The 144,179-nt window shown below is 36.3% G+C and overlaps 4 protein-coding genes and 1 long non-coding RNA gene across 12 annotated transcripts in view; 2 read left to right on the top strand and 3 right to left on the bottom strand.

Annotated features, from left to right (window-relative positions):
- The first annotated feature begins 1,839 nt into the window (after positions 1-1,839).
- LOC106069085 (uncharacterized) lies at positions 1,840-6,810 on the top strand. The gene is made up of 3 exons (XR_008777512.1): positions 1,840-2,371; positions 2,879-2,938; positions 6,268-6,810. It is a non-coding gene; the product is annotated as an uncharacterized LOC106069085 (long non-coding RNA).
- A 27,627-nt stretch (positions 6,811-34,437) lies between these two features.
- LOC106069088 (inhibitor of apoptosis protein-like) lies at positions 34,438-46,835 on the bottom strand. Its single transcript, XM_056026729.1, has 6 exons — positions 45,196-46,835; positions 41,754-41,929; positions 41,506-41,563; positions 41,203-41,310; positions 40,471-40,605; positions 34,438-34,645 (listed from the first exon to the last, which is right to left on the bottom strand). Exons 1-6 carry the CDS (start codon positions 46,730-46,732, stop codon positions 34,446-34,448), a joined length of 2,214 nt encoding a protein of 737 aa, XP_055882704.1. The 5' UTR covers positions 46,733-46,835; the 3' UTR covers positions 34,438-34,445.
- Positions 46,836-62,500: 15,665 nt separating this feature from the next.
- LOC106057762 (E3 ubiquitin-protein ligase XIAP-like) lies at positions 62,501-74,311 on the top strand. Of its 2 annotated transcripts, XM_056027866.1 has the most exons (7): positions 62,501-62,628; positions 65,756-67,327; positions 69,592-69,767; positions 69,958-70,015; positions 70,208-70,315; positions 71,162-71,296; positions 71,605-74,311. In XM_056027866.1, the coding sequence occupies exons 2-7, from the start codon at positions 65,872-65,874 to the stop codon at positions 71,790-71,792; spliced, it is 2,121 nt and encodes a 706-aa protein (XP_055883841.1). In that variant the 5' UTR covers positions 62,501-62,628; positions 65,756-65,871; the 3' UTR covers positions 71,793-74,311. The 2 variants fall into 2 exon arrangements, with proteins under 2 accessions (XP_055883841.1, XP_055883840.1); XM_056027865.1 differs by lacking the exon at positions 62,501-62,628 and having other exon boundaries at positions 65,654-67,327.
- Positions 74,312-88,977: 14,666 nt separating this feature from the next.
- On the bottom strand, positions 88,978-120,557 carry LOC106069087 (E3 ubiquitin-protein ligase XIAP-like). Of its 7 annotated transcripts, XM_056025285.1 has the most exons (13): positions 120,543-120,557; positions 115,227-115,344; positions 112,909-113,315; positions 107,142-107,217; positions 104,010-104,091; positions 102,531-102,688; positions 95,452-95,498; positions 93,167-94,781; positions 92,884-93,059; positions 92,328-92,385; positions 91,386-91,493; positions 90,992-91,126; positions 88,979-90,112 (listed from the first exon to the last, which is right to left on the bottom strand). In XM_056025285.1, the coding sequence occupies exons 3-13, from the start codon at positions 113,032-113,034 to the stop codon at positions 89,913-89,915; spliced, it is 2,781 nt and encodes a 926-aa protein (XP_055881260.1). In that variant the 5' UTR covers positions 113,035-113,315; positions 115,227-115,344; positions 120,543-120,557; the 3' UTR covers positions 88,979-89,912. The 7 variants fall into 7 exon arrangements, 6 of the variants coding, with proteins under 6 accessions (XP_055881263.1, XP_055881260.1, XP_055881264.1 ...); XM_056025288.1 differs by lacking the exon at positions 120,543-120,557 and having other exon boundaries at positions 88,978-90,112; positions 102,531-102,667; XM_056025289.1 differs by lacking the exons at positions 112,909-113,315; positions 115,227-115,344; positions 120,543-120,557 and adding an exon at positions 109,357-109,645 and having other exon boundaries at positions 88,982-90,112.
- A 21,378-nt stretch (positions 120,558-141,935) lies between these two features.
- Positions 141,936-144,179, bottom strand: part of LOC106069090 (uncharacterized) — a 3,926-nt gene continuing 1,682 nt past the window's right edge. Inside the window, exons 3-4 of the mRNA XM_056026193.1 lie at positions 142,980-143,511; positions 141,936-142,219 (exon numbers count right to left, since the gene is read on the bottom strand). Coding sequence (XP_055882168.1) covers positions 141,936-142,219; positions 142,980-143,511 — 816 coding nt within the window. The remainder of the gene's footprint in view (positions 142,220-142,979; positions 143,512-144,179) is intronic.

Raw genomic sequence — 144,179 nt, 5'->3', positions numbered from 1 at the left:
TCCTGACACAAAGAAGATTACGCTGGCTCGGACATGTCACCCGCATGCCAGATGGCAGAATCCCGAAAGATATCTTATATGCTGAGCTTGTGGAAGGAGTCAGACCCAAGGGCCGCCCAAGACTAACATATAGAGATGTCTGCAAGCGAGACATGAGAGCCTCAGGCATCAGCGAAAGTATGTGGGAAAACATAGCCAAAGACCGGAGTGCATGGAGACAGACTGTGCGTGCTGGGACAACCCTTGCTGAGAACAAAAGAATTGAAGCGGCTTTAATCAAGAGGGATAAAAAGAAAGCTGCCCTGTCTGCTAGCCCTAAATCAGAGGCATACACATGTACGAATTGTGGCAAAGTCTGCCGTTCTAGAATTGGCTTGATTAGCCACACCAGATTCTGCCCCGTCTCAAGATTAAGCCAAAACCAGTGACTCATTTGGGCGCATCCATTGCCTTTCGAGACAAAAGGAGCCATATATTTTGTTAGCATTTTTTTTAGTATTGTTTATTTGTAAAAATCATCATCTCCAAGGCTTTGTTTGTTCATATTGCACTCTGACTTGTAAGTAAAATAAATACTTTTAAATAAAAGTGAAATATAAAACTATTCTACATTCATTATTTATCACAAATGAACAGTTATAATGAAAATCTAGGTCTAGATCTTAGGTAAACTGAATTAGAATTGGTGTTGTCCTTCGTCTATTTCGAGATCTACGCTTGGATCTCTTGCTAGCCTATATCTTACACTGGTGTGGTATTAGAATTAAAGATGTCTTAAGCAATTAAAAGTAGGAGAAATATAAATCTAAATCCCATTGATTCACATGTAGATAATATTTCAGTACATTTGATTGATAGTTTTTGTGCTGGTATCTATTGCTATTGGTAGTCATGAAAAGTGCAATAACTTTCCCTTTTTGGCTGACTAGAAAGCCAGGTAAACATAATAATATAATCAGTAATTCATCATCTTTTATTAACTGTTTTATGACTATTCTTTTTGATAAAGCTGTAAGTATTCTAATATGCTGTTTCAACAGTAATGCAAAGATGACAATCTAGATTTAGGTCTCACAAGTACTAAGGCTGACATCCATTTTTTTTGTTATAATGTCATATTATTTAAATTATAATTTGTATCTTATATTTAAATGAAAAGTTGTTTACATTTTCAAACTCTCCATTCATCTATCTTTAATTTGATACCAAAAATGTTACTCTAGCTTCATTGGTACTTAAATTACAAATTTTTGTTTTAGTCATATTAGGAAGAAAAAAAGTTTTTCTAAAAATGTAGCATTTTTTTGACAAAATAACACCGCACTCAATGAGCTAGTGCTATTAGAGCACGGCATGGCTCCCTAGTGCTATTAGAGCATGGAATGGCTCCCTAGTGCTATTAGAGCATGGAATGGCTCCCTAGTGCTATTAGAGGATGGAATGGCTCCCTAGTGCTATTAGAGCATGGAATGGCTCCGTAGTGCTATTAGAGCATGGAATGGCTCCCTAGTGCTATTAGAGCATGGAATGGCTCCCTAGTGCTATTAGAGCATGGAATGGCTCCCTTGTGCTATTAGAGCATGGAATGTGTGTCCTACCATACTGTACCACCACAAACAATCATGTCCTACTGTGTGTCTTACACTACTGAACCACCACAAAGAATCATGTCCTACTGTGTGTCTTACACTACTGTACCACCACAAAGAATCATGTCATACTGTGTGTCCTACCCTACTGTATTACCACAAAGAATCATGTCTTACTGTGTGTCCTACCCTACTGAACCACTACAAAGAATCATGTCCTACTGTGTGTCTTACACTACTGTACCACCACAAAGAATCATGTCATACTGTGTGTCCTACCCTACTGTACCACCACAAAGAATCATGTCCTACTGTGTGTCCTACCATACATGTCCTCCATCACTTCCATTATATGAGAAACTCATGTTATTATTACTATTATTATTAAAAACTGTATCATGCCAAGCTCATTAGCTTTTCATCCACATTCCCTGTCATCTCAAATTTCTATTGAGTCCTCTGAGATATTACAGGTAACGCTGCTTTGATTGCATTATAAAATTCATTTATTCGTTCTTTGAGGTGACTCAGTTGTCTTCCCCTGTTTCGTGAACAATTTCTTGTGCATGCCCTATGAGTCCTTATACTGAAAAACATTTTGAATTCATTCCCTTTCTTTGAGAATTATTACAAGCATATAGTGAGACATTTAAGGAGGAATAAATTGTTATAATCGCCTAGTCAAATTGATGTGAACTAGACAGATTTAAAACTAATTTACAACATTTTATTTGTTTACCAGAGACATTTCAAATCCTTGTTGCCATTCCTCACAAAGATAGGTGAGTTCTATATTTTGTAGTACAGAAATACTATTTAACAATAATGAGACTTAGTTTTACCATTATATTTTAATTAAACTCTAGATATAAAAAAATATAAATAATTCAACTTTCAGACCTTGCGTCCATAGGAAAAATTATGTTAATGCTAACGGTTAAAGAGGGTGTCATGTAGCCAGCACATGGACCAACCGCCTTTACTTTCATTAACTAAAGTCAGGTACCTATTAGAGTTGGGTGGACACAGGGGAAATGAATACCAAATTGTTGATGGTTTATCATTGACGTCCTCGTTAACTGTCGGCCATAGAAACTTATTACATTTACATAATCTGCCCTATAATGATAAACTTAACATTTTTTTCTGTCTTTGAATATATTGCTGTGATAATAATGAAGGCTTAGAAACTATGTCACATGACTGTATTGAAACCATTTATTACATAAAATATAAAACTTGGCCCATGTACTGAAATCTTTTTTTTTATCGTTGTGTTTTCTATCCAGACTACAATAAGATCCTAAAACTTGAGCCTGCTACAAACAATGCAATGCAAGATCTCTTAGGTAAGTACAGCTAGTAGCCTTAAGCGCAGCTAAAAGCCTTGAGTGCAGCTAGAAGCCTTGAGTGCAGCTAGAAGCCTTAAGTACAGCTAGTAGCCTTAAGTGCAGCTAGAAGCCTTAAGTACAGTTAGCAGCCTTAAGTGCAGCTAATAGCCTTAAGTGCAGCTAGAAGCCTTGAGTGCAGCTAGAAGCCTTAAGTACAGCTAATAGCCTTGAGTGCAGCTAGAAGCCTTAAGTACAGCTAATAGCCTTAAGTACAGCTAGTAGCCTTAAGTGCAGCTATAAGCCTTGAGTGCAGCTGGACGCCTTGAGTGCAGCTGGACGCCTTGAGTGCAGCTAAAAGCCTTGAGTGCAGCTAGAAGCCTTGAATGCAGCTAGAAGCCTTGAGTACAGCTAATAGCCTTAAGTGCAGCTAGAAGCCTTAATTACAGCTAATAGCCTTAAGTACAGCTAGTAGCCTTAAGTGCAGCTATAAGCCTTGAGTGCAGCTGGAAGCCATGAGTGCAGCTAGAAGCCTTGAGTGCAGCTAGAAGCCTTGAGTACAGCTAGTAGCCTTAAGTGCAGCTAGAAGCCTTAAGTGCAGCTAGTAGCCTTGAGTGCAGCTAGAAGCCTTGAGTGCAGCTAGAAGCCTAAAGTGCAGCTAGAAGCCTTAAGTACAGCTAGAAGCCTTGAGTGCAGCTAGAAGCCTTGAGTGCAGCTAGAAGCCTTGAGTGCAGCTAGAAGCCTTGAGTGCAGCTAGTAGCCTTGAGTGCAGCTAGAAGCCTTGAGTGCAGCTAGAAGCCTTGAGTGCAGCTAGTAGCCTTGAGTGCAGCTAGAAGCCTTGAGTGCAGCTAGAAGCCTTAAGTGCAGCTAGAAGCCTTATATGCTCCTACATTAGGGCATGACAAGCAGCCTGTAAAAAAAACACTTATACAATCATAATGCTCTCTGTTCTATGGCACTTTACATCTCAAGAGACAATCGTTTCCCTTTGCCACTTAATGTGTGACTAAAGATGTCAATCCTTGTTACACAGCTGATATCACAGGTTGGGCATTTGTCATCACCAGGCGCTGTTGCACTTTCACCATTCTTTCTTTCTACTACTGTTGTGTATGGCATCTGCAATCCGGGACCCTTCCTTTATGCTCGCTCTATCTAGTGCTACTCTCTCTTAACTGTTAGTGTCGATTTTGAAGAGCTTCATGTCACGTTGGCATACATCCGTATACCGTAAAAGTGGACGACCAGCGGCTCTCCTGCCTTCTGTTAGTTCTCCATACAGAATGTCTTGTGGAAGTCGACCTTGTGGCATTTTGGAACCTTAAACAATCCAGCTACAATGAAACAAGCTCTATACAGTAGATAACTTTACATCTGTGGCTACAAACCCTAAGCCTAAACCGAACACTAAACCCTCTACTTATAACTCTATGGCTTAGTGTTTCTAGCTTTTTTATTAGCCAGGAGGGGAATGAATCCAGAATATTTTTTTTTATAAAAACTTTTTTAAAGATGCTTTGTCATAAGTACTTTAGCTAGGTTATAATAGAAGTAAATGAAACATTTAAAGGGCAGTAAATTTGAATTCTCTAAGGGATAATTTCGTGCTAATGTATAGACCAGGAGGCGCGGTGGCTGAGTAGTCAAGACACTGGGATTTTTTAATGTCGGGATCGTTAGGGCGCCTCTGTGTCCACTCATCTTTAATGGGTACCTGACATGGTGAAAAGTAAACGCAGTAAGTCGTTCTGATTACTTCACAGTTTGTTCTCAGTGAAAGGGATTAGCTTAAGTTGGTTTCTGTTTTTGGCGGACATTGACTTGTAGCACCAAACTGCTGGTAGACAACTAAACCACTTTAAGCGTGTATATCTGAACGAATACACTTGAAATAACTTAAGTAACTTCCTTGTGAGCAATTCTAAATATAACTTTATTATAATATAGACAAAATCAGCTTGATGTGAAATAAAATAAATGTACTAGACTTTTTGTAACAAACTCTAACTCACTACCACAATACAACCTTGCAGTCTCACGTTCTGGAGTCTTCTGTCTTATCCAAGACTAAATGACAATAGTGCCGCCTATGTTGCTTCATTCAGAACTAATCGCTAACGTTACCATAGAAACACACACAGACACACAATCCATAACAGTTCGTAAATACTAGCTTGGCCTAAGAAATATAATTCATATCTTTTCATTATTGTGGTTCAAACATGATTCTTCTTGTTGTATTTATAAATTGAAATGTTTTTTGGATTTCTATTTATGGATTTTTTAAAAACTATATTCAAATCAATGATTTGTTGCGTTAAAATAAAAAGTAGGAATCCCCGAAAATATGCAATCGCACTCAATCACAATTAAGCATAAATATTAAGGGTGGTAGAATGTGACAGTTAAATTATTAAAACGTGCTATGAAGTATGATTATATTTTCTTTTAAAAGAAATAATTTCTTCCCATTTTAAAAAATGTATTTGGGATACATTGCCTTGAAAAAACAAATAGTACTATGTGAATAGGAAAATGCTTTTCCACCCACATAATAAATTCATTCTTATAATAACTTTTTTTCTAAGGAATCTGTAATCAACATATGATATATGGTTTGCTTGTGGAATTCATTTTTTTATTCACTTGTAATCAGTTCTAAAGAATTTTTTCATTTATTCTTTAAACCTTCAAAGAAATATTGCTTCTGTATGCAGGGCCGGCCCTAGCAATTGCGGGGCCCTATGTGAAACGGATTGCGCGGGGCCTAGTCTGGGTAGGGATAAGCATAATGTCAAAATTAAGATTATTTTAGTTAGAAAATACTTTCCTCTTTGCAATAAATGTTTATTAAAAGAAAGATCACAATGCTGTTTTTATTTATTGGCACCCCAAAAATGACAATATTGTCCATTTTTCATGAGGTTTTAATAATTTCAGATTTTTAGGACTTTTTCGTACATTTTGCCTTTTTAGGAGATTTCCTTACATTCAGGAGGACGTGGAAACCCTGTTATTATATTTAAGTTATAATCGTTTAATTTAATAATTTACACTTACAATTCGCGCGGGGCCTATGAAGGCGCGGGGCCCACTGCAACCGCATAGGTTGCGGTGGCTTAAGACCTGCGCTGTCTGTATGAAGTAATGGGCAATCGATAGTTTAAATGCTTTGTAAGAAATAAGGCTGATTATACGCTTGATTTGAATTTTGTTATTTCCTTTAATACAAAATCTTCTTAATTTAAGGGGCAAAAAAAAAAAATACTATTTTTAGAAAAAGATAATTTCATAAGGCATTTACTGCTTCTGCGATAATATTTTTTTACCTTTTTTTTTTTTTTTTTTAGATGAATCGTTAAGGCATAACGTCTGCAGATTTTGTCGTGGAAGGCCTGTCAACTGGCGACTAGTTTGTTGTGGACATGTTTCTTGTGACACCTGCCTGGCTTCTCGTCTGACGTGTGGGTGTGGTGCGGCCTACAAGCAATGCAGACCACTAAACAATATTTGAGAAACAATCACAGGATGTTCCCTAAAACAAATACACATTTAGATCACAGCATGCAGAAGATGTCCTTAGAAACAGTATTAAATAGATGTGATGATTGTATTTGTATACGGTATTGTGGTTGATAGAATCTTGGTTGTAAGATTTAACGAATTCTAGGTTTATTTATTATTATTTCGTTGGTCTGTTAGTTAAAGTAGACTGACGTCCCTTGAGAGATTGTTATAGTTGTCAGAGGCCAGAGTTTTGAGACCAATAGTTGAAATACAGTTTAAGGCAGTCTAGTAGTTTGTTGTATATATAATAGTTCAAAATTTGATGGCATTGTGTACAGTTACAGTCCTTTCGACTTTAATAAAATATATATTCTGTTCTTAATTAATCCCTGGTGTTCTTTGAATTGTTGAAATGTATACATTTTTGTCTCCATGCCTAAGCCAGGCCAGGAGTTCACAACAATAACCCTGTTTTTGTTTGTTTTTAGCGCTCTTGTTATGGGATATGCTGCTTTCAATTGTTATGGGATATGCTGCTTTCAATTGTTATGGGATATGCTGCTTTCAATTGTTATGGGATATGCTGCTTTCAATTGTTATGGGATATGCTGCTTTCAATTGTTAGGGAATATGCTGCTTTCAATTGGATGTGGATATGCTGCTTTCAGTTGTTAGGGGATATGCTGCTTTCAATTGGATGTGGATATGCTGCTTTCAGTTGTTATGGGATATGCTGCTTTCAATTGGATGTGGATATGCTGCTTTCAATTGGATGTGGATATGCTGCTTTCAGTTGTTATGGGATATGCTGCTTTCAATTGGATGTGGTATGTCTAACCTCGTATCAATTCTAGACCGCAAAACCAAAAAAGGCTATTAAAATTTTGATTTTACATCATGGCCAGTAGCGTAAATGTCAACAAGTCAGACATATTGTTATCGATATGCTCAGTATGTTTTCAAGCTAAAAGCAACATTAAACCATTTTTTTTTTAAATTCACGCTTTGTGACTTTTCATTTTCTTGCCAAAATGTTCTGAATTTCTTATTTTCAACATTATATTTCTCAGTTTCATTCCAGTGACATTGCACTATTGTCTTAGGCTACTTTTATTTATTTATTTTTGCCAAAAGTTTGAAATCTCATTATCGATAATAGGGTGTTCTCAAATGAAAAACAATGGCGTACCATTCATTTTATCCCTTTTTCTGACTATTATTAAATCAAATTTTCTTGCTTTTCTTTTGGTAATAAAGGTCAAGAATGCAATTTTTGTGTGTTCGTAAAACATATCATTAAATGGAGTTGAATACTTAGAGGGGCGTAGTAATTAAGCGTTATGCTCTTCTTGTCATCTTTGCGTTATCATTTTAACCAATCAAAACTAGACCATGGCTTGAATTTCCCATGTCCATGGGCGGATACAATGAGGGCCGCATAAGAATTTGCGCGGATACAAGAAATTCTATTTGTGAATTCTTGTTTTAATATCTTTTGTATAGAGCGACTGTCATGCTTAAAGCACGCTCAGTACGCTGTGCCCCAAACTGTTATTTGGACCGGTTGGGGGAGGGGGATGGGAAAGAATGTTTTGCGCTCTAGAAACAAAATCAGTAGGTGTCGGGTTTTGAACTGTAGTCCTCTTGATGTTTCTGCCATTCAGCCATACATCCCAAATGGATATCTAAAATGTTTTGTTTGTACAATGTTTGACATGTTTCGGATGTTCCTTCAGAGTTGAAGATAGTTTACTTCCTAGTCCAAACCTCCAGCAGGACGACGGGGGGATGGGAGCGCGCAGGGTTTGAACCCTCGACCGTCGATAAATCCGAACAACAGTCCAGCGTGCAAACCACACGACCAGGCAGCCATCTTGTCTTGAGTGTGGTTGGTTAGATCTAGTTAAGTGTAGATTGCCCTGGTTGTGTTATCATACCTACCTCCAACAGAACACAAAATAAATAATGAAATGATCCAATGTTTACATAAGACAACAGTTTATTATGGAAGAAGGGCGGAGTCTACGTCGTATCTATTTGCTACAAGCCGGTCACTTCGTCATCGTTCGTCCGTTACTCGTTTCTAATCTATCTCCCAACTGTCGCTTCACCAAGGAAATACCCAAATTAAACCTAACCTTTTACGCGTCTTACTGTTGTGTCATTACACTTGCGGGCTAGATTTTGATCTAAAGCAGGGATTCTCAACCTGTGGCTCGCGACCCCCTTGGGGGTCGATTGACGATTGGCCAGGGGTCGCCTAAGACCATCGAAAATGTGGATTGTTATTGTCTATTCTTCTATTGCTGTATGTGTGTGCTGCGTGAGGGGGGCGCGGCAGAGTGGTGGATTGTAAAAAGGGGTCACCGAGTTTAAAAGGTTGAGAACCGCTGATCTAAAGAGTCATCCTCCTCAGTTCCTTGACTTCGTGTGGCTGCTGAGACTCGTGTGGCTGCTGAGTATGGTGTGGCTGCTGAGACTCGTGTGGCTGCGGCGACTCGTGTCGCTGCTGAGACTCGTCTGGCTGCTGAGACTCGTCTGGCTGCTGAGACTCGTCTGGCTAATGTGACCATCCCAAACAGCAGCTGACCCTAAGCAGAATATCAAGACAGAGGACTGGTCATTCTATCTCCCTCCCCATCCAGCTTTACTCTGGATGATTCGTTCCTGCTCTCTCCTATTGAGAAGTATTAAGTTAACTGTCACATTTGATTATGTGCATACAGTGCATAGTGTTCTTATTTTGTAACTTGGACTACCTTTGCAGCACTTGTGCTTTGTGGCAAAGCAAAATAGTAAAATTGCATAACTTTCTTGCATCACCTGTGCAGGGGTGTGTAAAATGTGAGTGTCTGTTTGTGTGTTTGTTTATTTATGTGTTGTGTTTTAAACACGGGTTTTTCAAAAAGGGGGGGGGGGTAAACGTATATCCAGTGGTCAGTGTGTCAGTTGGTGTGCTGATCTGGTCCAGGTCAGTGCTGTATGATGGTGATGTATCCTCATATTCGCATGTGTTGTATTGGGGTAATGTCTAAGCTCTGTATGTTACTTAGTTCTATGTTGGGCGCGTTTAAATGTCTTAGTATTATTGTTGAGTATATCGTACATGAAAAATAGTCATGCACATAAATCCTATGACTTAACTTATTGTAGCTTTGTGGTATCTACTTTGTTCATACTGAACTACAATCATCCTAGGTGACATCTTATTCATTCAATAAGTTATACCCCACACATTGAATCATACCTCTTCGCAAGGATGCGCCCAGATGAGTCACTGGCTTTGGTAGTCCTACGCGAGCTTTATGGTAATAATGAAACTTCAAGTGTTATTATTTGGACTGCCTTTGTAAGACTAAGACTGCTTTATTGGTCCTTATGGGAATCTGTTGTGATTACAAGGACTCTTTTCTCATATAAAGACAACACAACAGAAACATACACATAAATACAACAGACACAACATAAAGAGTTCATTCAGCGACTACACACTGGCATCTTGGTCCTGATCATGTTTCCTGATCAACGGGTGGCGTTGATAGTCTGACCGAGTGAGGTACGAACGAGTTCTTGTATCGCTCTGTTCTTGTTTTGACAATAGTCGCCCACTTCGCGACGACCTAACGTAGTTCTGATGGAGCGGGTGGCCGTTGTTTTTCGATTTTCCTTAGACACTTTTGTTCAAAAAGTTCCTTTAAATGTGGTAATGTTGTGAGTGTAAATTTTGATGATCCTTTTTATGATGATTTCTTTGTGCTTTGTGGCAAAACAAAATTGTTAAATCGCATCACTTTGTTTAAAGTTTAGGTCCTGGCAATAAGTAGAAACACTTGTGATGAAGCTTTGTTTTGAAAATCTTAGTCAATCCGTCCCCCCAAAAAAACCGACAGCATTTTCTTTGTATTATTGTAATATTATTTTTTTTTAAATTTACTTTTATAGACCTCGTTTTGTTTATTTATGTATTCATTAATTGTTTCTAAATGCAATAATTCCGATGAAATGTATTTAACTTTGTTTAAACATAGACTTGTTTAATAACATAAATAATATTTATTAAGCATAAGGAAATTCGTCTTAGATTTTGTGCATCACACCGAAATAGACATTATAATTTTAGAAAACAAAATGTATATTTATACCAGATTCACTCAAAATGTACATGTGAAATGTTTTTATATGATAACTGAATTGTATGTAATGTTTTTTTCATATGTCATAGGCTCTAGGCATTCCAAAACAAATTTGTTTAGTACACTGTCACGGTAAAAGAATAGATAGGCCGAGGTAAATATAGATTAGTAGGCCATCGCTTTGTACAGCTAACTACCAAATTCTGTTGTTGAGTATTGCAATAATTTATTTTGAAATTGTTTAATTTAATGAAGATAATAAATTATTGTTTTATGATATTGCTCGTGTCTTAGTTTATATTATTTTCACGTTTTATTCGTAACATACTTAACTATTTATAATCACATCATTAGGTTTATAAATGTAAATTTTTAAAAGCTAACTACTTCCGATGACATTACTCTCAAATCTAAAACTTTACACTAAATTTAAATAAACACAATACCACATGTCAGCCACTGAGATGAACTCCGATTGGAAACAGAGCAGGATGGACTAGTCCTCCAGTAGTGTTCTGGCAAAAAAGTGGGTCAATTCGCGTAATGCCTCGTATGACTGTCCAGACACGTTCCTGTCTTGGTACACTTGTACTAGTTATGCGACACTGTTTCGACGCTCTCTCTTCAAAGTGACGGTATCAGGAGTAAGTTCGGACAGAACCAGTCCCAAATAGGACAGTGCTCCGTCCTACACTGTGCAATGATTGCTTGTTCTGACCTCCTCAACCGCCACTACGGATCGTCGCGATCTAAGTGACACTTACGCTGCCAGACAGCACGAGCTCTGTTGGATTCCTTCCAGGACTTAAACCACTTCTCATGAATGAGTGTGCGGATTTCTGCTTGTAAAAATACGAAAAGCTTCACGAATCGACGTATCATCTTTGTGCTGGGTACTTAACCCTTTAAAGTGCTAAGCTTTAGCTTTTTTAACGAGTGTGCATAGAAAATGGAATTACAATTCAAATATTTAAAGACTAAACTACCACACGCGTCTAAAGGGTTAATATGTGAACTACACTAACTGGATAGAAATATTTGCATCAAAGTATTTGAAGTGGCCTATTAGGCAATAGTTGAGGATGAAAATGGTATAGATGATTCTAAAATTGAACTGCCAAATAGTTTACGGTAATAACTGGAATGCCAATGAACAGATTATCGAAATAAATCATTTCACCGAACTTAAATAGCAGCTTCTTGTTGTACGGCATATGCTGCAATCTCTCATTTCTGGACACTGGTCAATGGCAAGGTCTTGGTCGGCTTATCTCACTAATTTGAAGGACCCTTGAAGAATGTGGACCAGAGATGGAATAGGCAAGGTCTGGGTGTCGAAGATCAGCGCATTGCCTAATCCTTGGCACCTGCCTGATATTAATATAACAATGCCTGCGGCGTTTTTGTCGTTGACGATCCTTGACTTGTAGGAAGCGTGGTCTAGAGGCTAAGTGCGCTTTAACTTGGCTTGTCTTGGCTACCTATGAAGGGGGCTTGAGGTTCGACACCCGACTCGGGCAGAGTTGTGTTTACTGAGCGCCTAAAGGCAGCACAGAAAACCAACTCCAGGATACCCCCCTCCCCCCCCCCCCCCCCCCCCACTGGTCCACAAATGAGATTGGATGCTATAAGCATGAAAATAGCGCTATATAAAAGCGATAATCATTATTATTACTGTATTACTGTAGCACCAAACTGCTAATAGACAACTTAACCGCAGTAGGCATATTATATCTTAACTCTAAATAGCTGGAATAACTTAACTAAATAGAACTTTTTATTACGATACAGACAAAATCAACATGAGATCAAATGAAATAAAGTAATATTCGAAACAAATCTAACCTACAATAAAAACACGTCTTTACTCTCTGGCTTCCTGGAGTCGTCTGGCGTACTTCACACAGCTTACCACAGTGCTACTTATCTTGCATCATTCTACAAGACTAACATGAACGTTTCTCTCTCTATCTCTCTTCAAATAACAATAAATACTCCCTATATCATTTAGGATACACACACACACACACACAAATTCATAAAACTCTTGAAGGGTTTTACAACAGAGACCAAGAGATGATCAGAAAACAAAAGATAAAGCCTACACCATTTGATGTTGCGTAAGAACTATCAGTCTTTTCTTGATGAACTCTGAACTTGTTGAGTTGACAAACGCATAAGAACGACCTCGTAACTAAGGGAGAGTACCAACGTATATATATATTTTATTTAATAGTTATCTCATCTTTATAAATAATATTTTGTTAACCTAACAGTATATTAGTTACTGTAAGTAACTTCGTTTAAATTTCATGATTAATAAAGTTAATGCGTTTCTAAAAGATCCCAGGTTAACGTTTCTTCTAGAGTAGAATATAGTACTGTTCTAGCTTAAATACCTACATTTTGGATACTTTCCAAATCTTATAATTGGGTACTCCTAAGCATATGTTCTTCACTGTATAAAGATGTCATCCCAGGAAATACTGACCGAAATGAGGAGACATAAGATTGCAGCTCAGTTTTCATCAGTTATTGTTAATCGGTGCATATCTGGTCATGTCGTTGTTTGATTGAGAACATAATCAGTAATGAGACGTGTTCGTATTCCGTCTCATTTGCCAACATTGAGATGTCCAAATATTACACGTCAACATTGACATACAGGCCGTGACGTCACGCCTAATGAAGGTAATGTTAATAATGACCGGTCTCTTTTTATACTTTTTTATTTTGTTTTATTTTATTGGCCATTGATGCATCTTTCTTTATGGTAACCATGCAATTACATATTAAGCATAGATGAATTTTTTTATATGGATATATCATCAATAATTTCAGTGCTCCGCTTTGAATCGTTATTATTTTTTAAAAGCTAATTTGACTTGCGGTTTTTAAATTTTATTAATGATGGATAGTATGCTTTAGACGCGTGGACTTAAAATTCAAAAAGCTTAGAAAACAGGTGCCCGAATGTGCTTGCAACGCTCCACATAGCCCCTTGTTGGATGCTAACAAAGTTCAGTTGTGGTTATTTCCCTTCGATTACAAAACGAACAAAAAGATAGTTTCTGGTAAATGTAAATTATGTCCCTTTCCGTCTAATTTTATAATTCGTGCATTGTAAGTATGTTGATGATATTAATGTAATTCGTATTAGTAGAGAATTCAAAGATAACAAAACTCAGTGTCAGTTACTTTACTATTTATTATAATATTGTTGTAATTGTTATATCACTTCAGTACTTTTGGACATTTCTCTACACAAATTTATGCATCATTTGAAAATATCTTGTAGGTTTCTGATTTTCACTAACAGCACTCTTTCCGAGCGATAGGAGACAAACAATAATGAGAGTTACTTCCCTTAACCCGTAGGTCAGTGGAACGAGAAACAGCGGCTCCCAAACCTTTGTGATTTATTGCGTATATGATAGGTTGAGAAGCATCTTGCCTAGATGTGTCTACGTTTTTCATTTGTGGGTTACACATTTATAGCTTTAATTTATACTAATGTAAGGACTAAATTGTACTACTGTAATAAAATCAAATTTTAATACCCCATGAGTTAGCCGCAGTAGATGCCGTTGAAAATTGCTTAACGTATCATTTTGGCCGAGTTTGAGACGTACATGGGTTAAAGTTTCAACAATAATAACGTAGAGTTAAAGTGTGAAAAAAATCATGAGCTAACTTGAATGATTGGAGTAAAAAAAAAAAGGAGAGGTTCCATTTCAGACCTTGCGATCTATAGGGCAGAGGATATAAGGTCATGCATTTATGTGACCCACGAGGGTGTCATGCGGCCAGCACAATGACAGACTGTCTTTAATTTTCCCCAACTAATGTCAGGTTAGAGCTGGGTGGGCTCAGAAGCACCTTGAGATCCTGAATTTAAAAAATCTCAGGATTTGAACCCGAAACCCTGTGAGGACAAAATATTTGCCAAAGAGATGTGTTCAGACTCATCAAAAGACATATACAAAACATATTCAGCACTAGAGATTAAGATCAATCCCATTTTAATGGCAGATACAAAAAGATTATTAGTGTGTTGACTTAACCTCGGGCATCTAAATTTTTCTCTAGCTTCTGTATATACATGTAAAATAGTAGATAGATGTAAATAATGCCAAGAGTGTTTTACTATTATGTTTATAATAAAGGTATTCCATTGATACGTTTCGGTCAAAATATAGAAAGAATGAGACAAAGGATCGTTATAATTTATTAGTAATTCATATGTTTAATAACGAATCCTTGAGAGAGAATAAAAGAAAATGTATCATGCTAATGGCTGACAACAAACAGGAAATATATTTAGCTTCTGGACTACTGCCGGCTCATTAGGTCTCAAGCTGTCTCCACAGGGACACTTCAATCCCCTACAATCCTCTTAGCAGCGGGTCTAACACGAAGATACGACACCCATTTTTTTTTAGTTCTCCTCATTGCGGCCTCCGTGTTATCGCTCTGTCTTGCGAATCATGATTTATCTTGTCTAAGAACACGTTCCGCCTAACGTCCCGCCAAAGTCATAAACTTCTCGCTTTACTCTTGTCTTTCCGGGAAATTAGCCTCTCCTCCCTCTGTTTAACTCTTCCCTGAAAAACACCCACATTGTCAACTCCCACATCCTCTGGTTGTTCCCCTCCCTCCCCCCCTACACCTTTTTCTCCAGCACACTTTGTTTCCCCCTACCATCTTTATCCCCCGCCCCGATCCAGTATTACAACCCCAGGGCCGAATCTAAGAATGTGGAGGCCCCAGGGCCGAACCCAAGTATGTGGAGGCCCCAGGGCCGAATCTAAGTAGGTGGAGGCCCCAGGACCGAATCTAAGTATGTGGAGGCCCCAGGACCGAATCTAAGTATGTGGAGGCCCCAGGGCCGAATCTAAGTAGGTGGAGGCCCCAGGACCGAATCTAAGTATGTGGAGGCCCCAGGGCCGAATCTAAGTATGTAGAGGCCCCAGGGCCGAATCTAAGTATGTGGAGGCCCCAGGGCCGAATTTGTGTGGGGGCCCGGGGCAGAATTTGTGTGGGGGCCCACTTCACTTTTTTCAAAAGCTTTAATAAAAATCCACTTATCCATAAAAGCTACTAATGTTTAAAAGCCTTTCAAATTAGAAAGAATGAGATTACTTGTAAATAAAATTTTATTTCCCTTCATTTAAAATAAATAAAATTAATTAATATGCATATTTTAGTAACCCAAAATATAGTATACGCAATGTATTATATTTCGAGTAAATTACGAAGACACTGTTGTTGGGTCTCCTATAAACGCATACAGTGTTGCAAAATGTAAGATTTGTTGGTAAAATTGCTGACCCGTTGAAATATGGATTTTTTTTTTCTATTCTCAACTAAGTAAAACGAAGATTAACTGAATTTTATTTCGTTCCTTTTTTTTTTTTACACAAAAGTTTTTTTTTTGCTTTTTATTTTGGTTCTTTTACGAGAAATAGATTTTAACCTTGGACACATATTTTTACTTTACAAATTATAGGGCAGATGATGTTAAGGTCATCTGTGTCTGTGGCCAACGGTGAAAGAATGTGTCATTCGGCCATCGCCAAGACCAACCGCCTTTACTTTCCCCAACTAATAGATGGTCACGAAATTAAAACTCACAGTCCCCATCAGGATTTGAACCCGGGACACCCGGTTCATAAGCCAATAGCGTTACCACTCAGCCACCGCGCCTCCTAAGGGATGAAATTGGTGAGTTAGGCTACGTATCATGTCTGAACTGTTGATTCATCTTCCCCTTCAACTATTCCTTAGTCTGTTGGAGCATTGGGGCACCACACATGATCCGTCGACAGTTTCTCTCCATTCCTCTCCTTCTTTTACCTATTACAATAAGAAGCCTGTCCGTTCTTTTATACCTTCCCGCCGCTTTCTCTTATCTTTCTCTTATCTTTCTCTTATCTTTCTCTTATCTTTCTCTTATCTTTCTCTTATCTTTCTCTTATGCTTTCTCCTGCTGCTGTTTTCTTCAAAAAGGTCTTTACTTTCTCTTATCTTCCTCTTATGCTTTCTCCTGCTGCTGTTTTCTTCAAAAAGGTCTTTACTTTCTCTTATCTTCCTCTTATGCTTTCTCCTGCTGCTGTTTTCTTCAAAAAGGTCTTTACTTTCTCTTATCTTCCTCTTATGCTTTCTCCTGCTGCTGTTTTCTTCAAAAAGGTCTTTACTTTCTCTATCTTCCTCTTATGCTTTCTCCTGCTGCTGTTTTCTTCAAAAAGGTCTTTACTTTCTCTTATCTTCCTCTTCCTCTTATGCTTTCTCCTGCTGCTGTTTTCTTCAAAAAGTCTTTACTTTCTCTTATCTTCCTCTTATGCTTTCTCCTGCTGCTGTTTTCTTCAAAAAGGTCTTTACTTTCTCTTATCTTCCTCTTATATTTTCTCCTGCTGCTGTTTTCTTCAAAAGGTCTTTACTTTCTCTTATCTTCCTCTTATGCTTTCTCTTGTTGCTGTTTTCTTCAAAAAGGTCTTTACTTTCTCTTATCTTCCTCTTATGCTTTCTCCTGCTGCTGTTTTCTTCAAAAAGGTCTTTACTTTCTCTATCTTCCTCTTATGCTTTCTCCTGCTGCTGTTTTCTTCAAAAAGGTCTTTACTTTCTCTTATCTTCCTCTTATGCTTTCTCCTGCTGCTGTTTTCTTCAAAAAGGTCTTTACTTTCTCTTATCTTCCTCTTATGCTTTCTCCTGCTGCTGTTTTCTTCAAAAAGGTCTTTACTTTCTCTTATCTTTCTCTTATGCTTTCTCCTGCTGCTGTTTTCTTCAAAAAGGTCTTTACTTTCTCTTATCTTTCTCTTATGCTTTCTCCTGCTGCTGTTTTCTTCAAAAAGGTCTTTACTTTCTCTTATCTTTCTCTTATGCTTTCTCCTGCTGCTGTTTTCTTCAAAAAGGTCTTTACTTTCTCTTATCTTTCTCTTATGCTTTCTCCTGCTGCTGTCTTCTTCAAAAAGGTCTTTCCGAGAAATGAGGACCACGTGATATGGCCAGACAGTTTTAGTAAGCTTTGTTATGGGTTTTTTTTTTCCATGAAAATCCTCAGCTTATACTTTGACCTTTTCCGTAATCTTTACAAATATTGAATTTGCCTAGCTATATATATATATGACACTATGCGTAACAATCACGATAGCAAAGGCACGCAGGTCACATGCCTGCTGGGTATACTCAATGACTTAGAACGAAGATTAAATCTACTTCAACTTCACTTTATACGGAACCATTTTGTCATACTTTTTTTTTGTTAATGAGAATCTTTTAGGATTAAACCACGGAGTGGGGAATAGGAGCGTCGTGTATTTGCGTTTGAAATGTTCGTGTCGGATCTAGTATGTTCAACAATGGTTTCCCAACGTGCAATGGCGCACCACTTCCCTGTTGATTTAAGGACCTGAATGGATACGGAACTCCTAAACACTTTTAACAATTTGTTTCTATACATACGATAATAGGTTTCAGAGGTGTACACTAAATAGGTTTCAGAGGTGTACACTAAATAGGTTTCAGAGGTGTACACTAAATAGGTTTCAGAGGTGTACACTAAATAGGTTTCAGAGGTGTACACTAAATAGGTTTCAGAGGTGTACACTAAATAGGTTTCAGAGGTGTACACTAAATAGGTTTCAGAGGTGTACACTAAATAGGTTTCAGAGGTGTACACTAAATAGGTTTCAGAGGTGTACACTAAATAGGTTTCAGAAGTGTACACTAAAAGTATTTAGTTTTGTGGCATTTTAGCCGCTTCGCTTGTTGTAGTTTATATCACTCTACTTGACTAGAATTCTGAATCGTATACCAGTAAAATTAAAAATAAAATCTCTTGAGAAATTCGAACCAACTCGCAATATGCCACCAAAATTTTCTGGAGGATACGCCAAAAAACGTCCAACTACTAAGTAGTGAGTTACACACAACTACACAGGACATTCACTAAAGACTTGACATTCACTAAAGACTTAACATCGCCAAAAAGAAATTATTTAAAAAAATAAAAATACTCAAAAACATAATGAGCTACTAGTCTCTTATACTTTAAAACTATAAAGTTTATTTTCTTGCTACTTTTTTTTAGAAGTGTGGGATATTCTTTCAGAGTTAAAGATCATTACATTCTAGCCTAATCTCCCTCAGGAACCTCCAACATCGACACGACAGTCCAGAGCGCATACAACTCCACCAAAATAACACTTTATCATTCAAAGTCTGTTTATACTCAGTCATTGGCTATACTTCCAAACAGCTTAAACAAAATTTAAACTCACTAGCACTCTAACGTTTCTGATTCATCTAAAAAAAAAACAACCTACCTTCAACTATCAGCCACGTGACTTGATAACATATATTACCACAGACCTGCTCATGTTTCACCCTTGGAAACACACACATACATTTCATTGCAGGAAGAAAACAATACTATACTTTAAGTAAAGACGAATCTATACTAAAAAGTAAAAAAATAATTAAAAATATGAAAAGTCTTTATAACCTAACTATCCTTCTGGTACAAGTGTACGATGCCATTAGCACTAAGGCCCATCACTACACTATCGATTTATAGGCTTCAATTTTTAACAGTTGGTACGTGCCTGTCGTCAGCTCACGGTCACTGCAGCAACTAGAACACAACTATTGAGAGAGAGAGAGAGTGAAAGAGAGAGAGAGAGAAAGAGAGAGAGAGAATAAGAGAAAGAGAGAGAGAGTGAGTAAAAGAGAATAAGTGAGAGAATTTAAAAAAGAGAGAATGAAAGAGAGACAGAGAGAGAGAGAGAGAGAGACAGAAAGGGAGAGAAAAAGTAAGAGAGTGCGAGCAAATTGAATTTTGAATAGCCTTAAACGTAAGATTTTCTTTTGTTTTTCTAACAAGAATATTAAATAAATACATAATTCAAAGCAGTCCTTAGGCTTAGTGTGGGAAAAAAACAGGTTCTACAGCAGAAAGTCTCGCCCTTTTGGGAAAATTATAGGTTCCTCTTTTGTGCACACATGATTCCTCTTTCAATAAATTTGCCAAACTATTAAAGAAGAAAAAAAATTATTCATTTAAAAATGTATAACAATGGAGACTGGTTGTCAATTATAGGAAATCTATTTTGAAGGTCTTGTTTTTTGTTCCCATAGAGAAAAAGTTATTCTTTTTTTTTAATCATTGTAGCGTTGACGAAAACTTGGAATTCCCGATGACATTACATCTATTTTTAGTTGTCTAGTTGTCAAAATAAAAAAACAAATGTACCAGTCAAAGTGATTGAAGAAGGGTCTTAGAAGTGCTCGGGGCATGGGCGAGTGTCATGTTCGGGCCCGGGGGGCCATTAGCTTAAACAAGTCTTAAACCAAATATACAGTACCACATCACGCTAACGCAGTAAGGAATATTACTATTACAAAAATTAGTACTTTATGTAGGTACTGCACTATTGGCCGATTAACTGTACCATATATAGTATTATAGCTTTTATATAGCGCTACTTTCATGCTTGCAGCATGCTCAGAGCGCTTTGGTCCAATCTCATTTGTGGACCAGTGCGGGGGGGAGTATCTAGCTGCTCAGTAAACACAACTGCCTGAGTCGGGTGTCGAACCGCGAGCCCCTTTCATAGGTAGCCAAGGTAAACCAGGTTCAAGCGCACTTAGCCTCTCGACCACGCTTCCCACCATATTATATTGTAATTTTTCTGAATTGAAGATTTCGCTTGTAATATTGTGTTGCCTGTCCCTTAATGTTGATTTAGTGGCCTCTAATCAAAAAGTAACTAATGATTCAGAAACAATCGTAGGGCATAGAGCGGTTGCCCCACTCGCCACACTTTAAGGCCGCCACTGAATAAGGTGTATGGATTTAGAGCTGATTTCAATGTAATCTAGATTATATAGATCTGTTTTTGACACAGCTGTTAATTCAGTCTTGCGTCATGCTGTCGTAGGCGATACTTGAGTTGGGCGTATCTTTGTTTTTTTTAAATAGCATTAATAATACTTTCAAAGGAGACTAGTAGTAAATCCTAGAATTCTATATGCATATCGCACCCAACCACAATTATGTCAACTTCGTATTTGTATACAAACTGGCTAATCTCTTCTTTGACAGAGTACCCGCAGCGTTGCAGTATGTCTAGACGGGACCGCTCCCCTACATTCTTGTTTGTTTGTTTTTTTTTGGTGTGGGGGGGGGGGGGCTTCCTTTGATGGAATAACCCGCTTCACAACCACATGCACCAAATAATGCTCAAATATATGAAACACATTAGGCTTAGATTTTCCCTTAAACAGTCAAAAAAAAGAGACGCCCTTTTAAAAAGTTTTCTTCTCAGCCTTTTTTCGCCTTAAACTCTTCACTCGCACTTCCCATTGAGCAGTCTGAGCGCTATCGTCCCGACCACATATTAGAATACATACACTTCTCAGGGCCATCAGTTTTAAATCCATAAATAAATTCTTTCCAGAGCTACATAGCTACGCCTCAGGGCCGGTCTTAGGCTTTGGCAAACTAGGCAGCTGTCTATGGCCTCCAATTATCCAAGACTGGTCCTGCTACGCCCTCTACACTTCAGCAGAAATGTTGCACTATTTTGTCGCTGCTATTTTGTTGCCACTAGTTTATCTAATATGCTGTGGTTTAAGAACTACATGCAAACATATTCACGTAGCTGAAAGCTAGTCATAAACACACAATAACTAGTTAAAACGTGGATAACAAAGCAGTCCATGATATGCACAGCAGTAAATATAGATAGCCCTAGAGCTAGCTCTATCTTTTTTTAACAGAGGCGTGGCAATGGAGAGGCAAAGGGGTGCATTATGTCTCGGTCACCACTCGAAAAAAATGTCTCCAAGACAAACACGCTTTTGCCTATTTTTTTTTGTCAACAGACATCTAGAGTATATATTTTAAATTAACAAAATTAGTTTTAAAATTTATATTTCGATTCGAGTCTTATAATTCTACATTGTTTATTGGTTCACCATATAAATTAGCTCGCATTTTTATGAAGTAAACATCGTGCTTTCTTTGAATCGCAATATTTCAATGTGTATCGAAAATTTAACCGGTTTTTCAGTTAATGCAATTGTATTTATTATTTCGTAAATTGAATACTAGATTATAAATCAGTGAACAGTGTATCAGTGAGATGGTTATACTGTTTAATAAAGATTGAAGAGATAGACAATATAAAAATGTAATTCCCAGGTCTAGACCTACACATTTTTATCTAGATTATAGTGCTTACAGCTTGAAAAAAAGTTATATGGGAGGTTGAAAAGTTCAGACCAGCGTTTCTTGAAGTGTGAGGTCGATCGATGCCGAAGCATGGGCAGAAGTGGAAGAGGTTAAGACGGTTTTTTTTTTTTGTAGGGGGTAAGGGTTAGGTTATTCTTGGTTTGTAGTTATACCCATATTTCGGTATTAATTTTAAGTAAAACACAATATAAGCAATGTTTAAAAAAATAAATTATTTAAATGAATTAAATTCAGTGAAGTTGTTTTATTTCCTAAGTAGGATCTTTTAATACAGCTTTCATGAGAAGTGTTATTTTAAATTGTATACATAGGTATTTCAATACGTCTTTGCTTGTGTAAGAATGTTCACAATAGTAACGAGATTCATACTATCTTATATTATATATATTATAAACGTTACTTCATCAAAGAAAATTTCGTCCTACGCAATTCATATGTCAATCTAGTCAAGCATGTTAATCAATGACTTAAACTAAGCCAAGTCGTTCGTTTTCCTGGCTCATTCAGACAACCCATTCCATTCTCTAATGGCATTAGGGAAGAAAGAGCACTTGTACGAATTTGTTCTAGCAGAAGGAGTAAGAAATGTATTGCTATCTTTATATCGTTCATTAGACGCCTTTTATCTACTATGCTTGCTACGTTTTTCTTGCCTCGATTAAGCCCATTACGAAAATAGAGTCTCTTATACAGCGTTTCTCAACCTTTTAAGCTCGGTGACCCCTTTTTACAATCCCCCACTCTGCCGCGACACCCCCCCCCCCCCAAACACACACATACAACAATAGAAGAGTAGACAAAAACAATCCATATTTTTCGATGGTCTTAGGCGACCCTTGGCAAATCGTCTCTATACTTGGAGAGACAGTACGCTAGACCAAGTGATAACAAAATTTTGGAAGCTTACGATACAGGGAAAATACAGCTTTACAGCGCACCCTAGATCCATTAACTAGAGGGTGTCGGGGACCAAATGTTATGTTTGGTGTTTAGGAGGCCCCACTAATCAAAGTTTGAGATTCACTGTTTTAGCCAAGCGACATTTCTTGTAGCGACATTTCTTGTAGCGACATTTCTTGTAGCGACATTTCTTGTAGCGACATTTCTTGTAGCGACATTTCTTGTAGCGACATTTCTTGTAGCGACATTTCTTGTAGATGAGAGAGAGAAGAAGTCGTAAATTAGTGTCTGGTGTGGATTTCTTTTCCTGTCTCGTTTTAGTGAAATCATAACTCTTGATGTCAGAGGACGAATACATTCTTGTTGACATTGTGGTGATAGGTGTGGTGATAGGTGTGGTGATTGGTGTGGTGATTGGTATGGTGATTGGTGTGGTGATTGGTGTGGTGATTGGTGTGGTGATAGGTGTGGTGATAGGTATGGTGATTGGTGTGGTGATTGGTGTGGTGATAGGTGTGGTGATAGGTATGGTGATTGGTGTGGTGATTGGTGTGGTGATAGGTGTGGTGATAGGTGTGGTGATAGGTGTGGTGATAGGTGTGGTGATAGGTGTGGTGATTGGTGTGGTGATAGGTGTGGTGATTGGTGTGGTGATAGGTGTGGTGATTGGTGTGGTGATTGGTGTGGGGATAGGTGTGGTGATTGGTGTGGTGATAGGTGTGGTGATTGGTGTGGTGATAGGTATGGTGATAGGTGTGGTGATAGGTGTGGTGATTGGTGTGGTGATTGGTATGGTGATAGGTGTGGTGATAGGTGTGGTGATAGGTGTTCCCATGGCATTTTTAAAAAGTGTATGTTTTGATTTACAAATTAAAATAAAAAAAATACATCTTTTAGAAATCAAATTTGTTATTCAAGTTTAGGAGGGTGGACATTTTTTCCTTATGTTATTATCTGGAGTGCTACTCAAAGTACATTCTAATATAAAAATGCACTGAACATTTGCCCCTCCTATTTATGTCAAAAAGAGTTCTATATACAGATTGCATTCAGACTTAAAATCAAAAGCACAGCTTTTAAGAAACTCTAGTTCATCGTTGCCCAACCCGTCAGGCTTGTACCCTATGACGCCACTCCTTCTAGCCAAAGCCAATTAGAGCCGTGACAGGTTTGAGAACTCAACATGTGCGTATGTTTGTCATTAATACTTTAAATGAGGATGTGGTTTCTGCCCTGGTAATGACGTGTCCACTTAAGAGTGGACTTAGGGACTTCAAAATAAATATGAGATTTATGCGTAGTGGGTTCTGTACACGTAATGAGATCCTGCCCTGAGTATGTTATTAAAAGAATTCCCGATTATGTTGTCGTGGAAAAATGTCTAGAAATAGAAACAGGCCTACTACATTACTGATCTTCCCGATGACGTGGCTCTAAATTAGCTTAAAGAATGGCAACCATATGACAAATTAGCTTTTATCATGCCATTGTGTGTCCTTGACATGCACGGTACAAGAAACCTTTTGTTTCGATTGTTTAAATTTTTTAAGCTCAGGAATCGTGGACAAAGGGGCAGTAAGAAGGTTATTGAAGTGAAATAAAAATGGTTCTGTATAGCCTCCCTTTAGGATGATTTATTTCTATTTTATTATTAATGCTTTTTTTTTTTCGTACATTTTGAAATGAGTCAGGATTATTCTTTATAAAATACACATAATACAGATTATCAGAAAGATAGGCTTATAGATAGATAGACAAACAGAAAGAAAGAAAGACAAAATATAGAGAGAATGAAAGAGAGACATTAAAAAAAAAAGAGAAAAGAGTGAGAGAGAGAAAAAAAAAGACTTTTTGGTCACAATGGTTAAGTCCGGCCCTGCTATTTAGTGTTTGTAAAATGTTTTACATGTTTCGGATGTTCCTTCAGAGTTGAAGATAGTTTACTTCCTAGTCCAAACCTCCCGCAGGACGAAGGGGGATGGGAGCGTGCAGGGTTTGACAGTCCAGCGCGCAAACCGCACGACCAGGCAGCCATCCGTAGCGACGGGAGAATGTTTCTTGTTTTTTTCGTCATCTAACTCCAACCGCAGAAAAAAAGAGTGATCTTTCTTACGTAATAGTACCATATAGCTCTTGAGCCATGAAGAGAATTATATATATAGATTCTTCTAACCCAGCACTGGTATGTGGTTACGTCTTCTTGAACCATCCGGGCGTTAACATTATACCTAATGAATAAACGCAATGAACCTAGTCATTAGTGCTGTTTTTGTCACATGTTTTTCCAAAGCATAAAATCAGCAGTGTTTTCTATTCTCATTTTTTTTTTGGGCAATATTTTATAGTTTAAATTTTATATGGTTTTCTCTGGATTCCCGACGCACTCGTTTAAAGCTTCCCATGGGCATGCTTCAAGACCAGAGAGCAACGAAAATGATATATGACAGTTTTTACTGATTATAGATGTGATTCTTCTTCTTCTTCTTGTTCTACTAGCCAGCTTTATTGCTGCTGAGCTGTGAGCTCTTTTGGTAGACTGTGCCAAGGAAAAAAAAGTGTGCTGTTTTCTTCAGTTGTTCAGCACTGCCGTACAGGTAGATGTGATCAAAAAAGTAACATTAAGATGAATCCGCGAGATCAACCTTTACCACTCGTCATAGAAGGCGTCAACATTGACCTGCAACGTCACAACCCATGTACAGTTTAGACCAATAGCTCGTTGCCTGTGACATGGTAACGAGCTATTGCCTAAACTGCCCATAGGCTGTGACCTTCAGGCCTTTTATAATGATAAAAAATGTGTATACTTGATTTCTCCCACACTAAATCTTGGATCAAATAACTATTGGTTAATGAATTATTTTGTTTAGTATCTCAAACAAGGGAAATAATTTGTGACTGAATTGATATTTTAAGATGAATTAGTCCCCTTTGTAGGTCTTTATCTGAGTCTTAGTAAATAAAAACCTGAAAAATAGGTCGAGACTATTGAAACAATACAATATTTCATGTTCGTGAGCGCTCCACTAGCAGAATGGTTAACGTGTTGGCTTGAGATGTCTTAACAGGCTTGTGCCATTAGTTCGAATTCAGGTCGTTTAACCCTTTTTCTTTGTTAGTCTAGATTTATTACAAATTTAATTACATGACTGATCCAAACTAATTGATTCAAGTACGCTTAATATAAGCTTTGTTGTTTGTTTTTTAAAAGCATTTTTTTTCAATAAACATCTGAAATTTATATGATAAGATAATGTAAGATAATGGTTCAGATCTGCTATACATATCAGCCTTGAGCGTTTTGTTCAGATCTGCTATACATATCAGCCTTGAGCGTTTTGTTCAGATCTGCTATACATATCAGCCTTGTACGTTTTGTTCAGATCTGCTATACATATCAGCCTTGTACGTTTTGTTCAGATCTGCTATACATATCAGCCTTGTACGTTTTGTTCAGATCTGCTATACATATCAGCCTTGTACGTTTTGTTCAGATCTGCTATACATATCAGCCTTGAGCGTTTTGTTCAGATCTGCTATACATATCAGCCTTGTACGTTTTGTTCAGATCTGCTATACATATCAGCCTTGAGCGTTTTGTTCAGATCTGCTATACATATCAGCCTTGAGCGTTTTGTTCATATCTGCTATACATATCAGCCTTGAGCGTTTTGTTCAGATCTGCTATACATATCAGCCTTGTACGTTTTGTTCAGATCTGCTATACATATCAGCCTTGTACGTTTTGTTCAGATCTGCTATACATATCAGCCTTGTACGTTTTGTTCAGATCTGCTATACATATCAGCCTTGTATGTTTTGTTCAGATCTGCTATACATATCAGCCTTGTACGTTTTGTTCATATCTGCTATACATATCAGCCTTGAGCGTTTTGTTCATATCTGCTATACATATCAGCCTTGAGCGTTTTGTTCAGATCTGCTATACATATCAGCCTTGAGCGTTTTGTTCAGATCTGCTATACATATCAGCCTTGTACGTTTTGTTCAGATCTGCTATACATATCAGCCTTGTACGTTTTGTTCAGATCTGCTATACATATCAGCCTTGTACGTTTTGTTCAGATCTGCTATACATATCAGCCTTGTACGTTTTGTTCAGATCTGCTATACATATCAGCCTTGAGCGTTTTGTTCAGATCTGCTATACATATCAGCCTTGTACGTTTTGTTCAGATCTGCTATACATATCAGCCTTGAGCGTTTTGTTCAGATCTGCTATACATATCAGCCTTGAGCGTTTTGTTCATATCTGCTATACATATCAGCCTTGAGCGTTTTGTTCAGATCTGCTATACATATCAGCCTTGTACGTTTTGTTCAGATCTGCTATACATATCAGCCTTGTACGTTTTGTTCAGATCTGCTATACATATCAGCCTTGTATGTTTTGTTCAGATCTGCTATACATATCAGCCTTGTACGTTTTGTTCATATCTGCTATACATATCAGCCTTGAGCGTTTTGTTCATATCTGCTATACATATCAGCCTTGAGCGTTTTGTTCAGATCTGCTATACATATCAGCTTTGTACGTTTTGTTCAGATCTGCTATACATATCAGCCTTGTACGTTTTGTTCAGATCTGCTATACATATCAGCCTTGTACGTTTTGTTCAGATCTGCTATACATATCAGCCTTGTACGTTTTGTTCAGATCTGCTATACATATCAGCCTTGAGCGTTTTGTTCAGATCTGCTATACATATCAGCCTTGTACGTTTTGTTGAGATCTGCTATACATATCAGCTTTGAGTGTTTTGTTCAGATCTGCTATACATATCAGCTTTGAGTGTTTTGTTCAGATCTGCTATACATATCAGCCTTGTACGTTTGGTTCAGATCTGCTATACATATCAGCCTTGTACGTTTTGTTGAGATCTGCTATACATATCAGTCTTGTACGTTTTGTTCAGATCTGCTATACATATCAGCTTTGAGTGTTTTGTTCAGATCTGCTATACATATCAGCCTTGAGCGTTTTGTTCAGATCTGCTATACATATATCAGCCTTGAGCGCTCTGAAATCTTCTATAAATAATTAAAGATAAACATTTCTTCACAGTTGGTGTTTATCATATCTGAGCCAATCGCGAGCATAGATAAGTGCATAGATAAGTGTATAGATAAGTGTATAGATAAGTGTAAAGATAAGCAGGCAGGACGATGGACACCATATTCGTTTACTGATTCTGTATCAGTAGCTACACTTCCATTCTAAATATACTTCTATGTATCATTAGTAATTTTAAAGGTTATGCCTGTCTTTTATGATTACAGTTAACAATAAATATACAACAATTATCTTAATCTATTTTTAAAGGTAATTATGACTAAGATCGATACAGGAAGTTTGAAATAAACACTGCCTAGCAGACACTGATTTTTTGTAGACGGACGGAGCGATGTATTAATATGTACTTTTTCTAGGAGGCGTCCAAAAGCATTAAAATTAAGATCATTTTGAATAGGTATCGACTATTTTGAATAGGTATCGACTATTTTGAATAGGTATCGACTATTTTGAATAGGTATCGACTATTTTGAATAGGTATCGACTATTTTGAATAGGTATCGACTATTTTGAATAGGTATCGACTATTTTGAATAGGTATCGACTATTTTGAATAGGTATCGACTATTTTGAATAGGTATCGACTATTTTGAATAGGTATCGACTATTTTGAATAGGTATCGACTATTTCTATAGACTATTAATGTCTTAAGTTATTTATTAATACAGCAACCCTTGTCTAATACATCAGTATCTATTCGTCGAGGTCATGTGATAGCGTATCCTATAACCTTCACCTTCAACTATCCCTCTGGGCCACCACCCAAGATCATATGACCATCTTTCTCCATTCATCTCTGTCTTTTGTATTAGATAGAACTTCTTTCATTTCTTTTATGTTGTCTTCCCATCGTTTTCTCTGTTTGCCTCTTCTTCTTTTTTCCTGGTACTGTTCCTTGTAAGAGGATCTTTGTGAGCTATGAGGAACTTGTGAAATGGCCATTGAGCTTTAGTGTGCGTCTTTTTTTGACAGTAGTAAGCAGATCTATGTGGCCATGACCGGGGGGTCTGATTTTTGTTTCATATAAAAATTATTAATACATTGATCTTAAATCAACCAATAATGCAATAGTCATGTTTCGTCTTAAACTAAATATACACTACTTACTTAAGAAGTTTAGTATTAACTATTACAGGCTGGACTTTATTAAGAAGTAATGTGACAGTCTTTAGATGATTTCATTACATTATATTTCTTCTATCTTATCTTCTTATCTTATATAATACAGACGTTACTTCAAAAAAAGAAGATGATTACGTCCTACGCGTCATGCATTTAGTCATGCATATTAACCAATGACTTAAATTCTGCCAAGTCACTGGTTTTCCTGGCTAGCCCAGGCTACCCATTCCATGCTCTAATAGCACTAGGGAAGAAGGAGTATTTGTACAAATTTGTCCTAGCATATGGGACGAGGAATGTGCCTTTATCTTTGTGTCTTTCAGAGTATTTCTTCTATAATTTTACAATGATGCCAGATTATATGATGCCAGTACATTATCTTTCTGAAATTATTTTATTTTGGTGTGGAGGGGGTTGAACTAGTAGAGAAGAGTGTTCTCCAGAAGTCAAAAGTACAAATCTGAGATTGAACTGTTGAAACAGTAATTAGGTTTCTGTTTTTTTTTTATTAATTTGGTGCACCAATGTCTTCTGTTCTCTCGTGTAGACCAGCGGTTCTCAACCTTTTATGCTCGGCGACCCCTTTTTACAATCCCCCACTCTGCCCCGATCCCCCCCCCCCCCGCAAATACACACAGCAAGAGAAGAATAGACAAAAACAATCCATTTTTTCGATGGTCTTTGGCGACCCCTGGCAAATCTTCAATCGACCCCTGGTGTAGACTCAGAGGCCGTTCTAAAATTTAAAACTTAATATTTTTTACTAAATTAACCAAGTGAAACCAACGTACTGCTGTAGATTTTTTTTTATTATCTTCATGTCTGAAGTAATGTTGGGAAATGTGATATACATATAAAAAAATTATACTTTTTTTTTTAAAACACAAATTGTACATTAAAAAATGTACATGCTTTTTACAAATTAAATGTAAATAATAAAATAATGTATGTAAAAAAAACACATAACTTTTATAAATATCATGCAGTATTGTTTATACAAATTTGTATTATACAATTCAATAGTGATTCTGTTTGAAAGACTAAACCATACACAAGTATAGATATAGAATTGTAATCATTAACGATTGTCTCGTGTCCAGCACAACGACAACGTGGTCGAGAGGCCAAATGCGCTTGGACTTGGCTTGGCTTGGCTACCTAGGGGGCTCGAGGTTCGACACCCGACTCGGGCATAGTTGTGTTTACTGAGCGCCTAAAGGCAGCACGGAAAACCAGCTCCTAGATGAGATTGGACCAAGAGCGCTCTGAGCATGCTATAGGCATGAAAGTATATAAAATCTATAATAATAATAATGTTTCTTTGTGAGACATCGTATAAAAAGAAATACTCCCTTCTAGAACGTATGGTCTATAGGGCCAATGATGTAAAGGTCATCTGTTAATATGACCCACGGTTAACGAGAGTGTCTCGTGTCCAGCACAACGACCAACCGCCTTCACTTTCCCAACTAAAGAGTAGGGTGGACTCATAGGCGTCCTAGAAATATTAAATTTCAAAATCAAAGTCTTTACTAAGATTTGAACCCCGGAACCTTCCGTTCAATGAATCGAAATTGAAAAGATAAAGGCAAACATTTTTTTCTACGCTTTCCTATAGAGGAAATAGAACTGGAATACGATGTATAGTGTTCTTACAAATATTTCTGGTACTAATTTCAAAACAGAGCTTTAAGTTATATTTGGTAAACAGTTAAATGAATATATATATATATAGAGAGAGAGAGGCGCGGTGGCTGAGCGGTTGGTCGTTGTGCTGGCCACGTGACACCCTCGTTAACCGTAGGCCACAGAAACAGATGACCTTTACATCATCTGCCCTATAGACCACAAGGTCTGAAAGAGAAAATATAGACCTACATGTTAATAAAAATACAAAGACATCAAAGTAAATTATTACAAAGTTTTTCAGTGGATATAGTTAATGGATTACAATTAATTTTGTTTCCCTTTAACGAAGTTCAACCCTGCCAATACATGGAAGAAACTTTAAGCATGTAGCAATGTAAAATATATTTGCTATTGGAGAAATGTACTATACATATCTCTACCACTGTTTGCAGTTACAGACTGGTATTTGCTTTCTAATTGGCCTAACTCTAAATGAATAGTTTAAAAAAAAGTAAAAACTAATTACAGGCTACTGTAATCAATTAAACAAAAATGAATTTAAAACCATTTGCCCAAAATGTATAAGTACAAAAAAGATATAGAAATGTATATACCGGATGTTTGTGTAAAACAGAGTTGCCAACCAACACAGTGTTCTGATGTGCTTGTATTTTTGCTGGCAATTTAAATCAATATTTGTATCTCTGTCTCTCTATCTCTCAACGTATCTCTCTATCGAATCTATTCATCTATCTATCTATATATATATCTATTTATCTATCTATCTATCTATCTATCTATCTATCTATCTATCTATCTATCTATCTATCTATATGTAGAATTTACAAACAACATATGTGATGATTGTGTGTGATAAATTGATAGATAGATAGATAGATAGATAGATAGATAGATAGATAGATAGATAGATAGATAGATAGATAGATAGATAGATAGATAGATAGATAGAGTGAGAGAGAGAGAGAGAAAGAGATTTAATTTAGATCAACTCCTTATGATTATTCCAGAGAAGTTTCCCTGACTCTTTATATCTCCAGTAGAAAAGGACAAAGTTGACTTGAACACTTGTTTTAAGATTAATAATGCTTTCACTAGAGTGCTGTGACATTACCAACATTAGAAATACAATCAAATCTGCATAGCATACAACATTATGTAAAATACATATTGTTATATAGGGTTTACAAAAAGATTCCATTAATTAATGGCATTTATATAAATAAGTTTTTTATTTAAAGTTATTTGCATTGACCGTTTCTATTTTCATATTATTGTGGTGTAATTAAAAATTTTCTGATAAAATGGAAGACGGATGTCCTCTTCAAAAGGTCATCTGTTTTTATAGTATAGCGTCAACGTAAGTACTGGCCTGCCTAGTTTCGTTTTTCCAACGTGCTTCAAGTACCCAATACAGTTAGAGAGAAGTGCACTGAATAATAGAAGAGTTACAAGGACATAGGCAACACGTCTCTCTTTCTCTCTTTCTTTCTTTCTCTCTTCTTTCTTCTATTCTCTATCACTTTCATTCTCTTTTCTTCTCTCTATCTTTTTCCTTCTTTTAATTTTTTTCTGCTCGCTCTATATCTTTCCTTCCCTCTCTCTCTCTCTCTCTTTCTTCTACTCTCTCTCTCTCTCTTTGTCTGAATATATATGGAATACTTATGCACATCCATTCTATACTAGTATAATATTTCTTAATATTTGTGTTGAAGCAGACATTGGCAACATGTGAACTACCGGTATCCATACATTTTAATCTTTATCAGATCATATTTCTTAAACAGTATACTATAATTTTTAGTTTAGAATGTCGCTAACAATATCTTCGAAGTGCCGACCCTTTTTCGGTATACAAAATACTAAAACGTGGGGTGCTACCCCCTTCCCTCACGAAGAAGTTGAATTTTTTTAAAAACTGTTATGTAAAATTGTACCCTATCAGACCTTGCGATCTATAGGGCAGATGATGTAAATCTCATCTGTTTCTGAGGCCCACGGTTAACGAGGGTGTCATGTGGCCAGCACAACGACCAACCGTCTTTTACTTTTTCGCCAACTAATGTCAGGTACCCAATAGAGCTGGGTGGACTCAGTGGAACCCTAAAGATCAATTAATTTAAAATCCCAGGATTCGAACCTTGGGACCCGCGGTTCAGAAGCCATGCATTTACCGCTCGGCCACCGCGACGTAATAATGTAAATGGTTTTTCTAAAATTACCATTACCCCGTTAGCCGGGTGTTTTTTTTCTCGGAAAAATCATTCACGGATGTTAAAACTTAAAAACACTCTGATGGTTTTGATGTAAAGTGGTGACATTGAACTGGGGACGAAATTCAAATATATTGTTTTATTCCCAGAATCTTACCCACATTTCACACTTTTTTCTTCCAATTTACACATCACATACTCGGTTTAAGCTCCAAGGATATTTATCCATGGTGGCCAATAGTTACTGAAAGGTTAGCCAGGCCAAAGTGTACTGTGGCATGCAATGTTTGGTAACACTAGTAACACTACCAAAAATCAAAGCTGTGTTTTCGAAAATTTAAGTAAAAAACTTTTAACCAACCGAGTTGACCATCACTTAATGCGAAACGTATCCATTTCCTTGTTTGCCCGTTGCCCACCGCCTACGACGAGGACGTGGAGTTTGGATTTTAGGCAGTGATGTCTCACGTCTGGTGTGAGAAGACAATGAATTTGGACAATGCAAAACAACAACAACAACAATAATAATAATAATAAATACATCTCAATGAAGTTTGTCTTAGACTTTCTACTTATATTACCGTCAAAGACAGCACTTCAAAGTTTTAATATTTCTGTTCTTCTGGTTAAGAAAGGGGAGGGGGGGGGGGGTACTGAGACGTACCTACGACTTCAATTTATATTTAACTTTATTTGACGTGCGCTTATTTCCAGGATGGTATCCTCTTTTGTAAGCCCCTGCACACCTTATTATTAGTTCGATAAAAAAAAAAGCTCTACGCCTGTAATGAATGCAGATGTGTATTGCTGGAGATGAATGATTGTGGGAATCCGGTAGTAAATAATTTTCCAATTGTCATAATTATGGTATACGAGTTTTTTAGAACTTTAGTTAGCTTCAGAAAAATTCTACAAGTAGCACACTTGTCTTTCTTTTTGACAACATTTCTTTCTCTCTCTCTCTCTCTCTTTCTCAATCTCTTTCTGTCTTTTTCTGTCAATATCTATTTAAATATCTCTTTCCCTTTCTCTTCATCTCTCATTCTCTTTCTGTCAATCTCTCTTTCTTTCTTTCTTTTCATGTTTGTTCCTAAATGAAATATTTCGTTAAAGTGGCCATTATTTACAGCACTCTGGTTAAAGCATAGAAAACAACAAAAAAAAAAAACTTAAATTAGATCTTCCATTAAACATTGCCTTTTTACCGGAGCCAGAACATGTACGAAAAGTCAAGGAGGCGCCAAATGGTGCCACTTTTGAAACTATCCTTTGAAGAAATGGCGCTGCTGCTCAGTGGGGGTTTCTTGACCACAAAGAGAGAATTCTGTCAGAGCGTCAATTAGGAGCTCTTCACTTACAGGCCCTTCTAATGTTTTCTCCATTGTACTGACTATTCTGAATTTAGGTCATACCATATTTGGAAATTTCCGTCACTTAACTTCCAACAAAACACTTAAGCCTGTGAAGCCCGAACTCCAAACCTCTTGGGGAATTTCCTCGAATTCCTTTTACGTGGCTGCCAGATTCCGTGGGTGGTCTGACGATGTGGCTTTGCTGTCCTGACTGCCAGTCCCTTTCGAGGAACGGTCTGGAGATGTTTGCACTGAGCGAGAACCATCTTCTCTGTACGCAGCCTTAATCTTTCCATGGGTTCGTCTAGCCCATGAAGGCTCTGACTATGCCCTTGACGTGATTTCGGCAAACGGGACAATCTTTCATCGCTGATGCGCAGTCAGTGCAGGACACAAAGTGACCGCAGGGCAGAAAGACAACAGCCACTTCTTTGTCCATACAAATTTTACAGACTGTCTGTTGGCGCAGCTGGTTATTCTTTTCCTTCAAGGCTCTCACTTTTTCTATTAAATAAACAGAAAGAAAAACAAAATTAGCAGTTTGAAAACCAAAACCTAAAACTAAATTATCGTACTCATTTGAAATAATTGTTTCGAAACTAAATAATCCAAGAAATGACTTTATGACTCACAACAAGGATGTTATAGATTAAGATCAGGAAGTTCAAGGTTAAATTAGTCAGATTAGCAATCAATATTCGTTCTCGATTTTATTATTTTAATAACATTTAGTCACGATTACAACTCATTCGGGAATTTCCAGAAATTTAAAATAGGTTACTTGCGATGTTAGTTTCTGCGTAATTTTCGCATTTTTGTTTCAATATTATTAATGCGAAATAATTATTTTTTTTTAAAAAAAAAGCTAATATCTCTCAATCATATAATTCGTTATTTTTTTTCTCTTTAACTCTTTCTAAACTTACAAAAAATTATATTAAACTTAAGTATTAAGATGAAAATCGACCTAAAAGAACGAATTTTTTAAATGATTGAAGCAATGTCTCTTAAATAACACTAACAATTTACTATCCTCTGTCGCGTAGACTATTAAGGTCACTACATATCATCTGACAATCGTTTCCTTCATTCCAGTCTTTTGCCAGGGTTAGAGTCTCTCCTTAGGCAGGAATTTCAATTCTCTCAATTCTTTTAGCCATTACGGGGGTGCTGTTCCTCAAGGGGCCGTTACATAAATGGCGTGTCCCGCACAGTTAGCCTGGTATAGAAAAGGAAAGTGGCGGGGGTCTTAGTGTATGCGGTCTCTTGCCGCGAGTCAGACCCACCCGTCAGACAGAACAGTGTACACTGTTCTCATTCAGGCCGGTGAGAGGGAGCTCTTGTTCACTTTTGCTGGCCTAGAGTTCCAAGAGCCGAGGGCTCAACTCTACCTGACAGTTGAAGAAGAAGAAGAAGAAGCCATTACGGTGCGTGCGTCACTTCCTTTCTTTCCCCATAAACCTCTCCCATCCTAAGAGTTTTAAAAGTCCTGAAGATCTTTTGACATGGCCGCACAATATAAACATTCTTCTTCTTCTTCTTCTTCTTCTTCTTCTTCTTCTTCTTCTTCTTCGTTCTCATTGTTATGTTGTAGCGTTCAGACGACTAGACCAATACATGAGATGAACTGCGCAGTGGTTTCCAAATCAGGGAGCTCTCCATATAGTTTTCTTTCTATTGGGGTGTTTTGGGACCAGTGTCTTGTACGGGCCTTTTGGTAAAGAGAGCAGTTTTGGAGGACGTGGTCGGCATTCTCTGGTGATACTCCACATGGGCAGATTTCACCGGTTCCAATTTTGAGCTTCCGGTACATGTGTTTCTAAACATTCGTTTATCGACAGTGGTCAGAAGGTCATCAATCATGGGATCTAATCGCCTTTAAGAGATTCTCTTCAAAAGACAGAGAGGAGTGGAGAAACACGGTCAACAGATCTTACGTGGTGCCCCAACGGTCCAACCGACTCAGCAGCGGTTCTCAACCTTTTAAGCTTGGGGGCCCCTTTTTTACAATCCCCCACTCTGTGGCGACCCCCATCCACACAGCAATAGAAGAATAGACAAAATAATCCATATTTTTTATGGTCTTAGGCGACCCCTGGCAAATCGTCAATTGACCCCCAAGAGGGTCGCGACTCACAGGTTGAGAACCCCTGGACTAAGGGTTAGGTGAAGGCGAAGCGTTCTGTGTATATGATACCAAGAATCCTGTAATCTTATCTGAATGAAGGCGCCCAGTGTAGCTACTATCCTTTACGCCAGAAATATATGAGAGTTAGTTCAACGTAGGTCAGTAGTAAATAATCTTGTATCTAAAAGTTAAAAAAAAAAAATACACTATCATTCTAATTCCTGGTTGTTACAGCGATTTCTTGTTTACATCCTGATTGGTACTAGTTGTTACAATACCATCAACCAACGCAAAAAGCGAAAAAGCTTAACTTCCCGAAAGCTAGATACATTTTGCTTGGAACTTTGTCAATATTTTTTTAGCCAGAAATAAATTAGTCTAATCTGGTAAAACAAATTAGCCGGCTACTCTGACTACATTGATCGTTTCGTAATGTCGGCTGATTAAACCGTTTCGACCTTGTTTGTTTGTTTGACATGTTTCGGAAGTTCCTTCAGAGTTGAAGATAATTTACTTCCTAGTCCAGACCTCCCGCAGCACAACGGGGGGATGGGAGCGGGAAGGGTCTGAACCTGGACTATCGATAAGACAAAACGACAGTTTAGCGCGCAATCCGCACGACCGGGCAGCCATCTATATTTGTCAATCAAGATGAATAAGTGTTATATGGTTTGAAACTCTACACGTAAATATTTGGGTAATTAAAGTGTATCACAGTAATCTGCTCTAGGTTTACTTTTTTTTTTATTTCTAGGAACCAGTTTGCATTCTAGTAAAAAAAAAATATAATACAGTCAAAGAGAAAAAGAAGAGAAATCGAAAGGGAGTCATGAGGAGGCGATATAATGGAACCGGATCGAAAATGTAAGAAAATGAGGAAAATTGAGAGCGTTTCGACAATATAAAAAAAAATTTCATAATGTCGCTTTATAAATAAAAATAATGTTTACATAAAGGGCTGTGTTGTCGTTATCAACTAAAAAAAAAAAGAAATTAGATTCTGCTGGGTTAACTCTTTCTCTCCTAACTGACGATACCAGCGTTGATTCCACCAGAATGTTATAAATAATTACGGAGAGAAAGAGTTAAGAAAGAAAACACATTTAAAGAAAAATTGCATGCTTTAAAATTAAAGCTTTTCATTTCGGTTGTAGTCTGAACACAAGATACTCAGGAGATTCCAGTTACGAAAATGTCCCTAAACGATAATAAAATGGAAGTGGAGATCGGTAATCTAAGAAACTGACACCATTCGTTGTTTCTTTTTTCCTTACTCCTTTGTAGGTCTGACATCTCATCTTTAATGCTAGGATGTAGGATATGTTTCTGTTTCTTTGTACTCTCTCTCCTAACCGACGATACCAACGTTGATTTAGCCCCATTCAATTAAATTCATTTTTGGTTTTATAAATTTTAATTTGTGTTATATAAAAAGAGCACGCACTCTCCTATATGTCTATACCTAGAATAATATTTCTTGGTAACAGACAAGAAAAGTTATTGAAGTTTAACCCATAACAAAGTAATGAAACGCAAATGAGCTAAATACATAATTGCACGGAAACGTGGAAAAATTAATGACGGAGGGAAAGAGTTAAACTACGTTTTCAACCTTGTTAGAGTCTTAGGGGTGCCATGATGTGCAAGGGGACACCACAATATCTACACTACTCTGCATTTCTGTGGCCCACCAATCATTATCTTCTCCTACTCTCTAAATGATAAACATTGGATTTCGCTTTTCTTGCCAGATTTATATTCAGAAACTGACATCACAGAATAATAATAATAATAATACGGCTTCATTACATGGGGACAACATCGACAAGGCTGTTTCCTTAACAAGGCTCAAAGCAGGTCATCTCTACCCTGAAACAGAAGGCTTTGTTACAGCAATACAGGACAGAGTAATCAGGATAAAAAATTACGAGAAGCATATCCTTAAACTCAATGTTGTCGACAAATGCCGAAAATGTGGAAATGTGGGCGAGTCGATTGAACACATTATGGCAGGATGCCCAGCCCTATCAGAATCAGCCTACCTAGGTCGCCGTAACCAAGTTGCAAAGTTAATACACCAACACCTGGCTTTCACGTACAAATTGATCGGTAAGGACACTCCCCCTTATTATAAATACTCTCCGCAAGAGGTTCTCGAGTCTACTGAACATCTGCTGTACTGGGATAGGCCTATTCTGACCGACAAAACGCTAGATTTCAATCGCCCGGATCTGCTGTTCATCGATAAAAAATAAAAAAACGCTACCATTATCGATATCGCCGTACCGCTGTCTCATAATTTAAGAAAAACTGAGATAGAAAAACAAAGAAAATATGGGAACCTAGGCTTGGAGATTAAGCGTCTATGGAAATTGTCCAAAATAACAATATACCCCATTGTTATATCAACCGAGGGGATAATAACAACTGACCTCACAGACACCTTCAAGGCCCTTAACATTCCTAGGAACATCCTCGTTGCCTGTCAGAGGGCGGTACCGCTGCAGACCTGCCACATCACCAGAAAATTCCTCAGTGGAAACTGTTAAAGGGACTACGATGAATTTTGTTTCTCTTTAGCGAAACTCGACCCTGGCAGCGCCAGAGAATGACTACTCGTTCATTTCTAACATAATAATAATAATTATTAATAGTATTATTCTTATTTGGTTTGTCTTCGAGTCCGAAGATAAATGGGGAGTGCAGTATTTCACGTGGCTATGGAGTCCCAGCTGTGACCTATTTATTTTGCCACAACCCATGCAGACACAACCGATGTCTGCCGGTGGTCCATTAAGGTATTTTTTCGCCGTCACCGTCTGACATGTGTTATGACATGATTAGGAATCAGTTATTTGTTTCGGGAATAGGGTAAAGTTTTACTTAGCGACGATGACGTTAGGTTGGTTAAAAAAGAAGAACGTTCTAAGTGACGCTACAAAGAAGACGCTTCTTGTAGAGCAGTACAATAGATATACGGATTTACGGACATAGCTGACATCGGACGATCCCTTCTTGATTATTAAATATATTTGTAGAACAACATCAGCGTCGACTACATATTTGATTGTTTCGGCCTTTCGCCGGTGTTACTGAAGTAGTTCGAGTTCAGTGTTACTTCCAGTCAGACGTAGATCTACACAAGTTATATTTCCAAGAATCAACACCGCGCAAAAGCCTTAACACATGACATAAAATAAAACTAAAGGCTGAACATTTCTTTCATACAAATTTGACATTTTAATACCACAGTATCCAGGGCCGGTTTTAATAATGTGCTGGTAGAGGATAAATGCAATGGATCTCATTCACCAATCGTAAACAAGCAACATTTAGTCACGTGATAATATGGATTAAACAAGGAAAAAAAACTGTCACATGATAGCCATAGTGTATTAAAAATTAGATCGTAATTTGTATAGAAGAAATAGAGAATCCCGTGGCTAAATGTTGTTTGTTTACGATTGGTGAAAGAGGTCCATTTCCATTTTAACATAATTCAAAACACACATTTGTTGTGCAAATAGTTGTCATAGGGTAAAGTGTAAATATGGAACAATATGTTCTAATGATTACATTCTTTAAGACCATTTCAAAGACCATGTCGTGGGTTAGAGCCTAAACAAGAAATTGAAACAAGACATTGAAACAAGACATTGAAACAAGACATTGAAACAAGACATTGCAACAAGACCTTGCAACAAGACATTGAAACAAGACCTTGTAACAAGACATTAAAACAAGACATTGAAACAAGACATTGCAACAAGACATTGCAACAAAACCTTGCAACAAGACATTGAAACAAGACATTGCAACAAGACATTGCAACAAAACCTTGCAACAAGATATTGCAACAAGACATTGAAACAAGACCTTGTAACAAGACATTGAAACAAGACATTGAAACAAGACATTAAAACAAGACATTGAAACAAGACATTGAAACAAGACATTGAAACAAGAAATGAAGAAACGTGAAAACACACTTTTTTTAAATTTCGTTTTTAATTGTTCGTGCATCAATTCATTTTAAAATATTATTTTACATACCCTAAATAACAAAATAGTAACACTATTTTATTTATTATTTTATTTCACATTAATTGTGATTAAGGATTATTCATAAAGTGTCAAAAGTCATGACAAACCAAAAACAATAAAATTAAATGATTTAAAAGTATGTGATTATAAAACTTACCAAGATTCGCATTAAGAGAAGTGTCAGACACACCTGCCATTGTACCTGCTGCTCGTTCAATCATTTTTGATGGATTTTTCTTTACTTTGTATTCCACCAACTTCTCATAAATTTTATCCGCAGATAATATATTTCCTGAACACATCACCCGAAAGAACAACGACAAATGTTAACAGTTGATAGATGGTGGACAGACTGACGGACAAACAGACGGACAGACAGAAAAGATGGATGGATGGATGGATGGATGCATGCTTGGATGAAAAATTAAATAGATAGGTAGGTTGGTTTTGTAGATAGATAGATAGATAGATAGATAGATAGATAGATAGATAGATAGATAGATAGATAGATAGATAGATAGATAGATAGATAGATAGATGGATGGATGGATGGATGGATGGATGGATGGATAGACAGACAGACAGACAGACAGACAGACAGACAGACAGACAGATAGATAGATAGACGGACAGATAGATAGATAGATAGATAGATAGATAGATAGATAGATAGATAGATAGACGTTAACATCAATGAAAGAAAAATACTGTTAAGAAGTCAACCAAAATGTCGGCCGACTATTTCAACACAGAATATGCAAGAATGATTAACAAATATTTTTATTTTATTTATTACTAGATACTTAAATACCAATTATCTTTTATTTGATGAAAATCATACTAATAAATACATAAATGATGAGATTCAAGAAATAGAATAAGTAATCACCATCTTCTTTGATTGCCTCAGCTGTGGTAATAGCTTCAGCCAACGGATATCCCATGTCCACAACGGTCTTAACAGCTGGGTCTCTTTTTAATGGGCTGTCTTTGGAATCTACGTCAAATTGAAACATAACTTTTTGTTATAATCAAAGAATGTTTGCTAATAATTGAAGTGGAAAAAAAAAACAACTACAAATAGTGTAGGCGAAATTCAGAGTTGTATTAGAATTTACTTTTTAAACTACACAAGTGAACTTTGAACTTTTGTGTTTGAATTTGGGAGATGTAAGAGTTGCAAGCCACTCACCAAGTTGAAAAGCCGAGGCTGCGTCTCCAATTTTATCCATCACCATTTTCATTGAGATCTTAGATATGCAATAAAAAACATAAAACATCATTTACTGATATAGACTTTGTCATTAAACTATTTTAAAAGAAGCCTAATAAAGCAATAAAGATCTATATTGTTAAAACACTCCGTTTGAAAAAAAAGATATGTAATATACTTTGAATAGAGATTTAAATTGGGAGACACTTTAAATTGTAATTCCTTACATGGTCAAAACTTTTGTTCATATCTTGAATGGTGTCCACAAATACTTGTCCCATTTGCTGACGGATGTAAGCACATTTAGGAAACCACCTGGCATGTTCCACCCAGACATCGTCTTCATCTTCCCAGTTGCGTAAACCTCCACCACAGTAGAAGCAGCGAGCGCAGTCTCCATAACCTTGACATTGGATGTATATAACATATTGTTAAAGATCATTGTTTATTGTAAGGAAAAAAGTTTGCTGGTGAATTCTTATTTTCAAATTTCAACATCTGGGTTATTACGTTTTTTTAAGGTAATAATACGGTCAGAGATTCTATACTTTTAATTCAAACCTCCGCTGTCTTGTAGCTATACCCAAACATTGGAAAGGTTTCGGGAGTTAACCCTGAGGAAAAATCAGGATCTTGCGACTCTAGGCAGCTTACAGGACAACGTACTGCATCGTGGCGGGCTGTGACACTGACGATCTCAAGCTTTATCGGCAGCAGCCTTCCTTTGGACAGATCGATAGATAGATAGATAGATAGATAGATAGATAGATAGATAGATAGATAGATAGATAGATATGCTTAAATAGATAGATAGGCTTAGATAGATAGATAGACCTAGATAGATAGATAGATAGAGAGATAGAGAGATAGATAGATAGATAGATAGATAGATAGATAGATAGATAGGCTTAGATAGATAGATAGACCTAGATAGATAGATAGAGAGATAGAGAGATAGATAGATAGATAGATAGATAGATAGATAGATAGATATGCTTAAATAGATAGATAGATAGGCTTAGATAGATAGATAGACCTAGATAGATAGATAGAGAGATAGAGAGATAGATAGATAGGCTTAGATAGATAGATAGATATATAGATAGATAGATAGATAGATAGATAGATAGATAGATAGATAAATAGATAGATAGATAGATAGATAGATAAATAGATAGATAGATAGATAGATAGATAGATAGATAGATAGATAGATAGATAAATAGATAGATAGATAGATAGATAGATAGATAGATAGATAAATAGATAGATAGATAGATAGATAGATAGATAGATAAATAGATAAATAGATAGATAGATAGATAGATAGATAGATAGATAGATAGTGCTACATTGCGACGGAATCAGTATGTGGGCGGCATCGTTACTTTCTTAGTTATTGCCCAGTTTCACGATGTCGCTTCACGATTGAAGGAGACTTGAGTGGCCAGACCAGCTTGTTTGCTATCAAGGGGGCTCTAGTTCAAATCCCACACGAGCAGAGTTGTGTTAGGCAAGTGCCTAAAGGCATCACGGCATCTTTCTCCCAGATACCCCCTCCCCATTGGTCCACAAAAAATATTGCACAATAACACATTGTAATAATAATAAGGCTTGTCTTCAAGTCCGAAGATTAACGGCAAATGCAGCTACGCAGCCCCAGCTGTGACCTACATATTGTTGCAATCCTGTTGCTCCCTGACTAACCATTTTTTCCACGTGCAAAGTAGGGTGATTTTTTGTTTATGCTGTTTGGCGTAAATGACCTTAACTAGTGTGTAAATGTGTTGAGAAACTTTAGTGATGATTTTGGATTTCTTGACCGAGGATTGAGGAATGTTTTCTTTAATTTGTGATATTGAATCGGGATATGTAAATTTGTTTCGGATATTGTGATAATATTTCTTTTTACTTGGGATATCGATTGATCAAAGTTGGATTTGTAGTGGTTCTGCAATCAGAGAGATACCAGCGATCTGAGAATCGGTGAGTTATTTTCTTTAGCTCAATCCCACGTCTTAACAATATTTTGCCACATCCGGGGCAATAATAACCATTATCCGCCGGTGGTCGATTATGATTTTCTTTCCGCCGTCCGCGTATGTCCTCGGCAGAGGATTTTCTTTCACCATAATACACTAAGCATGATATAGGCATTAAAATTGCGCTATACAGAAAAAAAAATTAGGCCAGAGATGAATTACAGTCAATTATTTTGTCAACTTATTTTATTATTTGTCTAGCAACGCACACGACTTTTAGTATTATAGCTTTTATATTATCTCATTTGTGGAACAGTGGGGGGGGGGGGGGGGGTATCTAGGAGTTAGTTTTTCGTGCTGCCATTAGGCGCTCAGTAACACCTCTGCCCGAGTCAGGTATCGAACCTCGAGCCCCCTTCTAGGTAGCCAAGCACTTGGCCTCTCGACCACGCTTCCCTTATCACTAGCGTTTCATATTTTCTATGGCTCTGACTGACGTAGCATTTAAGGCTACTCTCAGGTGTCTTCGCACCATAATGGGCACACGCTGGCAAGACTACATTATAAATAACTATGTTCTGCTGGAGGCCGGTGTGGGCCAGTGTGAACCGTATAGAAGCACTTGTTACCATTCGACCATTCGGATAGTTATCCCCCACGGTAAAGATCAACTCAGGCGCCATTTCGCCCACACTGGCATCGAGAAAATCAGCTGGCAGCAGATTGCCTCTGAAAGATAAAGAGCTGTTGAGCTCTTAGAAACGTTGCGAGACAGACATTTGAGACCCGAAGAAAAGCACTTGTCGAAGACAGGCGCAGAAGACGACAGAAAATCTTAATTAGACCACAGGTCGACAACGGCTTTGTCTGCATGAGATGCATGAAAATATGCAGGTCGCAATTGGGTTTGACAAGTCATGTGAAACACTGCACCCATCCTTAAGAAGCCATTGCCACTATATACCTTTAATTTCACCTTAAAAATTACAAAACAGACCTTCTTTAAATAAGTAATATTAAAAATAAAATAATTGTGCCCTACACTAAAATATAAAAATATTTAAAGATAACACTAGCTTTATAGTTACTATTGACACTACTTTCTGTAACTGAAGTTAGTTGTATAACCTTCCATTATTCTTCCCTAACCTTGACCCAGAGGTCGTTAACACTTGACAACCCTTTGCATATCTCCTAATACATCTCCTCTCCCCAACCTTTGTCCACTGGCATATGTGTAGTGCTAACTGCCGTTCTTCCCACGAGACAGATGTAAAAAGTGCTCGTCTTATTTCTGCTACTAGTATAAACAAATTTTAACGATTGAAACATTTTTTACATTATGTGGCGTAGCTAAAGATTTAGGGGCCCTGGGGGGAGGGGGCTTGATCCCTTTGAGGCCCCTGCATTTTGACATTCGACATCATGACATGAGATAATGTAAAAACAAATTTCGGACACTCATTTGGGGGTATGGGGGATTTTCACATTTGGACCTCCCCCCCCCTCCCTTTCTCCCACCCTAATGTAAATCAAATTTGGGACACTCCAGTGGGAGCCCGGGTGGGATTTTCAAATTTTAACCCCCCCTCCTCCCACCCTAGCTACGCCACTGTCTACATTCATGAAATTTTATCACTGACCGAAACATTGGTTACATTTCACAAAAAAACTTAGACTTTAATACCTGCATAATAGAATCCAGCTTCTGCAAGTTCTTTGGGTCTCAAATGATGATCTCTTGGCCAGGATAAAAATGTCTCCATTCGTTTAGCAAGAACTGCATATTCAAATCTTTTAGGGCGTTCTGTTACAATGCCAAGCTCAGAATACGTTGGTCCACCTGTATTTCCTTTGGCAGAGTTGTGGCTATTGGCTGGCACTGTTTGAGTTACAACTTCTGGTGGGTCTGGTGTTGATGTAGCAGGTAAACTAGGACCTGCTGCAATACTTGTTTGACTTGTAAAGACAGTTGTGGATGTGTTAGAAGCAGTCGCTGAGGTTATATGCAGGGATGGAGTAGAGTTAGAGGATGTCAAATTAGAACTAGCTGAACTTGTTGTGGTTGCTACTCCAGGAGATGCTCCTGAAGTCTCACTTTGTGATGCTGTATCTGCTGGGATTTCTCTAGTTGGTGTCGACTGTTCGGAACTGCTTGTTATCTGCGTATAATTATTATTATATCTTTCCCTTGGAAGGGTGGTGCCGTCTGGTTCAATATTTTCACCTGGGTTCTTATAGTTCTCTAAAGCTTCACCAGTTTCTATTTCATTATGTCTAGTGTCTACTGGTCTATTTCTGCTTTGCTTTGGATTTAGTTGTTCAAAAAGAGAGCAATCCAAGTTTGTATTCACTGAGATGTTGGAGCAATTAATTTGAGTCACCATCGAACAATCGGGAGACAACTGTTTATGTACTTCAGGAATATCATCCAAAGGTTGCCATCTATTTTTAACTTTGTAGCAGAAGTGACACATGACAATGTCATCTAAATCTGTACCACTTCCCAGGTAAACAAAGCCTTCAGTTGCTAATAAAATGGCAGATTTGGCAGCGTTTTGTGGGTATTTGAAGAAAGTATACAACCTCCATTTTTCGTCATTAAGCCGTGACCAAAGGATACCCTCAACACGTGATGGATGCACTGGTATCTTGTCAACTATGTAAAGAAGTGTCGATTGTATGTTGCGATATTTAATTATAGTTTCTATTTCTTTGCCTGTGTTATAAGATTGTTTTGTATAATCTTCTCTATTTCTGCCTAACTTATGGCATTTTAAATTAATGCTTTCTGACTGATCGAATTTTTCGTCACTAAGCGTTTCTCTTAAAACTTTTGCGAGCTCAATTGAAAATGTGTTTGTGCTGAAGAGTGTGTCGGATTTAAAATTTGGACCAGTTTGAAACTTTGTCATTTTTAGTGTAGACACCTGGCTTTCACGTAGAAAACAATTAAAGATTAAAGTTGATAGGCTTTTGATACTATTAATTGTTTCTAAATTGTGTTGAGGTAATACGCCTGATCTCTTTCTATATGACGTCTTTCCATTATCTTTTACGACTAGATGCTTGGTTGATTTTTCAGGTTTGATAGCGTCTTTTTTTCCTTTTGGTTTAAGCTTTGCAGGTTTGACCTTTTTGTGTTTTTTTAACTTTTTAGTCTTCAAAATCTTGGACTTCTTTCTTTTTCCACTTTTACGTTTAACGCGTGATCTAACTGGCATTGTGGTGCTGATCTTATTTAATAGTACTCTACACCCAGAGAATACTTTGTTGTCCTTCTTTGTTTCCTAAAGTGCATGAACCTACTGATCTACATTAAAATAAACAAAAATACTATTCTTACAAAAGATTATAAAATGAAAGAATAATATGACGTCATGCATACTTTAAGCATTATTTTTTATTTTATTTTTTTTTTTATTTTTTTTTTTGGTTTTGCATAAACAAATTTAGGAACTTAAAGTTTTAAATGATCTTTAAGAAAAACAAAATGGGCTGTGTTACAGTTCTCTGTGTAATTAGCTTAATTGAAAACACACTAGTAAGAATCACTGCGGTTCAGCTGTACATATGAAGAAAATCAATAACTCTGTCATGAAGACGAGTACTATTATTATCATATCACACGCTGGTAACTGTCCTTGCGCAAGATTACACACTTCCGGCTATTCAGTCATATGTAGCTTCTCATTCGTGGTCGAAGATGAGCACATTTCTCGATTGATTTAAACTCGAAGATGGCTATAGAATCCAATCCTCGCTTTAAAAGGTCGGCTACACACGGGGTTCGGTATTATTATTATTATTATTATTATTGCACACTATCATTCCTGAATTCTGCCTTATAAACGTCATTATATTCAATTACATTGGGTTACTACCATACTTGATTATCCTTTTATTATACCGTTACGAATGCATTAAGGACGAGATTAGGCGTAACCGTGCATGTGTGACCTGCTAACAGGTCAGCGCGATGCAGGCTGCCAACATGAGGAGAAACCGTGCAAATCACCCGCGATCGTCTATAAAGGATTGGCTACAGGTCCATTGTGTTTTTGTTTTTTTTTACCTCAGACCGAGCGAAAGAGAGAGGGGGAGAGAGAGAGGGAGAGAAAAGTGTCCAGCCCGTCCAGTACTAGTCCAGGACGAGATGGAGAGCTCATTTCAGTACAGAGATATGTTTTCTACAACGACGCGATTGTACAGTTAGTATTTCGTATTTCTTGTACAGCCTTGTACAGTCCAAACAATAACAAAGATGGCTGATCCATTCATGTAATCATAATTTCCACTAAAAAAAAACACAATGAAAATCCTTTTGTAGGGTTTCTTAACTCTTTCTCTCCTAACCAACGATACAAACGTTGATTCCATCAGAATGTGGTAAATAATTACGGAGAGAAAGAGTTAAAACGTTTTCGTCTCGCAACACTTCCAATGCCCCCCACCCCAACTGTCAGGACGTCGAGCCCCCTTTGAATTCCCAGAAGACTGGTCTAGTCTCTTAGAACTATACTTTATATAGATCAAGTAACGGGCACGCATCCCGTTTGGGAGACGCAAGTATGCCAGAGGCAGTCTTTTTTTGGTGAGCTAAAAGTTGGTCGACGTAACAGAGGCGCCCCACGGAAACGCTTCAAAGACCAGCTTAGGCGCCAACTTGCCTTGGCTGACTTAGAAGAGAGCACCTGGTTGCATGCGGCCTCAGAACGAGACAGCTGGAAGGTCACTCACAAAGGCCTGCGGAATACACATTTGAAACGAAAAGAAAATCCGCTGCCGAGGACAGACGCAGACGTCGAAAACTAAATCGACCACCTGCGGACAATGGTTATGCTTGCCTTGGATGTGGCAAAATATGTAGGTCACAGCTGGGGCTGCGCATCCACGGGAAATACTGCATTCCTCACTAATCTTCGAATTCGAAGACAAGCCTTATTAGTAACTCTATAATTTGAATTTTCGACAAACTCGTATACCTGTTTGTTTATTTGGCTGGATCAGAATGCTACTTATAAAAACTGTGAATTCGACCCTGATTATAATGTACACGACCTGTAAAACCTATATATATATATTCTTCTAACCCACAGAGGGCGAATAGAAAACTTAAATAGACCCCCACAGCAGGACATCGGCCTTGCCTGCATTAGATGTGCAAAAATATGCAGGTCGCAACCGGCTTTGCATTACACTGCACTCAATCCTTTGTCTTCGGAAGTGAAGATATTGCCAAAGTTGTCTTTATATATATATACATAATATGTAAATAAATGTCAAATATAGTGTGATGAACAAAAAAGAACTATGAATGATATGTATGGTAAATAGTTCTACGATGGGCATAGTAATATTACGTAGTAATGTGCGATACATTTTTTTTTTTACTTATTTCGGATGTTCCTTCAGAGTTGAAGATAATTACTTCCTAGTCCAAACCTCCGGCAGGACGACGGGGGATGGGAGCGGGAAGGGTTTGAACCCGGGACCATCGATAAGTCCGAACGACAGTCCAGCGCGCAAACCGCACGACCAGGCAGCCATCCATTGCGTGGCTGTAACAGCACGATACTTGTATTCTGATGCCGTACACACACTTACTACTGTATAAGAAACATTTCGCTCTCATGTCACAAGATTTCATACACAGAATTGGTTTTTCAGAGAGATGAAATAGAATAAATTGTGCTTATCACTGTACCCTGTAGGATTGTACCAGTTTATGTATTTCTATGTTGTAGTCCATAATTTTGTTTATTTTAGTCATAGTTTCGCTTAATTTGAAATGGGTCCGGCCCTGATCATTTCAAACTATCGGGACATCACTGTATATAAATAAATAAATAAATAAATAAATAAATAAATATATATATATATATATATATATATATATATATATATATATATATATATATATATATATATATATATAACATTAAATGTGTCATTTTAACTTAAGCTCGCTTTTAAGATGTCTTTAACATTTACAACTCACGTAAAAAAAGTGTTTGTATCCAAAAGCAGCATAGCTTGATAATACCAATCATGTTTCATGAAGTTTAAACTTATAAAGAAAATTGGGAAAATCCGTATCTAATGCAAAGACAGGTATACATTTCGTGGACTACAAATGCTGAAAATAAATACATGTTTTAATTCCGCTTTGACGTTGCTAATAGAGAAGGAAAATGAAGAGAACCCAAACCGAACCGAACCCGAACATCGCTTGCGACCGAACCCGAACTATAAAACTGATCGGTACGAACCGAACCCGAACTATAAAACTGATCGGTAAAACCGAACCGAACCCGAACTATAAAACTGATCAGTACGAACCGAACCGAACCCGAACTATAATACTGATCGGTACGAACCGAACCGAACCCGAACTATAATACTGATCGGTACGAACCGAACCCGAACTATAAAACTGATCGGTACGAACCGAACGGAACGAACTGTCCTTACATTGACCGAACTGAATCAAAGATTTTTCCATATTCTTTAGGCATAGAGATGCTTATGACTGTCTTTAAAGAACGTAAGTTTAAACAGCATTATGAAATCCAAAAAAACAGAAACCAATATTGCGGCATTCCTAGTTTGAGCCACCAAGAAAACATTGTAAAGAATCACCCAGAGATTTGAGGATTGACGAAAATATTTACCAAGAAGGGACTAGAAAATGAGTCGACGGTAAGAGTATGGTACAGAGTTCGTCACATTTTAAGTAGTTATAGAAGCCTTTTTTTTTCGACATGCGTTGAATGCTTTAGAAGAGGTTACTATCAGTGATGAAAGAAATGTGTAATAAAAATAAGAATGCAGTTTTTCGCATGACAATAAGAAATTCAATTAAAAACTAAAAAATGTTTACCATTAGTACCGACATATTTAATAGCGTTCAACTCTTGCTACTTGTTCACAGTGCGAAAAGCAATGTTTAAATCACAGAAAAGATATCTGCTTTAAGGCTTCTTTCCTTCTGGAGAAAATAGTGGGAGTGACTACAGATGCCGCCAGAAGTATAGTTGGATGACATAGCCAACAAGTGGCAAGAGTTATCAGAAAAATTGTCAAGTCAAATGCAACCTCTGTGGCAAAACCTTGAACCAGGATGACACAGGCCCTTCTAAACGAAATTGCAGCTCTTAATTAAGCAGGCGGAAAGGCGAAAAACCATTGTCTGTCTGTATTTTATAAGATAAGATAAGATAATTGTAATGATTCCTCCATTACGTGTTTATTTTGTTTTGTTTGTTTGTAAAATGTTTGACATGTTTCGGATGTTCCTTCAGAGTTGAAGATAGTTTACTTCCAAGTCCAAACCTCCCGCAGGACGACGGGGGATGGGAGCGGGCAGGGTTTGAACCCTGGACCATCGATAAATTCAAACAACAGTCCAGCGCGCAAACCGCACGACCAGGCAGCCATTTTGTGCTAGAAATGGAAGAGCTATAAAAATTTGAGTCTGTGGGGGTAAAAAAGGGCATCAAAATTACCGTATAGCTTTAAAAAAAAAAAAAAACAGCGTATCAACACTTCCTCAATATTATCAACTCTCTCTTGTATGGTGTGGCACTACTTTTTTACAAAGCTGATATCAACTCACTCTGTCTGCCTGTCTACTTTGTAAAAAGATTTACACGTTATATCTTCAACGCCCAATCTCGGATCAAGCGGAAATCTAGCACAATTGTTTATTTTACCTGACAACACAAGAATACATTTAAAAAACAACAACAACATACAATTAGTTAATTAACTATTGGTAATTAATTATTTTGGTTTGTATCTCGAACAAGGGAAAGAAGTTTTTCATTGACTGATAAAGTGGTATAAGTTGAATTAGTCCCCCTTATTGTTTAAAGACATAAGCAGCTCTCTGGGAAGTCGAATTCGAACCGAAGAGTTAATGCCCTCTTTATACTAGTCTTATACCAGGCCATTGATGACAAGTTTGTTATGGGTAGTTCCTGACAACTAAAACAGTCAAACTGGACTACTGGCCCTGTCAGCTCTTCTTTATTTTTTGCTGAAACATTACATTTAAACAATAAAACAGAAACGAAGCTATGAGGTCAACATGTTAATTATTTTTCTTCGGAATTAGCAGCCTAATTTACAATAAAAATCATTCTAGCATAAATACGATAATGATAAATGTAAAAGCATTAAATATTCATAGTAATGATACTACCCAACATTAAGATGTATCATTTCGCATATGGCTGTTCAATGACTCAATCGTCGGGGTATAAGCTAATGCCTATTGACGGCCTCAACACTGGCCTAAAACAATGAAGACGACACTGCTAAACAATTCATGTGCAATCTTTTACGATACCGATTGAAGCTCTGTCTGTGGCATTTTACGTCTCGAGAGACGATCTTTTCCCTTTGCAACTTCTTGTGTGACTAAAGAGGCCAATCCTTGATACACAGCTGCGATCGCAGGTTGGGCATATATAATCACCAGGCGCCGTTGCATTTTCACCCTTCTTTCTGCTTCTGTTGTGTATGACATCTGCAATCTGTGACCCTTCCTTTATGCTCTCTCTCCATGTGGATCTGTCCAGTGCCACCTCTTCCCAGTTGCCAGTGTCGATTTTGAAGAGCTTCATGTCGCGTTTGCATACATCCGTATAACGTAAAAGTGGGCGACCAGCGGCTCTCCTGCCTTCTATTAGATCGCCATACTCCACACCTAACTCCTTTATAAAATGCAAGCGTTAAAAACGGCTAAGCCCGTTGATTTTTTTTCCAGGGTATATATTATTTATTTTGTAAACCCTTCCCCGTTTCCTAATCCGTATTGAATAAAAAAACTATAGAAACATCCCTTGTCTATTGCTTCCTACGCATCGCAACGCTCTCTTTATATAATAGCCGGAACTCTCCCTTTTTTCTTTTCCAAATCCAATGAAATGACCATCAATTTGACACTACTGATATAATTTTAGCCCGAAAAAATGTTGTATCTGTTAGGTTTAATTGTGCAGTGGCAGGTCGGTTTCTTTATGTTATTGGACTATGTGGTCTTAATGTTTTGGCCAGACTTTTTCAGTTTGGTTTTCCCTTGCTATTGTTTAGAAAGATTTCTTAAAGATTCTTTTGTAGTATAAGTTTTTGTTGTGCACTTTCATTGCTTAATAACGGACGTATGTTCATAGCTGGCACTCACCACTCATCACTGATCGTTAGGCGAAAAAAAAAATGAAAATTTTCCCTGTTATTTCTACCGCAATCAAACCGAAAGTGTTTAATTTCCCCAGCATAATTTTTGTTATTCGCAGTTTTATCCCAACACTGTTGTTTTTTTTTTAAACCGACATAGTAGTGTTCTATACATTTTACTTCCTTATCTAGAATAATAACAAGATTACAAAGAAAGTTTGCGTTATCACACAAACTCAGAGGCGGCCCCTATCGAATTCATCAATGAATCAGGAATATTCAAGCCATAGTCTTATTTTGTTTTGATTGCTAAAAGTAAATCATTGGACACTAAAATAATAATAATATTATTAATATTAAAATAATTTTTCTCTTTTAAAGTTTAAGTCATTCAAAAAAATTTATCAAACATAAGTACTTTTTTAATTACAAGTTGTTGTTTTTTATATACTCATTAAGTTAAGTTCCCCTTTCAGTACGTAAAGGTCATCTGTTTCTATGACCCACGGTTAACGAAGGTGTCGAGGCCAGCATAACGACCAACCACCTTTACTTTACCCCAACTTATGTAAGGTTCCGGTACCCATTAGAGCTGTGTTAATGCATTGATGTAGTTGATCAAGATTGTAGTTGTGTGTAGATGTTATGAGCGAGTTCGGTCTAAACACATCCAACAGAACAATCAAGAGGTAGATTGAATAAATCCAGATGATTACTTTAATGGGAATACCCGATTAAACCCCCAACGTCTACACCTCTTGCAATTGTGTCATTACAGCTGGGTGGACTCAGAGGCTCCCTGAATATCGCGAATGTTAAAGTTCCTTTTTATCAGCAGGATTCAAACCAAGTACCCCCAGTTTGGAAGCCAAGGGCTTTACCACTCAGCTACAGAGCCTCCATATATTCATATAGCGTACACTTATTTTTTTTTTCAAAATAATGATTATTAACCTTATCCATACATTCAAAGTTAATAAAATGTCACATGTAATAAAGAGAAACTAAAAAAATAGGTTTATTCTTCTTAATAAATTAGATAAATTAACAATAAGAAAAAAATTTTCTTGACCTATTTTAGGTACTGAGCTGGATATGACTTTTCCCCTCACAAATAAAAATTAATATCTATATATCTAGAACTAGATCTAGATCTAGAACTATATCTAGAACTAGATCCAGAAATAGAACGAGATCTAGAACTAAAACTAAATCTAGAAATGGATCTAGATCTATAACTAGATCTAGAATACTAAAACTAGATCTAGTTTAAGATCTAGAACTAGATATAGAACTAGAACTAGATCTGAAAATATAGTCTAGATCTACATCTAGATTTTGAATCTAAACTAGATCGAGAATCTTGTTATATTATCTACATCTAGACTGGTATTTGTATGACTTTATACGTTTCATCTTAAAATTAGGCCAATGTTATGGTCAGGAATAGTAGGCCTTTTGGTACCGAGTAGGCCTAATGGTGTAGGCGTAGGCCCTACTATTCTATGCTTATCCGATTTACTTCTAAATGGGATACTACTGTTTACATAATAAATAAATCTGCACTCCTAAGCTGTCAGAAGATAATAGGCTATTGCCTTAATAATTACAATTTTGTTGAAAAGAAAAAAAGTAGCCGTTGCAAATGATCTAAAAAATCATGATGTCCTAATTTTATTTTCTCTTCTAGTTTCTAATATCGTTGCGGGACGGACGGACAGACAGACCACACAAAACTAATAGCGTCTATTTCCCTTTCGGGGGCCACTAAAAATGTTTACGTTATTTTCGTTCTATCTGCCATTGTGCCATCGGTTTTAATTTTGGGGAAAATCCATAAAAATATTTAAAGAAAGACTACCGTGTATGTTTTAAGTTTGTAAAAGACCACAGATCAGCATTGATTACCTCCCTTCTTTAGACCACGAATGTTCAAACTTCAAAATTTATTTGTTACATCGAAAAAGAATTTAACATGTAATATATGTGATTTTTGAATTTATTTTTTTTATTACTAAAAATTTAAAGTAATGAACCCTAAAATATTACATTTTTGATTTAGAGACCTTTATAAACAATCCACGAAAAATATGCATAAGAAACAGACATACAATGCTTAATGTCAGAATGAGTATCATAAACTGTTCTATTAGAAAAATTGTCGATTGCAAACAGTGGCATAGTATCCATGGCGCGAAGGGGTTCAATGAACCCGAGCCCACGACCAAATGGGTCCCACAGCCGCTGGCGTTGCAGCAATGGCACGAAGGGGTTCATTGCTCTTGGGCCCATGACTCACGGCCAGTTGGCGCCCAAATGGGAACTTGGGGGATGATATCAAAGTGAACAAAATAATTGCACATTTTGTAAACAGTTATTAAAAAGCTACAGCAAAACGTCCAAAACGGTGCACGAAGATTTAAATTAAATTCAAAACATTGAACACCTATTTCCCGACAAACACATGTACTACCGGCTTGAATTGTTATAGATTCTGGTAATCGGTAATGTAAATAAAAGTTCTACCATCTATGGTGCAGGGGATGTAAAGGTCATCTGTTTCAATGGCTTATACTTAACGAGGATGACATGTGGCCAGCACAACGACCAAACTCTCTTTACTTTTCCCCATCTCATGTCGGGTACACAGATATGGGTAGACTCGTCCTAAAAAAAATTACCAGTTATCACCAGGGTTCGAGCCCAGGACCCCTCGGTTCGGATGCAAGGTGCATTGCCCCGCGCCTCCATTATTGTAATAGTAACTAATTATACGTTTTGATGTCAATGGTTGCCATATTTTTTTTCTTTAATCTTTATTAGGATTTTGGCTGGAAAAGTTATTTCTTTCAAAAAAAAAAAACTTTTTACTTAGAGACATTAATGCGACGAATAATAAAAAAAAAGCTCTAGGACTTTGGAAGTAAACACAGAAGACTTTTGGCAGCCCTAGAGTAAAGTTGGCTTTAGTAACTGAGGTAGAGATTTAGATTGATGACATTCGACGGCTCTCTCGTTATTTAGCTTCTTGTTCGACATTTACTTTGAGCGTCGACTAACTTCTAGTGTTGGCCTTTCGACTGTGTTATTTGATTTCGTTATTTGAGAGTTACTTTGATTTATCTGCATAACACAGCGCGGAAGTATTACAGGAATTGGGGGAGCTGGGGTAGAGAGAGAGTTTAGTTCAGAAAATATTTGAGTGTGTTGCAAAGAATGAAGGGGACGACAATGACAATTAGGTGTATAGGGATAGCCCCGATAGTTACGAATAACAAATGTTGACACAGCTGCTAATGATTCAACTTTCTCAAGGCTCATTCTGTTTCTTTTATTTTGAAGTTTTCCAAACTTTGTCACGGCATACATGTTGTTGATGGTCTATTTTGTTGATGAGTATATATATTGTTACGAATCTCACTATCCAGGCTCTCTGCAAACTGCACCATACACCACCAACTTAAAGAACTTGACAAGTCAGGGCTCCAAAATAACGTAAAGGTTTAATGTCCATAAATAACAGCCAATACTGTACAATTGGCAGCACGTAGAACAGTACAAATAGCTCTGCGATAACAAATATCTCTCCGATAACACCGTTCCGCCGTATCAAGTCTTGCACTGGCCTCTCCGTCTCGTTCCGGGCTTGCACTGGGTTCAACAGTTCAGGACTGACTTCACACACTTGGGCTCGTTGTGTCGGACTCGATCACAGACCAAGATCAAGACGCCGTTCGTCTCAACTGTACTTGATAGTACTCCGCACTGAACCGTCGTAATGCTCCGTACAGAACCACACCGCTGAACTGTGCTGTAGTCGACCGTGTTCTGAACTCTTGTCGTGAACCCGCTTTCTGAACCGTCTTGACTGCGACACCTCCTCTCTTATATAGGGTCCCTACTGGCCTTCTCGAACCGGACAGAACGCCGCTCGACGTTTCTAGGTGGTCATATGACTACAACTCTCGTGACGCTCATGAGCTCTGTTCACGACGGCGATCCTTCCCGAACCGTCCTGTTGATACTCGACTCGGTTGACCGTCGGAGCTCGTCACGGTTGACCGCTCGTCTAGCGCTGGCCTGAGGCGAATTGCGTCGGCTGACTACACTCACACCACTACCCCCATCTGTGCCACCACCAGGTTTATAACAATATGTTAATGGTGCATGCGAGTCCATATGACACAACAACAGAATGAATCAAGAATATACTTAATAACGCAGGCTGATAACTTCAACAATTTAATAAACAATAAAAAGGGCACAGTCCTCTGTCGTCGCTAGCCTAGCGTCGTCCTCTTAGGCGTCTTGTCCGTTATTCTTCTTGTTCGTAATCCTACTCTGTTCTTACTCGTCACATTACTTAGGAAAAACCCGATTCACATCAACTTCTACGCATCTTGTGTCATTACAATGTTATGTCTGACTTTGTGTCAGTTTGTTCAGTAGAGATGTCATTCTCGAAGTTTCGATTGATTAAAGATTAAGAATTTCTATAACTAAAAGCAAGTTTCACTTTTCAACGGGACGAGACAGAGACACAAGTTTAGAAATACTTAGACTATTTTCTAACTTTAATTCTTAAAAGGCCAGAAAAAATTGTGTAAATACGTGTTAATAACACACCAAGAAGTATTTTTTGTAATGTAAATGTGCATAATGAGAAATAGAACTTATAAAATTTTTGTTTATTCATTTGAAACACATTATAGTCGTTTAATTCTGTATAGAAGTTTTACAAGCGCTGACTTCTAAGACACTTTTACAGAATCAAATGTATTGACATTATTACTTATTAAGAAAAAAAAAAGGTACGCTAGTTGTATCGGAATGTCTTTTGGTACCGATACATTCAGATTACTCAATAGTTTTGTCCCACACAGAATCCATCCTATTGGGGTAAGGGTGGCCCACCAAGATATTCTCTATATTTTCTACGCCACTGATTGCAAAAATATGGGGAAAACAGCACTTTAACCACCTATAAACACGTATAACCAAATTGGTTTTGGTGTGCCTTGAAAAAAAACCTCAAAACTCTATTACCCTAAACCTGTTGTCATCGAATTTCAGAGCATGCTAGTGATGCAGCTGTATGCCTTCCCCTGCCCCACTTTCATAGAAAAGATACAATGGCATAGACGCGTAGGCTCCTTTCAATATAGATAGAAATACAAACAGATAGCTGCGCTTGCACCTACTCTGATATAGGCCTATTCTTCGCCTGCCTACTGCATTATGCTCATATAAAGACATCAAGATGTTCAAACATGATCCCCCGAAAAATGTTGCAATGTATAGGCCTACTGATTGAGGGCCAACACCAAAGCTAGAAAGCTAGAAAGGTGTTAAACAGGGGAAATAAATCTACGCTGAAGACGCTGCAATTTATTGCTGACTCTACTACTCAGTTACAAGCCCTGATTCGCTTAAAATTAAACATTAATATAAGCAAAACAAAAATACCAGGTCAAAACACAAGCAATGAACCGTGCTCGTGATCACTAATGGCCTGCCTCTAAAAATACTTCACCATTTCTGTTACCTTGGCTCCATCATCTAAAGTGATGTACTATTAGATAACGGCATCAACAACAGGAACTGAAAAAACAATGACTGCAGAAAGGAGTGTTGGACAATACTTTGCTAAGAATACTAAAGTTCTAGTCTACCAGACCTGTTTATTGAGCTTTCGCAATACGGTAGTGAAATAATCCAACTACTCTTATTAAGTCTTATATTCTAATAAATATCTTACGATGCTTATAGCAGATTCACAAAATTATCTGGGACATCTTGGCTGTAATCAAACTAGCTTGGTTATGTTTACAGAATGCCACAGCCCACATGGTTCCGCAAGGTTGTCATTGCCGGAAGTGGTAATGGATGTAAGCACTCCACTACCTATAAAATGCTTCCTAATGGCATGCATCTCAAATAGCCTCTGACAAACAGTCCAACTCCTGGCCTTCACGTGTGGCTCAGATATTGAGTCTGGCGGAACTGTTCTCACTAACAGGAGAAGGGGCAAAGGCGAGTAACTGGCGCCTAACCAGTAAGCTTCGGGTAGGAGGGGCTCGTTAGCAATGGCTGGCTACCCACCTAGGAGAAGGAAAACTCTAAATTCAAACCTCTGTTGCCTTGCAGCTATACCCAATCATGGGAAAGGCTTCGGGAGTCAACCCTGAGGAAAAATCAGGAGCTGGCGACCCTAAGGCAGTTTGCAGCACCCAGTGCTACACTCTGGCAGAACCTGCGATGCCGCTGACCCCAAACTGTATCGGCACTGCCGTTCCTTTGGATACATCAGCTGCCTTAGAGAGGGGGAAACTGATGTGTGGGCGACATCGTTCACCAAGATGATCCATAGTCACTTCACAACTGAAAGAGGCCATATATACAGCCCACATGTTCGACTCCCGCAAATCATTTTGTATGGTGATCTAGAGAAGGCAGAACAGCTGCAGGTTAGGCACTTCTTAGATATGCTAGTGATGTATGTAAGCTAGAAACACAAAACTCTTCAGAACTGACGCCAACAGTTGGGAGATAGTCGTACTGGATACAAGTACATATTGCCATAAAGGACATGCCATACACACCAGAAGTAGGAATCACGTTATGAACAATGTAACCGCTGAGGTGTATCCAGTGGCGTCACTAGGGTCGCTGTCGTCCGGTGCGGCCCGCACCACCCGCACCTGCCTAGTGACGCCACTGGGTGTTTCTAGGATTGGCCTCTTTGGTCACATGAGAATTTGCATAAAGAAAGATCGAATCTCGTGACGTTAAATGCCACAGAGACATAAATATTTAAGTTTCATCGTACTTACTCACTAATTATAGGAAGCGCGGTGGCTGAGTGGTAAAGCACTACCAAGTTCTAATGGGTACCTGACATTATTTGGGGAAAGTAAAGGCGGTTGGTCATTTTGCTGGCCAGAAGTCTCGTGTCTATAGTACTTCGAACATTCTGACGTAAGAAAGATACCACTTTAGAGATCTAGTGCCCCAAAGTTCGAGAAACGCTGCTCTTAGTAAATAGTAAATTGATTTTGATAAAGAGAAATAATAATAATAATAATAATAATAATAATAATAACACATTATGGCAGGATGTCCAGCCCTATCAGAATCAGCCTACCTAGGTCGCCATAACCAAGTTGCAAAGTTAATACACCAACACCTGGCTTTGACGTACAAATTGATCGATAAGGACACTCCCCCTTATTATAAATACTCTCCGCAAGAGGTTCTCGAGTCTACTGAACATCTGCTGTACTGGGATAGGCCTATTCTGACCGACAAAACGGTAGGTTTCAATCGCCCGGATCTGCTGTTCATCGATAAAAAAGAAAAAACCGCTACCATTATCGATATCGCCGTACCACTGTCTCATAATTTAAGAAAAACTGAGATAGAAAAACAAAGAAAATATGGGAACCTAGGCTTGGAGATTAAGCGTCTATGGAAATTGTCCAAAATAACAATATACCCCATTGTTATATCAACCGAGGGGATAATAACAACTGACCTCACAGACACCTTCAAGGCCCTTAACATTCCTAGGAACATCCTCGTTGCCTGTCAGAGGGCGGTACTGCTGCAGACCTGCCACATCACCAGAAAATTCCTCAGTGGAAACTGTTAAAGGGACTACGATGAATTTTGTTTCTCTTTAGCGAAACTCGACCCTGGCAGCGCCAGAGAATGACTACTCGTTCATTTCTAACATAATAATAATAATAATTTTATTTATAAAGCGCTGTTAACAAACAAAATGTAGGCTCAAGGCGCTGTAATAACATTACAAACACAAACACGACAGCCAAAGTCAAAAACTAAAGTAAAAAAGTTTTAAACAAGTAGGTCTTAATGTTCTTCTTAAAAGTGGTATAGCATGTTGTCTGTCTGAGATCAATGGGGAGTCAGTTCCAAACCTTTGGTCCGTGGAGTAATCAGTTCTCTAAGGTACAGGGGCATCTCATTGTTATATATACACTGATGACAAAGTGTGGCGACCTCGTAATCGATTCTCGCTTTCACGGGATGCCAATGAAGCATGCGCAAGAGCGTAGTAGCAGAATCTTGTCTTGTTTTTCTAAGTACTATTCGTGCGGCGTTGTTCTGTATACGTTGCAGTTTGGCTATTTTGTCATCAGATATACCTGCTAGCACGGCATTACAGTAGTCAAGGCGGGAGAGTATGAATGCCACAGCTAGCGAAATGGTGACAATAAGATTAAAACTTTTTCATTTAGTAAAAAAAAAGGGCGGGGGGGGGGGGGGGCGAAGGAAGTTAATTAAAAACTACTAATGATACTGGTGTTATTTTTCCACTGAGTTTAGTTGGAAATCAGTGATGTGACTTAGATTATTTTTCGGGGGGGGGGGGGAATTTTTATTATTATGTATGTATGTATATGTGTGTGTGTATGTATGTATGTATGTATGTATGTATGTATGAATGTATGTATGTATGTATGTATGTATGTATGTATGTATGTATGTATGTATGTATGTATGTATGTATGTATGAACCCCCCCAAATGAAATTCCCACCCTCAGGGGGGGATCGGAATTTAGTGACTTTAGCATCAAACCCCTCTGAAGGGGGTTTAAACTCAAACCCCTTTTGGCAAAGCTCATAGCATTTTGAGTGCGTAATTTGCTTTTTTCTTACACTGAAAATGTATTTTTTACTGCAAAAACCTCTCGTAGGGGGTTAAAACTAGGGGCTTTTAAACTCAAAACCCCCTGTAGTGGGTTTAAACTCAAAGCCCCTTGTAGGGGGTTTTAAACTCAAAACCCCCTGGTAGAGGGATTTGTATCTCAAAACCCCCTGATTTGAACCCCAAACCCACCCACCCTGGCTACGCCCATGATATATGAGGTTTGCGGGACATGTTCTCCGACAAAATGAATGACGCATAATAAGAGTTGCGATGACATGGAGGCCATTACGAGGAAAGCGCAAACAGGGACATCTTAGTACAAGTGGCGCTACACTTTCATGTAGGTCCTCAGACATTGCCTGTGACAAAGTTTTGTTAAAGCATCTTGCCGCCCAATGCGCCGAATGACGCAGGAGGATCTATGTCAGTAAGAATAGCACATAAGTATTTTGAAATAAACGTTTTTTATTAGCAGTATAATGCACTGTAGTCACCTTAGAATATACATTTTGTTTGCTTTCAATACCGGAAATAGTGCTTGGCGGCGGAACTCTGACTCGAGTTGAGGGAGCTAGGGCCGCTCCCTCAGACCCCTTTGCTGGCAATGGTGGGGGAATCTACAATTTTTCATCTATCTTTAGGAAGAACCCATTCTAGGGTATAATAAACGTCTTTCGAAAGAATGAAGGGTCAGAGTGTAATAAAGATTAATAATGTACACACACTTGTACATCACACGCACGCACGAACACACACGCACACACAGACATATTTTTTGCGGTGGGGGGGGGGGAAATTTACCCCCGCTCCCAAAACCCCCTCCCCGAAAACAAATCTTGGCTACGCACATGCTTGCTACAGTTAATTTAATGTTAGTAGGCTTAAGTGAAAAATTAACTATATCTATATACATGTATGGATAAGGCCCAGTACATAAATAATGGACCGTATTTTGCAGTAATACAACGCTACACACATATTCATTTGGGTTAAGCAAATAGTCCTCCCACATGTTCTGTCATGAATGTAAGCCCTTCAAAGATTGTAGCCTTACCTGTGTTACTATGGTAAGGCCACGCAATAGGGTAATACATAACAGGGTCAGGGATTTCTTAATATAAGTTACAGTAACTGATTTTGCAGCATAAACCAAAACAAGTTGCGTGCCCTGAAGCCACTTTGAACAAAGGATACGTAAGCGAAATAAATTGAACTCACTGGTTCCAGATCGTTGTAATAGAGAAAATGAACAGGATTATGAAGTAAGAACAAACAATATCTTGAATTTATTTAACAAAATGATATTAATACTTTTTTTTTGGTATTGATATCAACTTTAAAACAATCTCGAAAGTAGATTTTTTATTTAAAAAAAAAAAAAAGGAATAACTACTTTTAGAGGAATTTAAAAACTATTATTATTTTAAAGAAAATAATAAATACTTAAGATATAATGAAGCATTACGATATGAAAAAATACTTAATAATTTTTTAATGTATATCTGACTTATCTTATATAGGCCTAATACAGACGTTACTTCAAAAATGAAGAAGAGGACGTGACAATTACGTCCTACGCGTCATACATTTAGTCATGCATGTTAACCAATGACTTAAATTCTGTCAAGTCACTGGTTCTCCTGGCTGTTTGAAAAAAATAATGTGAGCTAAAATTCTAGCAAAATACACATATACAAACAGTACTATTAGTTTGTAGATGATGTGTTTAATTTTGATGAGTTGTTTTCGTTCCGAGACGGCATACAGATATTGCTGTAGCACTAAAACAGGGTAGACCTACCAAACGACTTAGTGTGCAACGCTGATGAAGGTGTGTTATCATTAATTTTACTATGCTGGACGCGATTCGAAATACCATGAGATTCCGATGCGCTGATTGTCTGCTATTTTAGCTTTCTCTTTTCTCAAGGGGCTCAGGTCCAGCCTGACCGAACGTGACCTAAGTGTTGTTGTTAATTGAACTGTCTCATGTAGTTAAGCATTACAATATGGTACATTTTACTATGTACACCTATCCTTTTAGTGTTGTCTTATTCCTTTACTGATAACTCCGTTTTACGGTTCCTAAGTTCCCTTTGGAGTTTCTTTTCTTCTTTCTCTCCACTGTCTCTCTCCACCTCTAAATAGTTAGTGTTTTTTTTAATATATTTTGTGTTACTCAAGTTATAAGCTCTGCACAATATATAAGAACAGTTACAGAAAGCGCTCACAATGTGGACAAAGAAGGCGCTTTAGGGACACCCTCAAAGCTTCTCTGAAAGCGTTCAGCATTGACCCAGCCACCTAGGAGACAGAAGCACATGACAAAGCTGTGAAAACTGGCGCTGGCAGAAGAAAAGCGCCAGAGAAGAAAAGTAAGGCAAATGACACTAGCTTCAGCTGGAATAACCTGCAAAATGTGCAGCCGAACATTCCGGGCTCACATAGGTCTCACCAGCCACATGAAGAGACACAAAACCCCAGTGCAACGCCCTCAGCCCCCTAGATTACAAAAGTGGTCATCATCGAACCACGATAGACGAGCTATATATAGAGAGAGCTGACTCAGAGGCGCCTAGAGATCCCGAAATTAAAGATCCAATTCTTCACCAGGATTCGAACCCTGGACCCCCGGTTCAGAAGCCAAACGCTTTACCGCTTAGCCACGGCGCCTTCAAGGCCTCACAAGAATGGATTTAAGTGGGCCCTGCCATTCGTATGGCCGGCGCTGTCTCCTATTGAAGATCATCTGTAAAGGTCATCTATTTTTCAAGCAGACGGTTAACGAGGATGTCATGTGGCCACCACAACGAGCAAAAAACTTTGCTCTCCCAAATAAATGCCTAGTACCAATCAGCTTCTGTACTAAGTGGTCAACTGGAAATGAGGGCAATGAAAACCGGTTCCAAGTTGTTGACCTATTAAAATTTGCTGTCATGTGCAAATAAATCATTGTAATACTTCATTTGAAAAACATGAACTATGTCTTCATTAGAAATATTAGTAACAAAGTCACAGTGAATGTCCTTCAAGAAACATAATGATTTTTTCCTTTAGATCCAATATTCTTCTTAATAACATGCTCGTTCAAAGACAGCGCTTACTACTGTGGTGCGAAAATTAGAAATGTTTTGTTTCCAAACCTTCAATTTCTTTTTCGGAACTGCCTATGGTAAGACCCCTAGCTCTGATACGTTTTACCATTGAGATAATTTGGTCGATAGCACACACTTTCCCGTTTAGAGATTGGAATATTGTTCTTTAATTTTATGAACAAAGCTGTAACGTGTTTTTCTCAGTCAAAGCATGCAGGTTCCATCAGTTGTTTATCTCCATGCCAACCCAACACTTTAAACACATTTTTCACGGCATCCACTAAATGTGCCAACATATCGCCAATTAGAATAACTTTTGTTTACTATAAGCTTTTTAGAATGAGATGTATGAACAATTTTTTTAGCCTCTTCGTAATAAGAATCAGAAGTGTAAATGTTTCTTATATATATATTTAAAATAATTCATTATTATTATAATTATAATTCAATATATTTAAACATGTTGTACGCGCGTTTTTGATTAGGGTTAGGGTTTACTGGGCATTAGGGTTTGATAAAATCGCAACCCCATTCCCCACTACAAAGATCTGGATCAGCTAGTGGATGAGGTACGGTATGTGTAGACTCAGGGCCCCGCACATGACACTCGCCCAGGGCCGCGCACATGACACTCGCCCAAGGTCTCGCGCTCTGCTAAGGACGTCTCTGAATGTACCGTACCCACTAGAGCTGGACTGAAGATCCCGAAATTATAAATCCCAGCCTTCTTTCACTAATATATTTTTTTATAATAGAACATTATTATTCTTGATATATACTTAGACTTTAACTTAGATCATCCCGCGCCGTTCGGCGCATTGGGCGGCAAGCTATCTCCATAAAGATCTGTCATTGGCAATGTCTGAAGCCTCCTCCATCCTGGCGTCCACTGTTCTGAGGTCCTCCATGAATGTGTTGTCGCCAAGTAATACGATGACGTCCCTGTTTGCGCTTTCCTCGTATTGGCTTCCATGTCATCGCAACTCTTGGTGTGCGTAGTTCATTTTGTCGTAGAACATGTCCCGCAAACCTCATGCGACGTTCTGTCACAATTTCACTAAGTGTTCGACTCCCAGTTCGGCATAGGATTTCCTTGTTTGAGACACTATCTGTGTAATATATACTATAGTTTGAAAAATATTATTGATTCTCTTAACTATTCTTTTGAATAAGATTTCGTTTTACTCTTGTATACATTGACAGGGAAATGAAATTTAAAGGCTGATAAAGCAGAATAAAAAGTTGTGTACATTCTTTCATTTACAATATAATTATTATAATTTAACTATTACAGAACTCACCAAAGTGTGTAACGAAAAAAAATCTCACGGATGCATTGCTATATTTGACAAAGAAGGAATATAAAATAATAGTTAGATGTGAATTTTGGTTAAGTTCACTGCTTCTACAATGCTATTTGGTTCACACAAAAAACTGAATAACAGAAAAAAAACAAAAACCAGGCATGTGCAAGAGCAGAAGTGTAAAAGATGGACCAATAAAAACATTTTAATCAGATTAGATAAAAAGTTTCCATCCGCTCAAGCTGTTTTCAAAAATGCACGGAATGAGCTAGAAAACATATTAAAAAGCATCAGTGAATTGATAGAACAACTGCCGGACAAAGTTTGCACACAAGAACAGGCAATCATTAATACTACTACTAAATCTAAGCAAGATGGACAAAGTGGTTTGATGCTGCTCAGTGAGGACACAAAATCTTTAGCACAAATAGTCAGTAAAGAAGTGGTAGACGATGAAATAGAAAGCTTTCAGTCAAAGAGTAAGGGGGTTGACAGAAACAGGAGTGATTTTCGAAACGATCTTTATGGGGAAATTAAAAAAATTAAATCTGAAGACGAAGATAAATACCAGGGATTCGTTAACAGTCTTTACACTATAGTAGAGCATCCATCAAGTGTATGTGGTATCTCTTGGCCACGACTTAATGAGGAAAAATGGAGGTTGTGTACTTTTTTCAAATACCCACAAAACGCTGCCAAATCTGCCATTTTATTAGCTGCTGATGGCTTTGTTTACCTGGGAAGTGGTAACGATTTAGATGACAGTGTCATGTGTCACTTCTGCTACAAAGTTAAAAATAGATGGCAACCTTTGGATGATATTCCTGAAGTACATAAACAGTTATCTCCCGATTGTTCAATGGTGACTCAAATTAATTGTTCAAACATCTCAGTGAATACAAACTTGGATTTCTCTCTTTTTGATCAACTTCTAAATTCAAAGCAAAGCAGAAATAGACCAGAAGACACTAGACATAATGAAATAGAAACTGGTGAAGCTTTAGAGAACTATAAGAACCCAGGAGAAAATATTGAACCAGACGGCACCACCCTTCCAAGGGAAAGATATAATAATAATTATACGCAGATAACAAGCAGTTCCGAACAGTCGACACCAACTAGAGAAATCCCAGCAGTTACAGCATCACAAAGTGAGACTTCAGGAGCATCCCCTAGAGTAACAACCACAACAAGTTCAGCTAGTTCTAATTTGACATCCTCTAACTCTACTCCATCCCTGCATATAACCTCAGCGACTGCTTCTAACACATCTACAACTGTCAGTACAAGTCAAACAAATATTGAAGCAGGTCCTAGTTTATCTGCTATATCAACATCAGACCCACCAGAAGTTGTAACTCAAACAGTGTCAGCCAATAGTCAAAACTCTGCCAAAGGAAATGCAGGTGGACCAACGTATTCTGATCTTGGCATTATAACAGAACGCCCCAAGAGATTTGAATATGCAGTGCTTGCTAAACGAATGGAGACATTTACATCCTGGCCAAGAGATCATCATTTGAGCCCTAAAGAACTTGCAGAAGCTGGATTCTATTATGCAGGTATTAAAGTCTAAGTTTTTTGTGTGAAATGTAACCAATGTTTCGGTCAGTGATAAAATTTCATGAATGTAGACAGTGGCGTAGCTAGGGTGGGAGGAGGGGGTTAAAATTTGAAAATCCCCCCGGGCTCCCACAGGAGTGTCCCAAATTTGATTTACATTAGGGTGGGAGAAAGGGAGGGGGGGAGGGGTCCAAAAAGTAAAATCCCCCATACCCCCAAATGAGTGTCCGAAAGTTGTTTTTACATCAAATGTTACGCCATTATCTCATGTCATGATGTCGAATGTCAAAATGCAGGGGCCTCTAAAGGGATCAAGGCCCCCCCCCAGGGCCCCCAAATCTTTAGCTACTCCACATAATGTAAAAAATGTTTCAATCGTTAAAGTTTGTTTATACTAGTAGCAGAAATAAGACGAGCACTTTTTAAATCTGTCTCATGGGAAGAACGGCAGTTAGCACTACACATATGCCAGTGGACAAAGGTTGGGGAGAGGAGATGTATTAGGAGATATGCAAAGGGTTGTCAAGTGTTAACGACCTCTGGGTCAAGGTTAGGGAAGAATAATGGAAGGTTATACAACTAACTTCAGTTACAGAAAGTAGTGTCAATAGTAACTATAAAGCTAGTGTTATCTTTAAATATTTTTATATTTTAGTGTAGGGCACAATTATTTTTTTTTAAATATTACTTTTTTAAAAAGGTCTGTTTTGTAATTTTTAAGGTGAAATTAAAAGTATATAGTGGCAATGGCTTCTTAAGGATGGGTGCAGTGTTTCACATGACTTGTCAAACCCAGTTGCGACCTGCATATTTTCCTGCATCTCATGCAGACAAAGCCGTTGTTGACCGGTGGTCTATTTAAGATTTTCTTTCGTCTTCTGCGCCTGTCTTCGACAAGTGCTTTTCTTGGGGTCTCAAATGTGTGTCTCGCAATCTTTCTAAGAGCTCAACAGCTCTATATCTTTCAGAGGCAATCTGATGCCAGCTGATTTTCTCGATACTAGTGTGGGCGAAATGGCGAGTTGATCTTTACCGCGTGGGATAACTATCCGTCCCAGCGCATCGGTCGAATGGTAAAAAGTGCCCTAATATTTTTTTGTCTATAGCGCAGTTTTAATGCCTATAGCATGCTCAGTGTATTATGGTGAAAGAAAATCCTCTGCCGAGGACATACGCAGACGGCGGAAAGTAAATTATAATCGACCACCGGCGGACAATGGTTATTATTGCCCCGGATGTGGCAAAATATTGCTATGGCGTGGGATTGAACTGAAGAAAATAACTCAACGATTCTCAGACCGCTGGTATCTCTCTGATTGCAGAACCACTACAAATCCAAATATGATCAATCAATATCCCAAGTAAAAAGAAATAATATCACAATATCCAAATCAAATTTACATATCCAGATTCAATAACACGAATTAAAGAAAACAATCCTCAATCCTAAGTCAAGAAATCCAAAATCATAACTCAAGTTTCTTAACACATTTACACACTATTTAAGGTCATTTACGCCAAACAGCATAAACTTAGCATGTGGAAAAAATGGTTAGTCAGGGAGCAATAGGATTACAACAATATGTAGGTCACAGCTGGGGCTGCGTAGCTGCATTTGCCGTTAATCTTCGGACTCGAAGACAAGCCTTATTATTATTATAATGTGTTATTCTGCAATCTCTTTTGTGGACCAATGGGGAGGGGGTATCTGGAAGAAAGATGCCGTGATGCCTTTAGGCACTTGCCTAACACAACTCTGCTCGTGTGGGATTTGAACTAGAGCTCCTTTGATAGCAAACAAGCTGGTCTGGCCACTCACGTCTCCTTCAATCGTGAAGTTACATTGTGAAAAAAATGAGATGAAACTAAGCAATAACTATGAACGTAACGATGCCGCCCACATACAGTTTCCGCCGCAATGTATCACTATCTATCTATCTATCTATCTATCTATCTATCTATCTATCTATCTTTAATATATATATATATATATATATATATATATATATATATATATATATATGTAGGCTATCTATATATGTATCTATATATCTATCAATCTATCTATCGATCAAAGAAACGGCCGCTGCCGATAAAGCTAGGTAGGTTTCAATTAAAAGTATATAATCTCTGACCGTATTATTACCTTAAAAAAACGTAATAACCCAGATGTTGAAATTTGAAACAAGAATTTACCAGCAGACTGTTTTCCTGACAATAAACAATGATCTTTGACAATATGTTAAATACTTCCAATGTCAAGGTTATGGAGACTGCGCTCGCTGCTTCTACTGTGGTGGAGGTTTACGCAACTGGGAAGATGAAGACGATGTCTGGGTGGAACATGCCAGGTGGTTTCCTAAATGTGCTTACATCCGTCAGCAAATGGGACAAGTATTTGTGGACACCATTCAAGATATGAACAAAAGTTTTGACCATGTAAGGAATTACAATTTAAAGTCTCTCCCAATTTAAATCTCTATTCAAAGTATATTACATATCTTTTTTGTCAAACGGAGTGTTTTAACAATATAGATCTTTATTGCTTTATTAGCCTTCTTTTAAAATAGTTTAATGACAAAGTCTATATCAGTAAATGATGTTTTATGTTTTTTATTGCATATCTAAGATCTCAATGAAAATGGTGATGGATAAAATTGGAGACGCAGCCTCGGCTTTTCAACTTGGTGAGTGGATTGAAACTCTTACATCTCCCAATTCAAACACAAAAGTTCAAAGTTCACTTGTGTAGTTTAAAAAGTAAATTCTAATGCAACTCTGAATACACTGTTTGTAGTTGCTGTTGATTTTTTTCCCACTTAAATTATTAGCAAACATTCTTTGATTATAATAAAAAGTTATGTTTCAATTTCACGTAGATTCCAAAGACAGTCCATTAAAAAGAGACCCAGCTGTTAAGACCATTGTGGACATGGGATATCCCTTGGCTGAAGTTATTACCACAGCCGAGGCAATCAAAGAAGATGGTGATTACTTATTCTATTTCTTGAATATCATCATTTATGTATTTATTAGTATGATTTTCATCAAATAAAAGATAATTGGTATTTAAGTATCTAGTAATTAATAAAATAAAACTATTTGTTAATCATTCTTGCATATTCTATGTTCAAATAGTAGGCCAACATTTTGGTTGACTTCTTAACAGTATTTTTCTTTCATTGATGTTAACGTCTATCTATCTATCTATCTATCTATCTATCTATCTATCTATCTGTCTGTCTGTCTATCTATCTATCTGTCTGTCTGTCTGTCTGTCTGTCTGTCTGTCTGTCTATCCATCCATCCATCCATCCATCCATCCATCCATCCATCCATCCATCTATCTATCTATCTATCTATCTATCTATCTATCTATCTATCTATCTATCTATCTATCTATCTGTCTGTCTGTCTGTCTGTCTGTCTGTCCGTCTGTCTGTCTGTCTGTCTGTCTATCTATCTATCTGTCTGTCTGTCTGTATCTATCTATCTATCTATCTATCTATCTATCTATCTATCTATCTATCTATCTATCTATCTACAAAACCTACCTACCTATCTATTTAATTTTTCATCCAAGCATGCATCCATCCATTCATCCATCCATCTATCTATTCATCCATTCATCCATCCATCTATCTATTCATCCATTCATCCATCCATCTATCTATTCATCCATTCATCCATCCATCTATCTATTCATCCATCCATCCATCTTTTCCTCTGTCTCACTGTTAGACTGTCTGTCTGTCTGTCTGTTTGTCCGTCAGTCTGTCTACCATCTATCAACTATTAACATCTGTTGTTATTCTTTCGGGTGATGTGTTCAGGAAATATATTATCTGCGGATAAAATTTATGAGAAGTTGGTGGAACACAAAGTAAAGAAAAATCCATCAAAAATGATTGAACGAGCAGCAGAAACAATGGCAGGTGTGTCTGACACTTCTCTTAATGCGAATCTTGGTAAGTTTTATAATCACATACTTTTAAATCCTTAAATTTTATAGTTTTTGGCATGTCATGACTTTTGACACTTTATGTATAATCCTTAATCACAATTAATGTGAAATAAAATAATAAATAAAATAATGTTACTGTTTTGTTATTTAGGGTATGTAAAATAATATTTTAATATGAATTAATGCACGAACCCTGAATTATCAAAATCGTAAAGTTGGTTGCATTATGTAGTGCAGTGTTACAGATATATTTTTATTTTGTATAGCTGCCATGATAACTATAATCATTTTTTTTTTGACATTTATAAACAGGTCAGTCTAAATCAGATATTGAGGAGTTACCTCCACAAATGTTGTGCAAAAGCTGCCATATACAGAAAAGCTGCATTTGCTATTTTCCTAGCAACCATGTGATTAGTTGCATTGATTGTGGTTTTAGAGTACCCAGGTGTCAGCTTTGTAAATGTCTTGTGATATTTTTAAAACTCGTTCATTGGTAGACTAAATATAAAGGCTATTTGGGAAATTGCTCCGTGTCTAATTTAGTGAATTTAAGAAAATGATTTGACGGTTTAGATTTTCTTAAATGGTTGGTACAGAAATAGACTTGTTTTGTTTTGCAAATATTTAAATCTTGCTAAAAAACAACAACAACAACATACATTTCATTTTTTTTTACCTAGATTAATCATTTTGCTTTGATATCAAGGAACATTTTCAGTTAAATCATATTGTAACACTTTTTTCTAACATTCTTTCATACAATTTTTTAGCTCTGCAGTTATAAAGAGCTAACAAAAAAGATTTAAAAAAAAACAAGAAAGTAAAAAATACTGTTTTTAAAAAAGACAATTTCTCCTTTACAGAACTTATATCGCGTTTATTTTTCTTTAAAACTATTGATAAATTAAAGAAAGAATCCTGGTTAAGCGAATATAGAAATCTACTAGACTTGATTCTAAATTTAGATCTAAACTTAAATGGCGGTGCACAAAAATTTTCAGGAACATTTTTTTTTAACTCTACATGCCTGGATGCAAAAATACCTGATGATGTAGTCTGCTCAAGATTATATTTTCTAGTCCTCTAGCCAATTGTAAATTTTTTATACTTAAGAAAATCATAGAGTTTAAACTATATAGTTTTCCTTGTGTGGCTGGCCAACAAGCTACTAATTGTTTCCCAAAGATATTCATCAAATGTTGAATTTCAATGAGAATTGTTAGAGCCAATTTCGAGATAGTGTTCAGGTTTGTTTGTTTCTAGCTCTTTTTGCAATGTGCAACCTGAAAAGTCCACCTTTAACTTTTTACATCCGTAATTATTTTCCATGTTCTTGCAGAATTGTTTTTTTTTTTTACGTTTGTACCCTCTACCCTGTAATGATTAAACTTCAATAACATGTTTGTTTGTTATAAGAAAACGTTCACTTTTGGTATATAATTATAGGAGAATACATGTTCATTTTATATAACACAAATTAAAGTTTATAAGACCAAAAAATTTAAAAATTTGATCTAATGGAGTCAAATATACGAGGATATCGTCAATTCGGAGATAAAGAGTTAAGAATTCGATGACTGTTTCCTAAGAGCAATAATTTTACTCTGCCCTAATACCCTCTTCCCCACTAAAAAAATCCATTTTGAGTGCCGATATACTAAGTTCAAATGATGTTTTGTAAAATGTTTGTTTTACATGTTTCGGATGTTCCTTCAGAGTTGAAGATAATTACTTCCTAGTCCAAACCTCCCGCAGGACGACGGGGGATTGGAGCGGGCAGGGTTTGAACCCGGGACCATCGATAAATCTGAACGACAGTCCAGCGTGCAAACCGCACCACCAGGCAGCCATCATGACCAATAGATCCAGACTTACAAGGCTGTGCGTAATATGTTCCAGAAGTCTAATTATTCAACTCTTTAATGAATAGGGACTTGATGAGGAAATACCCGCTGACCTGTCTGTTCAAGACCAAATTTAATTTTGATGAATATCTTTGGAATAGTCTAATTTTTTAAAAAGACATTTTTTTTTATGTCATTGTTTTTTTTTTTGCAAAAGGTATACATAAACTGCCAAATTTATAGAAAAATCATTAAAACTATTTATTTAATCCATGCCCTCCCATGAAGAGTTTGCAAGGTAATTGGTGGAATTGAGGCAACAGGGAGACACATACATCAATATGCAATAAAATAAAGACCTTTTGAACGTCTTTTAACATAGAGTTTAGTGAAAACGGCGAATGTTTAAATCTTTTAATATCAAGAACCTAATGAACAAACCTAACAATAGCAATCTTATCTTGTAAAATACAGACGTTACTTCATAAAGAGAAGATGATTACGTCCTACACGTGTTCTTAGGTCAATCATGCCATGCATTTAATTCTGCCAAGTCACTACTTTTCCTGGCTGACTCAGGCAACCCATTCCTTGCCTTAATAGCACTAGGGAAGAAAAAGCATTTGTACAAATTTGTCCTAGCATATGGAATGAGAAATGTGCCTTTATCTTTGTGACTTGGCTATTTTATTAAATTTTGTTTTTGTATTTGAAGATTATGGTTCAGTGTTTTATGTATAATTGCTAGGTTAGTTTTAAGTCTTCTATCCTGAAGGCTTTCTAAATTTGTGATTTTACAGAAGTTTGGAAAGGAGGAGGGTTGAGAATGAGCCTTTTAACAGTAGAATCTTCCAAATTGAACTATGCCGTTAATGTCAATGCTCAAATGGTGTTGTTGTTGTTGTTGTTTTTTTACACGAAATAAAGTAATTTAATATATAAAAATTGTTTTTGAGAATGTTCTTATCATATTGTTAAATATACTTTTGTAGAATTCAAACTTAAAATTTGAAATTTTCTACTTAACAATTAGTTTAATAAGAAAAAACATCTCGCTATTAGTTTTGTGTGGTCTACCAACCCATCCGTCCGTAAATCTCAGACTTTATTAATTAACGAAAAATGATTATGTTGAGTATTTTATTTAATTTAATATGCCTCAACAGTCTTGTTAATAAATTATATATTTATATTATATAATTACTTTTGTATGTTTTCTTTTGTATAAACTCCTAGGGATTTACCGGTAATGTTGGGGTAAAAACTTGATAATGCGTATTAAGTGAACATAATTTCACAGATGTTTATAAACAAAAAGAGTTAATATTTTTTTTTTAATGTTTTACATGTTTCGGATGTTCCTTTAAAGTTGAAAAGATAATCTACTTCCTTGTCCTAAATTCCGACGGGGGATGGCAGCGAGCAGGTTGTGAACCCGGGAAGACCGAGAACGACAGTCCAGCGCGCATACCACTCTTAGTCTTTTTGTGTTGTTTAGTGTTAAATTACTCATTAGACAATTAACAAAATGGAAGGAATTCTTCTCGAGGCCAGAAATGAGAGATATGGCAGGTACAAACTCTTTTGTCTAAAAGTCAAAGATCAACTGATAATAAGGCATTGTCATCGACTCCATAAAACTAGTGTACTTTTTCACTTCACTACGTAGACCCACACAAACTGTTGAAAGCTTTGGGGGTACTCATTTGATAGAGCGCAGTTTAAATGTGTCAAAGGATCTCTTCACAACGTCATGCGCATCCACCAATGCAGGGTTCCGGTAAGAAAAATATAGAACAAAAAGATATGGAAAGAAAAAAAAATAAACATCAACTTGCAAAAACAGAATAAACAAGGTTACAAAAGACAGTTTGTGTGGAAACACAAACTTAAAATCGGACCCCGGAGTGGTCCACCCAGGCAGGCTTCAATATTTTCAGAAAGAACATCCAAATGAAATTAGGCCTATATCAAAGACAAATGAGAGATAAGAATGGAGAAAGAAGGTTAACAGATCTTGTGTAGTGCCCCAACGGTCCCGCAGATCAAAGGATAGATGAAAGTGAATGTAAAGTTAGATGTGAACCTGGCCTAACTAGTTCTCTTTTCAGACCTTGTGGTCTATAGGGCAGATGATGTAAAGTTCATCTGTTTTTGTGGCCTACGGTTAACGTGGGTGTCATGTAGCCAGCACAACGACCAACCGTCTTTACTTTTCCCCAACTAATGTCAGCTACCCATTAGAGCTGAGTGGACTCAGAGGCGCCCAAAGATTCCAAAGTTGAAAATCCCAGTGTTCACCAGGATTCGAACCCGGGACCCTCCGTTCGGAAGCCAAGCGCTTTACCGCTCAGCCACCGCGCCTCCCCTGGCCTAACTGATGTCTTATAATTGATCTAATTGTTTTGAAAAGGCTCAATCTCTTATTGGAATCCTCAAAAAAATTTTTTTTCAGAATATTCGCAATGTAAAAGAAATTTAGGAAAATGAAGTTTACAAGATTACTATTCGTTTCTAATTAGGTCTAACTTATAATGCATACTAATTAGCCTTTTCTCTTTAAAAACCTGCTTGCATAACTGATTTTAAAAATAAGATTTTTCGATTTCAGAAAAAAAAAGTAGCCGTTGCGTCAGAACTTTGAATGGTCTAAAATATTGTGATGTCGGATTTTCAATATCTTTTCTAGTTTACGAGATCTAAACGGGACGGACGGACAAACGGACAGACATTTCGCACAAAACTAATAGCGTCTTTTCCCCTTTCGGGGGCCGCTAATAAATAATTGAAAAGGCTTTGAAACAAGAAAAATAAACTATAGATCTAATTAATATCACAATCAAGTTTGTGGCATTTCAACCATACTTTGTAAATTTGTTGGATTCTGGGATATGATTCTGCTTTCAGGGTAAATATATCTAGCAGCCTATTTAAATCGTGGGTAGTTGGCACTCGGGCCATGGTGGCTGAGTGCTTAATCGCTTGCCTTCCGAACCTTGAGTCCTGGGCTCCTGGGTTCGAATCTCTTTGAAGACTTCAGATTTTCAATTTCGGGAGTTTTTATGGCGCCCCTGAGTCCACCCAACTCTAAAGGGTACTCCGCTAGCCACATTGCACTGCTCTTTAATTTTTAGCCAAAGAAAAAGATGACCTTAACATCATCTATCTTATAGACAGCTAAGTCTGAAAGGGTAACTTTACTACTAATAATCATGGAAATTTTGGCTGATTTGTCAAATGTCACGAGGTGTTTTGTGAATATTTTTTATAGCATGAGGACAATTTATTAGCTACTTGATTAAGATGGGAAGTCATAGATGTGCTGAGTTCTGGATAGTTGGAGCTATAAAATAATACTTTTCTGTCAAATGGACATTTTTACAAAATATGATGTAGTGTAGCTGAAACATTGACTTCAACGTTGGTCAAATTACAGAAATGTCCTTTAATATATTATATAGTAAAAATACTTTTTTTTTCAAATAGAATTGATTGGATTTTATAATTAACTCGATTAGCAGTACTTGACTTTTTATGTTATGAAATATAGGCCTAAATCTTCTCAGTCGTACTAACCAGCGCTTTTAAATCCATGGTAGACGGAATATATATATATATATACCCACAGTAGATCCGATGGAAGGCTTTTTAACCTGGCACGTCTTAAAGCCTAAACGAAAAGACGTCGTATCTTAGGGAGATGCTGTTCGCCGATGACGCGGCACTCGTATCTCATTCACAAGGAGGTCTACAGAAGCTAGTGAATACCTTGGTAGCTGCTTGTCAAGAGTTTAGCCTTACAATATGTATCTTCAAGACCGACATCCTGGCACAAGATGTCGCTGAAATACCTTTGATAAATATTGGGAACTACACTTATACGGTGGTGCAGGAATTTACCTACTTGGGATCAACAATTGCCAGTAACCTAGATTTAGACATCGAGCTGATAAAAAGAATTAGGAAAGCTACTACAGCATTGACAAAACTCTCCAAGCGCGGGAAAATATCAAATTGACCACACCAACAAAAATCCTAGTCTACAACGCCTGTGTTGTGAGCACTCTTCTTTGTGGCAGTGAAAGCTGGTCAACATACATGTACCAAGAGCACAGATTGAATAGTTTCCACTTAGGATGCCTGAGACGCATAATGCGCTTCTCTTGGAAGGACCATGTCTCCAATCAGGAAGTTTTGAGATTGGCCAATATGAACAGCATGTATGCTCTCCTGACACAAAGAAGACTACGATGGCTCAGACATGTCACCCGCATGCCAGATGGTAGAATCCCGAAGGATATCTTATATGCTGAGCTTGTGGAGGGAGTCAGACCCAAGGGCTGCCCAAGACTAACCTATAGAGATGTCTGCAAGCGGGGGACACGACAATTCGTTCACTGACATTTCGTTCGCCGACAAATCGTTCACGACTTTTCGTTCACGCGACTATTCGTTCACCAGACATTTCGTTCACCCGACAATTCGTTCACGCGACATATCGCTCACGGACTATTCGCTAACAGACAACTTGTTCACCGACAACTTGTTCACCGACAACTTGTTCACCGACAACTTGTTCACCGACAACTTGTTCACCGACAACTTGTTCACCGACAGTTGGTTCACGACAAATCGTTCACGCGACAAATCGTTCACAGACAAATCGTTCACCGACAACTTGTTCACCGACAACTTGTTCACTGACAACTTGTTCACCGACAGTTGGTTCACGGCAAATCGTTCACGCGACAAATCGTTCACAGACAAATCGTTCACCGACAACTTGTTCACCGACAACTTGTTCACCGACAACTTGTTCACCGACAGTTGGTTCACGACAAATCGTTCACGCGACAAATCGTTCATTGCTGTGAATTTCCCCTCCCTCTTTCTAATCCAGTGTTTCCCAAACTGTGTTCCGCGGAACCCTATTGTTACTCGAGGCCACCTCGTGAATTAATCAATCAAAACAAAAACAAAAAAAATAAGCAAAGTGTTCCGCGAGATAGCCTACTCAGAATGAGCGAAGTGTTGCGTTAAGGTAAAGTTTTGGGAAACGCTGTGAAGATGGTATAAAAATAAATTTAAAAAAAAAAAAGAAAGAGGCGTTGATTGTGTTAGTTTTTGCACTTTTCTCAAATTATTATAATATGTATTTAGAATTTCGAAAAAAAAAATTAGGTTTAAATAATTAATCAGTATTTACATTATGTTTAAATAAAATTGTAAACTGGAGGTCGTAAGCATATTACTGATACTCAACAATGACAAAAATGTAATATAATCGTTAGTTCCTCTGAGATTAAAACAGAAACATTGAACTTTAAAGAAAAAATAATGATCAGATCATGTAAATGAAATTATACAAAATATTTCCGAATTTAAAAATAAATATCTCTATGGCCTCCTTCAGTCGCGAAGCGACTATGGATCATCTCTTATAAAATGAGATGAATGCCTGGGCATTATGTACGAAATATAAGCTGCATAGAATAACGAAAACTTGTCAACAAAAATTATTCACTTGTTGACTTTGACGAAATAGAGAGTTAAATGTAGGAATTAAATTTTGAGCTTATTGTTACTATTGTATAAAGTTTTATATTGTCAAGGAGCACTTTCCGAAGACTCACCCTTTCATGTCATTATCGGAAGGTAACTCAGCTCTTCCGTTGTTCTTAATGGCTCAGAAAAAAAAAAAGAGAAAAAAGATCACTTTTGGAATATGGTCAGTCACCTTAAGGGGATATTGGTGTCGGACCCAGCAAAAAAGCTTCATATGTAACACCCTAGTCTCAGAGCCCAATAAATTGTGTTGATAATCACTGCTTTAAGACATTGATTTTGATGTTAAGATCAAAGCAGGCGCCACTTTGCCATCAATAACTATGATAGCAGATCACCTCACCTTAGTCTGTTGCTCTATTTTGTGTCTGTTCCAGTTTTTTAATGTTTTTTTTGAGGGGTCCCAAACAGAGGATGCATAGTCTATTATTGGCCTAACCAAGGTTTAATGACATTTTCGTTTTATGTTCTTATTTGATTTATAGAAATTTCTTTTAATAAACCCTAATGCTTTGTTGGTTTTTTTTTTTTTATAGTTTCATCAATATGTGGATTCCATGACAGTTTTTCATTTATTAAACACCTAGGTATTTTGCGTTTTTAGTCTGTGTTACTGGTTTACCATGAATAAGATAACTGCAATTAATTTATATGACATTTTTCTGGGTGGAAAGACATGCTCCAATTTAATTCTCATTTCTGTAATTCATCTAATTCTCTTTGTAAAATGTCTGTGTCTTGTGTTGTTTTTATTGTTCTATTTATTAAGCGATCGTCTGCAAATAATCTGACTTTTGTTCCTGAACTAATGCAATTTGGTAAATCATTTATGTAAATTAGAAATAGTAGTGGACCTAAGACTGTTCCTTGAGGTACACCTGAGGTTATTGTTATTGGTGTTGGTTTAGAGCCATTTATTATTAGTTTGTTCTCTCCCTCTCTCAATGGTTTTAATATTTTATTTTATTATTACATACTTTTTAGCCCGTGAATTATTATATCCGTTTCAATGAAACTTAACGGCCAGCTCTATTTCTTTACAACTCTCTTTTTCTCTCTCTCTGGAATCTCTCTGTATTCTTTTTTTTACCTGTGCTTTTTCCTACACGGACATTTGACTTGATTTGGAAAGACTCGCTTATGTAATAATGTATGGGTTGATTGCAATTAACGTATTTCTACAGTACCTTGATGTTTGAGTGATATAAGATGCCATAACTTGGTACATACATCATCACAAGATTAACAGTGTTGTATAATATAACATTAGCTTTATTACAGTCGAGTCACTCACTTTATGAGTCTTTTAACCAACTAACAGACCCAAAGGTGCACATAATAATCTCAATTCCACTAAATGTGTCTTTCTAAGTCAGTCTACTTGAGTCAGGTACCCAAAGGGGCACCATAAGAAAAAAAAATACTTAAATTCAACATCCCAGTCTTCACCGAGATTCGAACCCAGAACCCCCAGTTAGGAAACCAAGCGCTTAACCACTCAGTCACCGCGCCCCACCGACACACAAAAGGTTACAGGCTTACATTACAGTGTTACGTTACTTTGGAGCCCTGAGTTGTCAAGTTCTTTAAGTTGGTGGTGTAAGGTGCAGAGAGCCTGCATAGTGAGATTCGTAACACTATCCACTCCCCTCCTATTTTTCTGCCTAAACATTTTTATAGACAATTTCTAGAATCTGTTCTTAATTTCCAGACTATATTTTGAAATCAAGATCTAGCATGCATGCCCTAGAGCAGTAGTCTTCAACCTTTTTTGGCCTACCGCCCCCTTTTCGTATTTTTTCTTTAAAAAAATCAGCCAGCGCCCCCCTCTAAGAAAAACACTTATAAAGAAGCGTGAGAAGGCACATTTGAACAAAATATTTTTTATTAATTTTTATGCTGTCAATAAAACTTATCCCGCATGGGAGACGACCGCATGCCAAAGGCGATCTTCTTTGGCAGGCTTAGAGTAGGACGGAGTTACAGAGGTGCCCCCCGTAAACGCTATAAAGATGCCCTTACTGGCATAGTGAAAAGAAACTGGAAGCATTCTCTGGTAGCCGATGGTCTCTGAGAGAGACAGTTGGAGAGCTCTCACAAAAGCAGCGTAACAAACATTTGAGACTCTAAGAAAATACATTATTGAAGACAGGAGCAGAAGACGGAAAGAAAATTTAAATAGACCGCCAGCAGACAACGGCTTTGTCTGCATAAAATTCTGGAAAATATGCAGGTCGAAACTAGGTTTGCGTAGTTATGTGAAACACTGCACTCAGCCGTATTCTTCGGAATCGAAGGCAATACCAATATAATCATTATACAAAAATTGTCAATTAATTTGTTGTGATTACACACAAAAATTAATCTGATTGTTATGACTTTCTTTCAAATCCTAAGAATAGTCCCCTTTTAAATTTTGGAATATTAGGGCCTACTGTTTTCAGGTGTAATTGTAAAGTACATTTCTTTCCTTGCAGTCGAAGGTTGGTTTCATTTATTTGCGTTAGATTCCTACCATGAAGAACCATTTTTTAGCCAGCTTTAAGTCACCGCCAACAGTTGAACAAAACGAGCAATAACAAACCCCTTTCGAAATCCAGCGAACTTCAGTTTACAACAAGAGTCTAACATCTTTTTTATTATTTGTTTCATAAAGCTGTTGAAGGATGAGATTATTTTCTGCATGGGTTTCTATTTTATCTACAATTTTTATAATTAGATTCAAATAGAAATGAAATTGCGGGCTAAACTTTTCTTAAGATGTTGCCTGTGTATCATAACTCATAAGGTGAATAGTGAATAGTTATGTTCTATATTTCTATATTACTTTTGAAGCCATTGTCCAACCATTGATGGTTCTCTATATGTCTTTAAAAGCTACATAACAAGACAATTTTGAAATAAAATTTCAACACTAACAGAAAAAATGTCTTTTTTTGTAACATATGTTAAAAAAAATAATTTTAGTTTTAATCACTTTTCAAACAATATCATAAGACTTTAAAAAAAGCTATGCATTTTTCTAAGAAGCCATTAAAACATATCATGCTTTGCCGTTTTTTTAAAATACATATATTGTTTAATTGTAGATTTTTATAATTGTTCATGAACATTCTAAAGTTATTTTTTGGACATTGCTATGTTCGTGAAGCCGACTTGGTTTCATATAACCTCATCTGAAAATGCCGTCATTCAAAGTAGATCATTGGAATACTTTTTATCTAGTGGCAATTCACTTAAGCTCTTAACACTATGACATTACATACCAGCGAGTTGTCGTAACAACACTTTTTCAATGTTTTTGTTTTAAAAAAAGGTAAAAAAATTCTATTTGAATGTTAGCTTTAAAGTTTTTTCCAATTAACATTCACATATCAATATATTAACATATGTAGATAAAATAAACTATAATCTAAAACACGTATTACCTACTTTGTTTATCAAATCATAAACGTGTACGCGCGCAATATCTAAGGACACTAGATACCCTACAATTACAGCAAAAGAGTAAGAAATTAAAAATAGAAAATGGGATTCCCGAACTCAACTTCTAGCGTTGTTTCTGTTCTTAAATTAGAAGCCAGCTAACTAGAACTTGTCTCTATGTAGTTTACCAGCTTTAATGTTGAAGGATATTTTAACATTTCTTTTGTTCAGTGCACCTTAAGTTTTTTCTTTCCCCCTTTATGTCCAGCGACCCCTTACCACCCCCTATTGTGCCCAGCGCCCCCCTACCGCCCCTTTGGCTCCCAGCGCCCCCCAAAATCTCGAAAACGCCCCCAAGGGGGCGATATCGCCCCCGTTGAAGACCACTGCCCTAGAGAGTCGTTCAACTTGTGGTGCATGACGGGTATTTTTGCTAAATGTCGTTTTAGGACAAAACATTAGCGATTGACGCATGGTAGAGTTTCAAGCTCTAGTTGCGTGCAATCGAGAATTGTATTATTTTCAGTATGTGAAGGTGAAGGTTGTATAGTAAGGTTGAGCGCCATATTGTTGCGGTATGCGTTTAAGTTGTAAAAATTTGAATTCCCGATTACGTGGTTCTATTATTAGGTCATTACTTTTACTATATTTAGATAGTAAAGTAAAGTTCCCCTTTCAGACCTTGCAATCTATAGGGCAGATAATGATGTTAAGGTCATCTGTTGCTTTGGCCACGATTAACGAGCTGAGGGGGGGGGGGGGATAGCTCTATTGTTTAAAAAAAAATGCTTGTGGTTATAACATGTTACAATTTGACAGGTCAACAAGAACCACGGTCTAGTACGAATCTCAAATGTAGGCTACATAGGTGTGTTAAACAGGAACAGAACATACACCATCATCATGTGAGTACCCTACATAAATAAATGCAGAACCTCTTGCGACCTAGAGAGCTTGGTTATTATCATTATTACAGCTTTTATATAGCGCTACTTTCATGCTTATAGCATGCTCAGAGCGCTTTGGTCCAATCTCATTTGTGGACCAGTGGGGGGGGGGGCGTGAGGGGGTATCTAGGAGTTGGTTTTCCGTGCTGCCTTTAGGCGCTCAGTAAACGCAACTCTGCCCGAGTCGGGTGTCGAACCTCGAGCCCCCCCTTTATAGGTAGCCAAGACAAGCCAAGTTCAAGCGCACTTAGCCTCTCGACCCCGCTAGTTTATGTCAACTAGGGTCAATGGCGCCTCAGTTGGTCTTTATTAGCTGTTAACAATCTTTTCTTTTTTTCTTCAGTTTTCCCTACTTTGATTCAACATCGCCCACGGAAATCCCCACGCTAACTAGTAACTAACAGCAATTGTTTATGATTGTCGGGAGGGGCCTGTAAACTGAGATGATGTACAAAGTGACAGCAAAAATAAAATTAAAAAAAAAAAAAAAAAAAGATTTATTCCAAGAAGATTCATGTGAATAATTCTTAGAAATTTCTTTAGATGTCGAAAAGATAGTCTCTGTTTTTAATTAATAGATCTATTAATAGACAAAGACATCTGAAAATTTACTTAACACTTGGGAAAGAAAAATTCTTAGGAAAATCTATGGTGCCATACAGGATGAAACAGGGTGGAGGACACGCACTAACCATGAGTTATATCAATTATATGAAGACCCACCAATAGTGAACGAAATAAAAAAGAACAGACTACGTTGGGCAGGTCACCTTGAAAGAATGTCAGACAACAGAGGGGCGAAAATCGTATACAGGCAAAAACCAAAAGGCAGGCGACCCAAAGGCAGACCCCGAATGCGATGGATAGATGACGTGGAAGCAGATCTGAAGCACCTTGGGGTTAGGGCGTGGAGACGAAAGGCCCAGGAGAGATCTGAATGGAAGGATGTGTTAAAGCAGGCCAGAGCCCTCCATGGGCTGTAGCGCCACTGGGATGGGATGGATTAATAGAAACGTCAATACAAAACATAGAGATTGTTAAGATGGCGATGTACTCACTGATCTGTACAAAGAGGCGTGTCTAAGTTAGCCATACGTGACGTTTTGGTTCTAGTTGGAAGCGCACGTCACGTGGCTAGCGTCATTCTAAAACCAACAGCATAACATATCGTTTGAACCAGGTCCTTTTATGGCTTACATCATGTCTGTTAAAAGGCTTAGGTAGGCTAAATATAATTCTGACTATTCACGTGTATCCATATAATAGCTAGGGCAAACACGATTAAATGCTGTCACTAGGGCAGTAGGCTAATACGTGCAGAAAATATAATGTCAAGAAAATGAAATTCCCCTTATTGTTTTTGCTATTTTTTTTTTTAGTATCTTTCTTTACGTATTAGTTAACAAGACGTATTCATGGGTCATAACTCTTGGACAAAAAAAAAACGCTCAAATGTAAATCATTTTTTTTTTATTACGCTACATAATATTGCGTTACGTGGGCTTCCAACTAGAACCAAAAGTTCATACCGTCCTGAAGTCCAAAAAGTGGGATCCATTAGGGCTTCATCTGGGCCCCCTAACTGAACACAGACTCAGCCCTAAGGGCGCCCGTTTATGCCAACGTTCATCCCCCAAATGGGGTCCATGTGGTTAGCCCTTTCAGGCCCCTCAATGTTTGCCCCATACTGGCCCAATGAGGGATCCATCAGAGCTTCATCTGGGCCCCCTGATTAAGCCCAGACTCGCCCCTTAAGGGCCCCATTTGGGCTTTCATTAATGCCCCCCAAAGGACCGAGTATCTTTGGTCCTGTAGGGTCCCACAAGTCCTTCCCCTTACTAGCCCCACATGGGTTTTACAAGGAGATTTTCTGGGCCCCCTGACTGAGCCCAGACTGGTAGACGCAGCCCTAAGGGCACTTGTTTGGGCCAATGTTCATCCCCCCTTACTGGGCCCTAAATCTTTGCTATCAGGGTAGTTCCTAAAATAACATGACAGAATATGTAAGAAAAAAATAAATAATGACATTAGTTATCCATTTTATTTATTTAACATTTTGAACAATTTATTCGCAGAAAACAATTATACAAAGTGTTTTCTATTTCAAGGACCTTGTAGAACCCGTACATTGGCTGCAATATACTTTACCATTTCCTAAAAGAGATATCTTCTCTTTCAAAGGCTGTTTATAATCAGGTGCGCAGTTAGAATAAATAAATTAATAATAATACAATATCAAGTCAAGTGTTCTGTGTGTGATAGTCCCTAGACCTAAGTCTGGTTTAAAACTGCTCTTAGATTCCATTGAAATTAGGATAGTATGAGGTAGAGACACAACTGGGATGCTGAGCACCAAAACAATCAACAAAAGGGCAGTTATTTTGTTAATGTGGTCAATGCTAAAAGTCTCAAGGACTCACAATTGTTTCTCTCACATTATAAAAATTCTGTTAACAGAAGTTTTGTTTTGGCCTTTCATTGAAGTAATAAAATGATACAATATAACCCTTGTCATAAAATATCAACTGTTATCATCATAAATGCCTTTTACAGATACAGAACTTTGAATCTATTTGGTTCTTTTGTCTTAACCATTAGCAGTTTTAAGTTAGTCCAGCAATCCAATGAAATAGCTTTACTGCACAGTGTTCACATCATTAGATTGGACTTTTTACTCACACAAGATCACTTCCCACTAATATTGCATTATTAAATACATGAAAGATAAAAAGAAAAGAAAAAAAAGGTAAATTACAAAATGAAATATAACATAAAGATACATTTTAAAATATATATATATATTGATATGTGTTAATACTTATATTACTGCAAACAAGAATATAAAATGTTTAAGCAAAGTCACAATACAAACTTCCTTTACAGAATTTTATTTACAGAATAGTATCATTTATGTACATACCAAAATTTGTTTCTATGTACATGTATCATAATTCTATGTTTGTACATAGTAGAATAGTGATCATCCAACTACAACTACAGAAGTGCTATGTAGTATAGTCCTCATCCAACTATAACTGCAGAAGTGCTATGTAGTATAGTCATCACCCAACTACAACTGCAGAAGTGCTATGTAGTATAGTCCTTATCCAACTACAACTACAGAAGTGCTATGTAGTATAGTCCTTATCCAACTACAACTGCAGAAGTGCTATGTAGTATAGTCCTTATCCAACTATAACTACAGAAGTGCTATGTAGTATAGTCCTTATCCAACTACAACTGCAGAAGTGCTATGTAGTATAGTCCTCATCCAACTATAACTACAGAAGTGCTATGTAGTATAGTCCTCATCCAACTACAACTACAGAAGTGCTATGTAGTATAGTCCTTATCCAACTACAACTACAGAAGTGCTATGTAGTATAGTCCTTATCCAACTACAACTACAGAAGTGCTATGTAGTATAGTCCTTATCCAACTACAACTACAGAAGTGCTATGTAGTATAGTCCTTATCCAACTACAACTACAGAAGTGCTATGTAGTATAGTCCTCATCCAACTACAACTACAGAAGTGCTATGTAGTATAGTCCTCATCCAACTATAACTGCAGAAGTGCTATGTAGTATAGTAATCATCCAAATATAACTGCAGAAGTGCTATGTAGTATAGTAATCATCCAACTATAACTGCAGAAGTGCTATGTAGTATAGTAATCATCCAACTATAACTGCAGAAGTGCTATGTAGTATAGTCCTCATCCAACTATAACTGCAGAAGTGCTATGTAGTATAGTAATCATCCAAATATAACTGCAGAAGTGCTATGTAGTATAGTAATCATCCAAATATAACTGCAGAAGTGCTATGTAGTATAGTAATCATCCAACTATAACTGCAGAAGTGCTATGTAGTATAGTAATCATCCAACTATAACTGCAGAAGTGCTATGTAGTATAGTAATCATCCAACTATAACTGCAGAAGTGCTATGTAGTATAGTAATCACCCAACTATAACTGCAGAAGTGCTATGTAGTATAGTCCTCATCCAACTACAACTGCAGAAGTGCTATGTAGTATAGTCCTCATCCAACTATAACTGCAGAAGTGCTATGTAGTATAGTAATCATCCAACTATAACTGCAGAAGTGCTATGTAGTATAGTAATCATCCAACTATAACTGCAGAAGTGCTATGTAGTATAGTAATCATCCAACTATAACTGCAGAAGTGCTATGTAGTATAGTCCTCATCCAACTATAACTGCAGAAGTGCTATGTAGTATAGTAATCATCCAAATATAACTGCAGAAGTGCTATGTAGTATAGTAATCATCCAAATATAACTGCAGAAGTGCTATGTAGTATAGTAATCATCCAACTATAACTGCAGAAGTGCTATGTAGTATAGTAATCATCCAACTATAACTGCAGAAGTGCTATGTAGTATAGTAATCATCCAACTATAACTGCAGAAGTGCTATGTAGTATAGTAATCACCCAACTATAACTGCAGAAGTGCTATGTAGTATAGTCCTCATCCAACTACAACTGCAGAAGTGCTATGTAGTATAGTCCTCATCCAACTATAACTGCAGAAGTGCTATGTAGTATAGTAATCATCCAACTATAACTGCAGAAGTGCTATGTAGTATAGTAATCATCCAACTATAACTGCAGAAGTGCTATGTAGTATAGTAATCATCCAACTATAACTGCAGAAGTGCTATGTAGTATAGTAATCATCCAACTATAACTGCAGAAGTGCTATGTAGTATAGTAATCATCCAACTATAACTGCAGAAAATCTATGTAGTATAGTCCTTATCCAACTACAACTGCAGAAGTGCTATGTAGTATAGTCCTCATCCAACTATAACTGCAGAAGTGCTATGTAGTATAGTAATCATCCAAATATAACTGCAGAAGTGCTATGTAGTATAGTAATCATCCAACTATAACTGCAGAAGTGCTATGTAGTATAGTAATCATCCAACTATAACTGCAGAAGTGCTATGTAGTATAGTAATCATCCAACTATAACTGCAGAAGTGCTATGTAGTATAGTAATCACCCAACTATAGCTGCAGAAGTGCTATGTAGTATAGTCCTCATCCAACTACAACTACAGAAGTGCTATGTAGTATAGTCCTTATCCAACTACAACTGCAGAAGTGCTATGTAGTATAGTCCTCATCCAACTATAACTGCAGAAGTGCTATGTAGTATAGTCCTTATCCAACTATAACTACAGAAGTGCTATGTAGTATAGTCCTTATCCAACTACAACTGCAGAAGTGCTATGTAGTAAAGTCCTCATCCAACTATAACTGCAGAAGTGCTATGTAGTATAGTCCTCATCCAACTACAACTACAGAAGTGCTATGTAGTATAGTCCTTATCCAACTACAACTGCAGAAGTGCTATGTAGTATAGTCCTCATCCAACTATAACTGCAGAAGTGCTATGTAGTATAGTCCTTATCTAACTACAACTGCAGAAGTGCTATGTAGTATAGTCCTCATCCAACTATAACTGCAGAAGTGCTATGTAGTATAGTCCTCATCCAACTACAACTGCAGAAGTGCTATGTAGTATAGTCCTCATCCAACTATAACTGCAGAAGTGCTATGTAGTATAGTAATCATCCAACTATAACTGCAGAAGTGCTATGTAGTATAGTAATCATCCAACTATAACTGCAGAAGTGCTATGTAGTATAGTAATCATCCAACTATAACTGCAGAAGTGCTATGTAGTATAGTAATCATCCAACTATAACTGCAGAAGTGCTATGTAGTATAGTAATCATCCAACTATAACTGCAGAAGTGCTATGTAGTATAGTCCTCATCCAACTACAACTACAGAAGTGCTATGTAGTATAGTCCTTATCCAACTACAACTGCAGAAGTGCTATGTAGTATAGTAATCACCCAACTATAACTACAGAAGTGCTATGTAGTATAGTCCTCATCCAACTACAACTGCAGAAGTGCTATGTAGTATAGTAATCACCCAACTATAGCTGCAGAAGTGCTATGTAGTATAGTCCTCATCCAACTACAACTACAGAAGTGCTATGTAGTATAGTCATCATCCAACTACAACTGCAGAAGTGCTATGTAGTATAGTCATCATCCAGCTACAACTACAGAAGTGCTATGTAGTATAGTCATCATGCAACTATAACTGCAGAAGTGCTATGTAGTATAGTCATCATGCAACTATAACTGCAGAAGTGCTATGTAGTATAGTCATCATGCAACTATAACTGCAGAAGTGCTATGTAGTATAGTCATCATGCAACTATAACTGCAGAAGTGCCATGTAGTATAGTAATCACCCAACTATAACTGCAGAAATACTATATAAACGAATCCAGGGCAACAGTGTGTAGCAAGCAGAAAAAAAAATAAAATCTTGAAATATAAATGAAGAAACTAAATAAACTAAATAAGCAAGCAATTAGATGACCTTCACCTTCATTCACACACACACACTGTTGCCCTGTTTACTCTTCTCGGTGACATTAAACACTAAGATAATGTAAATGTCATCTGCCTTCACCATCAAGCACAGAGTGTCCAGCAGTAATAGACTCTCACCACACTTCAGCCAAATCCAGCACCTGGGTTATTGTATCAGTGTATATTATTATTATTATTTATATATACATGCATATGACTGTGCATTACATATCATTATTATGACATGAATGCAGTTTAAAAAAAATGGGCATTTTACAATGTGCGTCATTTATTTAAAATGAAACGAATATTTTAAAAGAAAAAGGATGATGGACTTGGCTAAAGAGAGGTGCTCGTCTATTTCTACTGTTCAACAACACTCTGTGCCTGGTGGGAAGGCCAAGTCTTAGCTCATAAATGCTCTGACAAGACCCTTAACATGATTCCTGCACACTGGACAATCCTTCATGGCAGCGGCACAGTCAGTGCAGGACACAAAGTGACCACAGGGCAGAAAGACGACAGCCACTTCTTTGTCCATACAAATTTTACAGACTGTCTGCTGGCGCAGCTGATTATTCATTTCTTTCAAAGTCCTGAGTTTTTCTGCAATGAGGTTAAACAATAAATACACATGACAAAGAAATAGATTTGAACAACAGTTGCATTAATATTTTGTTTTTTTTTTAATGGGAATTTCCTTTCGCCAACTCTAAAAATAAAAAACTTTTCACAGAGCGACACTAAAAGTTTATAAGTGATTTCAAGAGATCCTTAAAGTTTGGAACAGGATACTAAATCATGTTTTGTTATTTTTAAGCTGCAGTAACATTTTATCAGAAAGGATGTAAATGAAATAAAAACTTTCTAAACAAGTGGCCAATTACAACAAAGTCTTTTCTAAAAAATTTAATGTGATGATTTTTTTTAGCTTGTATGGAGAGGAGGATTCTAGCAATGGAATTGAGATGCTACAGAAAGAACCTAGATATCAATTACAAAGACCCCCATCACAAACGAAGAGATTTGAGACAAGATAAGTACAGCCTGCTTACTGTTAAAAAAACAACAACAAACAAACAAAACGCAAACTAAAACTCTTTAGCCATATCACAAGATCCTCAGGGCCTAAGACCTCCTACAGGGAAAAGTACCAGGAAAAAGAAAGAGGTAGACAAAAAAAAAAAGTGATGGGAAAACAACTTAAAAGAATGGAAGGGCCTGCCATTGAAAGAGATTCTATCCAAGGGGCAAAAGACGGAGAGGAATGGAGAAAGATGGTCAACAGATCTTTTGTGGTGCCCCAAAGATCCAACAAAGTAAGGGATAGGTTAAGAAGGAGATAAAAATTTACAAACGAATAACACCCCCCCCCCCCCAACCCCCATCACTATCAAACTAAAAAAATGAAAGTGTGCAAGCAATGTAAAAATATGGTATATTCTCCGAGAGTCACATTTGGAAGTCAAGAACTACTGCACTGACCTATATCCTTTGCAACAACAGCTGCTGGGACTTCTCCATTTGATGTTGCCCGAGTAATGTTTAATCCACTTGAACTTTTTTTAACATTATCAGCCACTAGCTTTTCATAAATTTTATCGGCAGATAAGATATTTCCTAAGAGAAAAAAAAAATTATTCAAACATTGATAAGAAATCTAAAATATGTTAATATAAAATCTCTTAACAAAAATTATATTTTTGATATATTACAGAAAAAAAAAAGATAACAAAATAAGATAAAATAGTTAAAATGTAATGGATTGTCATTTATACTGTCATGTTTTTCTACTTTTAATCAATGGATGCCATATAGTCTTTTAAAAACATGCAATTCATTTAACAAAACAAACTTGAGCAGTTTTGTAAGCACTTACCATCGTCTTTGATTGCTTCAGCCTTGGCAATAACTTCTGCAATTGGAAATCCCATGTCCACTATTGTTTTAACAGCAGGGTCTCGCTTTAAGGGGTTGTCCTTGGAATCTTCGAAAAAAAAAAAAATATTTTTTAGTTACAAAGTGACAGAAAATTAGCTACTTCATTCAAAACTTTGCATTTTGAAGAGAATCACATTTAACAAATACAGAAAAATTAAAACGGTATTTTAAAGAGTCTTACATTGAACAATATTTAAATAGAAACAATTCTGATTTTTTTTTATAAAACAAAAATGGCTACAAAATATGTTTATCTTTGTTAATATCTAAATAAAGTAAAGTTGGCCTTTCAGACAATGGTATCTATAGGGCAGAAGATGTAATGGTCATCTGTTTCTGTGGTCCACAGATAACGAGGGTATCATAGCCAGCACAATGACCAACCTCCTTTACTTTTTTCCCAAACTAATGTCAGGTACCAATTAGATCTGAGTGGACTAGGCACCCATAGATCCAAAAATTAAAAATTCCAAGTCTTCTCAAGGATTTGAATCAAGTGCTTTTCCATTCAGCCACCAGAACTCCTTTGTTAAGTTTTAAGATCAAGCTAATTTTTTATTTGTAATGCCTGGTCGTGCGGTTTGCACGCTGGACTGTCGTTCAGATTTATCGATGGTCCAGGGTTCCAACCCTGCCCGCTCCCATCCCCCGTCGTCCTGCGGGAGGTTTGGACTAGGAAGTAATTATCTTCGACTCTGAAGGAACATCCGAAACATGTAAAACATTTTACAAACAAAACATGAAACTTCCTTTACGGAACATAACCAGGAAAAAGAAGAAGAAACAGACAGAGACAGATAAGAATGGAGAAAGAGGGTCAACAAATCATGTGTGTTGCCCAAAAAGTCTAAGAGATAGGTGAGGGTGTGATAGAACTCACCAAGCTGAAATGATGAAGCTGCGTCACCAATTTTCTCCATTACCATTTTGAATGGAATCTTGGGAAAGAAAAAATGCAAAAATCGGTCAGGCTAATACAAATTACAAAGTTTTAAACTTAAACTTATTTTTAAGCACATAAATATATGTTATTAATATTTTTTTTCGTTTGTTTACAAATGAGTAATTCTAATAGAAAGTAAATGTTAAACCATTTCTTGTTATCCACAACTGGATTCTTCATCCGTTTTAATTTTATCCACTAGAGGGACTAATTGTGTTGTAATACGTCCTCCTCAGCCAATGAGTGGAGATGGCCAGAGACAGGATTCAAACCAAAAGGACATTGTCCAGTAGTTTTCCTCACAGTCACCTGGCTGTCAAAAACAGGGCAACAGATTTCCATGGACAAAAACATGGCAGTTTACATTTCACTCAAGTTTTAAACAAAAAATATGACACAGATTGAAAAATACATTTTAAATATATTAAAAACAATTTTAATTATATATCTTGAAAAAAAATGTTTCAATGAAGTAAGTAAAAACAATGCTTACATGGTCATTAGTTTTGTTTAATTCTTGGACTATATCTACAAACACTTGTCCCATTTGTTGACGAATATAAGCACATTTAGGAAACCACCTGGCATGTTCTACCCAGACATCGTCTTCATCTTCCCAGTTCCGTAGACCTCCACCACAGTAGAAACATCGGGCACAGTCTCCGTATCCTGAAAAGTTGAAATAAAATTTTGATGAAAATAAAAACTATTAATTTGCACAAGTATCTGACGTAAATTTTTAAAAATGTAATTAATTAAAAGTGTTGTACAATTACCTGCATAATAAAATCCAGCTTCTGCAAGTTCTTTGGGTCTCAGATGATGATCTCTTGGCCAGGATAAAAATGTTTCAATTCGTTTAAGAAGCACTGCATATTCAAATCTTTTAGGGCGTTCTGTTACAATGCCAAGCTCAGAGTAAGTTGGTCCACCAGCATTTCCTTTGGTGGCATTCTGGCTGGAGTTTGCTACTGCTTGGTTAACTGTATTAGAAGTTGAGGCAGCAGCAGAAGAATGACCAGCTGCTGTGTCGGATGATGGAGCAGCTGTGTCGGTTGATGGAACGGCAGTGTCAGTTGATGAAACTTCTGTATCAGTTGATGATGCTGACACTGTCACCAGTGATGAATCGGATACTAAGTTATTGGCTGTTGATAAAACTCTATTTCCTGGTGTTGTTGTTGCGTTATTAGAGACTGCAGTAGTTATTGAGGACACTGCATTTGAGGGACTCTCTCTAGCAGATGGAGACGATGACGACAAACTTTGTGAAGAATCATCTGCCCTTCTGCTCTGACTGGGTGGCGCAGCTATGGAACGATGGTGTTCTTGTACGGCTTGACTACTTACAGGTAAGTTCGATCTGTTGGTTGCAGTTATTTCCCCATCATGCTCAATATCTTGGATGCCAATGTTATTTTCACTAGCATTTAAATTTCTATGATACTTTTGAATTTGAAACACTTTATCAAACAGACTTGAATCATGATTTGTTTTCAAAGAAATATTAGGACAGTTTATGTGCGTCACCATTGAACAGTTTGGTGACAGCTGTTTATGTACTTCACATATGTCATCCAATGGTTGCCATTTGTTTTTTGCAGATTCACAAAAAAAGCAAATGACACTGTCATCCACATCTCTTCCACTTCCCATATATGCAAAACCATCAGAAGCTAGTAAAATTGCAGATTTAGCAGCATTCTGTGGGTAATTGGAGAAAGTACGAATTCTCCAAATCTCTTCTACTAACCATGACCACTGAATGTTACCTAAGCGTGCCGGATGTCTAGGGACATTATCAACAATGTAGACATTGATATTGCGAGGCTTTAATCTGAAGTTGCTGGTAGAAAGGAGATCTCTCCATAATTCTTGTTCAGACTTGACATGTTGATGTCCTAAACAATGAAGTAAGCTCTCTCCATCTTTAGATTTACAATCATTTCTTGTTTTAATGTTTACATCCTCATTTTCTCTTAATTTATCTAGAAAATTAAAATGATATAATGAATCAACCAGTTTCTCTTGGCTGAGATTATCTTTTCCTTCTTTATTCAAATTCTCTTTTTCACTTCCTAATATTAAATTTGATTGACAATTACCTTGATCACTTTCATTAAATTTAATATTTTCATATTCAAAAATTAGTTCTTTCCAATTCCTAAGTATCTCAATATTATGCCTAGTGAAATAAAAATCATAATGTTGAGGGTGTATTTTAAAATTGTGTACTAAGAAATAGTGTTTAACAATTCGATTAAACAATTGTAAATCAAAAGATGTAGATCTTACTATCGATTGTTTAGCAGTATGTGCAATACTTCTAGAAAAGTAAATTGCATGTTTATTGTCTTCAGATGCCGCTATCTCAATTATATCTAGTGATTTCTGTAAGAGAAAAAAAAAATAGAAGTAAATGCAAGTCAAGTGTTGTAGGATGCTGAGACATTGATAAGTAAATCCAATGAAAAACTGTAAGCATTGAAAAATGTTTAATTAACTGGTTATAGCAAACATTAAAATATAATGATCACTATAAAGAAATTAATTACAAAACTAGTGGGTAAAATATAAATGTTCACTATAAATAAGTGAATTGTAAAACTAGTGGGTAAAATATAAATGTTCACTATAAATAAGTGAATTGTAAAACTAGTGGGTAAAATATAAATGTTCACTATAAATAAGTGAATTGTAAAACTAGTGGGTAAAATATAAATGTTCACTATAAATAAGTGAATTGTAAAACTAGTGGGTAAAATATAAATGTTCACTATAAATAAGTGAATTGTAAAACTAGTGGGTAAAATATAAATGTTCACTATAAATAAGTGAATTGTAAAACTAGTGGGTAAAATATAAATGTTCACTATAAATAAGTGAATTGTAAAACTAGTGGGTAAAATATAGATGTTCACTATAAATAAGTGAATTGTAAAACTAGTGGGTAAAATATAGATGTTCGCTATAAATAAGTGAATTGTAAAACTAGTGGGTATAATAAAATTTTTAATATTAATAAATAAATTGTAAAACTAGTGGGCATATCAAAACTTACCTTTCTTTTATTTTTCTTGTCGATTCTTTTTATTACAATCTCAGCATCTGTTTAGAAAGAAAAAAAAAAACAACTTCTGTCTTATTCACAATAAAGGAAAAAAAAAAACTGTTCTAAAAATGCATTCAATCAACGAATAATTTTTTTTTTTTACTTATACAACCCAAAATATATAGCACTGTTAGATTATGTTAGATTACTTTTATTGTTTTTATTTTCTGCGCACTTCTTGGCACACAGAGCACCACGATGTCTTTGCTTGTGTGTTTTGCCATAGACCCTGGATACATATGACCTTTTAAAGTGCCATGTGTACAAATACAATCAACATTTTCATAGAATATGGCATCAATTGATTCCATTATAGATGAGTAATCAGTAGTAACAAGTGTTGTGCCAAAAAAATTATCCACAAAATAATCAGAGTACGAGAAATTTAGCAATACAAAATAATCAAAGTTTAAGAGCTCAGCAAAATAAAGCTCTAATTCAAATAGTAGCATATATGTATACAATATTTCAAATATTTGATTGTAACATGTTATATGTGCAGTGAAAAAAAAAAATATCCACAAAATAATCAGAGTACGAGAAATTTATCAATACAAAATAATCAAAGTTCAAGAGCTCAGCAAAATAAAGCTCGAATTCAAATAGTAGCGTATATATTATGTATACAATATTTCAAATATATGATTGTAACATGTTATATGTGCAGTGAAAAAATGAAATGAAAAAATAAATTAAATTAATAATAGTAAGAAAGAAAAATAAAGAATAAGTGACGTACGCAAAAACAATATGTATAACAATACAGTCTGCTATAAAAGAAATAAATAAATAGAAGAATTTGACAAGAGAATCACAAATATGTAATTACAAGACTTACACAAACAACAATATGAATATGAAGGAAAATTACACTACAATTGTACAAACAAAACTATACGGCTAAAAAAAAAAAACTCTAAGTAGTCTAGAAGTCCCTACCGAACAAGGCTGGTCTACTCAGACCTTATTAGGACTAGGAGAACAAAAAGAAAATCCCTAAAGATTCCAATCAGATGAAGTGAAATGGAACGGAACAAATAAATTGTGCCGCTTCAGCCTCAAAACATAAGACAGACCCACGCCATCAGCCCTAGTCGTAAATCCATTCCAAGGCTGTATTTACTTAATTCGAGCATGCTACGAGCAAGACTTCTTAATCACAACATTTTTGCCAGCTGCAAAAAATGCGAAAAAAATGTTAGAAAAAACTTTCTGGCCCATTGAAATTTGGACATATTTTTATCTCTTTTGTGGCTGCGGCACTCACTTAAATCCAGCCATGGCTTTATATAGGTCTAAAAAAGTCAATATGATAGATCTAGATTCTAGATCTAGCATATTTTTTAGAGACAAAAATAAAAACAAATCTGAAAGAAAACCCAGGATTTAAGATTAGTCAAAACAATAACAAAAATTGCTGACTCATTCAGAATTACCAATCCTTTTTCTAAAAAAAAAAAGCTTATCTAAAGGATAAGAACTCCACCCTTAAAAGTATACCTGTCAATAATGTACACGTTATTCCATTATAAATTTTAATATTAAACAAAATAATTAACTACTGGTACCGTACCAATAATTAATTGACTGAATTTTTTTTTTTTAAATTGATTCATGTTTTGATAGGTACAATTTATAGTAATTGTTTAAAGTATCAACTTGACCTAGAATGCATGAGGGAGAAATAGCGCTAACAATTATTTAAGGGAACTAAACCCAACAAATTTAGCCATATTTGTGAATACTGAAGAATTAGTTTTCCTTCAGCGTATGAAACAAAATAATTTATTACCAGTAATTGATTGACTAATTGAGAACTTTTTTTTTATTGATTCATGTCTTGTCTCTGCTGATGAATAATTTCAACTTGATCCCACAAGGGGTGTGGAAGAAATAACATGTACACATTTTTTACCAGACAGACAGACAGACTGAGTTGATACAAGCTTTGTAAAAAAAGAAGCTAAATGCTACATATTTTATCTATCTAGAATGTGAGATTTCATCTTAATCATTGAAGCATATATAATAGAATTTTAAGATTTTGGAATGCAACATGTCAGATTGTACCACTACTAGCAAATTTGTTCCTGTACTCCAAGGGATTTTTTTTGTTGTTATAATGAAGCTACTTAAGTGTTGAAATTATATTTTCTTAATACAGTTGGATATTTATCATTTAATAAACATAAGTGACATCGTTAGTTCACATTTTCATGTAAATAATTCTTCAGACACATAATCATATTTTTTTTTTAATGAAATAAAAATGTTTAAAGATACAACAATTTCATTAATTCTATATAGATTCAATTTGGCATGCTAACCTATGTTTCTACGTTAAGTTTGAACTCTGTAGCTTGGCTTACTCTTTAGATATTATTTTTCAAAGATGACGATTAAAACCTATTTTTAGTAACAGTCAACACTGTGATTCACTAGATAAACTAGATATCTATAAAGCCTTTTTGTGTCTTCCTCTTCTTCTACGTTCTCATTGTTATGTTGCTAGACCAATACATAAGATGAACTGCGCAGTGGTTTCCAAATCAGGGAGCTCTCCATATAGTTTTCTTTCTATTGGGGTGTTTTGGGGCCAGTGTCTTGTACAGGCCTCATGGTAAAGAGAACAGTTTTGGAGGACATCAGCAGATTTCACTGGTTCCAATTTTGAGTTTCCGGTACACATGTTGTCGCATTCTATTGTGTCCGGTCCTGAGTCGAAGATTAGATGTTGATCTTGTCAGGATAGCTTATAATAAGCATCATCTTTCTTGTGATTTGGATGAGAGCTTGTCCATTTCTCATTTATTTTAATTATTATTAGTTTCTTCATTTCTTCTAAGTAGAGTGCAGAGTTTAATTGTGAGTTTGTTCTCCCACTCTTGGCGAGTGTGTCAGCCTTCTCAATTTCTTCTAGTTTTATATGAGCTGGTATCCATTGAATAACAGTTTTTTTGCTGTTGTTGTTGAGCTTTGTAAGTGCTGTCCTGTGACTTTTTATATAAGAGGAATCAGTTTTCTAAGTTTTGAAGGGTTGTTTTCGCATCAGTCAGAAATACAATGACTGTGTGTGGTACTTGGATGATTTGCTAGCATGGTAACAGCTAATGCTAGTGCTTCCCTTTCTGATCTGTGGCTGTCAGAGAGCTCTCCAGTTGCAATGGGTTTTACTAGTTTTTTCTCCATCTGGTCATTCAATGAGTATTCCAGCTCCTCCATTAGTGGTGGCTTTATGGCTTATGGGATGATCCACTGATTGCTAGGATAATGAGTTTGTGTATATATATATATATAGTTCGTCCATCGTGGTTCGATGATGACCACTTTGTCATCCAGGGGGCTGAGGGCTTTGCACTGGGGTTTTATGCCTCCTCATGTGGCTGGTGAGACCTATGTGAGCCCGGAATGTTCGGCCGCACACTGGGCAGGTTATTCCAGCTGGCGCTAGTGTCGTTTGCCATGCTTTTCTTCTCTGGCGTTTTTCTTCTGCCAGCATTGTTCTTTTTTCCTCAGCAACCTGTGCGCCAGTTTTCACAGCCTGAAGCCATGATGCTCTGTCATGTGCCTCTGTCTCCCAGGTGCCTGGGTCTATGCTGAACGCCTTCAGAGAAGCTTTGAAGCGCTTTCTTTGACCACCTTGCGAGCGCTTTCCTTCGCTAAGTTGGCCATACAAGAGTCTTTTAGGGATGCAATGGTCTTCCATTCTGCAGACATGACCTGCCCATCGCAGCTGGGACTTCATCAGGATTGTGTGGATGCTTTGCAGACACGCTCTTCGAAGGACTTCAGTATCTGGTATTTTGTCTTGCCGTTTGACATTCAGTATTTTTCTCAGACATGTCATGTGGAAGTGGTTCAGTTTCTTTGCATGTTTTCTGTACACTGTCCATGTTTCTAAGGCACAGAGCAATGTAGGGAGGATGACGGCTCTATAGACCCCTAGCTTTGTATTTGTGCTGATACCACGTCTGTTCCAGACATTTTTAGACAGTCTGCCATAGGATGCACTGGCCTTGGCGATACGCAGGTCGATTTCACTATCGATTTTTCAGTTTCTGGAGAGTGTGCTGCCAAGATATGTGAATTTGTCCACTGCGTTTATAACCTGTCAATTTATAGTGATGCTTGGATCCGAGTAGGCTTTCCCAGGAGCAGGTAGTAAATATAAGACTTCAGTCTTGTTTGTATTAATGGTAAGGCCAAAGTCTGAGCATGCTCTTGAGAAGTCACTGACGATGCTTGTAGCCAAATTTCTAATAACCTACACTTTACTTTCATCATTTTTTTTTTTTAATTCGGCCTTTCGAGTAGACAAAATTTTATTAAGCTTTTTAAAATATAGAGATCCTAATAGATGTTAAAATTTTAAAATACAAAAAAAATTCATTCGACTAACAGCACTAACTAACAGGGTTAAAATTCAAAGGTGATTAACTAAAGAATAATGTATATTAGGTATAGGCCTAGGCCCTATATCTAGACTAGATAAATAAAATTTAAAGTCTCAACATGCTTAAAAAAAATAAATTAGGTGAGATCCACTATCGTAGACCCCCATTTACACTATTTACAGGTCTAACGGGTGACTAACAGATCATAGATTCTAGACCACCACTTTATTTTTTCATTTCCGTAGACCACTTGTTGGAAGTCCTCATTATGGCTCATAGACCACTGTAGTCGTAGTGTAGATGATACTAATGATAGATCTATACTTCTACTATACATACTCTATTACTATAGCCTCTATAGACCACTTTGGGAATCACTGAATCTAGAGTCTAAATTTAGATCTTTCTACTATAGTAGTTTATTTATTTCGGACATTACATGAATTCGGACATTCACTGTTTTTTGTGGTCATTAAATAATTATTTTAATATGTATTATAAAACTAGCACGCTGTATAATGTGCTTGTCCATTTTCCAATGATTTTGACCCAATTTCCTTCCATTTAGCTGTCTTTTTATGTAAGAAAAACGAATTTCAAATTTGTTAGTAAGGTTGTTGTTTTTTCCTATGTTACCCGGATGACTTTACCTCTTCCTAGAGTTAAGACTATATTTTTTGATTGGCTAAGTCTATACTAATGAGCCCTGCAATATTTATTCTGTTTTTTGAGCTAATTTATTTGATTCATAAGCCAAGTTTTCTAATTCTATACCAAAAAAAATTAATACGGTGTCCGAATTAAATTACGATTTTCTTACCAAAATTTATTTCGGACAGCCAGTTTTGGACATCAATAAAAATGATATTATATTATATTTCTTCGTTTGTTGTTTTTTTTTTTTAATAGAGAATAAATGGGTAAATGTTTGGAGTGAGCTTGGTACATTGAATGAAGTTAAATGCTTAGATCTAGACCTACTAGATAGATCTAGATTTATATAGAGAGAATATAGAGGATTCAGTTAGGCAAGAATGGCAATCGTAACCTGTAGGGGCCTACTATACTACAAAAGATCATCTGTATTAGAAATTTATTAAATTAATAAACAAAAAAAAAAAAACACAAACATTCAACACACATCTAATCATGCAAACCCCAAACATTCAACACACATAAAATAAACAAACATAAAATAAGTCTAAAAGTCGGTACAGAAATCACTATTCCAGTGACCTAATTTTGGTAGAATAAGTGTGTTCATATTGTTACTTTTTGTGTTCGTATTTATGCATAGTTTGAAAACATCGTAATGATTTCATGTGAGGGGCTATGCCTGGGGATCTTAAAATTTAGTTAATGTTAATATAGAATTAAAATCTGAGTTTATTGATGCCTAAATATAGAGACTGTCCGAAATAAATTATGGTGTCCGGAATCAAATAATGTGGGTCAAATGTGTCCGAATTAAATGAAAACACACGGCCTCTTTGACCTTAAATATAATAACAAATATAGGTTTGGGGAAGAAATATAAGTAGTCATCCTTATTCTCCTTTAACTAAAGAAGATTTTGATACGTCATTTTCTTTTCTATGTCAAACCATTGTAAAATAATGCGCTGTCAAAGTCAAACTTTCAAATTTGGGCCTATAGGTGTCCGAATAGCATAAACTACTCTAGATCTAGATCATTAGACTCATTAGTAGATCTCTAGAGAGACTGGATAGGTGGATTCTCTAGGCCTAGAAGATCTACTAGTACTGCTAGATTTACTAGATCTATATTCTAGAATCTATCTAGATCTCTGTCTCTAGTCTAGAGATGATACTAAGAATCTAGGTCAAGATTCTAGACTTTTTAAGTATAAAGTACCTTTGAAATAAACAAATGTAGATCTAGAATCCATCCTTTTATCCTCCAAGGGTTGGTGTGTTTTTTTTGGGTAAATCCAAATATAAAGCTCCAATATTATTGGATAGAAAACTTATCTAGATTCTATATTTAGAATCTATATAGATGTAGAGTAATATGTCCATTGAAGGAAAGGATGCCAGGATTTTTAAACATTTTATTGGTAAATCTCGATATGGTTGTAAAAGCTGCACACCGAACGCTGAGGCTGAAAGGAGAATTCAAGCCTTTGAGAGAAAATAATACAGAAAAAATGCAGAGTATCAGATACCAGGATTCATCTGCTGTTTTTACTTTGCAGATGAATTTTGTTGAATAAAACAAACAATAAAAAAAATGGTTGTTCTGTTAGTGTTATTGTAATACAGAGTGGGAGTGTCTAACAATACAAAAACAACAACAAAAAAAACAAACCAATAATTTAAACTTTTCGGTGGTCCCAATAGTCTCGGGTTCGAACCCTGTATGCCTGCTGCTATTCTCCATTCGTCCTGCGTGAGATTTGGGATAGAATGTAGGCCTAGGCCTAATTTTCTTCAAAATCCAAAGGAACAATACGAAACATGTAAAAAAAAATATCTCGACTATGAAAGTCTATTTCATTTATTTAATTATTTTTTTTAACTTCTAAAAAAACAAACAAACAACAAAACAATGAAGTACAAAATGAATAACTAAATTTCAATAGATCAATATCCTTTTATTAAAATAATTACTCACCATCAAAGTTTAGCGACAGACAACATGTAACTAGATATTTGTTAATCCTACTTATGCTTTCTACAGAGCTATGCTGTAGAAAACTAATGAAGTCTTTTACTCTCCCAATATAAAGATGACAATTAGGACAGGCGAATCTGTAATATAGTTTTTTCCCCCTATGAAAATAATAGGTAAAGTTAGTTATGTGTCAATGTCATGTGTGTGTGTGTGTGTGCAACTAAAACAGTTTCCCACTTGTTATGGTGTGTGTGCGTGTGTGTGTTTCTATGGTGACGGTGGGAAGAAGTTAGCGATTGGTTGTGAATGATGCAACATAGGTGGCATTGTCGTCACTTTGTCTTGGTTAGGAGAGACGACTCCAGAACGTGAGACTATAACAGTATAAGGTTGTGTTATTGTAGTGAGTTAGATTTATTACTAAAGTCTACTACAGTTTTTTTCATCTCATTTCAACTTAATTTTGTTCATATTATAAAGTTCGATTTAGTTTTGTTCACAAAAGAAAGTTTTTCAAGCTATTTGAAGTTTTATTAGTTAATATGCTTTTGATGAATTATTCCTGCTTTAAATAACTGATTCATGCTTTGAATGAGTGATTTATGCTTTGATTGAGTGATTCAGACTTTAAATGAGTGACTCAAGCTTTAAATAAGTGATTAATTCTTTAAATTAAGTGATAGAGAATTTTAAAAAGTGATTCAGACTTTATATAAGTAATTATTGTATAAAATAACTGAATCAAGCTTTAAATTAGTGATTCATGCCTTAAATGAGTTATTTATGTTTTCAATAAGTAATTAAGAATTTAAGAAATTTATTAAGACTTTAAGTGATATAGACTTTAAATAAATGATTCATACTTAAAATACCGGTTAGTAATTCATGCTTGTAATGAGTGATTCATACTTTTAATGAGTGATTCATGCTTTTAATGAGTGATTCATATTTTGAATAAGTGATTCATGATTTGAGTAAGTGATTAATGCTTTAAAAAAAGTGATTAATGCGTTAAATAAGTGATTCATGCATTAAATAAGAGATTCATGCTTTGAATGAGTGATTCATGCTTTGAATTAGAGATTAAGACAAATAAGTGATTCAAAATTCTAAAAGAAATTCAGACTATATGACTAATTCAGATTTTAAATAAGTGAATCATGTTTTAAATAAGTGTTTCAGACTTTGGATAACTGATTCATGCTTTAAATATGTGATTCATGCTTTGAATAAGCGATCCATGCTTTGAATAAGATATTCATGCTTTGAATGAGTGATTGATAATTTAAATAAGCGATTAATGCTTTAATTAATTGATTCGTGCTTTAAATAAATGATTCATGCTTTGAATTATTATTACTTTGAATAGATGATGTATACTTTTAACAAGTCAACAAAATTAACAATAAAATGAAATATTTCTTCTTTTATTTGAATCAATTATAAATATGTAGTTCAACACCTAACTCACGGACTTACTTAACGGAATTAATGTTTTTAATCTCTAGAGTTCCATTAGGCTGCAGGAGGAGGAGACTTGGAACTGAATCTTTCCAGAGATCTGAAAAGAAAATATACTACTTATATTGCAGGCCAGGAAAACCAACGACTTAGAGTTTAAGTCACTGATGAAATGAGTGCCATCAGTGAAAGTCTTAACAACACCATTACACAGTGGCTGAAAGGAAAAAGTGCTTAATTGATTGGTGATGAAATGACCAGGGATAAAATGTTCGCAGATGAAATGACCAGGAATGAAATGTTCGCAGATGAAATGACCAGGGATGAAATGATCGCAGATGAAATGTCCAGGGGTGAAATGACCAAGGATGAAATTATCGCAGATGAAATGACCAGGAATGAAATGATCGCAGATGAAATGACCAGGGATAAAATGATTGCAGATGAAATGACCAGGGATAAAATGATTGCAGATGAAATGAGCAGATATGAAATGATCGCAGATGAAATGACCAGGGATAAAATGATCGCAGATGAAATGACCAGGGATAAAATGATTGCAGATGAAATGAGCAGATATGAAATGATCGCAGATGAAATGACCAGGGATAAAATGATCGCAGATGAAATGACCAGGGATAAAATGATTGCAGATGAAATGAGCAGATATGAAATGATCGCAGATGAAATGACCAGGGATAAAATGATTGCAGATGAAATGACCAGGGATAAAATGATTGCAGATGAAATGAGCAGATATGAAATGATCGCAGATGAAATGACCAGGGATGAAATGACCAGGGATGAAATGACCAGGGTTGAAATGACCAAGGATGAAATAATCGCAGATAAAATGACTAGGAATGAAATGATCGCAGATAAAATAACCAGGAATGAAATGACCAGGGATGAAATGATCGCAGATGAAATGACCAGCGATGAAATGAACGAACACCAAAGGCTAATAAAATATGTCCATGTGGAGCATGTATTATAATGTGTTATTGATTTGCTGGAGCACCGTGTAAACGTGACAATAACAAGCCATTGAAATTCAAAGAAAAACTATTCCCGAATAAAAGAACAAAGAAATAAAAGTGTATCAAAATAGTTTTCCTGGAAAACCACGACTCCTTTGGCGCTTAATTAATAAGATAAACTATTTTGGGGATTTTCCCATATTACAACACTCTACCAAAGTATTGGAACTCGCAGACGTTGACCCAATATAATATATTGAAAGCATGAGCTATAGTCATTTTGTCACAGTCGTGATCGAGAGTCCTCAGAAGGAAAACCATTCTGTCTTGTCAAAAAAGTAAACCTAACCGTCTAAATCCTATAGCAGACAAAATTATATCAGAAGAACAAGCAGGTCGCATCACAATAGAACAAATCCTAAACTTCGCTGTGAGAGAAAAAAAAATTCAATACCAACATAATCTCTCTCATGTCTTTGTTGAGTTAATATATTGCCCTTTGCTAACGACATTAATGGTCTGACAGGGATACAGGCACTGGGCGGATCCAGTGGGGGGAGCGGTAGGCGCGATCGCCCCCCCCCCACTCGGCCAACCCCCCGTGTTTTAAAACATCATGTTTTCGTCTGGAAAGGGGAGGGGCGGTAGAGTGAAAACGATGAACCCTCGCTCCTTTTTATAATTTCTGCTAATGATTGCATTTGGCATTAGAGAATAGGGGTGGGGCGACTCGATATAAGAATTTAATTTAAAGCATATATAAACTATATTAGTGACAGATTGTTCTTTTAATTATGTAATTTCCTAACTATAATTCAAAAAGAAAAAGCATTGGTTTGTCCGATGGGCGGAAGGCGATTGCATGTATCGCCCCTCCCACCTGGTACAACCCTTTTTTATATTTACTAATGATAAAATTTCACATATCAATACGTAGCGTATATTATATGGATGTTCAACTAATTTTCTCCATAAAAATAGGACCCCCCCACACACACACACTCAGAGGGCTAGAGTGGAGAGGGCAGTAGATGCAATCGCCCCCCCCCCCTCCACCTTACCCCACCGAATCGGCTAAGATACCAGAAGTGTAGCGACATAATATAAAAATTATATTTTAATTCAACTAATTTTGTTCACAAACTATGATTTCCCCTTAAAAGTAAGACCGCCCCTCCCACTCAAATGGCTTAGGTGGGAAGGGCAGTAGAGATATTCGCCCACCACCCCCACCCCCATCCAATCGGCCAACAGGGTAACGGCATAATATAAAGATCGGTTAAAACACCGTTTTAATCATATATATATATTTAATTGATTCTGTTAGCAAGCTGTGATTTCTACAAATAAATTGGACCGCCCCCCCCCATTCGAAAGTTTAAGGGGGGGGGGGGAATTGAAGCCATCGCCCCCTCCCGACCCCACCAAATCGGGCAACATAGGCTACTGGGGGGGGGGCGAAATAATCTAAAAATAGGTTGAAATATAAATAATTATTATATATTATTAACATAAGTTATAAATTCGTATACAAATTGTTTGAATTCTATACTAAAATTCGATCGCCCCTACCGCTCCCCCCCCTGGATCCGCCAGTGTCTCCAGCAGGACGGGGGGGGGGGCGGAGGGCAGAATTCGAACCTGTGACAATCGAGACCATCGAACAGTCCAGAGCGCATGCAAACCTCCCAGAAAATGGGGAATTCCATAAGAGACTAAGTGATTAGTGAAGGTGGTGAACCAACGAAGAGCGGGATAAAGATAATTTTACTAGACTCCTAAAGTAGATAATTAGAGATAGCATGCTACCATCTTTTCAAGTCAAAACACTGTAACATGTTACAATCATTGCAATCATTTGTGGCGCAAGATTTCAAGTTACAACATATTTCGCCGTCTCCATTTTCTACAGTGCCAAAAAAAAGAATGGACTAGTTTGCTTTCTAAACTGAATGAATGCTTTTGTGTAGAAGTGACCGTTGCTAGATCTAGTTTTAATCATTTTTTTTAAGGAAAACTAATAACTTATATTATAAGAATCGGTTTACTTCTGCATCCGACTTTCTTTGTGCAAACAGGGCCGTCATTAACGCTGATTTTGGAAGAGAAACTGGATTAAAGAAGGTAAAAAACTTTACAAAAATGGTAAGGTATAAAAAGAAATAATTACCCCATTGAGAAACAGCGTTTCCTGCAGTGAATTCAGTCTTTTTAGTGGCATAATTGCTCTGTATTGAAGATGTAACCTGATCCATGATGAATTTGATAAGTAACTTCAGTCAAACTAATACTGTTTTGTTTTTTTTAAATGATGTATGCCTCTTTTTTTTTTTCGAATCTTATGCTTTAAAAAAAAAATAAAATCAGATATGCCTCTTTATTTTCGTATATTCGTATCTGAATTTAAATGCATTCGAATTATATATTTATTTTTTTTTTGCAAAATCGAGTCCAGTCCATGAATTCAATTATCAAGGCTTTTTTGACTTCCCATGATGCACTAATAAACTTTTAGTTCATCTTTAGATTTTAGGCCCATAAAAAGTTTAAATTTGGCCTATCGAAGATCTAGAGAAGGGTTAATTTTCAAAATATAGATCTATGTGTACAGGCCTACTACTTTATTATTTCTTTTTTGAAAACTTCAATAGCACGTTTAAATTCTAGGCTGCTCTTTTTAGTGCTTTTTTGTGTATTGCTTGTGAATTAGAAAGAACATTCGCTCCGTTAAATAGAAACAATTGTTTTTTGCTGATATCACAATCTTGAAAAACAACAATTTGAGTAATATTAAAAAAACAACAACATTAATCTGAGTTAAAGTAGGCTTACAGGTTTTATTTTTAGGTATGACTTCATAATGATGTAAAATAAAAACTAAGAGCTTAATAAATTGCTTAAGATTTATAGATTTCTATACTGGCAGTTTCATATTATGAGATTTAAATTAGTGAATAATGAATTAATGAATAATGAGAATGAGTGTAAGTAAGCTTATAAGATAAGATATTTTAATTTTGATTGGTTCAATCAAATGGAAATTGGGAAATTTAGTTTGACTACAATCGACCACCTTTTTTTTTATGAATTAGACTTCTATGTGCATCTTGGTGACGACAAATCCGTAATTAAGCATTTGTTGAAAAATGTTAGCAACAGTAATCGTAGCCTAGCAATTACATAAAGACACATGAGTTGTAATTATTTGAAGATCTTTTAAAAATGTGCCTCTTTACTTTGGTGCTGAATACATTGAACTTCATCCAAAGGCACACATCTTTAATTCACCAAGGACTTGCTTAATGCACTTTGCACATCTTGAATGCGCCGTGCACGTCTTGAATGCCTCTTGGGCATATTTAATGCATCTTGCACATCTTCAGTGCACCATGTACATTTATAATTTACTTTGCACATCTTGAATGCATCCTCACTGCATCTTACGAATCTTTAATGTACCTTGTACATCTTTAATACGCCATTCACATTCTTGAATAATGCTCATTGCACATAGGCCTACTAATGCAACACGTAGGCCTACATCTTTAATGCTCATTGCACATACTAATGCAACACGTAGGCCTACATCTTTAATGCTCATTGCACATACTAATGCAACACGTAGGCCTACATCTTTAATGCTCATTGCACATACTAATGCAACACGTAGGCCTACATCTTTAATGCTCATTGCACATACTAATGCAACACGTAGGCCTACATCTTTAATGCTCATTGCACATACTAATGCAACACGTAGGCCTACATCTTTAATGCTCATTGCACATACTAATGCAACACGTAGGCCTACATCTTTAATGCTCATTGCACATACTAATGCAACACGTAGGCCTACATCTTTAATGCTCATTGCACATACTAATGCAACACGTAGGCCTACATCTTTAATGCTCATTGCACATACTAATGCAACACGTAGGCCTACATCTTTAATGCTCATTGCACATAGGCCTACTAATGCAACACGTAGGCCTACATCTTTAATGCTCATTACACATATTTGTATACTTGATAATCCAAAACAGCCCAGATCAGTCAGCACAACTGACTCTCCTTCAACTAGACTAAACAAAGTAAAAAATTTTCTCCCTCGTTTTGCGCAAAGCATTCTCGTACATCATAGAATATCATGTAATATTTGATTAAGTGAGAAGAAGTAAAACGATAAAAGCCGTCAACAACGATTCTTGTCAAAAAATATCAGTCGACAAAAAAAGAGCCAACATATTTTTTTTTTACTTTTTTTTGTTTAATTATTAATTTTTGAGAAGCTCTTGGTTACCAAGAATTATTTTTTATCAATTCTTCTTCAACAATTACTGAAATATCCAAAACAAACAAGCAGAAGGTAAAATGATATCCACCATGTATCAAAGAAGTTAGGCTACAATAGGTCTATGATTGGCTACCATCCACACAGTTAGACCTAAATTCTGTGTGTCATGCCACAAAGTAATCAATTAAATCCGAATAAACTGGGTCATGAATTATGGCGTCAATGAAAAGATCCATGGAATATTCCAAACAAAAAATATACAGATTCCCTGGTTGATTACAAGCTACGAAATGGTAGCAGAATCGAAAACAACAAACAGCGTCACTGTTGGTTAACTTCTCCAACAGCAATCACGTGTGTTGCGAAATGCACAGTGAAAAGAAAGAGAGAGGCAGACATATATAAGGAGAGAGAGAGAGAGAGGCAGACAGTTAAGCAGACATCATTACATTGATTATTTATTCCTGGAAAAGGAAATTAAAATAAGTTATATTTTCAGTTGTACTTATTCAAATGTCTATTACACAAAGCTTAAGAATGTTCATTTATATTTAATTTGATTTAGAAAATAAAACTTGTTGTACACTGTGTGCTCTAATTAAATAATCGAAATCCAAAATTCCTAACACTTAACTTCAAGTAAGAACCATTTCGATCTGGGGTCGTAGTGTGGCTGAGTCTTTGACATATTCTTCATTCTCAGATAAGTTTTCAAATTAAAAAATACGAATTTATTTACCATAGCTATAATTAACTTTAGACCAAAATGCCGAATAGCCCTTGAATAGTTTTAGAGTGGGGCCGGCCTTTTACCGATTGCTCCGAATCGGGCTCCTGCCTTACATGGGCCCCTCAAATTGCATTTAGCATATCAGTCATGGCTATTGTCAAAGGCTTTTAGAGATGTAGGAAAGGGTTAACATATTTAGTGTATCGTACGATTGACGTAGCTTTAATTAACCCACAGGCGACTATTAAAGTTTAGTTTCTTCCTATAAATATACTTTGAAAGGCCGGCCCCTGAGAGTTTTCATTCTTTTGTTCTAAGTCAAACGTGAGAAATGAGTACTTGTCTTTAACATAGATAGTCGAATGTGTTGCTTCACCAGAGCTTCAGTTCTGACATTATTAAAAGTAAAAAGTACAGTTCCCTATTCAGACCTTGTGGTCTGATGTAAGGGTCATCTGTTTCTGTGGCCCACAGTTAACGAGGGTGTCATGTGTCGAGCACAACGACCAACCGCCTTTACTTTTCCCCAACTAACGTCAGGTACCTATTAGAACTGGGTGGACTCACAGGCGCCCGAAGACCCTGAAGTTAAAAATCCCAGTTTTCACCAGGATTCGAACCCGGGACCCCCGGTTTTACCGCTCAGCCACAGCGCCTCCTCTGACATTATTAAGTAGCTGTAATGAGTGGAAGTAACTTATCTTCCTCGACCACTACCATAAACTCGAACAACAAGTTTCAACAACAATTTCAAATTGATAGCATCTAAAAAGAAATAGTTCACTAAAAAAATAACAAGAGAAATACACAAAAATACTTTTTCTAACGCCGTATGCTTTGTGTCTGACCTCATTCTTCCTGATGGCATTATGTAAATAAATGTAGCCTAATGGACCTCATTCACCAATCGTAAACAAACAACATTTTGTCACGTGGTTCTCTATCTCTTCTATACAAATTACGTAATCCATAAAGGCTGTCACGTGATACGTAATTTTCATTTTTTTTTAAATCAATATTGTCACGTGGCTAAATGCTGTTTGTTTACGATTGGTGAATGAGGCCCATTGCGATGCACTACTTTTTGTGCGTGCCTTCTCAAGAAGTAAGCGCTTCGGGCTGTCGGTGGTTCAGAGTTCGTACCTCTGCACGCTGCGGCGCTGCTTTACCTGCTGTACAGAAAAGGGTTTAATCATTTTCATTTGTAAAGGAACGTATAAACCTTATAGAACAAACAAGATCAAATCTCATTGAAACATAGAATTACTTAAAGAGGAACTAACTCCTAAAACACGAATTTTGCATTTACTGAGTGCTTGGCCTTGCCCTTCGCCTTACTCTGGGAAAGCTACAAGAAACTATTAATCTCACACTTGCACAGCACATAGTTTATTTATTGGGATTGTCCTGTTTTGACTCTGCTCGACCTAGAACGTAGGTGGCCAAACTAGGGCACAAGCGTAAAAGTGGCGCATTGCACGATTACAAGCGGCGCATTGCAACCCATAGACAAAACATGAAAAAAAAAAACATGCCAGCTTTTTAAAAAAGTTGATTAACTGATTTTCTGGAAAAAGCACATCGGAAATTCAGCTCAATAGTATGACAGTAAACGTGTTGTAATTGTAATGTATTTATAGACAAAATGATCATGTTGCTAACAAGTCCAATAATTGAGCTGCTGAAAGAAAAAAAAGAGGGGTGGGGGTACATTGTAAGCCTTTAATAAGAATAAAAGAGAAGATTCACAGATATGAACAATAGTGTTAGTTTGTTAATGCTAGCTTACTATTACAATATTTCTCTCGCGACTATACGGAGGATCAAACCTTCGGATAACAGTGTGAAACGAATCCGTAAAAGCTGAGTTCCATCAATATAGGTTTTTAACACTGGTGTCTATAAAGACCGGGCACCATTGATCGAAATAATTGGACATGCGCTAATTATTATCACATTACGTGCCATGGAAACAAATTCTGTCCAAGGACAGAGAGGAATGGAGAAAAACGGTCGAAAAATCGTGTGTGGTGCCCAAACGGTTCAACAGAATAAGAGTTAGGAGAAGGTGAAAAGCGCAAGAGTAAAGTAGAAAACAAACTTCTAGAGGTAGAAAACAAACTTCTAGAGGTCGAAAACAAACTTCTAGAGGTAGAAAACAAACTTCTAGAGGTAGAAAACAAACTTCTAGAGGTGGAAAACAAACTTCTAGAGGTAGAAAACAAACTTCTAGAGGTGGAAAACAAACTTCTAGAGGTAGAAAACAAACTTCTAGAGGTCGAAACAAACTTCTAGAGGTCGAAACAAACGGATGCATTGCTGAGAATGACATTGATTATATTTTACCAGGATGAGCTAGCTAGAAAATGTGTACATTTGATCATTTCCAAATGGCCACTAGCTCATAGATTTATTTTTAAAATTTAATTATTCAGGTAACTACAGAAAAAGTACAATTTTACCTTAGTTAATTTTTGTTTTGGAGAGGCTCAGTGGCTGAGTTGTAAAGCGCTTAGCTTCTGAACAAGAGGGTCCCGGGTTTGAATCCTGGTGAAGACTGTGAATTTTAATTTCGTGATCTTTAGGACGCCTGAGTCCACCCAGCTCTAATGGGTGCCTGATATTAGTTGTGGAAAAAAAAAAGGAGGTTGGTCGTTGTGCTGGCCACATGACACCCTCGTTAACAGTGGGCCACAGAAAAAGATTACGTTTAGATCATCCGACCTATAGACCGCATGGTCGGAATGGGGAACTGTAATGTTGTTTTAGCCATTCAGTCTTGACCTTTGCCATCCTCCATGTTGGACTTGATCTTGTTCTATTCAGACTTAACATAGGTCACTAACAATAATCTCAGAGTCACATCCGTTCTCCTCTTGCTGATTTAAAAAAAAAACAAAAAAAACATACCGTTACTCTTGAGATTCTGTGTTCCTCTTTGCGAAAGATGTTTTTATGAGAATTAGTAAGCATCAAAAGATCATCATACAAGGAAACCAATAAGGAAGTTTGACAAAGAACAAAGCAGAAGTGCATTGAAGTCGATATCCGTCAAAGGTGCTGGCGACACCCTTTGCAAGCCCTCGCATAAAACCTCAAGAAAAGAGGAAGAGGGAATAGCCCAGGAGTGCATGGCGCCGACATTTGGATGCAGATGCCTTGCAGATGAAGTTGCTTTGACGTGGGAACAATTGGAGAGACTCGCTCAGAATAGACGCCAGGTGGTAGCTGGCTGGTGGCCTATGTCCAAGACGAGACCACATGCAGAGACGAGCTGAGATTCTTTCCATCTCTTAATCAGGATGTGTTTGATGCACCTGTGAATATTGAAAAACTTAAACGTTAAAAAGAGATGTTTTAAAAGTTCTAACAATTATATTTGAGATCAATATATCGTCAAACATTTTCTCCGTTGGGATCTAGGTCAACGATGGGTCGCAAGTTTCGTTTTGTTTTCTTTCTTGTAAGTTCTACAGCATCTAACTAACTCTAGGCTACTCTAAATGATACACTGGAATTTGAAATTCTTGTCTGAAGGCACTATTTTAATTCATGACATGGTCTTTAAAAAAATGAAAATAATTTGCAAAAAATTTTATCTAAAAAAAAACACATCAAGATGTCTAAATAATGGGAGGGTCAAATACAATGGCCACCTTCAGTAATGTTTAGAGTTTTAATATGAAATATTTAGCGAATGTCATATTTAAATATATACTATATCATTTATCACTTTAAACAAAGTGTACATAATGTTTGAGCGAGGAACAATTTGTCATCTATCGTTTTCCTCATCCATCACTGGACACTGGTCACAGGTCATAAGTCAGGGAGAAATTAGGCACTGGTCGCTGGCTACTAATCCACCATAAGATATGTATTAATAATGGCAATGTCCTCGATTCCGAAGATTAATGCAGCGTTTTACATGACTATGCAAACCCAGTTGCGACATGCATTTTTTACCGCAATTTATGCAGACAAAGCCGTTGTCCGCAGGCGTTTTTTTTTTAAGTTTTCTTTCCATCTTCTGCGTCTGTCTTCAATAATAGAATACAATGGCTGAGTGTTTTTATGTGCTCGGACATGACCTCAAAATGATTAAATCACAAATTCAAATCAAAGAATAAAAATTCAGACTTTTCGATAAATCCGATAAGAATAACTTCACAAGAGTATTTCATAACTAACAGATTATTAAACTTGTTAAGCCAAATGGCTAGCATTTAATAAACAAATCCACTTTTCTATCCCTAGCTATGTTGCGCTACTTTTATATTCGTAAGCCTGAATATAAATACCAATCTTTTGTGCGGCCCAGTATATATAGACCAAGAATGGGAATTTCCAATTGTTCTTTACAGACGATGTCAGCCCAGGACGCCTAACTCATGACGTCACACTTTTGTAGGCCTACGTTATTTGCGGTTCTCCTCTCTCGCCGCGCTTTGCCACACTTAACACGAATAACCAGACTGAGAGTTTTCGAAAAACAAATGCTGTCGTTTGCTTTGAACTGATATGTAGGCGGGGTCGTGGCAACACCTGGATAAAGCGGCAAACACACACACACACACACGAGATCACCCCCCCCCTCCCATAAAGTCATACAGTATATCAGCAAAAAAGGGCAGCAAAGATTACGACTACTAAGAAAACTGTCCTCGTTTAATGTTAGCGAAAAGGCCTTGGCTATGTTTTATCACGCTCACATCTGCAATATTTACAGTTTCAATATCACTGCCTGGTATGGCAATCTGAGCATTAAAAATAGGAATAAACTTAATAGAATCCTCAATGCTGCTGGCTAAATCATTGGCAAAAAACAAACCCCATTTGGGCAGTTGTTTGAGACAAACATCTATAAAAAAGCTAACAAGATCCTCGAAATAAAGAATCACCCTTTGTGTCAGGATTTCGTGATTTTACCATCACAAAAGAGATACAAGACACCGATAGCAAAGACAAACAGACACAAACACTCTTTTGTTCCCCTGGCAATCAAATCATTAAATAGGAACAATCTGGTATAAACTATGTCACATGTAAATTATGAGTGAGTCTGGTGTGAATGTACACTTTGGTTTCTTAGAGTTATAATGTTTTTTGTTTGGTGTAATGCACAAATTGTAAGACAAATTTCCTTACGGATAATAAAGATTATTATTATTATTATTATTATAATAATTCTGTTTCCTACATACATCACGCTCAATAGCAAGACTTACCAAATGTTTCAATCTATCTTTGAGAATTGTTGACCTCAAGTAATTCTTCATTCGTTTGAGGCGCGAGAAGCTTCTTTCACATGATGACTTCGCTACACGCAAGGCTCGTAAAGTATTTCTGTACGTAGTGAGGAATGAAGAAAATGAATAGACGAATTTATTTTTCTAATACAAACTCTTAAATTTCCCTTATTGTCCGCTTCCCTACCCAAACTTGGCCCCGCGAAATCCGTTTCGCATAGGACCCCACAATGGTTAAGTCCGGCCCTGCTATTTTATATATACATAGTAGATTACTTTATCTCTTTCCGTGACTTCTTGGTCACAATGGTTAAGTCCGGCCCTGCTATTTAGTGTTTGTAAAATGTTTGTTTGTAAAAATTTTTACATGTTTCGGATGTTCTTTTAGAGTTGAAGAAAGTTTACTTCCTAGTCCAAACCTCCTGCAGATCAAAGGGGGATGGGAGCGGGCAGGGTTTGATAAATTTAAACGACAGTCTAGCGCGCTGGCAGCCATCACTGGTGTGAATACTACTCTTGTTTTTTCGTGATCCTTAGAAATAAGAGAGTGATCTTTCCTTTACTTCTTGCCTCTCGTCCAAACTCTTGAGGGAAGAAGAGAATTATATATAGAGATTATTTTTTAAAAAGTGAGCGACCTGAAAACGAACTCGTGGGCTAAAGCCTCCTCTAGCCAACACGCTAACCACTGTGCCAGGGAACTGTTTATGAAAATAGGTTTTATAGTTATTTACACATTTTTCTTTCTGCAAACAATGATGGGAACTAATTCCGCTTATACTACCTTATTAATCAAGTAAAACTTATTTCGCTTGTTCGAGATACCAGAACGAAGTAATTAGTTGACAATAGTTAATTAACTAATTAGTTAATTTTTTTTTTTTACTGTTATGTTGAGTTATAAAAGAAAGAATTGTACAAAATTTCAGCTTGATCCGAGTTTGAATGTGGGAGAAATAACGCGTACAGACAAACAGAGTGAGTTAATATAAGCTTTGTACAAATAAAAAATAAGTTACATCTGGTTTTGTAGTCGAGGTAAAGTCTGCATTTTTAAAAATCTTTTGGCTTAGAATAACAATAGAATAATGTTTAGATTGTGATTGAGACATTTCTTTCAATGAGTCTCAGAATGTAACAAACGTCACTAGATGGAGACGTTTGCGAGTATGTCTCTATGACACTATTTAGTAAATTGTTTTGTTAACTTACAATTCTTTTTAAAATAGACTGACCTCCAATGGTTTTCTTTTGGTTGGAAGGAGAGGCAATTTCACTTTTAATTTTGGTCCAAACCTCTAGACGGGGTGGCAGCGGGCAGAGTATGAACCCGGGACCATCGATATCCGAACGACAGTCCATTGCGATTACCGCACGACCAGGCAGCCATCCTTACATTAGTTGACTTGTCTATTACATATTCACCATATTTTATGTTGCAAGCTTACGTGACAATTTGACAAGTTTGTTGCGTACATAGATTGTGATGTTGCTTATTCAGGCTGTCTTGAGGTCAACTATGGATTACTGTTAGATTTCCACCAATTACTCTGCAAGCGTTTGGGTGTAGATGTTCGGGTGTATTCCGTGTAGTTGAACAACAATACAGACAAAAACAGGCACATCTGTTTTAACGAGTGAAGAGATGTAGTCAACTCTGATGAACAATTTCACATAGATTTATTCTGATAAAAGGCCACAGTAGAAGTCTCTGTCACTAAACACGTCGTTACCCTGGAGTATTCTATCGCTAACTGATTTTCCGGTCTCTAACCCAACATATCCCAAACGTCACTAGTCCCGTTCAATATGCGTCATCTATGGTGCGTCGCTAAATAACTAACCTATATAAATAAGGTGTCTAACAAGATATAGAGGGAATGGACTAAAGAAACTGTAAAATATTAACTTAGATTTTTTTAGTGACCTTCTAATTTGATAAAAATGGTGAAAAAATCCAAGTTGTTGGGGTCAAAATTTTAAAAATTGTATCTTTTTCCTATTAAGAAATAGCATAATACTTTTAAATTCATTCAAATTGTTTGTATTAGTTTCACAAGAGTGCAAGTTATTGTACTTCACAAAATGCTTTATTTTACCATTTCGGCGGCCATATTGGACACCTTATTAGCATTTTTGAAAAAAAAAAGTAATGTATTGTTATACTTAACACGATAGACAAATTTTAAAAAAACTTTTTCTCAATTTTCGTGGGTTTTTACTCTTATAATAGACATGTACACTCGAGATCCATTTTTATGGGCTGCCACATAATGAAAGTGTAACCTTCAATAACATGGCATAGTATTAATTAGAAACGACATCGCTTTTTCAGTACGCCTCGACTTGGTTAACTCTTTACCATAGAAATAATATGTATGATCCCACATGGGCATGATGATGCGTTGTGCAATAATTGAAATAATTGAATTATATTTAGATTCAGTTGTCTGAAACATCTTTATCGAATAGTAATTGTAGTAAAAAAAAATTAAACTATAACTATGGTAAACATTAATAAAAAATTTACTCTTCAGAATAGACACAACATAAATATTTCCAGTGGTCTTAGGCGACCACAAGGTTGTCGCGATCCACAGGTTGAGAACCCTTGTGATAGAAGAAATAGTGTATGGTGATAGAAAAAAAGTATTTGTATCGTGATACAAGAATGTGTGTGTATCATGATAGAAGAATGTGTGTATCGTGATACAAGAAAGTGTGTGTATCGTGATAGAAGAAAGTGTGTGTATCGTGATACAAGAATGTGTGTATCATGATACAAGAAAGTGTGTGTGTCGTCATAGAAGAATGTGTGTATCATGATACAAGAAAGTGTGTGTATCATGATAGAAGAATGTGTGTATCATGTAACAAGAAAGTGTGTGTATCATGATAGAAAAATGTGTGTATCATGTAACAAGAAAGTGTGTGTATCGTGATAAAAGAATGTGTGTATCATGATACAAGAAAGTGTGTGTATCATGATAGAATAATATGTGTATCATGATACAAGAAAGTGTGTATATCATGATAGAAGAATGTGTGTATCGTGATAGAAGAAAGTGTGTGTATCGTGATACAAGAATGTGTGTGTATCATGATAGAAGAATGTGTGTATCGTGATACAAGAAAGTGTGTGTATCGTGATAGAAGAAAGTGTGTGTATCATGATACAAGAAAGTGTGTGTATTGTGATAGAAGAAAGTGTGTGCATTGTGATAGAAGAAAGTGTGTGTATCGTGATAGAAGAAAGTGTGTGTATTGTGATACAAGAATGTGTGTATCATGATAGAAGAAGGTGTGTGTATCATGATAGAAGAATGTGTGTGTATCATGATAGAAGAAAGTATGTGTATCGTGAAAGAAGAAAGAGTGTGTATCGTGATACAAGAATGTGTGTATCGTGATACAAGAATGTGTGTATCGTGATACAAGAATGTGTGTATCGTGATACAAGAATGTGTGTATCTTCAGAAAATATATTTAAAAAGGGGGGGGGCACTATTACAGCGATCCAACACGCAGTTTTCAGCCTTTCTATTTCTTCATAGGCTCTGGCGGCCGCTACAATTCTTGTTCGCCACCAGCTCACAGTGCTCAAAGAGTCATTACGTATTCTTCATGGTCCATTAACCTTTTTGCCCTAGCATGCCGTCTTTTGTTTCTGGATATTGACCTTCTTTATTGACGTCTGCCGAGTCATTTGAGCAGAGTTTTAAGGAAACATAATGAAAAATTCGCAAGGACTTTTTTTTTCTTTTTTAGTGAATCAATAATAATAATAACAAACAGTAGCTGATAAAGTGATGAAATACTAATTCATAACTTGTATATGAAATCAGTATACCGATGTGTTAATGTTTTGATTAATAGTTCTAGAGATGAGATTTATAGATCAATTTTATTTAGTTTGGCCGTGATCTTGAAGAAACAACACTGGTTCAGTTTAAGTACATTCACAATCAACATGAAATCAACGTTGTAAGCGACATCAGTATTCACAGTAACATCAACATTCATAATGATAGCAACATTTTCAACATCAAAATTCACAAACATCAACACTCAGACGACAGCAACATTTTTAACATCTTCTACCACATTCACAATATCGACACTCTCAATTCAGCATTCAAAACATGAACATTCACTAAGACATCACCATTTTCAGTCTCTATATTTACGTCAACATCCACATCAGCAAGCACAACGACATCAACGTTTTCAACATGAAAAATTCAGGCCATCAAAACTTGAAACGACATCAACAATTTAGCATCGCCATTGAAAACATCGACATTCGCAGCATGATTATTAACTATGACATCAACTTTCACAACGGCATTAGTATTGACATTGACATCAACATTATCAATCAACATCAGCCTTTACAACGACATCCACATTTACAATACATATACAAATAATGTTTTAATAAAAACAGTACCACAGCACAACCAAGACGTACTGACGTTCAGACCACAATTGATTGTTGAAATCTTTACAGTGTAATGTAAGTTGCATTCTTTATAAATTTTACTGTTTGTCAGGGTGTGTGTGTGAAGAAAAACGTACAGCTCCTCTACCACCGAAGCAAAAGCCACCTTAACCTGCGCTATCTGTGGACGGGAGTGTCTCTCCAAAATAGGGCTCCACAGCCACATGAGGAAGTGTGCTCTGAGATGAACCGTAGTCGTTCTACGACTGAAGGAGGCCAATGAGTGAGTGAGTGAGTGGAGTGTGTGTGTGTTTCTTTGTTTCTACGGTAACGGTTTATTTATTTCATCTCAAGTTAAAAGTTTGGGAAGCGTGGTCGAGAGGCCAAGTGCGCTTGAACTTGGCTTGTCTTGGCTACCTATGAAGGGGGATCCAGGTTCGACAACCGACTCGGGCAGAGTTGTGTTTACTGAGCGCCTAAAGGCAGCACGGAAAACCAACTCCTAGATACCCCCCCCCCACACACACACACACTGGTCCACAAATGAGATTGGACCAAAGCGCTCTAAGCATGCTAAAAGCATGAAAGTAGCGCTATATAAAAGCTATAATAATAATAATAAAATGTGTCCATATTTTAAAAGGAGCTATACCGGGTATATAATATTGTTTTAAAAAAAAAAGTTTTGAAAGTTATTTCAAGATTTATAACTTACGAAATAAATACGTATACCGCTACCAGCAGTTTTGATGCTACAAGTCAATGACCGTCAAAAACACTATTATTTTCAAGTTTTATCTTAAAAGTAAACAAGATCAAAAGCCAAAAAAAAAATAATTTTAATAATATAATACCTGTAAGGTGTTTCCGAATCATAAAAATCTAATTATCTTTACCTTCAACTTTTCTGTGAACGATTAATTCAATGTAATATAAGTTACGTGTGACTTTTGTGTTTTTCATCTGTTATAAAGGCTACCTGAGTTAAGCCTGACTCAGCCCAGGTGAATTTTCCCGGTTTTTTTTTTATTCAATTAAAGTAAGACCATACTTTGGGTTGTTTTTTTTTTGTCCAAGGAGACAATGAAGAACTGTAGGGTACAGAGTTCCAATCCCCTAATACGTAAAATGTTTAAATAAAGTGACATTAGTGTCAATCAGAAGACATGTTACTAGACATCAAGCCTGATAGAGGACGAACAGAAAAAAAAAACAAAGAATAAGACAAAGTGTAGGAGAAAATGAAACACTAGATCCTTTCCTATATATTCATCTACGCCAGGGGTTCTCAACCTGTGGGTCGCGACCCCTTAGGGGGGTCGATTGACGATTTGCCAGGGGTCGCCTAAGACCATCGAAAAAAAAATGGATTGTGTTTGTCAATTCTTCTATTGCTGTGTGTGTATGCGGAGGGGGGGGGGGGTCGCGGCAGAGTTTGGAAAGGGGGGGGGGTTGTAAAAAGGGGTCACCGAGCCTAAAAGGTTGAGAACCGCTGATCTACGTAATTATCCTAAGAGTTGAGTCTAACACTCTTAAAACTTTAGGCCCATCGGAAACTCGCCTCCATCTGTCTGAACAAATTTGTGTCTGGGAAAAGATCCAAGTTGATGTACATTCTTACATCCTTATTACCGATGACTGATATCTAAGACTCTTAGGACTAAAAGCGAGGCCGAAGGCCGACCACAGCGTGGAAACTCCTCGATTTTTCTTCCTCTGTACTACATCGTCGTACGATAATCCGACAGCGACAAGGCAATGAACAAGGATCTTAGGCACCCCCAGTGATGGTATCGGTTTTGCAAACATGTTTCCATATCGTCTCCTCTAGCGAGCACCTGAGCGCTGAGTTGAGGATGAGTTGCTTAAACAATAAATGTATTTGTTTTCTCAAGGAATCCAAAAACTTGTTGTTATATTTTCTTACTATAACTTGATTACATAGAAAAAATATTTTGTTAAAATCCTATGCAATTTGTGATGTAGGCGTATTGACTAAATATCTCACACCTAAAATCTGGAATCAAATGTTTCGCAATTGAAGCTAAAGTTTTACTAAGTTAAGTATCAGTAAACTTTGAGTGTATTGTGTTTCATATTTCAGTTACGTTTAGAAAAAGTTTACAAAGTAAATATTTACAGAGTAAAATACTTTTCATCTATTACCAAGTTTATATCTTACAAATTAAAGGATACATCAATATCATTGATATTGCCTAACCCATAACTGAATTAACACTATTGAATCACATCTTCGGTACTATTTCTGTTAATGCACTTAAAGAATTCATTTCCAGAAATGTGTGTGTGTGTTTTAGGATAACACCATTTAAAAAAAAAAAGGAAAGCACAATTCTAAACATTAAATAAGTGACAGGAAGCAGGAGTGGCAGACGTTCCGTTGCAGATCGTGTGTACGGAAGTCTCCACATTGCCCTACTGTTAAACGTGTTTCGATGCCAGGGTTACAGGCAGTTGCAGCTTATGATATCACTCAGCTTTTTTTGGGATACCCTGGACTTCGTTTGAGTAAATTTAATTGATTTTGTTGTTGTACAGGCCAAACTTCACCCTCCTCAACCGTTGGCCTAAGGAGATCAACTTAAAGTCAGCTGACCACATGTGACTACGCCTACTGGTACTTAAAGATCCAAATCACATTAAAAGAAAAAAAAACTGTCAACTTAAAACTAGGCTCTTAACAGCTCTGACTAAATTTATCGTGGGTGTTAAAAGCCTCGACTAGAATACATACGCTTAAGTTTAGTTAATCCGTTATGTCTTTAATAATCCATGAACATTGAAACCATTATAATCCTTTCTTTTTTTTTTTCTTTTCAGGTTGGGGTGGGGGGAGGCAAGACGCCAAGAGCAAGGAAGAAGAAACTGTACATATAGACACGCTAAACAGAAAAACAACACACAGGAAAAGAAATCTAAGTTAACGAGGCAACCTAGCTTTGTAGAATAGGGTTTAGAAAAGTGTTTTATCTTGCATCTACTTTTATATGTCCCTTCTTTCTAAATATACATTTTGTAAAACAGATTCTAATAGAAGAAAATCCCGATTCTTTGTAATACTTCTTTTTCAGGTAACTTGACAAACTAGTCAACATTGAGTACTTTGGTCCGATACTTTTGTTTAGACGAAGCTCGATTGATTTATTCTGAAATGTCATTATATAATCTTCAGTTGATGTCCTGGGGGAGGAACGGTTGTTATTATTCATCTAGTTGAAATGTATTTATAACGGATTTATGTCTTAGATTGTAACGTATTGAGACTTTGTAAATAATGGACGGTGTGAATCGAGCAACTTGATTGAAATAGATGTTGACACAGAAGAAATTGACAACATCTGGAGTCAGTAGCGTAGCAAGGTACCCGAGGACCCGGGTTCAAGGAAATTTTGGAGCCCCCCCCCCCCAGACACATTTAATGTGTGGCGAAAAAATCAGTAGTCTGAATATTTACCAAAAGACATTCAAGTAGTTTTAATTCGGTTCATGTGGGCCCCGATCGGTCAACAGCCGTGCGCCCAAACGCAATTAAAGCCAAACTTGCCATGGTTGGTAAGTCACAGACTTTGGGCCCCTAATGGTCGTGGGCCCGGGTTCATTGAGCCCCTTCGCGCCATGGATGCCACGCCTATGTCTGGAGTGTAGTGTGGGGATTTATAAATAGATAAATAGAACTTTGATACCAGTTTTGTTTGCCCCTTAGAGAATTGAGTGGGTCTTATTTTTTTTTTTTTTACAAAGCTTATATCAACCAACTCTGTTTGTTTGTCTAATGAATTAGTGGTAATTTAATCATCTTGTTTTACATAGAAAAATGGGAGATAAACCTTGATATATATAGAGAGATTGTAGCTATTGAATGGTATTCCTATTTCACTCAATATAGGGCCTAAGCTATGTTTAAAAAAAATAAATTATTTTCTTTGTTTAAAACTGTAAAATATATCCCTAGGACAATAAAGGCCCTGTTTAATTTGTTCTAGCTTGATTGTACTGTTGATAGCAAGAAGTGGGTTTGTATGTTTATAAATCTGTGGCTGAGTGCACACAAGTTGAATTGTAAAGCGCTTCGCTTCCAAATGGAAACGTTTTGGGTTTGAATCTCAGTAAAGATTTTGAATTTCGCGTTTCAGGATTTTGAATTTTGGAATTTTTAGGATGCCCTGAGTCCACTTCAGAAGGGGAACGTAATGACGGACAGTCACTGGCCACATCACACCCTGGTTAGCCGTCGGCCTTAAAAACAAACAATAAATAAAAAACAGATGACCTTTACATCATTGTTTCAATAGATGTTATAGTGCATATGCTAATTTATTTGAAAATTTCTGCGCACAAAAGTTTTTTTTTTGTATGTGAAAGAGGTGAACGAGTGACTAAATACAAAAAGAAATAAAAAAGGGACGACTTCCATTTGCACTAGTTCTATCACTGATGCTCAGGTCCTATATCTTTCTATTGACGGTTATTATTACTATGCATTTATTATAACTCTGTCCCCATTTATAAAAGTACCGTAAGACAAGTTTCCCTTTCAGACTTTGTGATCTATTCATCTGTTTCTTCGGCCAACGGTTAGCGAGCAGAGTGTCATGTGGCCAGCACAACGACCAGTCGCTTTTACTTTCCCCAACTAAATTTAAAGTCAGTTGCCCATTAGATTCGGGTGGACTCAGGGCGCCCTATAAAAATCCCAAAACTTTAAATCCTAGTCTTCAGCGAGATTTAAAACCCAGGATCTCGGGTTCGGGAGCCAAGTGCTTAACCACTCAGCCAGCATCACCACGTTAGGGTTGGGCATAATTATGGCGGGTAAAGGGAAGTAATGAAGCTTGCTTAACCGTAACCCTACTTTTTAACGTACAATAACTCTTTTAAAGGAAAAAGAGGAAACAAAAAGAGAGCAAAAAAAAAAAAAAAAAAAAATTCCAGTTACGCACTAATGATGTCGGGACATGCTAAACCTTGTCCTAGATTTATTTCAAAAATTTATGTTTGTTTGTAAAATGTTTTACATGTTTCGGCTATTGCTTCAGAGTTGAAGATAGTTTACTTCCTAGTCCAAACCTCCCGCAGGACGACGGGGGATGGGAGCGGGCAGGGTTTGAACCCTCGACCGTCGATAAATCCGAAACGACAGTCCAGCGCACAAACCGCACGACCAGGCAGCCATATGTATCTCAAGCTATAGAAAGAAAGGTTACAAAGTACTATTCCATGTAGCTACTATACATCTAGGTCAGAGGTCTACAAAGTAAATAGTACTTACAAAAGTTCAAGGACGACTTCCCTAAAAATGTGAGCCGTATCTCCATGTCACTTGTTCCGTTTGTAGATCTGGATCTATATCGAAACTTAAAGATTGTCTGGTCAAAAAAAAAAAGTTAATGCATAATTCGGTATTAAGACATAACAACAGGAAAATTCTATTGCGAAATTCAGGACCGGATTTAGTAAGTGGAGGCCACAGCGGGAAGGATTTTGTGTAGGCCCCATACGCTTCTTCAAAAGATTCAATCAAAATTTACTTATTTATCATTATAGTTAAATCTAAAAGCATGCCATATTGTAAATTTAATCTTAATTTATCTCTTTGTTCTTTATGTCGAAAATGTACAAATTTTGACTTTGTGGAGAGTACGGTTCTGGGTTGACGCACTCTTGTCTCCGAGAGGCTAATTACTCTTGAGATCGGCTTGGCTATCTATCAAGAAAAATAGAGGTTCGACACCCGACTGGAGCAGAGCTGTGTTTACGGTGCGCATAAAGGCAGCACAGAAAACCTTCTCCCAGACACCAAGAGATTAGACGGTAGCGCTCTGAGTGTGCTATTTAAAAAAAAAAATCGAAGCTGCTACAAGCAAAAACTTTTTAACCAAGACAGGTTGTCAACCTAAACACATAAAGATTATCGGTAAAAAAAAAAAATAACTCCAACATAAAGACATAACAGTTTCTGACTAGTTGATATTCGTGTTTTTTTTCTTTTTCTTTAGTGTGGATGGCCCTTTCTCTTGTAGAGGACCTGGGGCCATCGCTTAAATCCGACACTGGCAAAATACTATAAGTCATTGTTTTTTTTTTTTTGTTTTTTTTTTATAGAAATATTTAAATAAAAGATTTAAGGAAGAATTAATATATTGAGAGGGTCCATCGTGACTGCTAAATCGAAACCTATCCACCTTTATCACCCGCCCGCCATCCTGAAGGAGGTTTGAGTTAGGGTCTAACAATCTTAAAATCTAATGGAACATCCGAAACATGTCAAGCAGAAAAATTTATAAAAATCGAAAATATAACAGTCTCAAATAACTTTAACTCTTTCTCTCCTTATTAACAATACCATCGTTGATTTGACCCCCATTGAATAAATTAATTTATGGTTTTATAAACGTGTATTTGTTATATATAAAAAGAGCATGCATTCTCCTATATACATGCATATACCAAAAGTAACGCTTTCTGATTACAAACCAAAATGCTATTGAAGAGTTTAATCATAACAGGGTAGAATGTACACATGTGAAAAATGAACAATTCTGTCAGAACATGGAAAATAATTACGGAGATAAAGAGTTACAAATGTTGGCTTGTATAAAACGATTGATTTACATAGACTGAGCTACGCCCTATTTTATTTTTTTTTTAATTTCATTTTCATGTCATCTGACACCACAACAATAGTGTCACTATTAAAACAGCCTCATCTTAAAGCTAGTTACGTATGTAATTAGCTCACTTCACATAGCAATAATTTAATAAAAAGATGTATATTAGGCCTACTGAAGACTTTCCTATCATTAGTCATCCAAAATATAAAAAACAAAATGCAAGCGAGAAAGCCAGGTAAGTACGGAACTAATTAGTTCCAAAAACATAGCTCGCTCTTGTTGACACGCAGGATCATTTAGCTAACAGTTTTCTGTTATCACTGGGAGTGTTAATTTTAAAACCCACGGTAAAATACATTTACACCGATATATATGTTTATATACACAGTGCCTTTTATGCGACGGTACGCACCGGTACGGCGTACTGGCACCTTTATCAATTTGGGGAACAAATATTAATTTTCTTGTATTTTAACGTTTATTATTTATTTGTTAGTAGTGAAAAGTTAGGTAATACATCACTCAGTACCGGCACCTATTTTTTACACACACACACACACATACACACACACATACATACATACATACATATATACATATATATATATATATATATATATATATACGATCGATCGATAAATATATATAAAGCGGGAGAGCGGATCAGCGATCTATCAACAAATCATAAACAGGTAATTGATGGTTTATAAATTTCAAAGTTAACAAACATAAAATTAAAGGTAGGCTTACAATTTAAAAAAATCAACATTTTTTAAAACTTTTTGTTTATTGTACACATTACATTCGCAAGGCAATTGAAGATGATGACTATCTTCTGCCAAAATAAATAATTAATCATGTTTTTAAAAAATACTTTCGCAACTAATTAAAAAAAACGTAGCCGCCGTTTCGATCTTAATTGACTAAAATAATAATACATATAAGACTTCAAAATCTAGGCTTAATTAATTTAAGTTCTTAAGGCTTATTAATTGTTACATTTATACGTGTATTTATGTTTATGTATGTTGTGTGTGTGTTTGTTTGTTTTCTTGTGGTCTCCCTTGTTCTATTGTTCAGTATGCTCACGATTTCACGGTTTACACTGAAGTGTGTCAGTAGTGTGTAGTCACTGTGTATTAGTCTCAGCTGGTTGTTCTCTCTCTGTTTCATGTTCATAAAAATGGAGTGTAACTTTAAACATCAGTATTGTTAAGTGTATTGTGATAATATAACATTAATAATAATGTTTTTATCAATGAACGTTCACTATTATATCTAGTCTAACCAAAAAAATATCCGCCTACAGTGTTCGTTTACAAGTAGAATCTAGACAAATAGTGGCAAGAGAATGAAAATAGACCTATATACCCACGTAATGCATTGCCAAAAGTCCCACAAAAATTACGTGGAGTTATTTTTCGTTTTTGTCAAAAATGTTGGAAAACCCCTTTTAAGGAAATTTCCGAATATTATTATTTTTGTTTTACACATTTTTGAAATTTCCGGTTTCTTTCTTTTATAAATAAATTGGCCAGTTTGGCGTTGAAATTCTTTTTGCAATAAATTTAATGGTAGATGCATATTCGTAACAAGGTCTACACTCTAGGCAATCTCATATGTGCTTAAAAAATATAATAGACGGCCTTCAAATGTTTTATTAAATGCTAGAGCAGTTTCAATGCTACAACTAATTTCTTTCTAAAAAATTGTATTACAACGGTAGTAATAAGTAAATGCTATATAATTTACTAGACATATGTTACCCGCGACCCGCGGGTCTTTATTTGCGCATTACTGTCGATATAGTCACTGAGAGTGTTTTGTAAACAATTAAACGAAATAATAATGTAATAAGTAAAGCGAATGTGTCAATGTAAAAATAGTGTGAATGAAGCTATCAAATCAAAATAGCTAATAGGCTTAATTAAATCCATTTTTTTTTTTCAAATTAAAACATTTGCTTGTAGGCCTACATATATTTGATTAAAATTTGAGATGAATAGACTAAATTTTGTATGTTCATGTGTATAAAGTATAACGTAGATCTTGAGGTAGACGTAGATCTAAATCTACACTAATCTAGAGTTCTGTGCTGCGCATGCGTGACCTTTTTTCATGAATGAATTTATATAGGCCTATCTCAACACGGCTACGCAGCTTTAGCGAACAGCGAACGAATGTATTAAAAATGCTGTAGAAAAACAAATTTGAATGTTAATTTGATTAAAATATCAAATGAATGGACAATAATTAGTATGTTTATGTGTTAAAGCATAAAACTATCTTTGCGAAAAGAAGTTTTATCATCTTAGAGTTCAATAAGAGTTTTATTAGACCTAGGCCTAGGAATAGACTCAGTAGAGAGATGTGTTAATGACAGTTAATGTGTAACCATTTGGTAATGTCTAATGAAAGAATGTTCGCCAGGAAATCTGTAGTCACAGATATTCGGAACTAATTTATGTAAAAAATGCTTTTAAATAATCTAGTGGATTGGATTTAGATGTATGTTAAACGTAGCTAATGATCCTTTCACGTTATTTCTCTTTCGCTACGAAAATAAAATTAGGTTTGCGAAAATGGGTTTACCCGAAGTCGATACATTCTTATCTATTAAAAACGAAAAGAGCGATAGCTTTGTTAAATGAATGGGATTATAAAGTGAACAATTAAACGAAATAATTTTTAGTACGCGAGTCATGAATGAATATAGATCTAGGCCTATCTCAACTCGGCTTCGCAGCTTTCGTAAATGAATGTAGCTTTAGAAAACCAAATTTGAATGTTTATTTGATCAAAATATGAAATGAATGGACTTGAATTAATATGTTTATGTGTTAAAATATAAAACTATCCGTGCGAAGAGAAGTTTTATCATCTTAGAGTTGAATTAGAGTTTTAGATCTAGGGATGGGATTATAAAGTAAACAATTAAACGAATTAATATTTAGTACGCGATTCATTACGGAATTGTCTAATGAAAGAATGTTCGTCAGGAAATCTGTAATCACAGATCTAAGGAACTAATTAATGTAAAAAATGCTTTTGAAACACAAAATTGAAGGTTAATTTTATTATATAATGAAATTAATGGATCTTTTTTTGTATTTTTATGTGTCAAAGTAAAAAACTATCTGCGCAAAGTGTATTTCTTAAAATTAGATCTAGGTCTAAATCCTTTCTATCTTTTCTCATGTCATCATTGTAGACATGGCCTAGATCCATAAAATACTATAGTTTTAATAGAGTCGGACAACTTTATTTTTTTTGAGGGTCTTAAGTTTGTTTTAGGGCTACAATACATACACTACGGTCTAAGTTGGTACCCAAGGAACATTCCTGCCTAGTTTTATCAAGATTGGTCAAGCGGTTTTGATGTCTATAAGTAACATACATCCATCCATCCATACATACATATTACATACATACATACCCCTCACATTCTACTTTATAATATAGATTACAAAGACATAGTTGAATCTAGCCTTATTAAAGACGACTTCTCGGTCTACTGGACTAGGCACAACATCTAGACTCTATAGGCCGAAAGATCTATCCAAATCTAAGTTAAATCACATTGCTAATCATAATGTAATAATTGTGATAACAAACTTTAAATTTAGCGTTGCATGTACACACCTTTTCTTCCTCCAGCAAACCTAGACCAAGAAAACCAATGACTTAAATTTGCTGAGTTTCAGTCTCTAATGCACACTAGATTGACCAGGGGTTCTCAACCTGTGGATCGCAACCCCCTTGGGGGTCGATTGACAATTTGCCAGGGGTCGCCTAAGACCATCGAAAATATGGATTGTTGTTGTCTATTCTTCTATTGCTGTATGTGTGTGTGGGGAGGGGGGTCGTGGCAGAGTGGGGTATTGTAAAAAGGGGTCGCCAAGCATAAAAGGTTGAGAACCGCTGAGATTGACGCATGGATACAAGTCTCTAAATTTAACATGCATGACTAGATTGATGCATGGATACAAGTCTCTAAATTTAACATGCACGACTAGATTGACACATGAATACAAGTCTCTAAATTTAACATACTTGACTAGATTGACACATGGATACAAGTCTCTAAATTTAACATACACGACTCGATTGACACATGGATACAAGTCTCTAAATTTAACATACACGACTAGATTGACACATGAATACAAGTCTCTAAATTTAACATACACGACTAGATTGATGCATGGATACAAGTCTCGAAATTTAACATACACGACTATAGTGACGCATGGATACAAGTCTCTAATTTAACATGCATGACTACATTGACACATGTACATGCGTTAGACATATTTAACTTCTGTTAATAAAGAACGTCAGTAATTAATAAGATAAGAAGATAAATTGAGAAATGGTGAGATACGAGACAAAATTGTAAACACAATTATTTGTTTGGTGATGATAATATATTTTTTGTATTATAGGCAAGTGTACCTACTACCTACCCATAACCCTCGTGTCTCCACTAGACTATTAATTTAATTATGGCTTCACAATAATAGTATAACATTTTTATTACTTTGGAATGGACAATTGGAGAACTCTTACTTATTCCGTGGCTCCAATGATTGATTTTTGAGACAACCACAGACAAACTATGGTAGACTTAATTATCTGTAGAAAAGACAAATTCTTTGTATTTGTATTAGCAGATAGCAAACAAGTGTTCACCACCCCAGAACAAAGCGTAATATTTAAGTCTAAATGGGTCTTTCAAGCTATGTAAAATATTCTACGAAATTGCCTACTTCCTTATTACTTTACTAACATAATGCAGTATTAATAGCTTCTCGATTTTAAATGAATCAGTTAAAATTAACCCCAACCCCAACCCCCTTTTTTTTTAATTTGCTAACAACAGCAAGAAATCAAAAGATGCTGGATTGGTCTTACAGTGCAAAGAACAAGGGAAAGCTCTCGTCAGTAAAAATACAGAATGGAACACATTTATTTTGTGTTCATCCTTCAAGCTGGATGACTGTGTATGAGGAAATATGTGAAAGTGCTAAAAAAAAGATGCTAAAACACTTGAAAGGAACAAAGTCGTGTTATTCTTTGTTATGCTTCACTGTTAAGCATTTTATTTTATTTTTTTTTAATGTATCAAGAAAATAAATCTTACATGAAAAAAATAAAAAGAAACAAAAAAAACTTAATTGCACACAAGTCATACTCAGATATCATCTAAATTTTAATATACATGTATTCTCAATAAACCAATAACATTAGTAAAACTAAAAATTAAAAAAAAAAATTCCTTTTACACTAAGAATATGACAAAAAATGTACCCTTTTCATTTTGATTATTTCTTTTATAAGAATTAAAAAGTGTACATTTATAAAAGTCTATGACTACAATGAATTGTTTGACTTCTTTCTAGATTATTGCAAAATTTCGAAATACAAAATAACCAAGAAAGACATTGGAATACATCTATATTTTATATGATATAAAACAAGAAAACACATAGATGAATAATAAACAAAGTTTTTTTTTTAAATTTCAGACACAAAATATCTAATAAGCAGAAACCAAAGTTCCATGCTTGTTTTTAACAATACTGAGAACTAGTTTAGCACCTCAGAAAGTTATACAAAGTTTATGCACTGTGTCGATGAAGCAATGTTACAGGATCTACAAAAAGATATATCTTATACAATAACAATGAAGTTATTTCAGCATTTAACAGCATTATTAAATACAATAAGGAATTAAACATTTCTTTTGATATGTTAGGGCAAACAACATTTGGTTTTTTTATTAATCAACAGTAAAATGGTAATCTCATTTATCTATTGCTATTCTTTTTTTTTTCTCCATCTCAAGTTTTACGAACATTTCTTTCATTTCAACTAAAACAACAGTCTTCAAAATAATAGTAGAAAATGAAACTAATTACAAATAACATAAAAAAAAACACAAAAATAAAAAAAGTAATTAAAATCCATGATAAAAACATTGGAATTCAGTTTTATGTCATTGGTTTGAAAATAAGTCGATGAATAAACAAACGTTAAGAAAGAAAAAAAAAATATATATATAGTACTACAGGAACAAGGGAGGTGCGGTGGTTGAGTTTTAAAATCACTAGGCTTCCGAACCAAGGAGTTCCAGGTTGGAAAGATGGTGAAACTGTGATTTTTAATTTCAGGATCCTTAGGGTGTCTATGAGTCCACCCAGCTCTAATGTGTATCTGACATTAGATGGGGAAAGGTAAAGGCGATTGGTAGTTGTGCTGGCCACATGACACCCTCTTTAACCATTGGCCGCAGAAAAAGATGACCTATACATCATCCACCCCATAGATTGCAAAGTTTGAAAAGAGAACTTCACACGAAGCAGAACTTAACAGAAAAATAGTAAGGTTCAACAGTTTTTCAATTAAGAAACAATCCCCCTTTTTTAAGCTTGAACAGAAGTATTAGGGTTTGTATAGTAACAGTGTGACAATGAGAAAAAAATGTCCAGTCATAATTTGTTTCTATCATGCATCGCATGTGATTAGGTTTGAAACGGTCATTAAGGTTATAGTGTGCAACAGAAATTTTGCAATTTGAAAAAATAAATAATAATAATAAATGGTACATCAGAACTGAAGTGTAATAAATATCACAGAAAGTTAAGTCATTGTGGACACGGTTGTCAAAAGACAACACTTGAGAGAAAAGACTTATATTTATCAACAAAACCTCAAGCTGCTAAAGAGATTGAAGACGATGAAAATTGTTCTTTTAAAAAGCCTAAAACCTATGAAACTAAGATCATAAAATAAAAGAATTATTATTATGCTTAAAAAAAAAATTATGACTAGTAAATCTCTTGGTCAAAGTACAAAATGAAAGGGAAACTTAAGTACAGCAAAAAAAAAAAAAAAAAACATTAGAAGAAAAGTAAAGCAATATATTATTTATGCTATAATACAAGATATATTTCAGTAACAAAAATCAGTTTGTAATTTAAAGAAATAAAGTCAAGTCTTAGTGCTTTTTATATAAAGCTTATATCAACTCACTTTGTCTGACTGGTAAAACATTTGCACCCAATCTCAAATCAAGCTGAAATTTTGCACAATTAATTACATGCCAACATACTTCTAGTTCACCTCAGATAGGCCCAGTCACCCTCAACAACCCAGTTTTGACCCAGCTTTGTAATGAAGGTCCCCGAGCAGGAGACCAAGAGATCAAGTCTAATCACTCTATGGTCTTCACAGCCTTAAGCGGAATTTTGTTGCACCTAAGTTGACATACTGGTAAGGTTACTTACAGTTTTACTTGGGACTCAAGGATTTAAGGCACAATATAATTTTCTTTTAATTATCTTCTACAGATCTTGTAGAACCATTAATATATGTGTAAATATTTATACATTTCTATAAATCAATATCATGAGATGACTGATTGGTGTAAAAATAAAAAATTAGATTTTTGGAATATAAATTAAAGTAAATTATACACAATGAAGACTGAACAAGCAGCGAAAAAACTTAAATTCAATCCTACTATCTGGGGTCTTCTGTGATTAGCTGCCTGTAAAAAAAGAACTGTTACATTTCCTGGAAAAATCCTCACAACTTGTTGAAGGTTCAGGGCTTAAAAAGAAAAAAAATTATTTTTTATTAAAGTGGCGTTACATCTATGGCTATGACTAATAACATAAAAAAATGTTGACAAATTTCTCATTTCTAAAAAAAAATACAGTGCAACATTTACAAAACCCCAGAATAGACTAAGAAATTCGAACATTGAAGAAAGGTGCAGCGACAACATTAGTACCTGAGTTGACCTTTGGAAGACAACATTTAAATACGAGTCACATATGTTCAAATATGTACTGGTATGTCAAAGCAGACCTTTGTAGCCACCTAAAATTGTGACAGTTGCCTTCATTTTTAACATGAAGGAAATGTTTTCTTATATCAAAATGTTTGCAGTTAGCTTCTTGTCACTTCAGTACATTATTTTTTACAGAATACAAGTTCACTAACTATCAAAATTCAACTGTGTCTAAATGTCTTTAAACAAATCCACTTACTGAGATCAACACTGGATCCACTATGTCTCAATGCAAGCTGAAAAATAAAGAAAAAAAAAATACTTTAAAATAATGCAGCATAAATGTTTAGTTTTGATTTGATTTGTTGATTTGAGGCACATCGGCACAATTTAGGCCATGTCGTGCCTGCAGTCCCTTAAGGACTACTCTCTCTCTAAACAACAAGGGCCAGATTCTATACAGTCATATAATTAAAATTAAGGTCTATTCACAGTTAAAATAGTAAAGGTAGTAAAAATTTAAATATTTGGTAAAAATCTAATGTAAATAGTGCATGTTCACAAATTCAGAAATCAGATCTTCGTAGATAACCCCACTTCCCGAATAAAGCCCAGTACCTTCCCAGGGTCGACATTATTAAATAGTGTTTTTAGATTAGTGGCTCTAAAATGTTTCGCCCTGACATCCTGGTATCTGGGGCAATCAACGAGGATATGTTCCACGGTGAGGCGAGAGTCACAGTACTCGCAAAGTGGGGGCTCCTCTCTCTTCAGTACAAAAGAGTGCGTGATGTAGGTGTGGCCAATCCTAAGTCTGGACATGGTTGTGCTACCACGCCTTGTCAGACCCTTAGATGTGGGCCGCCACCTGACATCCGCCACAATCTGCCTGAGTTTACTGGGAGTCTCAGCCTCCCATCGGTTCTGCCACTCTCGATAGGTGGCAGAGGCAATACTTTGTCTCAGGTCCGAGTAGGGAATTTGGGTTCCTGACACCGCATGATTTAGGGCTCTCTTTGCTTCTCTGTCTGCGGCTTCGTTTCCCTCAATGCCAACATGGGAGGGAACCCAGATGAAGGTGACATCCCTACGGTCGGCTGTTATTAGGTCCAACAGCTTCAGGCTCTTATGTACCAATGGGATGTCAGTCTTCATCTGCCCCAAAGCTTGCAATGTAAATGTTTAGTTCCTTCAGGGAACAGTATCAGGAAGAGAAGAAGAAGAGGAAGACAGAGAAATGATGTGAAGACATTCAAAGAATGAACAGGCCTGTCATTCAATTAAATTCTATCCTAGGCAAAAGACAGGGAGGAGTGGGGAAAGATGGTCAACAGATCTTGTGTTTTGCCCCAACGATTCAACAGACTAAGGGATAGATGAAGGTGAAACAAGTAAACAAGAAAAAAAAATTTGTATGATTTTGAAACAAAAATAAGTAATAATGAAATGAACCAGACCAAACATTTTAAATCGTTCTGACTTTAAGTGTTAGGTTGGGCAAGGGAAACAACTAGAAAAATGGAAACAACATTTAAGAAAAAATAAATATTTAAAAAATGACTAACAGAAAAAGTGAAAGAAAAGAAACGTTGAGCACAAATAAAAATCTTTGCAGTATATAATTTAACTAATGATCAAAAGCTAGACATCATTTTATAATCACAAAAACATATATTGTGTTACTAGGCAACAGTAAGTAGTAAATAAAATATGCAGTGACCCAAAGTTACAACTCTATAGATCTTGTTTGATTCTAGAATAGAAGTCTAAAGTATTATGTAACATTCAGGCATCATATTTGTGATGCTAAAAAATCATTCATTTGTTTTTTGTTTAAGTTAATGTTGTTCATGTGAATTAGAGACTTTAATCTGCCAAGTTATTGATTGGTTTGACTCCAACCAATGCGCAGTTCATCTCAAATACAGCAAATACTGATTATATCAGCAAAAAAAGGGCAACAAAGATTACGATTGCTTAGAAAAATGTCCTCCTTTAATGTTAGCAAAAAGGCCCTGTCGATGTTTTATCATGCTCACATCTGCAGTATTTTAAGTTTGAATATCACTGCCTGGTATGACAATCTAAATATTAAGAATAAAAATAAACTTCATAAAATTCTAAATGCTGATAAGGTAAGGTCATTGTCAAGAAACAAACCTCATTAGGGCAGCTATTTGAGAAATACATTCATAAGAAAGCTAAAAAGATTTTAAAAACAAAGATCACCCTCTGGGTCAGGATTTTACCATCACAAAAGAGATACAACTAAGACACAGTTTACTAAGACAAACAGATGCAATAACTCTTTTGTTCCCCCTGGCAATCAAATCATTAAATACAATTCAACTATCTGTTTTAAATATTTCACATTTAAATTTTTAGTAAATCTGGTGTGAATGTATATTTGTTTTTTCTTAGAGTTATAATGTTTTGTTTGGTGTAATGGACAAATTGTAAGACAAAGTTCCTAATAGATAATAAAGATTATTATTATTATAATACAGAGTGGCACATCTGAAGACTCCAACATAAAAAAATGAGAATGAAGAAGAATTGGTTGTGAAAACAACTTCTTGGTATGCATAGAGTTTTGTCTGGAGGTAAGGATACTTTTTCTGCCGAAATTCTCATTGGCAAAAGACCAAAAGTGTAACATCACAATTGAAACATAAAAGGACAAATTTAGCCAAGAGTGTATAACTTTGGTGAACCTTTCAACATTTCTATGTATATTTCTTAAAACTAGTTAATTCAGTTCTTGGCTTCACTCAGTTGGCCTCTTTCAGTTGTATAGCGGCTATGGTTCATCTCTAATACTTTTTCAAGTGGCTGTGGAGCCCTATTTTGGAGAGACACTCCCATCCCCAAATATCGCAGGTTAAGGTGGCTTTCGCTTTGGTAGTAGAGGTGCTGGCCATTTTTCGCATTGTACGTTTTTCTTCCACAGCTGAGAGCCATATTTTTTTGCTGTCCATAGCTTTCTTGGTCACTGTCTCTCTACATCTTGTGTGGTCTAGAGCTATGTCATCCCAACGGTTAGTATCGATGTTCACTGATTTGAGGTCCCGTTACATTACATCCATGTAACGGAGGTGGGGGCGACTCAGTATCGCTGCACAAATTCTATTAATTTCTAAAGCTTCACCAAATTTGGTGTTTGCAAATCTTCTCATACTTGCCCTACTGCTATCTCATGAGTCTTCAATGTAGATCAACGGAGCATAATAATAATAATCTTTATTGTCCGTATGGAAATTTGTCTTACAATTTGTGCATTACACCAAACAAAAAACATTATAACTATAAGAAACCAAAGTGTACATAGGCCACAACTAAACAAAAAACATCTCTGATTAATTTGTACAAATGCTACTTCTTCCCTAGTGTCATTAGAGCGTGGGAAGGGTTGCCTGAATCAGCCAGAAAAACCAAGGACTTAGCAGATTTGAAATCTATAATTAACATGCATGGCTACATTGATAATACATAGATACAAGTACGATATAATTATCTTTTTTGAAGGAACATCTGTAATTTACAAGATAAGATAAATGAGCACACCTAAACCTATATAATAAACTAAGTATTTATGGTCTCTATCATATTTAAACAAATTATTTATTGGTATCTTGCATCAATGACTCTGCATTTATTATTATTCATTGATTAACCTTTCCTATTAATTAATAATAACAGAATACAAGCAATAATCATCTAATGATTTGGAAATAATAAAAATATTTATAACTAGGTGTTACAACTACCTGTCCTGTTAGTGCAAGGTGTCTCATAGTTAGCAAAGTGAAGGAAGCAAGACCAGGGCCACTAAACAAGACCAGTACACTAAGCCTAGTGCTGCCATGCCAATGCCTCAACAGGAAACCAAAACATTCTTTAGAACAAATATTTAAAAAAAATAATTTGTAAACAAAATACAACAATAAACGATTATGTAGTTGTAATATAGGAGGCGCGCAGGTTGAGTGGTAAAGCACTTGGCTTCCAAACCGAGTGGTCTTGGGTTCAAATCCTGAAAAAGACTAGAAGACTTAATTTCTGGATCTTTAGGGTGCCTCTGAGTCCACCCATTCCACCCAGCTCTGATGGGTGCTTGACATTAGTTGGGGAAAAGTAAAGGTGGTTGGTCGTTGTCCTGATCACATATAGAGGAGAAGAAAGGAAAGAGATGAAAAATGAAAATGTGCCAGCGACATAAGGAAACCTAAAGAAAAAATCTGAGAAAATAAAAACAGAAAGAATGGGAGAGATTTTAAAATAAGCCATGTCAAAGATGCCAATGTCAAAGATGCCAATGTCAATGATCACTTTTGCCAACTAAATAGTACAGATAAATGTGTGCTACAAATGAAAGGGCTTAGAAATTGGAGTGCTGAAAAGTGAACACAAAATAATTTTATGATTTATTAAAATATTTTTTTGAATTCAATATTTCAGTATTCTGTGAACTGGACACACACAAAAAAAAACTTGCCATTTATAAATTTACATCCATATTTATCAATATATTAAATACAAAATTATTCTAAAGTTAATTCAGTGGCATGAGTTAACTTACTGCAGAAACAAAATTAACAGTTTGAGAAGTGATCAACTGTTTGGCTGCTCAACTAAGGTACCAGTACTTACGTACTGCTCTAATGGAGTAAGTTAATGTGTGTTAAGATCAATGAAAAAGGGTTATAGGAGTAGAAATGACAATTGAGTAGATAAAGGGATTACCTTGCCTCAAAACATGTATCAATGTGATATCCCAACCAAAATGTTAACTTTTGTATATTTTTTTTAAATTAAAAATAACATGTATGAGCACCTTTTCCATGTTATTTACAGAGCGGAAATTTTGGAATGAAAGAATAGCAGGAATGGACTATTATAGTAATCATCTCCAGTTGACTCATCACTCAGATACAGAATAAATCCCATAGATTGTATGATATAACACTAATACAATTTTGATATATTCTGTTTCATTTTAAATAACTTTTGTTACACATTCACATTAAGGGAAGAACTACACAACAATGATTTTACAGCACAGCCATTCAAGTCTTATAAGAGGTATGTTAAACTGTTAAACTGACCTCGAAAGAAAATTGAGTTATGTCGTCTATGAGAAGATAACTGTTGATATGAGCTAAATAATAAATGCTGGTCAATGCTGTCAGATGACATAGATATGACGTTTCTCTGTATCTGACTTAATATGCTGCCCACATCACCTGGGAAATAATACAACAAAAAAAAAAAAGCATTTCTCCTACATGACCCTTACAATTATTTGCCCTGTGTAAACTCTATCAAGCTTCCATTCTACGTGGTTTTAAAACAGCTTATGTTGACATGCAACAACCTACTTCATGTACGTGTGTTACTGATATTTAGCTTTTTCAATACAAAATATTTCATTCCAATAGGGTTTTACAACTTAATTAGACATGTCAATAACTTTGGAAGTATACCCTAATAGTATAGGGAACTGAAGCTTGAGGCTGCTTTCAGCACACCAATCTACACTCTGCAGGATCATGCACACTGCTGAAGTAAATTGTACCAATCTATGGCCATCTTCAAATTCATTAAGAGGGCCAGGGACGGCCCTAACAATTGAGGGGCCCTATGCGAAATGGAGCCCAGTCTGGGTAGGGATAAGGATAATAAATGAAAATTAAGATTTTGTATTAGAAAATAAATTCGTCTTTACAGTATATTCATTCTTAAATAAGTACAAAATCACAATCAAAATGAGCCTTGCATGTAGCGAAGTCATCAAAATTCTGTTTCCTACAGAGATCACGCTTAATAGCAAGAATTGCCAAATTTTTCTTGTTGACCTCAAGTAATTCTTTACTAGTTTGAGGGGTAAGAAGCTTCTTTCACCAGATGCCACTGTTACAGGTATTGTTAAAAATATTCTGAGTGCAACAAAGTAGTTTGAGAAAGAAGGGTATCTTTCATTAGTGGACAGATGTTAAAATTTCTGGGGTTTTGATGGTATTTCGTACAATATGCCTTGAAGATGACAACTTTGTCTATTTTTCAGGAGATTTTTATGAGTTTCAGGAAATTTTTTATATATTTGTGAGCGCCTGGAAAATCATGAGGCTGCTGGAACCCTGCTATAAAATATAATGGTTTTATTTAATTTTAATAACTTACACCTAGAAATAGCAAAGCCAATGAAAGTGCGGAGCCCACTGTGGCCGCATTGGCCTAAGGCCATCCCTGTCATAAACAGCTGCCAACAACATGCTAAGCCAAACAGAAATTTATCTTTCACAGTAAACTTATTTTCTTCAAAATCTGCAAATAAAACTGGCATTATCCCCCCTTGAAAAACCTAAGAAGTAATGAATTGGCAAAAAAGGTGAGGGACTAGGGCAATTTAATTTGTAAAATTTTTTTACACGTTTAGGATCTTCGTTCAGAGTTGAATATAATCTACTTCCGTGTCCAAACCTCCCTCTAGACAGTGGGGAAGGCAGTTGGCAAGATACGAACCTACCACCATAGAGACAACCCTACAGCAGTCCAGCATTCATACCGCACAACCAGGCAGCTGTGTAAATAATTGTAAGTTTAGAATTTCAGTGCACCTAAATCTCTCTTTGCAATTTAAAACAGATGATCAGACTACACATCTTACATGGTATAGTCTTTAATTAAAATGTTAAAACAATTGCTAATCAGTATGTGTAGTAATTAATGACAACAAAATATATGTTCTTACATCTAATGGAGGCCCTGACGTCAAAACTGTGTCTAGCAGCCTGAAGAAAACCAAGAAATAGTCTCCTTGATATTTTATGATAATTAATGTAGAATTTTAGAATTTCAATCAAAAAAATAATTTTACTTTGCAGACATCCCATAATCTTGTACTTTGAAAGTAAGCAATTAAAAAGATAACTTTTTTTTTTCAACTTTGTATTTACTTTAAATAACTTACATCAGAACAGGATTGTCAGCATATATGGACAGACTGAAGAACTGTTTAAAGTGATGCATTATTGGTATCTCCTAGATAGAATCTGTCTAAACCATGAAAAATTTGCAATAATGATATTTTTTTTATTTTAAAGTGTCAATTACTGGATATGTTGGCTTGAGCATATTAGTCACTTACTTTATAAAATACATGTTTTATGCAGATTTGATTCGGGAACCAGAAAGCTTGTGCATGTCTATTGCAGAGACTTAAAGGTCTTCGAGGAAAGCTACCTTATAAAACTGCAATGTTTACATGCAGAAACTGAGGAAAATTCTTAACTGTTGAACTGACCTATGTAGTCATAACAGAATCTGCCTAGACATCAAGAAAACAAAACCATTGAACCATCTTGGAACATCCACTGTTTCATGGGGAAAGTAGACTACATAAGTACAAGAGAAGTTAGCTAAAAGAAAAAATATAAGTGCAGGATACTGCCAGAAAACAAAAAGCCAAATTTCAGGATGGATGTGGACCCAAGTGAGGTGAATTGCCCAGAGTCTGATGGCAAAGTACTGTTAGGGCCCATCCCTAGGCTCCACTGGGAGTCAAAAGGGTAAAGTGAAAGTTAAGTTTCAGAAAAAAATTCCATAAAAAGTTTTAAAGCCTGACTTATTAAGCCCAACTAAGACGCTAATTTTATTTTCTTGATTGAATTTTAAAATGTGAAACATTAATAAATTGAAACAAATAATATCCTCAACGCTTGCAAAGACTTTTCTACAGAGAACAGATCCAGGGTGAAGAAAGAAAGCAATGGGCAGACAACATCAAGGAATGGACGGGCCTGTCAATGAAAGAAACTCTAACAATGGCAAAAGACAGAAGAATTGAGAGAGAAGAACAGCTGTTCCCCAACAGTCCAAAAAACTAAGAGACAGATGAAGGATGTATAGGAAATATAGAAACAAGTAAAGCCATTCATGCACAAGTTTAAAACATCTGTACTTACATGTGTCTGCGCATGTAAGCAATCAAGGTTTCTGACGACCATGTTTGAAGGATTCCTTAAATTGACTCCATTGACTGTCTCCTGCTCTATCTCTGCTTGGGTTGGTAAGTAAGAAGTTACCACTGCAGGACTTCTACCTATAAAACAAAAATATTAGTACTATTATTATTGTAATTAGCCCTGAGGAATAAACAATAAAAATAACTTAATAAGTAAAAACATTTACCAATGGTAATAAAAATGCCTGAATGCCCACAGGGTCAATCAGCCCCTGATAGCTAACACTCAATTATAATGATTTCAATATTATATGTAGAAGAGAGCACCTGGTTGCAGATGGCTTTGGAATGAGACAGTGGAAATCACTTACAAAGGCTGCGGAATATACATTTCAGGCCAAAAGAAAATCCAATGCTGAGGTCGAAAAGAAAATCTAAAGCAGCCCCCAGCAGAAAATTGTTATGTCTGCACCAAATGTGGCAAACTATGTAGTCACGGGAAATACTGCATTCATCATTCATCTTCGGACTCGAAGACAAGTGAACAAATCAGGTACTTATCACTACCTAACTTTTTAACAGCAGCAACACTGCTTTTAAAAAAAAATAATGTATAAATATTGTGTCTAGATTGGTGGGAAATTGAAATTGCAAACAGTACATTGTTATTATTATTATTCAAGAGTATTTCATATTAATGGTGAGATAAATAGAGATATTTGGCCTTATCAGAAATTAAAATGTAGCTTCAAAAATTTTGTTTGTCCCAGTAGAGAACACTTACTATTCGTTTACTGTCAGAAGCTAAAGCACATTATCCCACTTCAAAAAGAAAATATTTACCAATCCAACAAAACAAATGGTTTAAGACTTAAAGATTTAAATATTTAGACAATACCTTGATTCGATAAACTGGATGATGGATATAGCAAAGCATAATTTCCGCCCACCTGGCATCTCGCCAACGACCTCAGGTATGGACATTCTGGATTGAGCTGATGGTGAACAGTTTGAACATCCTCGTCTGCTGTCCAGCGACTCTTCACACAGGAACAAAACGCACACACAACTAGATCTTCTTCTCTATCAGAATTATCCGCTGCATCAGTGTCATTACTAACATGATAAAACCCATTGCTAGCCAAAGTAATGCAAAACAAGAAATGATCAACCGGCCATCTGCTGAAACTTGCCAGTCGTTGCCTATAATTTTCATAGTTTGGTCTACTCAATCTATCATCTTTAGGCCCAAATAATACAGGATATACAAGGCTATTCTGATGGCATAAGCTGTATTGGAGATTTAAATTTAAAACTATCTTTGGTTTCAGAACTAGAAATGACTTTGGGTAATATTTAATTAAAATTGTGCTTATTCTTATAAATAGAAGCAGTAGTTGTAGAAACAAGAGACGTAAAAAGGGATTCATCTGAAAAAAAATAAATATAAAGAATTTTTGATATTGTGACAGTCATAGCGATTTCAATGAAGCTTTTTATAATAGAACATTTTTTTTCATTGTACTTTACTATAGTGGCCTACATGTATTATACACACAAAATGACATATCTATCAGTTTTTCTTCTTAACTTAAATAATATAGACAATACTTTAAAAAAGTAAGACTAAGACTGCTTTATTGATCCTTATGGAAATTTAATGCTGTTTCTATAATTCAATATATTTATTTCAATTTGTTTTGGGGCTAAATAAGAACACACACAAACATTATTCACTCACTAATTATTCAAAAAACTTAAATAAAAAGTCTAATGGACAAAAATAACTATTGTTCTTCACATAAAAAAAACACACATACAAAACACAGATATATAAATCATTCTTTTTTAAAAACATTATAAAATGAACATAAATTATGTGTCTAAAACATTTTAGTGCTGAAATGGCTGCACCAGTCTGTTACATTTGCCTGGTGGCAATAATTTCAATCCAGGTTCAGGTTCGAAACTCTGTGAAGAGAGGGATTTTGAATTTCTGGAGTTTTAGGATTCCCCAGAGTCCATCCAACTATAATGAGTACCTGACTTTGTTTATGAAAATAAAGGCTGTTGGTCATTGCTCAGGTCACATGACAAC

This window comes from Biomphalaria glabrata, chromosome 4, assembly GCF_947242115.1.
Source record: "Biomphalaria glabrata chromosome 4, xgBioGlab47.1, whole genome shotgun sequence".
NCBI lineage: Eukaryota > Metazoa > Mollusca > Gastropoda > Planorbidae > Biomphalaria > Biomphalaria glabrata.
This window is presented reverse-complemented; position numbering and strand designations above follow the sequence as displayed.

What these genes read in the sequence shown, in the direction of transcription:
- LOC106069088 (XM_056026729.1), bottom strand. Translation starts at nt 46,732, where the DNA reads ATGCCAGTTAGATCACGCGTTAAACGTAAAAGTGGAAAAAGAAAGAAG. An exon ending in AGCCTCGGCTTTTCAACTTG is followed by an intron (nt 41,311 to 41,505) that starts GTGAGTGGCTTG and finishes AATTTGACGTAG; the next exon opens with ATTCCAAAGACAGCCCATTA. An exon ending in TTCTCTTAATGCGAATCTTG is followed by an intron (nt 34,646 to 40,470) that starts GTAAGTTTTATA and finishes TTTATTTAATAG; the next exon opens with AAAAAGTGAGAGCCTTGAAG.
- LOC106057762 (XM_056027866.1), top strand. Translation starts at nt 65,872, where the DNA reads ATGCTATTTGGTTCACACAAAAAACTGAATAACAGAAAAAAAACAAAA. An exon ending in AGCCTCGGCTTTTCAACTTG is followed by an intron (nt 70,016 to 70,207) that starts GTGAGTGGATTG and finishes AATTTCACGTAG; the next exon opens with ATTCCAAAGACAGTCCATTA. An exon ending in TTCTCTTAATGCGAATCTTG is followed by an intron (nt 71,297 to 71,604) that starts GTAAGTTTTATA and finishes ATTTATAAACAG; the next exon opens with GTCAGTCTAAATCAGATATT.
- LOC106069087 (XM_056025285.1), bottom strand. Translation starts at nt 113,034, where the DNA reads ATGCACTTCTGCTTTGTTCTTTGTCAAACTTCCTTATTGGTTTCCTTG. An exon ending in TCTGTCGCTAAACTTTGATG is followed by an intron (nt 95,499 to 102,530) that starts GTGAGTAATTAT and finishes CTTTCTAAACAG; the next exon opens with ATGCTGAGATTGTAATAAAA. An exon ending in ACAAGAAAAATAAAAGAAAG is followed by an intron (nt 94,782 to 95,451) that starts GTAAGTTTTGAT and finishes TTTCTCTTACAG; the next exon opens with AAATCACTAGATATAATTGA.